This window comes from Pelobates fuscus, chromosome 10 (assembly GCF_036172605.1).
Source record: "Pelobates fuscus isolate aPelFus1 chromosome 10, aPelFus1.pri, whole genome shotgun sequence".
Taxonomy (NCBI): Eukaryota; Metazoa; Chordata; class Amphibia; order Anura; family Pelobatidae; genus Pelobates; species Pelobates fuscus.
The window spans coordinates 133,661,651-133,784,907 of record NC_086326.1 but is presented as its reverse complement, the minus strand read 5'-3'; the positions used below and the strand labels follow the sequence as shown (position 1 = coordinate 133,784,907).

General features: G+C 43.7%; 2 protein-coding genes across 2 annotated transcripts; one reads left to right on the top strand and one right to left on the bottom strand.

Moving 5' to 3' along the window:
* The first annotated feature begins 3,561 nt into the window (after positions 1-3,561).
* Positions 3,562-77,693, top strand: SGPL1 (sphingosine-1-phosphate lyase 1). The gene is made up of 14 exons (XM_063435371.1): positions 3,562-3,740; positions 19,803-19,968; positions 23,707-23,774; positions 29,208-29,355; positions 31,724-31,803; positions 32,592-32,720; positions 60,655-60,743; positions 61,943-62,051; positions 62,891-62,989; positions 68,785-68,931; positions 70,913-71,151; positions 72,735-72,881; positions 74,745-74,865; positions 75,700-77,693. Exons 1-14 carry the CDS (start codon positions 3,729-3,731, stop codon positions 75,838-75,840), a joined length of 1,695 nt encoding a protein of 564 aa, XP_063291441.1. The 5' UTR covers positions 3,562-3,728; the 3' UTR covers positions 75,841-77,693.
* A 5,141-nt stretch (positions 77,694-82,834) lies between these two features.
* PCBD1 (pterin-4 alpha-carbinolamine dehydratase 1) lies at positions 82,835-110,846 on the bottom strand. Its single transcript, XM_063434688.1, has 4 exons — positions 110,735-110,846; positions 89,577-89,708; positions 85,927-86,007; positions 82,835-84,559 (listed from the first exon to the last, which is right to left on the bottom strand). The coding sequence occupies exons 1-4, from the start codon at positions 110,735-110,737 to the stop codon at positions 84,461-84,463; spliced, it is 315 nt and encodes a 104-aa protein (XP_063290758.1). The 5' UTR covers positions 110,738-110,846; the 3' UTR covers positions 82,835-84,460.
* Positions 110,847-123,257: the final 12,411 nt, after the last annotated feature.

Sequence of the window (123,257 nt, the reverse complement as noted above, 5' to 3'; positions counted from 1 at the left end):
TAAGGTTAATGTCATATCAATGAATATACTCCCTCGCATCCTCTACCTCATGAACACGTTACCCATAAAACACCCCTTAAGAACACCCTGCCAGAGGCTCTCCTGTGGGCATACACAGGAGTGATAGCCTACCCGACTTCCCAACACCACACCATTGATGCCACCATAGCGGTATGGAAAAAAAAATCGCCCATCTCCCGAACATCTCACCAGAGATATCACCGAGATATCCTGTATCCAGCTTGAAAACTCCCCATATCTACCACTAGACAGTGTCTGGGGCCCAGATGAACACAGACCATTGACGGATATCGTACAGTCGACATCTTCCTCACTGGCACAGAGGTTCCAATTTTTTCAACTGACGCACTTCCTTAAAACTCTCCACATACCAGAGGGACCCCTTAGAGACCTTACAGACTTTGAACAGTTATGCTCAGGCACGACCTTGGTGGCCAAAGCGATATCTAAGTGCCTCAAACTCATCCACACTCACATACATGAAGGGCTCCCGCACTTCACACGCAAATGGGAGCAATATTTAGGATGCACACTGGGAGAAAAGGAATGGGAAGCAATCTTCCATAGGACCGTCTATGCCCACACAAGTGTCTCCCTACACGAAACTAACTATAAACTGGTCTCCACATGGTATCGCACACCTGTAGAAATCCATAAATTCCACCTGGACACACTCCCGATCTGCTGTCAATATGGGGTGGGGGATGGAGACATAGGCCACATATGGTGGTATTGTAGGAAAATTAGACCTTTCTGGGAAATGGTACACCTTAAATTAGGTGAGATTACGGGTATAGTCCTACAGTTTGAATTGGACGCTCTGCTGCTTCTCAACTTGGAGCTGCCGCTTAAAAAAGTTAAACATTCCCTGTTATTCTTTATGTTGGTGTTGGCAAAGGCGGTAATAGCAGTGAACTGGAAATTTACCTCCCCCATAGGCTACCGAGAGTGGGCAGCAAAATTAGAACAATATCGAGTACTGGAGGAACTCCGGTGGGCATCACTGGGTAAAACTCCTAGGTATTGCGACATATGTTCACCATGGATATCTCACATAGAGGGAAAGGCAAAACCTAGACATCCTCCCCCCCTCCCTAGGCTTGCACAACGTCGTGTCCCCACTAGCTTAATCCCCGAGTGACAAGGGTACAGTTGGTATAGGAAGGTTGGAGGTTAGGATATACGAATGTTTATTTTCTATTTTCTATTTTCTTTTACTTCCTTGTACCTGTTTAATCCGGCAATGTTAAATGCATATCCAACAATTATTACAGTTTGTTAGTCAATTGTAAATTGAAGAAGTAATATGTTCTCCCTAATGTTCTCCCAAATGTTTCCCTTGTTTACTCAGACAACAGAGTACCTACAGTACAGTGACAAGTGCTATACGAAGTGTTACCTCACACGGTCATATTGATAAGCTCTAATATGTCGGATATTTGTTATTTCATCTGTTATTTCATGCATGATACTCTTGTTATGCTGAAAATTTCAATAAAATAAAAAAAAGAATGTATTGCTAATTTATAAATAAGAAGAAAACCTTAATATTAAAGAGATGCTATATAATTGTCTTACCTGGTTACACCAAAAGGTATAGTATATATTGAATCTGCTATTCTCCAGGCATTATGCATTTATGGAAAGTATTTTCATGGACAGTGTGTAAAGTCTGCTCCCCTCTTTTGATCACTCCTGGACCCCAGTTTTACAGCAATGCTTTGTAGCGGTTGTCATCAGAGTGGTTATTGGTGACTGTATTGTAAACATGAGTGTGGGGTAATGAAACAATGTAGTGTGGGGTGATAGACTGCGCAAGAAGAGGGACACCAGTTATTTTGTACTAAGTGGAGTGGGGTTCCTGTGCTGCTATAGGGGTGCAGTATAAGTGGAAAGTAACGGGTGGCAGGAAGGCTATTGTGGTGAGAGAATTTGCTAGAAGAGGGGCAACAGATCTATGGAAGTGGCTACTTAGCATTGGGGGGGGGGGGGGGTCTCTGCTATAGAGCAGTAGGGTAGTGGTATAATATGAGGATAGATAAAGAAGGAGGCTGTAATATGGGGATCGATATAGAAGTAAATATGTGCTGTTATAATATAGAGGGCAGTGTATTATTACAGGGGGCAGTGTATTAATATAGGGGGGCAGTGTATTATTATAGGGGGGCAGTGTATTAATATAGGGGGCAGTGTATTAATATAGGGGGCAGTGTATTATTATAGGGGGCAGTGTATTACTTTAGGGGGGCAGTGTATTAATATAGGGGGCAGCGTATTATTATAGGGGCAGTGTATTAATATAGGGGGGCAGTGTAGTATTATAGGGGCAGTGTATTAATATGGGGGGCAGTGTATTAATATAGGGGACAGTGTATTATTATAGGGGGCAGTGTATTATTATAGGGGGAGCAGTTTATCTGTCAGGCTGTTAAGATATATGGGGAGCTGCTGTCAGTTAATATTGGGGGAGCTGCTGTCAGTGTATCCGTCAGGCTGGAGCTGCTGTCAGTGTATTGTTAGGGGGAGCAGTGTATCTGTCAGGCTGTTTATATATAGAGGGAGCTGCTGTCAGTTAATAGATATATGGGGAGCTGCTGTCAGTATATTAATATTGGGGGCTGTTTATATTGAGGGGGAGCTGCTGTCAGTTAATATGGGGGAGCTGTTTATATATATATGGGGGAGCTGCTGTCAGTGTATTGATAGGGAGGGAGCTGCTGTCAGTGTATTAATATGGGGGAGCTGTTTATATATATGGGGGAGCTGTTGTCAGTTAATATGGGGGAGCTGCTGTCAGTTTATATGGGGGAGCTGCTGTCAGTGTATTGAGATGGGGGGTTGTTTATATAGAGGGGCAGCTGCTGTCAGTTTATATGGGGGAGCTGCTGTCAGTTAATATGGGGGAGCTGCTGTCAGTGTATATATAGAGGGGGAGCTGCTGTCAGTTAATATGGGGGAGCTGCTGTCAGTGTATTGAGATAGGGGGCTGTTTATATAGAGGGGCAGCTGCTGTCAGTTTATATGGGGGAGCTGCTGTCAGTTAATATGGGGGAGCTGCTGTCAGTATATATGGGGGAGCTGCTGTCAGTATATATGGGGGAGCTGCTGTCAGTATATATGGGGGAGCTGCTGTCAGTATATATGGGGGAGCTGCTGTCAGTATATATGGGGGAGCTGCTGTCAGTATATATGGAGGAGCTGCTGTCAGTTTATATGGGGGAGCTGCTGTCAGTTAATATGGGGGAGCTGCTGTCAGTTTATATGGGGAAGCTGCTGTCAGTTAATAGATGTATGGGGAGCTGCTGTCAGTGTATCTGTCAGGCTGGAGCTGCTGTCAGTCTAGTCTGACCGGCCGGTTCCGCTCTCCGGCACAAGATGTCGCTGTCCGTTATCGGGAATGGCAGGAATGGCAGTTGGCGGCAGGGTTGCTAGGAGACACAGTGTGGGCGTGGTCTAGGAGCGACGCCATTAGAGTAATCTGTTTGTGGGCGTGGTATCGATCAAGTGACGTAATTTCCTCGGGGCGGGGCTAGAGGAGAGGGTGGTACAGCCAGGCAGTGAGCGGCAGAGCTTTCAATCAAAGCTCACAGTGCGCCGCGAGCAGCCAATCAGAGCGGCTCACACAGCACCAGCTCCCAGAACCCCCTGCGCCCCACTACCTGGGCACCCGGTCTGCCAGCCGTGTCTTCCGCCAGCACTGATTACACATGGCGCTCCAGGTAGAACACCGGGCATGGGGGCATGATGGGGAACTGCTGGGGGGAGGCAGGGTATCTGGTACCAGGATAGGGGGGGCAAGGTATCTGGTACCAGGATGGGGGGGGGGGGGGTATCTGGTACCAGGATGGGGGGGGGGGGGGGGGGGTATCTGGTACCAGGATGGGGGGGGGGGGGTATCTGATACCAGGATGGGGGGGAGGGGGACAGGATATCTGGTACCAGGATGGGGGGGGGGGGGTTATCTGGTACCAGGATGGGGGGGGGGGGGGGGGTATCTGGTACCAGGATGGGGGGGGGGGGTATCTGATACCAGGATGGGGGGGAGGGGGACAGGATATCTGGTACCAGGATAGGGGGGGCAAGGTATCTGGTACCAGGATAGGGGGGTATCTGATACCAGGAGGGGGGCGGGGTATCTGATACCAGGAGGGGGGAGGGGGCAGGGTATCTGATACCAGGAGGGGGGAGGGGGGCAGGGTATCTGGTACCAGGATAGGGGGGGGGGGCAAGGTATCTGGTACCAGGATAGGGGGGGCAAGGTATCTGGTACCAGGATAGGGGGGGCAAGGTATCTGGTACCAGGATAGGGGGTATCTGATACCAGGAGGGGGGAGGGGGGCAGGGTATCTGGTACCAGGATAGAGGGGGCAAGGTATCTGGTACCAGGATAGGGGGGGGGCAAGGTATCTGGTACCAGGATAGGGGGGGGCAAGGTATCTGGTACCAGGATGGGGGGGGCAGGGTATCTGGTACCAGGATGGGGGGGGGGGGGGCAGGGTATCTGGTACCAGGATGGGGGGGGGGGGGCAGGGTATCTGGTACCAGGATGGGGGGGGCAGGGTATCTGGTACCAGGATGGGGGGGGCAGGGTATCTGATACCAGGATGGGGGGGCAGGGTATCTGATACCAGGATGGGGGGGCAGGGTATCTGATACCAGGATGGGGGGGGGCAGGGTATCTGATACCAGGATGGGGGGGGGCAGGGTATCTGATACCAGGATGGGGGGGGGCAGGGTATCTGATACCAGGATGGGGGGGGGGCAGTGTATCTGATACCAGGATGGGGGCGGGGGGGGCAGGGTATCTGATACCAGGATTGGGGGGGGGGGGGGCAGGGTATCTGATACCAGGATGGGGGCGGGGGGTGCAGGGTATCTGATGGGGGGGGCAGGGTATCTGATACCAGGATAGGGGGGGGCAGGGTATCTGATACCAGGATAGGGGGGGGCAGGGTATCTGATACCAGGATAGGGGGGGGCAGGGTATCTGATACCAGGATAGGGGGGGGGCAGGGTATCTGATTCCAGGATGGGGGGGGGGGCAGGGTATCTGATACCAGGATGGGGGGGGGCAGGGTATCTGATACCAGGATAGGGGGGGGGCAGGGTATCTGAAACCAGGATAGGGGGGGCAGGGTATCTGATACCAGGATAGGGGGGGCAGGGTATCTGCTACCAGGATAGGGGGGGCAGGGTATCTGCTACCAGGATAGGGGGGGCAGGGTATCTGCTACCAGGATAGGGGGGGCAGGGTATCTGCTACCAGGATAGGGGGGGCAGGGTATCTGCTACCAGGATAGGGGGGGCAGGGTATCTGCTACCAGGATAGGGGGGGCAGGGTACCTGCTACCAGGATGGGGGGGGGGCAGGGTACCTGCTACCAGGATGGGGGGGGGGGGCAGGGTACCTGCTACCAGGATGGGGGGGGGGGGCAGGGTACCTGCTACCAGGATGGGGGGGGGGGGGCAGGGTACCTGCTACCAGGATGGGGGGCAGGGTACCTGCTACCAGGATGGGGGGGGGGCAGGGTATCTGCTACCAGGATAGGGGGGGGGGCAGGATGTCTGGTACCAGGATGGGGGGGGGGGGGGCAGGGTATCTGGTACCAGGATATGGGGAGGGGAGGGGGGGGCAGGGTATCTGGTAATTGGCTGTTCTAGGATGAGGTTTTTGGGTATTGTGCTTAGGGGTAGGATAATCTAATTATCAGTAGGATAGAGGTCTGCAGTTAAGTGGCAGCAGGGCAAGTGGTACCAAGATAAGGTCTTAGGACAACTGAAATATGTACAAAATCAGATATACTATATGGTACCCCCATGCCCCAAAGAAATCGAAATGGATAATTGATGCATATAACCTAATGTTAAAATTCCTCTAACAAACACACACTCGAGAAAGAACAATAAAGTAGTGTGCTGTGCAGACAATAGCTCTGTAAAATGTCCTGCTATGACAATGTTTTGTGGGCTCATTTGCACTCTTGAGCAGCTCCTTGCAGCTGGTTGGCATTCGAAACGGCAGCAGGTTTGCCCTAAGACTGGTTGAATTTGGGTCTCCCCGTCATGATTGTTGTAGATTATTATTGCAATATCAAGAATGTCAATGGAACAGGGACGCTCCGCTCTATGGATCTCTCTAAACTTGGACACACATTGTTACAGCTGCATCCTAACATTTGAGTCTTTGACACTACAATGGGGATCACTATATTTGGATTTGAATCTTCGCCCCCAATATTTATGTTGACGGTGCAAGACATTCAGGTTTTCTTTTCTCTTCATGTTGAGAGATCTGTCTGCCTTTTTGCATAGTCACCAAACAGGTTTCTCTTCATGCTTGTTTTTTTTTTCTATTGAAAATCTGGTTGTGAAGTCGCAATCCCTACATTTATTATGTCCTCAGATTACTTCTAAATTGCAAAGCAGGAAATTAATGTTCGAATGTAGATTAAGGATTCTACAACGTGGTAAAAGCAAGGTATATATAACCTGCTACATTCTAAACCGGAGTCTAGAATAGCAAAACTGGTCTTCCCCGAGCTTTCTAGACATGAAAGCAGAGTCTAGCAAAGCTAAGGATGATGGGAATTGTAGTTCAACCTCTTTTTATTTTTTCTAGACCTTGACTTGTGTGAGAAACCATTCATTTTACTTTGTGCTTGGTCCAGTGACCTGTGTATTTGAATGTTCTTATCACCCACCTTAAAAAAACCAATGGTTCAGCATTCAGGCTGTTGTATAATTTATGGCCCTGTTTTTGGAACAGACAGAATTGTTTTTTAAGTTACTGCCAGCTCCTATTGACCTTGGAGATCTTATGACATGTTAACATCTGTGACAAGTGTGAACAGCCTTAAATACCCTCTTCGAAAAAGGAAGAAAAAAAAAAGTGACACGGGATTCCTTATGGCTTGTGTTGTGAAAATCCACACCTTTTTAAGTTGTTTCAAAGGTGTTGCTACAGAATATTTGCTAACAAAGTAACAGGGGAATTCGCCAATTTCTGAGTTTAAGAAGAGTTTACAGTAAAATGTGATTTATTTATTTTAAAAGCGGGAATTATTCTATTTATTAAACTGAAGAGGGGGGGGGAGGGTACTCTCGAATTTGGGCACTACTACCAAATTGGGAGTGGTAATTTCCTAAGAAAATTCAAGGCAATCTCTGAAAATAAATAAATGGTTTAATGGCTGTTAAACTGCCAAATATTATAATGTGAATAAGAGGGGATTCAGGCATTTCTAATAAATCAAACTTAAAACACGCAAACGCGTGACAGTGTACCTGTGCCTGCAGGGGGACAAGGTAAAATACCAATTCCCTCCAGACACTTATCAACCTGGGATGTTCCAGCAAAAACACCCTCAAATTCTTGTTGTTGCGATCCTCTGATTCCCCACCTATTTCAAGACTGTCTGTTAGCAGAATAATATTTCAGAATACCCAGGTTTTGCCTCGCTTAAAGGGACACGTCAGACCCCTAAAGCATGGAACTTGCTGAAGTACTTTTTGCATAAAGAATGTGTCCTATTTTTTTTAAATTTTATTTTAGAAAAAGTGTAGGTTTCAGTAGAATTTGGCACTTTTTCAAATGTGCCTTGTTGCACCTTCTGGCTGTCAATCATTTAACCAGTTTTGTTACTATACGAGCCAGACAATTGCCCAGAGCACCTCCTCGGCAAAGACTTCTCATTGAGCTGCATTAGGAAGCCTGTAATTGGGCAGCCACAGAAAGTCTGGGCTGGGTAAGAAGGCAGCAGATTGGAGATCTACCATCTAAGAGATATACTAAAGTGATTAAAAGCAAAATTAATTGCATGCATCCTTATTAATTATAGAGGTATAAAATGTACTGCATAAACAAAGTGATTTAACTCCCAAATGGCAGAGAATTTAGCATGATCTATACACAAAACTGCTTCATTAAAGGACCACTCTAGTGCCAGGAAAGCATACTCGTTTTCCTGGCACTAGAGTGCCCTGAGGGTGCCCCCACCCTCAGGGACCCCCTCCCGCCCGGCTCTGGAAAGGGGTTAAATCTTACCTTTTTCCAGCGCTGGGCGGAGAGATCTCCTCCTGCTCTCCTCCTCCGATCCGCCTCTTCTCCTCCCCGTCGGCTGAATGCGCACGCGCGGCAAGAGCTGCGCGCGCATTCAGCCGGTCACATAGGAAAGCATTCATAATGCTTTCCTATGGACGCTTGCGTGCTCTCACTGTGATTTTCACAGTGAGAATCACGCAAGCGCCTCTAGCGGCTGTCAGTGAGACAGCCACTAGAGGAAAAAGGGGAAGGCTTAACTAATTGATAAACATAGCAGTTTCTCTGAAACTGCTATGTTTATAAAACAATTAGTTAACCCTAGCTGGACCTGGCACCCAGACCACTTCATTAAGCTGAAGTGGTCTGGGTGCCTAGAGTGGTCCTTTAAGCTAAAGTTGTTTAGGGGCTTAGTGTCCCTTTAAAGAATGAGATACTGAGTTTGTCAAACCATTCTTCTCTTGTAAAACTATTTAAAGGGTTACTCCAGTTAAGAACAGCATTGTAATAAAAGATGGAGTAAGCCTTGCTGATCTGGTCCACCATAAAATAATAAAATAATAAGCTTTCCTGTATTCCCACGCCAAGGCCAAATTCTTTCTGAAGCGTGATCCACCTTTGTTGATGTCACTCCCCCTCAGTGGTGGACAAGTGATGTCCTTGGGACTTGGTCAGCGTGGCGGGAGGTCGTGGAGACATTGGTTGTCTGTTGCCAGCATGGGTAAAGTGTCCTCCCTATCCACTTTTAGTTCTTGATAAACACATTTGTATTTGTATGTTTTTTTTTTTTTTTATGTGACTCTCCTTCTCTGTATTCTTCTGATTATCAATAGAGAAAAGAGAAAAAACTTGTTTCATTACATTATCACTTTTTTATCTACTAACGGAACACTATAGCGTTAGGAACACAGGTTTGTATTTCTAACGCAAAAGTGTCCCTGTCTCTAGTCCGAATTAGGTGCATCCAGTTTACAATTCAAATTTTAATTAATAATAATAATAATAATTAATAAAAAAAAATGGTATAGTTGCCTTTTTCCAGTGCCAATGTTCCCTCTGCACTGCTTACCTCCGCTTTCCACGGAATAATGGATTAGGCATGACCTCCTCCACCGATGTCCAGTCCAATGCTCCTGGGGACCTAATGCACATGCGCGGTGAGCTTCTCAAGCGCATTCAAACTTCCCTATAGGAAAGCATGGAACCAGTGCATTCCTATGGATCTTCTGCATCAAGTGGCTTGGTTTTACTAGGACACCTCTTATGACTGTCATACTCTAGACCCCGTAGAGGTGGATTTAACACTGCAATATAAACATTGCATTTTCTTTAGAAAAAAAAAAAAGCTACAGTTTTATATTGCAGGATTAAAAGGATCCAGGGACACTGCACCCAGACGTCTTCATTAAAAGGAAGTGGTCTAGTATAGATGGTAGTTCCTGTGTAAGTGTATTTAAAAACTAGTCTCATGGATTTGCTTGTGTAAGCAGCCAGATAAGGACAAGGTTGACTGCTTCCATCCACTAGTGTAAAGGTACTGATAAAGTGGTGATGTCGCCGATTCTTATTTATTTATTTTATTAGCTTTGAACCTTGACATATGCTTCTTGTACTCTGCACAATCGTGCCATAGTTTTAAAATGTTCGCTTTGCATTCCTGCAGTGAATGTTTCTTAAATTATTCTTGTTTTTTGTAACCAAGTCTTATCTTCAGATATAGTGGTACATTCCTAAACCATTAAATACAGGCATCTAGCATACTTTCCAGTGTGTCCATAGGGGAACATACGTTTTAGCCATGCCCCTATTTTCTTGGAGCTCAGAATGTGGGACATGGTGTACAGCTCCAGGAATTCATATTGAGACATGACGGAGATAGAAAGTTGTGGGAATGGTATTTTATTTGTCACAGTAACTCACCATTTGCCTCATTACAAGAAATGCTGTAATAGGAAGTGGTGGGGCATCATCCCTGAAACCTATCCATCCCCATTTTATTACAACAGGTAGCGGGGACAGTGTATTTGTCGCTGGGTAAATTCAGACATCTCCTGGTTTCCAAACGGCCCTTATGGTTTTTGGAATGCCGGGTAGACAAAGCAATGGCAATAAGCCCTGTCAAATATACATTTATTGCACTTGCACACTACTGTGCTACAGTTTTAGTTTCAGACTCGATGATGTTGAGATCTGGAGGCCCACCATTAATTACAGGACTCCTTGTTCTTCTATATGCTGAAGATAGTTCTTAATGACTTTGGTTGTATGTTTGGGGTTGTTGTTATGCTGCCATATAAATTTGGGGCCAATCAGATGCCTCCCTGAAGGTATTGCATGATGGAGAAGTATCTGCCTGTACTTCACAGCCTTGATGAGACCATTAATTCTGACCAAATCCCCAACTCTCTTTGCAAGTGATCTCCATCATGCTTTATTGTTGCCTGCAGATACCTATTCTTTTAAAGTGTTGCTGCCCTTCAGCAAACAAACTGCCTTCTGCTACCCATCAGTCCACACCTGCTGCCATTTTTCTAAACCATACTTCCAGTGCTTTCGTGCGTAGTTGATTCGCTTGGCCTTGTTTTCACGCTGGAGGTATAGCTTTTTTTCTGTAAAGACCACTTCTGACCAGACGTCTCCAGACAGTAGTTTAGGGTACTATGGTCCAAAGGTCTGAGCTGATTGTGAAAGGAAGTAAGCATCATGTGTCTTTCATCTGCCTCACTCGTGAGACTTTAATAAGTCTTTGTACATCACTAAGGCACATAGTACAACAACGTACCCTGTATTGTGTTGTATCATTTAGCAGGTACCGTCATATCTGTGTAACTTACACTAATAAACAAAACCTTAAACAAAAAATACCTTTTTAACAGTAACACTCCTGGCGCCCACAGTAATTTGTCAAACAGTTTTAGAACATTTTGACAATGTAACAGGGTCCCACTGGAACCCATGAGCATCCAGCTTCCTTATTGACCTGGAGCAGGTGTACACCGGATTGTGTAGTGGCAGAAAGAGCTCAGCTGCCATTCTCAGCCAGTGAGTGCAGCCTAACACGGCCCTGCTTAGCTCAGTGCGGCTAACTTGATACTCCGGTAAAGAAGTCTGTATGGAGGGCTGCGGGGGCTTCCTGAGACCCCAAACCATTTAAACCGTTCTAAAATGATTTTGACAAATTACTCTGGTAGAGCAGAGCTATGGTGCTCCAAGAAGGTCTAGTAAGCTAGTAAAAGAACAGGAGATACATTCTAAATTAAACTGAATTTGCACTAAAGGAAATGTAAACATTAGATCTCTCTGTACAGGAAGTGTTTAGGGAGACTATGTAGGTCACATGCAAGGAGGTGTGACTGTGGTATCATAAACAACGTGATTTAACTCCTAAATGGCAGAGAATTGAGCAGTGAGACTGCAGGGACATGATACACCAAAACTGCTCCAGTAAGTTGTTTAGGGCCCTTTAGCTTTTATATTTTAAATATTTAGCAAATTACATAAAAATCCAGGTACAGCCAGGACACACATTACAAATTTAGATGAGAAAAAGAAACATTGTTTAAAGAAACACTATAGTCACCAGAACAACTACAGCTTAATGTAGTTGTTCTGGTGAGTATAATAGCTCCCTTTGGGCATTTTCATGTAAACACTGCCTTTTCAGAGAAAAGGCAGTGTTTACATTGCCCCTAGGGACACCTCCAAGTTGCCATTCCTTAGATGGCCACTGGAGAGACTTCCTGGCTCAGCACTGCACAGTAGGCAGCAGTGCCGTTCAGCATCCCCCCACTCTGAATGCGGACGCTGAATTTTCCTCATAGAGATGCATTGATTCAATACATCTCTATGAGGACATGCTGGTTGGCCAAAATGGTCCAGCGCCAGCGGACCTGTAAAGAGCTGAAAATAAGGTGAGTTTTAACCCATTTTGTGGGGGAGATGGGGGCAAGCCACCTAATTGGTGGGTTTTCACTATAGGGTCAGGAATACATGTTTGTGTTCCTGGCCCTATAGTGATCCTTTAATTTTTTTTTTTTTTTTATCAGATACTAAAAACTGTGATAGAGAGGTTTGGATGAATGTTCACTTTGTGTTTTTCACACCTTATAAATATATCATTGTTAAATATAAGATCAATTTAGCAAACTTTTAATAACCCTAGGAAGTGACAATTCCCCTTTTGAGGAGTTAAAGTTGCTGCACGTATATTACATGTCTCTTGGGCATAGAACATGTTTAGCTGTATGCACCTGATCTCACTCTCATTGTCTTTTTTTTTTTTTTAATTCAATTTTTTAATAGTAGTTTTAAAACCATGTACGTCTGTACCCAAAAATATAGTCTGTTGGCATCAAATAGAGTGTACATATAATAATAATCGTGTTATTCTATCTGTTATTAAAGAGTTCTATTATTAGGGTAACAATGTTGGTGACACAGGAGTCCGATATTCCTTAGTCTCCTATATTTAATTATATGTTATATGTGCATGGGACGGGCATTTTCTGCCGCAGCATTTATATAACATGTGTAATCTTCATCTATTTACAGTCTACAGAGTTTGTAATCTCAGTATAAGTAAACACTGCTTTTCTTGTCCATGATCGAGATTAGATAGAATTACAGTTCCATGGTTTGTGTCCAAGAATATCGTATGACCACAGTTGACAGGTTTGTTTACATGCTAAACTGTGCCAAAGGTTGAGCCATTTTAACATCGTCTGCAGTGGTGTACATTTTTTTTTTTTTTTTTACAAGTGTTTGAATTTTGGAATAAGGAACTCAAAGATACAATTGGCTTCATATTTGCAGGTCTCAGCTCATTGGCTGAGGTGTGATCAGCTGATGCTCAGGATAGCTAATAAAAGTTCCTTTATTATTATTATTAGTAGTATTTATTTAGCACCAACATATTCCGTAACACTTTACAATATTTTATAAAGGGGGAGATTTAACAGTAAATGAGGCAATTACAAAATGTTACAGGAACAATAGGTTGATGAGGACTTAGGTGCTCTGACTCTTAGATAGGAAAGAGAGAGTTTAGAATAAATCAAACCGGGTCTCTCTTATTTAGGAACCATTGGTGAGTTTAGAATAAATCAAACCGGGCCTCTATTATTTAGGAACCATTGGTGCATATTGTTACCATTCATAAATAGTAAGGGCCTTTCAGGTTTGTTTTGAAAAGTACAGTATATAAAAAAAAAAAAAAAATTAGCACCCCCCCTCTACTAAACCGCGGCCCCTTTTTAAAAAAAAATACAAAACAATATTAGCCAACCAGCAGACTGCCGCTGCCAGTATGCGACTGTGGAGTCCAGCCTCTGGTATACCCTCAGTGGCGCCGTCCGCACCCTGTGCCAAAGCGGATCCTCCTGCTACTCCTTGAATACCTGTGAAGGTGGAGAACGTTGGCGTCACGTTGGAATGTGAGGTGGCATTGCGTGCCTCCACGCACCTCCAGGTCATCAGACACACACTCTCTGACACACACACTCTCTGACACACACACTCTCTGACACACACACTCTCTGACACACACACTCTCTGACACACACACTCTCTGACACACACACTCTCTGACACACACACTCTCTGACACACACACTCTCTGACACACACACTCTCTGACACACACACTCTCTGACACACACACTCTCTGACACACACACTCTCTGACACACACACTCTCTGACACACACACTCTCTGACACACACACTCTCTGACACACACACTCTCTGACACACACACTCTCTGACACACACACTCTCTGACACACACACTCTCTGACACACACACTCTCTGACACACACACTCTCTGACACACACACACACTCTCTGACACACACACACACTCTCTGACACACACACACACTCTCTGACACACACACACACTCTCTGACACACACACACACTCTCTGACACACACACACACTCTCTGACACACACACACACTCTCTGACACACACACACACTCTCTGACACACACACACACTCTCTGACACACACACACACTCTCTGACACACACACACACTCTCTGACACACACACACACTCTCTGACACACACACACACTCTCTGACACACACACACACTCTCTGACACACACACACACTCTCTGACACACACACACACTCTCTGACACACACACACACTCTCTGACACACACACACACTCTCTGACACACACACACACTCTCTGACACACACACACACTCTCTGACACACACACACACTCTCTGACACACACACACACTCTCTGACACACACACACACTCTCTGACACACACACACACTCTCTGACACACACACACACTCTCTGACACACACACACACTCTCTGACACACACACACACTCTCTGACACACACACACACTCTCTGACACACACACACACTCTCTGACACACACACACACTCTCTGACACACACACACACTCTCTGACACACACACACACACTCTCTGACACACACACACACTCTCTGACACACACACACACTCTCTGACACACACACACACACTCTCTGACACACACACACACACTCTCTGACACACACACACACACTCTCTGACACACACACACACACACTCTCTGACACACACACACACACTCTGTGACACACACACACTCTGTGACACACACACACTCTGTGACACACACACACTCTGTGACACACACACACTCTGTGACACACACACACTCTGTGACACACACACACTCTGTGACACACTCACACATTTCCACATTGTTGCACACACTAACATAATTTGATATATTGCTCCCTACCTTTGGGAGCTGGTGTAGGGCCTCTTCCTGCTCGTCACTGCTCCCTCGTGCGCAGTTTAGTGATGCCGGAATGACGTCATATTCCGGCACCCAGGATCACTACAGAGGGAGCAGGAAGACTGAGCTCCCTCGCTGCCACCAGGGACTTCTCCGCCCTGGCCAGTACCGGGTAAATTTAAGCAGGTTAGGCACCTGCAATGTAAGGAGAGCAGGTGCCTACTCTGCCTTAGTAATCATGACAATCTCGCTGGGCTGCATGCGGGCCGTGAGTTTGACATGCTTGTTGTAGCGTTTCTGATGCCTAGGCTTGCCTCTAAGCTGTGTCAGAGTTTTAGTTTAATTAGTGGTGCTAGTGCCTGCAGTCCACACCTGACTCACTGGTTTTCTTTCAGGGTCCACTGCATGCACAGCCTCGTCTTACCATTCCAATTGACATCCTACACTTGCTGAGCTGGGAGTGTGACATATACATGGCTGTGTTCCATGCCCCTGAAAACAGACTATCCTAGTTTGAGCAGGCAACAAGTACTCTGATTGTACAAGAACTTGTACATCAATGCTTCTCACAATGAAGACAATGAATAGGGTTGGAACCTGATCTCTGGCTTCTGATGCTGGAATCTAACTATGAAAATGCTTTCTAATATCATCTCTGTTACAAAAAGAGTACAATGGTTATAGTGACTTGAGTGTTCTTTTAAAGTTAAAAACTACGTAATTGAGCGAATATTGTAGGGCCCCAGCATGGCTTTTTTACCTAAGCATAGGATAAAGTAAGGCAGGACTTAAAGGACCACTATAGGCACCCAGACCACTTCAGCTTAATGAAGTGGTCTGGGTGCCAGGTCCAGCTAGGTTTAACGCTTTTTGCAGTAAACATAGCAGTTTCAGAGAAACTGCTATGTTTACATATGGGTTAATCCAGCCTCTAGCGGCTGTCTCATTGACAGCCGCTAGAGGTGCTTCCGTGCTTCTCACTGTGACTTTCACAGTGAGAAGACGCCAGCGTCCATAGGAAAGCATTGAGAATGCTTTCCTATGAACTAGCTGAATGCATGCACGGCTTTTGCCGCGCATGCGCATTCAGCCAGGGACGTCAGAAGAGGGAGGAGAGTCCCGGCGCTGGAAAAAAAGGGAAGGGATTAACCCCTTCCTCCCCCTTCAGCGCCATGGGAGTTTGTTTTCCTGGCACTATAGTGGTCCTTCTAGGAGCCAGCTAAAAATGTTAGGAACCAGGTTTTTCAACGGCAAAAATACCATTCTTAAAGGCACCCTATAGTCACTAGAACCACCATAGCTTAATGTAGTTGTTCTGAAGTCTATAGCCTGTCCCTACACGCTTTTTAATGTAAACACTGCCTTTTCAGCCAAATGACAGTGTTTACATTGCAGCCTAGTAAAACCACTAGTGGCAGTCACTGAGATGGTCTCTGGAGGTGCATTCTGGGTCAGTGCTGCCCAGTATGCAGCACCTCCATTTAGCGTCTCCATGCTCTGCATGAAAATGCTGAATGCTCACCATATGGGTGCATTGATTCAATCGTGTTTTTCTGTGCATGTGCAATAGTCTCCAAATGCTTTCCTATGGGATCGTCAAGTGATGATGAGCTCAGCCTTGTCAAGACCGGCACAGCGTTGGGAAAAAAGGTCAATAAAAGCACCATTCCCATTTGATAAAAGGCCTGGTCACCGAAACAGACGGATTCACAGACGGGTAGAAACAGACGGATTCACAGACGGGTAGAAACAGACGGATTCACAGACGGGTAGAAACAGACGCATTCACAGACGGGTAGAAACAGACGCGATCACAGACGGGTAGAAACAAACGCGATCACAGATGGGTAGAAACAGACGCGATCACAGATGGGTAGAAACAGACGCGATCACAGACGGGTAGAAACAGACGCGATCACAGACGGGTAGAAACAGACGGGTAGAAACAGACGCGATCACAGACGGGTAGAAACAGACGCGATCACAGACGGGTAGAAACAGACACACACACACACACACACACACCTTTTCTCATATACTCACAAGTTATAAGTTGTGACGAAACCAATCTCGCCACATTGCCTTGGAGGAGCCTGGTTGCCCGCCTGCTGCCTTTGAACTATGGACCAGACTGTAAAATACTTATTTGCCCTACAGAAAGGCTTGTTCGTGCCTTTTCTGCCGGGGTGTTCGGTAGATTTCATCTACCGAACAAACTACCGATTGCACGACCCCTTGGGAGCCGGAGTGTGCCGCCAATTAACCACCCTGAAGCAGCGGTTAACCGCAGCTTAATTGACGAAGGCAGGGTGGTCTTTGTTCGTCGACCGAACACGTGGCGGCGGCCATTTTACAAGTACCGTACGGCCAGCGGTGTTCGGCACCTAAAACTATGGAACTATAAACGGACACTATTTTGCACGAACACCGCTGAGCCGTCCCGTCTCCTGGTTCCTGTTCGTGGAGATGTAGCCGAACAACCGTCCATACGGTAGTTTGGTTCATGTGAACTGTAGTAACCCAGATAGCTATGCCATGGAGCCTATTCGTGTGATTAAAGACGTTGGCTCCATGGCAATTGAACTGTATTCGTGTGGTCTGGGTGCCATTCACCTAATAATGTGCACCCAGACCTGAGCTATCTGGGGATATGTAACATGTCTATGTTTGGTGTAATAAAAGTGACTGTATATATTTTAAAGCATATTCTGTATTTAGGTCCCCACATGTGTAATGGAGTTTTGTCTTTGTCTTAGGAGATAATTGGATTACTTCAATTATCTCCAGGGCAGAAGGGAGGAAGCCAGGATGCATTGATGTTTTTACTTTGGTTTGTCCTGAAAGGGTAAATGTCTGTCTGTGTTACAGTCTTCCATTTGGTCCCCTAGGGGAGTGTCCACCAGGTGGGAGACCTGCATAAATACAGGGGCAGGTAGCCCTCAATAAACAGACCACTGCTTGACCCTCAACACGGAGCCTTGTCTCGTTCTTGGGGGGATTCACTGTATGCTGCTGGAGATTGATTGCTAGGAGTGTAAGCTGATGTCTGCTTTTCCTGTTCATCTGCTAGCAGCTATTCGTGAGGTTCCAGTTTGGAGTGCTACCTTATTCCCTTGTATGCCGTTTGGGAGTTTGATGCATTCATTTATATCCAAATTCGTGAGTTTTGGTGCTTTTACAGTAGCTGTGCCTGTCTGTGAAAAGGGGATTATCGCCTAAACGGATTTTTACCCTTTTCTGCTGAAACGGTCCGTTACATTAGTTAAATTTAAATTTGCCTCCCAGCCTCCCTACCTTTCCCTGGGGTTTAGTGGGGAAGCTCATCTTCCTGCTCCCTTGCGTGCTGTTTAGTGAGCTGGGGCCAGAGTGATGTCATATTCCGTCTCCCGGCATCGCTGGACGGCGTGCTAGGGATCAGGAAGATCACAGTTTCCTCGCCGCCTGCCTGCCTCAACTAATCATGAGCTGCCTGTCTGGCCGCCTGCCTCAGCTCACTATGAGATGCCTGCCACCTCAGGGGCTGAATGGGCTCACTCATCCCAGGATGGATTTCCTAGTCACCATGGCGACTTGGCGCCTGGGATTTGTCGAGCCCTGAGGTAAGGGATGAAATGCATTTATTAATATATTTTCTAGAATAACGAACTGATTTTAAGTTTGGCTACTGTTTTGCTTTAGTGGGACTTTTTTTTTTTTTTTTTTTTTTTTTACAGGTGTAGGGAGGTAGCAAAAAAAACAAAACCGTTTTACCGTAGTTTGGCTAAAATTGTCTGAAAAGCAAGATTTCATGTGTAGATACTTTTTAGAACTCACAAGCATTCTTGAAATTTTAGAATATCATACATAGGTACTTTTGTCAGAGGAATTGCGGCAACTTTTACTTGCAATAATGATATCAAACATCAAATCTTCACTTTTATCTTTTATTATAATTTGCTTGTATAAATGTTACATACTGAGCTCTGTAAGCTAGGAGATTGCTTACATACAGTATTCAATTAGTGAACATGATTACACATGCTCCCTCCCTGTACTCTAGAACAATATTGTTTGGTCAAATTTGAATGGCGTGTATTTTATGTTTGAGACCTGGGAAAAAATGCATTCTTATTTGGAACTTTTCAAAACCTGACTTCTTTTATGCATTTAACATTATCTTAAAGTGAAACCATTATCCAAAACTGTCTTTACACAAACCAGTTTAAATCAATTGATTTTTAACTAACGAATTGCTGAATGTGCTTGGAATTGTCACTTAGAGGTCTGACCGTTCCAACGAGGGTCTGGCCATCCAACCTTACTGATAAAAGGGGAAAAAAACCATGCAGAAAATGTGTGATGACCGCAGCCAATCAGAGCCTGTGATTTGCGAAGGAGCTTTCAGCCTTTTATGCAGCCTTCAACCCTTTCCCCCCTAAAAACAAAAAACTAAACACCAGTGTACAAATAATCAACGCAAGTTTTAACACGCTGTATGATAGTATACATACGATTTCTGATGACAGAGCTAGTACAAGAATTGCTTAATAGTTTAAGGGGGTGCCCAAATGTAAATCCCTAGATGTTGTGGGACTACAACTCCCCTGATGCTTTGCATGCCTTTAGAATGACAAAGCATCATGGAAGCTGTAGTTTTAAAACATCTGGAGATCTACCTATTAGGCACGTCTGCTTTAGAGTAATGTCCATGAAGAATGAGCTAAGTTTTTCACTGCATAAAAAGGTAATAAAGGATTTTGGATAAGGAGCCCTATACAATATGGGGCTCTGCCTACTTTCAGAATCCTGTGGACTGTTATTCCCATCATCCTTGAATTGCTGAAACTATTAGATGAGTTTAGGGAATCCAGATTAGCTCACCATTTTGAGGCTGTTAATTAACAGAGAATAACTCTACTCCTTTGTGTACATGCGCACGATTTTCAATATGAATTTAACTTTAACTCTTGTTTCTACAGGAGACTTTGGACGTTTACAAAGATACTCTCTTAAAATATTTCTATGATCTCAAAAGCGTGGTTAACGGGAGGTTCCAAGAAGTGGAGCCATGTCATCTAATCGCCTTGACCTGTGCATCCACCTTGGCCTCTGTATGGATCTACCAATTCCTCTTCCAACGTGAGAGTGAGTATTCATTTTAGTTTGTCACGTCACTGTTATTATCCTACTGCCTTCTTACTTTGCTGCGATGTCCCTTTCAGTATTGCAGGGGTTAACTTCGATTTACAGGATATCTGCTGCATTTGCAATTCTTCATCTCTTTTGGGATACTTTGTTTTAAAGCCTTTTGTTTCAAAGAGAAGGAAACAAACACCCTTCCCTTAGCATCTCAGCTTGATATATTAAGCCGAATTAGAACTAGACCTTCAGCAGTTATTTTTCCTTACATTTAAATGTTTCTGAATTATTCAGATTCTAGCCATATTCCAGTCAGTGACTGGGGATTTGAGAACTCATCATGGCTTTTCTGTCATAAATTTTGTGCACAAACTGCACTGTTCCACCTTTGTAGACAATACGTTATCTAAGCCTAATGGTTCTCATATGGTTTGCCGATGGAACAATAGCCAAGTGGAAAGTTACTTGGAGTTCATTATAAATGTTGCATTCTAGGTTTTTTCTGCATGCCTAATTTTGCATACTTTTTGCAGATATATCTTTGTTACTGTATGTGCACACACAGGTCTTTTCTCCGTTGGACTGTGTTCAGTGACACAGTTATACAAGTCACCAGAGATCTCAGCAAATGTTTCTGCCAGTTGTAGTACAGGTTGAGAGCTGATAACTGAACGACAAGTCCCAAAAATCCCTGCTCTCCGTAGCACTGAAACTGTGCAGCATCATCCCCTCTTTTCTGTGATCCTCTCCAAAGGGGCACCTAGAGTGAAGGGGTGCTCAACCCAGAAGGAATCTGGTCTGGATTACAAATGTCGAAAAAAAAGAAAAAAAGTCCGCCAAAGAACATGATATATTTGAAATGCAGTTTGGGAGTAGACTTGTATTTCCCAGGAGTCATTTGTTGGCTTTGTCCCAGCCTTGAAATATCCAATAAAGAGTGTATATTAAAAAACAAACATTTAAAAAAAAAAAAAAGGAATGTTGAAAGAAAATTGCGTTATTCGGCGTGTTTCGTGCCTTAGTGGCACTTCATCAGAGACTATTGTAAAGAGCCTCCAAGGCTCGAAACGTGTTGGCGTCTTACCCGTATTGCCTACAATGTTATGTCCCAGTCTCATGATTGGAATGTAACCATCATTCAATTAAGGTGAGGTTTTATACACTCTTTACCGTTTGGCTATTTTGCTCTTTTGGATTCCAAATAAGCACAGACTGCTGTAAAGACCAAAATATATGCAAAATACAGATTAAACAACAGCACACACACAAACTACTGTTTTAAATCCAACAAGGTTACTTAAAGGGACACTATAGTCCCCTAAATAACTACAGCTTAATGTAGTGGTTCTGGTGAGTATAGTCAGTCATTGCAGGCATTTTCAGAGAAAAGGCAGTGTTTGCCACTAGAGGTGTCCCCAGGAAGTAATATAGTCGCTACGACTGCCACTAGAAGTGTTTCCTTGGTTGTGCAGCACTGACATGGAGGTGCTGAACTTTCCCCATATAGATGCATTGAGTCAGTGCAGCTCTATGAGGAGATGCTGATTGGCGCAGCTTTTTTTTCCCCTATGGGAAAGCATTGAATTGGCTGCTATTCTGATGATCTCCGCTATAACTTCAATACTTACTGCTTAGCCCTGCCCCTCCACCCTAGGTGACCACAGAAAAGTGCAAATTAAAGTAGATCTCTGGACTTACTGTCCCATAGTATCATCAGTTACTTGGGCCTTCCTGATTAGGCCAAATATAGATTTTGTTTTTGTTAGGAGTGGGATATTGGAAGACTCATTTGTTTGAGATCTCCCCTCACCATCCTCCCTCCTGTTCCATAGGCCTACATTTTGCAAGCTTGTTAACGTGACTCAGTCTCTATTTTTAGTACATAAAATACACAATTAACTTGGTTGCATTAATTAATGTTTTTATATACTGTGCGCAAGTGTACGTGGTACTTTGTAGTTGAAGGTTGGTAAAGTAATTTAAGTAGTTGTACGGATACTCTTAACGGAGTGAAGGATGGTTAGAATGTGTATGGATACATTGGGGAAGCAGTTGCCATGGGAATGGAGATAGTCCATGATATGAAATACCTGTTTATGGTATGGTCCATTTCAGATGTTTATTTGGCTTTGATGTTGGGAAAGGTAGACACTTGGCTAATGTGAATGGTTCATCTTTCCAAAGAAGTGAGATTAGATTGAAGAAGAATTAAGAGAATTGGGTAAGCCAGTTAGAAAAGAGTCACCTGAAATAGTTCAGGCAGGACTTTTTTAGTGTAGACGTGATGTTGAACATTTTTGAGACTAACATAACTAGAAATTCTAAGAACCATTTTTGGTTCCTCATTTCTGTTCTCTCTTTGAGCTTTATGTTACGTTGTCTGCTATCCACATTAAAGTTTTCGTTTATCTTTAGCCAGTCCGTGCCACCTCGGCTTCTTAGTGCCGGATGGCACCATGCCATAGTATCACCAGCCATTGATTAGTGCGTGCAGACGGGAATCTTACTTTTTGCTACAAGATAAATGTTTCCAGTCACGCAAGTTCAGCTTGTTTTCTCTCCTTGTGCCATGTGGCTAGATAAGGAGGCAAATTGGCAAATTACACTTTACCAAGAGTATTTGGCAGGCAGCCCTCAGAGTCTTTGGTCATAGACCCAAAATATAACCTCCAAATATTTGCAACACCAACGGAAATCCTTCCAAAAAGAGCCTCTTTATTCCACTATCAAGTTGATCTCGTCACATTTAAGGGTCTTTGTCTAGATCCACTTGATGGTGGAATAATGAATGTATATATCTAAAAGGATTGTTTTGTTTGTGTTGTCGTAGGCACAGATACTATTTATAGGTTAAAGTATGCTTTATAAATATTGTACTGCTCGTTACAGGCCTGGAGAGAGAGTACATTATTAAGTGTACTGTTTAATAAATGTATATGGCCACCCGAATTATTTCTTGATGAGCAGCAATTCACTGTGAAGTCTTGGAATTCCCTCCGCATTACGTGGAATTAAGTGACATCATATAATACCTCCATAATTAGACCTCAAGCACAACATATTTTGATCTGATCTTCTGTGTTGGTATAACGGGTGCCATGTATAGCATGGGCTGGTCCTGTATTTAGCCAGGAATGCTTGGCTTGCTAATGAAGTAAAGAGAGAAAAGATCCAAGACAGGTTTATTCGAGGTCCTTTCTCGAGAGAACATGTACACTATTCCACATGCCCGGATCTCTGGATCACTGCCAACGAGGCAGAGCGGAACTCCTGAGACCAGCGCTGTGAGTAAGTAAAATCATCGTTTGACCCTGGCAGCAGTTATTACATTACATTTATATCGAACAGTGGAGTATTCTTTTGTTGCTTTACATTTAGGGCTTCCCTATTTTTCTGAATATGTAAGTTATTTATAGCTGGTCGAGGAATGATACATTCTCCTCACTGCTTCTCTGTTCCGCCTTCTCAGAAAAGAATTGGGGAACATGGCACACTTTTTAAAATAGCATAATAATATGCATTATGGTCGCACGCACCTACCTCATCTCCACCCAATCTCTCTCTTTCCAGGTAGTAGGGCTGCGTTTCGGTGGAGTTCAGGATAACCGGTTTCATGTGTACAGGTGGAAAGATGTTTAGCATCCGGCGTTTATTTATTTTTTGAGCCGATTTGTCAATGCTTATTTTCAGGATTTTAGATTTCACCATAGATCTATTTACATTTTATTTCCATTCCATTTGCAGGTCTGAAATCCAGGTGTAAAAAGCAGTTTTTCCGTATTTTAAGAAGACTACCTTTCATCGGTACAAAGGTGAGCCTGTGTTTAATCTGAAGATTATTGATCTAATCAGCATTTGTAATTAATGACCACACCAGCACTTTGCCTGAAGATCCAAGAGGCAGTCAAGGTGACTGAGAAATAAACCTAATTTATCTCAGATAGCGTTCACTCCTGTACGCTCTCTTAAAAGGTACGGGTTAAAGTACCAGCAGTTTATACCATAGCTCCAACTAAGTCTGAAAATGACTTGGCATCACAAACCAAGCATTGTATTTTATTATTCCACTTTGATCAACTTACTCCCGTCATGGGGAGTTTGGGGACAATAATACCTTACAGTTTTTTCCCCCAGCATTAAGCCAAATGGGTGCTTTATTATAAATACACTTACACAGCTTTGTTATTTTAACATAAATTAACAAATAACCCTCCCTATCAACTGCTTTTCTTTCACGGCTAATCTTTGAATATCTTTATACATTAATAGCAGTAAAAGGGCAGTACACATTGTATTTATAGGAGAACTTCTCACAGGTGCCAATCATGGACTGGGGTGGCGTAACACCCATCATAATATATTAATTAACCCCTTAAGGACACATGACGTGTGACATGTCATGATTCCCTTTTATTCCAGAAGTTTGGTCCTTAAGGGGTTAAAAGAAAGACTCCGGGCACACTCCGATCTCTCCACACACAGACAGCAATGGTTCGGGCATAATATATTCTTTCTTCGAGCCCAGATTTCTTCTTTCTAGCAGACTTTGGTGACCCCCCCTCTCTTACATACCCATATTGCCAGACTGACTGCAATAATGAATTTAAAGAGGATTTATCATTCACAGGGGTTCGACTTGCCTATTTGCCAATAACAAGGTGTTAATGATGCTTGTGGCACCTATGAAATGAGCGTGAACATATTTTTTAGTAGGGTAGAAATGTGGGTAGTGTGGGACACTGGATAACTTTCAGGACTTCTTCCTTTTTCTACATGTAAACCACATTACTCTCTGTTCTGCGTGAAGATCAGTCATTCTAAAGCTCACATGATTTTATGACCTAGCACAGCAGACGTTTACATCAGTTTCTGCAAACTCAGGACTTGTGTGAAGTGCTTTGTCTAGGTTTACGTCAGGTCATTGAACAGAAGTGACTGCAAACTGTACATTTATTGTCTGGCAAGTCGATCAGGAGGGACGATAGAGAAAAAAAAATTAATGGAATGCTAAAGAAATATGAAACTCAATTTTGCTTACCTTGTAAAATATTGTAACTTGCTGCGGTTAAATGTTTCTTTGTGTATTCTGCAGCTTTGCAGGGCGAGAATATAATAAGCTGAATAAAAAAACAAACTGAAATAGACTTAGAACTGACTGTCCCAAAATCAGTAAATAGGCTAGCTGTTTATATACCTGTTTGTATTAGTTTTTTTTGTTTTTGTTTTAGACAATCTTTATTTTTGTTTTTACCATTAACAAATCAAATGAGCGTAGTCAATGCACATTGAGCCACTCACAGGTGGGAAACATGTTACTAACAGTCTAGTAAAAGTATAGCAACTGTGACAATGCTTGTTCAAACTAATTGTGTAACTTCCCATGTGGAGCTGTCCTGGCATGAGACGTTGAGTAGCGTAACACCATCATGGTCAGATCCTTAGTACAGATGAAGGTCCGGTCGCTATGGTGCCCCGCAACAAACCCTTTACGAAAACCTCTAGGGCCTAGAGAGGGGACCGTCTAGAATAAACAGCCCAGAGGGCCTCTGTGTCTGTCTGGTAAATCAGTCCTAGTATTTAGCGATATTATATGCTACCATCCTGCGGTCAAGTAGGGTTGTGCAGGATAGTTAGGTGGTGTAGTTGCCGAGCAGTGTACACTAGCCAAAACAGGCTGGTCTGGGAAAAATCAAGGGAGTTTATATCCTGTTTATATTATTGAAAGAACCACAACTATTTAAGGTGGAGGCACATTTTTAGCTAGTTTTGTTTTTATTAATATTGGCCCCAGTAACAATGAGATTACCTTAGGCGGTCGCCTATCCCATCACTCAATGTGCCCAGGGAATCAGAACACTCCCTGTTAGCAAGATGTCTCATGTTTTTGCGCCTTATTGGCGTAATTGAGTACATCCGGATATGTGCGTCCGTCAGCTGACGTCATTCCGAGGCGTCTAATGTCCAAGCCTCTCTTTGGTTTCCCTGTCGTCTTTCTTTGTCGTAATAGTTTTTCGGAAAGAGATGGGGCGTATACCCGAGATGTCCTTACGGCCCAATAGTGTATCTAAGTCCTATTATTAGTCCTTGTTCGTGCGTTTCGATCCATACATTAGTTTCATCTGGCACATGCGTTATATGGATGGCATTCATATAAGGACAAACAAGAGTGCCAAAGATGCACAACAAACACAAAATATGTGTATATTTGTATTTTATATACAGATATACACAGAATCATTGAATCTACGCTACAAGTATTATTTATTTGTATTGATTTATTCACGGTAATACAGTCCTTGTATTATATTAATTTATTTTGAGCTCCAGTGGGTGATCGGTAGCACTCGGGATTGTTGCATATACTTTGAAGCGCCAAATCATACCGCATCTTTACTAGTATCTGTATACTTAATGCCACAGGCACATATGAAACACATGAACTTGATGTATTATAAATCCTCTACATATTCACTAGCCAGAGTGTCCGTTCCTCTGTCAATAAATGAGGAAGCACACAATTGGTGGGATTGGTGTTTTTCTGTTTGTGCAATACTAAGCAAGCCATACACATAGACTAGTCAGCCATTTTAGAACGATCGACTTTCCACCCACTTTTTTTTTTTATTTTGTTTAAGAATTATGGCAATTCTAACATTCACGATATAAATCAGACTTTTAGCCTACAAGCATTTTTATTTATGTATTATTTTTCTGTGTGTTAAACTTTTGATCTGTGCATATCAATTTTCCTGTGTACTATTGGAATGATAAGATAACCCTATCAATGTATCCCTTAGCTGCAGCAATCACTCATTTGGGTTTGTAGCAGCAAAGGTTTCCATATCTGTGTGTGGATTAAGCCGATTTAACTCCTAAATAACACAAAGTTGAACAGCGAGACTGCAGGGACATGATTAATACACCGAAACTGCTTCAGGTTGTTATGGTGCTTAGAGTGTCCCTTTTAACCCCTTAAGGACCAAACTTCTGGAATAAAAGGGAATCATGACATGTCACACATGTCATGTGTCCTTAAGGGGTTAAAGCGTCTGTCACTTTTTTTTTTTTTATAATACATAGCAAGTGTGCATTGTGTCCTCCTTTTTTTTCAAAAATGTTAAGGAAAAATAGGGACTACTTTTCCTTGTGTAGAAACTGCAGGCTGGCAAATGTTGACAAAGGGTGGATATTTTTTTTTTTTTTTTTACATTTTTTATTTAACAATCTTAATTTAGCAGTTTAAAGGAATACGAAAAGTACAAAAAGGGTTGTAACAATAAGGGTTATCTAGTGTGTATAAATTGAAGGTACGTGTCATCTCATTATTACAGGAGAACCAAACGGCTAAGTGCCAGTAAGTGACCCCCAAACAATGCAAATCACGAATTGACCCTATTATAAGGCCGGTATACCAGTAAGTGAGGGTACACAGGGGAGACAAAGGGTGAAACTTTAGTCAAGCTCCACATCATTTGTCATTGGCGGGCAATATCTTATTTGCCTCCTTCCAGCGCTCACTCTCACAGGATCCTAATGGCAAGGCAGTACACCCCACCTGGCCAGTGTACCAGTCGGTGAGCCTCTGTTGGGTGGATTTGTAAGGTGGCGGAGCTGTGTATGTGGAACCGGTGGGACCAGCAGCATATCAAAAATTTAAGATTGGTACACGTCTCAAGGTCAAATGCATGCACAGAGAGCTTAGGAGACCCTAAGGCAAGGAAAAGTGTCAGCCTGCTGTTATTGTTCCGCAAGCAACTATTGTATAAACACCATTTTGAAAAGACTTTTTAGTTTTTTGTGTGATTGTTTTTTGGTGAGGGGGGAATCATGTAGTTTGTTTCATTTTTCCAATGTGACCCTAATTTTGCGGATTTTTTTTTTTTATTCAGAGCCTTATTGTTTCAGCGCCATGTTTGCCATCATGCTGTTAGTAATGTATTTTTTTCCTGCAGTTTTAGACATCATGTGTTGTAATGATCACGTAACATTTAAAGGTTTATACAAAATCCGACTACAAATATGCTGAAAATAAATGGGAACACTGTCTGTCTTTAATTTCTGTTCGTAACAACTCTGTTGGCAGACTGGGTTGGTGTTATGTTTATTTTGAAGAAAAAGGTTTGGTAAACCGCGCCAAAGAAGAAAGGTGTATAAGACAAATCCGTACATATGCATTCCCTATATGAGGTCCAATAATGTATGGGTATATGATGACCTCAAAACAAAAATGACATAGGAAAAGATAATAGTGCAATATGTCAAGCAAGTTCTTAAAACCTCTTTTAAAACCCAATAAAATACTAACTCACACTTTTTAGAGCTACGAAGAGCTCTGCTGCTTAGCGCGTGGACGGTACAATCCCCGTCTTTGGATATATAGGCATTCCTTGTATTGGATATACAATTCTCAGCAGTCAGATATACACAGTATATAAACAAAACGAAGGAAGAACCAATGGCACAGTATAATGTAAGTAATACAAGATATAAAAACATCCTACTTACAGCTTCCAGAGCAATGACTTGCTCTGGTAGTATACAATCTTTTACACCTTTCTTCTTTGGCGCGGTTTACCAAACCTTTTTCTTCCACCTTTTTGTTTCTTAGCAATGGTTGGGAATACTTGCTGGTTCACTGCCGCCTTCCACCCTGTTTTAGTGAGGACCTATTCCATCCTGAATTATTAAGAAAAAAATAATATAACAACGCTAAATACTAATATCGCCACTTAATGGATATCCTGTACTGTCATAAAGTAAATCAATGTATTACAGATAAATGATTTTAATACTGAGCTGTTGATATAATTATGCCACTTTTACAGGACATGTTGCAACTTGTTTTTTCTTTTATAAGAACTATTATGCTACAGTGGTTATGGTGCCTGGGCACCGTCATTTTAAGTAGTCAAATAATATTTGAATGGTTAGAATTCTTACCTAGGTCTGCAGGGCTCCTGTCCCTGCCTCTGCCTGAGTAACTTGACATAACTCGGCTCATTGTCGGAGAGTGGTGAGGTGACACCCTCGGTCAATTTTCTGGCCCAGCATTGCATCACTGAGCTCAGAAGCTCCTAGCAGGATCTTCCGTTTAGCAGTGCAGGATGAGGAGAGGCAGGGCCCTGTGGAACCACAAGTAAGAAATCTAACCATTAGCAAACCGTTTTTTGAATACCTGCATTGGGCGGTTGCCGGTGCCTGGAGTGTTTCTTTAATTATTGATTATATCTAACATGTCATTGCAGATCCAGAGCGAGCTGAATAAAGCTCTAGATGAAATGTCTGAACGAATGGTTGGAGAGAATGTAGGAATCCGCTATGTGAAAACCCTACCTCCAACTGGTCTCAAGCAGGAACAAGTCTTGGAGAAGTTAAAGGAATATTCTGCCCTTAGTAAGGATTTCATTCTGTAATTGGTTATCCTTTTACATATTCAAGTAATGAGGGAAGTTCTGTGTGTGTATAATCACTCTAAAGCCATAATTATTCTGTATATGCAAAAACAATACACATACCACATTGTAGGTTAACTAGATCAGAGCTTTGGCACTGTGCATGGAATCATAATGAATTGAAAACCATAAATTGCAAACGGTCAAACGGCCAAACGGCTGATCTGCAAAAAACAAAAACAAAAAAAAAACAATACTGAGCATTTATGTTCCCCATTTTGGCTTTTTTTGGACCAAAAATAATTAATAGGCTGTCTTAAGAAGAACATTGATACAAAATACAGATTAAGGAACAGTGCACATACATAAAAGAAAATCCAGCTTTAAATTATTCAAGGCTACTTAAAGTGACCTATTTTACCAAACAAATATATGGATTCAGTTCCACATATGGCCATATTGTGTTAAGCCCACCACTACGTTACAGTACCCAAATATTGGGGTGTCCTACACGAATTGTAACAGAAATGCATATTCTGGGTGTACCCCCAATTCCCCTCTTTCTGTGTAGATTTGGAATCCAGACCAGATTCCTATTGGACTGAGCACCCCAATTATTCACTGTAGGAGCCCCCTTAGAGGTGACCACAATAAAGCATAAATTTGAGGAGCAGAATAAGCTGTAAGTATTGCAGTCAGCATGTTTATTTTCCATGTTAAAAGTAGCGTAGGACCCACCGATATTGGAGTACTGTGACGTGGTGGTGGGCTTAACACGAAATGGCCATATGGTGGAACTGAATCGCCATATTTGTTAGCTGAGATAGGAGATTTTAAGTAGCCGTGTATAATTTAAAGCTGTATTTTTCTATTTAAATTTTTTATGTGTGTGTTACCTTAATCTGTATTTAGTAATCTCATTGTTGTGATGTGGTGAATCCATTTTTACAATGTTGATGCCATCTCAGGTGTTTTAAGGCTATTCACCCTTGTTACCCAAGTTATAGTTGTATTTAATATTTACGTCCCAGGCTTCCAGGAGTAGGCACTGTAGCCTTTTCATCTCACTGAAGTAGTTATTGTGCCCGGAGTCCCCACAACTCTGTGTTGAACCACTTTTAAACAGTTAAACATTGGGAGGGATGTCGAAGCCAGAGAAACATAGAATGTGACGGCAGATAAGAACCATTCGGCCCATCTAGTTTGCCCAATTTTCTAAATACTTTCATTAGTCCCTGGCCTTATCTTATAGTTAGGATAGCCTTATACCTATCTCAGGCATGCTTAAACTCCCTCACTGTGTTAACCTCTACCACTTTAGCTGGAAGGCTATTCCATGCATCCACTACCCTCTCAGTAAAGTAATACTTCCGGATATTATTTTTTAACCTTTGCCCCTTTAATTTAAGACTATGTCCTCTTGTTGTGGTGGTTTTTCTTCTTTTAAATATGGTCTCCTCCTTTACTGTGTTGATTCCCTTTATGTATTTAAATGTTTCTATCATATCCCCCCTGTCTCGTCTTTCCTCCAAGCTATACATGTTAAGATCCTTTAACCTTTCCTGGTAAGTTTTTTATCCGGCAATCCATGAACCAGTTTAGTAGCCCTTCTCTGAACTCTCTCTAAGGTATCAATATCCTTCTGGAGTTACGGTCTCCAGTACTGTGTACAATACTCCAAGTGAGGTCTCACCAGTGTTCTGTACAATGGCATGAGCACTTCCCTCTTTCTACTGCTAACACCTCTCACTATACAACCAAGCATTCTGCTAGCATTTCCTGCTGCTCCATTACATTTTCTACTTTTAAGTAATCAGAAATAATAACCCCTAAGGACTCTATCAAATATTCTGTACTCTGCCCTTGGGTTTTTACGTCCAAGATGCATTATCTTGCACTTATCCACATTAAATGTCAGTTGCCACAACTCTGACCATTTTTCTAGTTTACCTAAATCATTTGCCATTTGGCTTATCCCTCCTGGAACATCAACCCAATTACATATCTTAGTATCATCCGCAAAAAGACACACCTTACCATCAAGACCTTCTGCAATATCACTAATAAATATATCAAAGAGAATGGGTCCAAGTACAGATCCCTGAGGTACCCCACTGGTGACAAGCCCAAGCTTCAAATATACTTGAATATTGCCTGTCACTCTCAGCCTATCACTGCCAACCATGGCTGCCATGGCTGCCAAGGCTACTGCACCACCAACGCCAGTGTCTGTTTATGAGGAAGTTCTGCCTTTATGCCACTGATTAACTATGGTGTTTTTTTTTGTTTTTGTTTTTTTGGGACTACTAATATTTTCTATGAAGCATTCTAATAATCGAAGATAAAGGTTTTTTTTGTTTGTTTTTCAGGTCATGTGTCTTGGAAAACAGGGAAGGTTTCGGGGACAGTGTACAATGGAGACGATAAACTGACACAACTGCTTGTAAAGGTGAAAACACCACAGACTTTTCTCTTTCTTTCTTTACATTTTTTCAGTCAATAATAAAAATGGCCTTGTGTTTATGTGGCTCGATACTTCCATGATAATTTCCTATTTTTACTCCGTGTATTTTTTTTTTTTTTTTAATTCTTTATTTTTGTTTGACAATAAACCTATGACAATGCAGGATGTTCCGGTTTAAGCATAAACCATGTTCAAGTGTAGAAAGCATTAATACAGCGGGGGCATAAACTTTGCAGGTGTGGTAAACACAAGGCAAACAATACACGCTTGGTAAGCAATACCCTTCACTGGGGGTACGGACATCATACATGTGCTGTCAGTTTTTGTTTTTAATACATAATGACGTGGTCACAGGTGGCCGGATGGAAAATAGGTTTTGGTGGGCATCCGGTAGTGCCTACCCTGCAGCATTGTAAGGGTCTTACAGTAGGAATGGGTGTGCATTTTATTATGGCATTTATTGACTAAACAGCAATTTCTGCAGTTCACAAGGGAATTTTAATTTTAGGCCTCAATAAACAAGCTGGAAAAGTATGAGATTTGGAAAATTTGTTTGAGGGTTATTTTACCAAAGTAAGAATTCCAAGTGAACTTTAAATGTCAGGCCAGAGAATCCGAAGTGAAAGCCTAGCCGACTCAGAGAATGTTTCAGTTTCGACAATTTTTTCCTTCCATTTAAATTCACTTAGAATTCTCACTTTAGTGAAATACCCTGTTTATTGCTCTGTGGCTTGTCTTGGTATAAATATTCTATATACTTGCTGCTGTCGTAGGTGTACGGAGAGTTTGCTTGGAGCAATCCCTTACATCCTGACATTTTCCCTGGTGTACGTAAGATGGAAGCTGAAGTAGTGAGAATGACATGTTCCTTGTTCCATGGAGGTCCAGATGCCTGCGGGACGGTGAGTCCTTATACTTACACTTGATTCTTGTCAGTGTCATCATTGGCATTTGTTCAGACTAATGCTCTATGTTTATTTATTCAAATTGTATTGCATGAAAACGCAAATGGCAAAATTAATCCCAAAACTAAAATCCATGTTGTGACTTGTGGCTGAGTTGGAGAATTTCTCCAGATCGGTTACTTTGGCCTGAATTTTGCAGTTCATACTTTAATTTGCTACGTTGCCGGTTGTAGGAGATAACCCCGTCTGAAACTAATCTGCTGTTGCATGTTATTTACTTTTTTTATTTTTTTTTTATTTGTACTTAGTAGCCGTTAGTTTGAAAACAATTAAATTATTCAGTAGGACCCCTGTGACCTCAATGGATAGTTGTCTACCCCCCATCCCTCCCAGCGGATGCCTGAAACAGGGGATAGTGGCTAGCAAACATTATAGCCATCTATGAAGGAGCTGCAGAAAATGTATATGTATGAGGTTTTGTTTACAGAATATCTACTGCTTGTCCAGTCGCGATCTACAGTTCCTTTGCCAATGCTCCTAGACCTTTTGAGCCAAAAATTGCAATCTCTTTGCATTCATCAGAACAGCGTACAGTTTAAATTAGGAATAGTTACTGGACCACGGGAACTGAAACAGCGGGTACGAGGGTTTTACTGTACTAATAATTACATTTGAAGGAACGGCTCACCCTTTGATACAAGCTCTGTACAAACGACTGCAATCTCTCATCACACTATGTGTTTTAAATTCTTTGAGATGGGAAATCATGAACAAGCCTCACCATACATTATTGTATACATTCCTCTGCATCAGTTGTGTTGGCCTAATTATGTGCAGCTCTTATAATAACTTCCAGGACAACATCATAAAGAATTGTTGTGATTGAGCCTTTTTCCCCGTCATAGAAACTTGCCTTAGGATACTGCAGCTAGATTGTATGTGAACTCGATTTACCATGAAGCTTGGCCAGCCTTGAAGCTCTTAGATCGTAGATCGTATCTGATGTCCAGGGCATAGTCAATGTCTCTTGATATTGTTTAGAAAGACCTCAATTTGTGCATTTGATATGTTCAGTCTATTGGATTTCTGTAACTTAGCTACTGCACAGCCGGCTGACATGTAGTTAAAGCGGCACTGTCAAGCCGAACTTACCTTTCCTCAATCTCTTCCTCTTCTCCCCCTCTCTCGGGATCTGTTATTCTTTTCTTCCTGTCTTCTTTAGTTTTCTTTAAAATCATAAGACAAAGTAGGGACTTTGCCTTATGGAGGATTCCTCCGCTTGACCAGCTCTGACCAGCGGAGGAGCAAAGTGTGCTTCATTTCCGCTGGTCAGAGCAATTTTCCCATGATCCCTAGCTTTCCTCCCAGTTCCCACAATGCTTCCTGTCAGTATTGCCGAAAGTCCTGTCACTTAGACAGAACGCCGGCAAAACTGCCGAATTGCATCCTAACAGAATGAGCACTGTTTCTCCATTGGTGTTAGGAAGCAATTCGGTACTTTGTTCGTATCGGAATTTCATTCTAATGAATGAAACTCCGATCCTATTCATTGCTGTGGCTGCATCTTGCAGCCGCTTAGTAGATAACTCCCTAATTCCCACGGTATCAGGGAGCTATCTACTAAAAGGCTGAAAGACCTAAATTGGTCTTGAAGCCAAATGTACTAATACTAAGTAAAGATTACTTAGTATTAGTAAATAATATGCCCCTACTCGCTATACCGCGAGTAGGGGCATGTCTAGTAAGCAGTGAGCAGCCTGTGGCTGCTCACTGTAAAAAAAAACAAAAAAAACACCTAATAACCCCCCCCCTGCCTGCGCGGGGGTTAAAGATGGGGGGGGCCTACTGTCCTCCCCCCTGGCCCCCACCCCTGCGCTGTGGGTGGGGGCCCTAATAAAATAATAAGGGGGGGGACCTACTGTCCTCCCCCCCTGGCCCCCACCCCTGCGCTGTGGGTGGGGGCCCTAATAAAATAATAAGGGGGGGGGACCTACTGTCCTCCGCCCCTGGCCCCCACCCCTGCGCTGTGGGTGGGGGCCCTAATAAAATAATAAGGGGGGGGGGGACCTACTATCCTCCCCCCCTGGCCCCCACCCCTGCGCTGTGGGTGGGGGCCCTAATAAAATAATAAGGGGGGGGGGACCTACTGTCCTCCCCCCCGGCCCCCACCCCTGCGCGGTGGGTGGGGGCCCTAATAAAATAATAAGGGGGGGGACCTACTGTCCTCCCCCCCTGGCCCCCACCCCTGCGCGGTGGGTGGGGGCCCTAGTAAAATAATAAGGGGGGGGGCCTACTGTCCTCCCCCCCTGGCCCCCACCCCTGCGCTGTGGGTGGGGGCCCTAATAAAATAATAGGGGGGGACCTACTGTCCTCCCCCCTGGCCCAACCCCTGCGCGGTGGGTGGGGGCCCTAATAAAATAATAAGGGGGGGGACCTACTGTCCTCCCCCCCTGGCCCCCACCCCTGCGCTGTGGGTGGGGGCCCTAATAAAATAATAAGGGGGGGGACCTACTGTCCTCCCCCCCTGGCCCCCACCCCTGCGCTGTGGGTGGGGGCCCTAATAAAATAATAAGGGGGGGGGACCTACTGTCCTCCGCCCCTGGCCCCCACCCCTGCGCTGTGGGTGGGGGCCCTAATAAAATAATAAGGGGGGGGGACCTACTGTCCTCCCCCCCTGGCCCCCACCCCTGCGCTGTGGGTGGGGGCCCTAATAAAATAATAAGGGGGGGGGACCTACTGTCCTCCCCCCCGGCCCCCACCCCTGCGCGGTGGGTGGGGGCCCTAATAAAATAATAAGGGGGGGACCTACTGTCCTCCCCCCCTGGCCCCCACCCCTGCGCGGTGGGTGGGGGCCCTAGTAAAATAATAAGGGGGGGGGGGGCCTACTGTCCTCCCCCCCCTGGCCCCCACCCCTGCGCTGTGGGTGGGGGCCCTAATAAAATAATAGGGGGGGACCTACTGTCCTCCCCCCTGGCCCCCACCCCTGCGCGGTGGGTGGGGGCCCTAATAAAATAATAAGGGGGGGGACCTACTGTCCTCCCCCCCTGGCCCCCACCCCTGCGCTGTGGGTGGGGGCACTAATAAAATAATAAGGGGGGGGACCTACTGTCCTCCCCCCCTGGCCCCCACCCCTGCGCTGTGGGTGGGGGCCCTAATAAAATAATAAGGGGGGGGGACCTACTGTCCTCCCCCCCTGGCCCCCACCCCTGCGCTGTGGGTGGGGGCCCTAATAAAATAATAAGGGGGGGGGACCTACTGTCCTCCCCCCCGGCCCCCACCCCTGCGCGGTGGGTGGGGGCCCTAATAAAATAATAAGGGGGGGGACCTACTGTCCTCCCCCCCTGGCCCCCACCCCTGCGTGGTGGGTGGGGGCCCTAGTAAAATAATAAGGGGGGGGGGGGCCTACTGTCCTCCCCCCCGGCCCCCACCCCTGAGCGGTGGGTGGGGGCCCTAAATGAACCCCCCCCCCCATCAAGGTGACTAGGGGTCCCAAGCCCCTAGTCACCCCCCCCACCCAAAACATTCTATCCCCTACCTACCCCCCTCACCCTAAAAATAGTGAGGGGGGAATAAAATAACTAACCTGTAAAAAAAAAAAAAAATTAAACTTACCATTTGACGTCTTCTTTTTTCTAAATTCTTCTTTCTTCAGCACCCAAAAAAGCCAAATAAAAATCCATCATACCCGTCGCACTTTAAAAAAAAAAAAAAAAAAAACCCGAGCGCAAAAAAAAATTAATCCATGTTCACCCATGGAGGGCACGCCGCGTACTGAGCTCCGCAGGGCGGATCAAGGCTTATATAGCCTTGCCCCGCCCTGCAATTAGGCTTAGAACACACTGATTGGTTGGTTTAAGCCAATCAGAGTGCTCTGTGTCATTTTACACAGCGTGGGAAAATTCAAAAGAACTTTCCCACGCTGTGTAAAATGACAGATCACTGTGATTGGATGGTTTTCAAGCCATCCAATCACAGTGCTCTGTGTCATTTTACAAGCGTGGGAAAATTCCAAAGAACTTTCCCACGCTTGTAAAATGACACAGAGCACTGTGATAGGATGGATTTCAAGCCATCCAATCACAGTGCTCTGTGTCATTTTACAAGCGTGGGAAAATTCCAAAGAACTTTCCCAGGCTTGTAAAATTACACAGAGCACTGTGATTGGATGGCTTGAAAACCATCCTATCACAGTGCTCTGTGTCATTTTACAAGCGTGGGAAAGTTCTTTGGAATTTTCCCACGCTTGTAAAATGACACAGAGCACTCTGATTGGCTTAAACCAACCAATCAGTGTGTTCTAAGCCTAATTGCAGGGCGGGGCAAGGCTATATAAGCCTTGACCCGCCCTGCGGAACTCAGTACGGCGTGCCCTCCATGGGTGAACATGGATTAATTTTTTTTTTGCGCTCGGTTTTTTTTTGTTTTTTTTTTAAAGTGCGACGGGTATGATGGATTTTTATTTGGCCTTTTTGGGGGCTGAAGAAGAATTTAGAAAAAAGAAGACGTCAAATGGTAAGTTTAATTATTTTTTTTACAGGTTAGTTATTTTATTCCCCCCTCACTATTTTTAGGGTGAGGGGGGTAGGTAGGGGTTAGAATGTTTTGGGGTGGGGGGGGGTGACTAGGGGCTTGGGACCCCTAGTCACCTTGATGGGGGGGGGGGGGGTTCATTTAGGGCCCCCACCCACCTCTCAGGGGTGGGGGCCAGGGGGGAGGACAGTAGGTCCCCCCCCCCTTATTGTTTTATTAGGGCCCCCACCCACCGCTCAGGGGTGGGGGCCAGGGGGGAGGACAGTAGGTCCCCCCCCCCTTATTGTTTTATTAGGGCCCCCACCCACCGCGCAGGGGTGGGGGCCAGGGGCGGAGGACAGTAGGTCCCCCCCCTATCTTTATTTAGGGCCCCCACACACCGCTCAGGGGTGGGGGCCAGGGGGGAGGACAGTAGGTCCCCCCCCCTTATTGTTTTATTAGGGCCCCCACCCACCGCGCAGGGGTGGGGGCCAGGGGGGAGGACAGTAGGTCCCCCCCTATCTTTATTTAGGGCCCCCACCCACCGCTCAGGGGTGGGGGCCGGGGGGGAGGACAGTAGGTGTCCCCCCCCCCCCTATTATTTTATTAGGGCCCCCACCCACCGCGCAGGGGTGGGGGCCGGGGGGGAGGACAGTAGGTCCCCCCCCTTATTGTTTTATTAGGGCCCCCACCCACCGCGCAGGGGTGGGGGCCAGGGGGGAGGACAGTAGGTCCCCCCCTATTATTTTATTAGGGCCCCCACCCACAGCGCAGGGGTGGGGGCCAGGGGGGGAGGACAGTAGCCCCCCCCCTTATTATTTTACTAGGGCCCCCACCCACCGCGCAGGGGTGGGGGCCGGGGGGAGGACAGTAGGTCCCCCCCTTATTGTTTTATTAGGGCCCCCACCCACCGCGCAGGGGTGGGGGCCGGGGGGGAGGACAGTAGGTCCCCCCCCCTTATTGTTTTATTAGGGCCCCCACCCACCGCTCAGGGGTGGGGGCCAGGGGGGAGGACAGTAGGTCTCCCCCCCCTTATTGTTTTATTAGGGCCCCCACCCACAGCGCAGGGGTGGGGGCCAGGGGCGGAGGACAGTAGGTCCCCCCCCTATCTTTATTTAGGGCCCCCACACACCGCTCAGGGGTGGGGGCCAGGGGGGAGGACAGTAGGTCCCCCCCCTTATTGTTTTATTAGGGCCCCCACCCACCGCTCAGGGGTGGGGGCCAGGGGGGAGGACAGTAGGTCCCCCCCCTTATTGTTTTATTAGGGCCCCCACCCACCGCGCAGGGGTGGGGGCCAGGGGGGAGGACAGTAGGGCCCCCACCCACCGCTCAGGGGTGGGGGCCGGGGGGGAGGACAGTAGGTCCCCCCCCCCTTATTTTATTAGGGCCCCCACCCACCGTGCAGGGGTGGGGGCCGGGGGGGAGGACAGTAGGTCCCCCCCCTTATTGTTTTATTAGGGCCCCCACCCACCGCGCAGGGGTGGGGGCCGGGGGGGAGGACAGTAGGTCCCCCCCCCTTATTGTTTTATTAGGGCCCCCACCCACCGCGCAGGGGTGGGGGCCGGGGGGGGAGGACAGTAGGTCCCCCCCCCCTATTACCATTTATGTTTTTACAGTGAGCAGCCACAGGCTGCTCACTGTTTAGTGGTCATGCCTCTACTCGCGGTATAGCGAGTAGGGGCATTGGGGAGATTTTAATCTCCCTTGTGCTATTATGGGGGTCATATTGACCCCCATAGAGTGAGGGGGGACCTGGGGGGCTTATGAAGTGGTGGGGAGCACACCTCCCCACCGCTTCTGTCTTTACATATTACAAGGAGGGAGCTGCACGTCGGTAGCTCCCTCCTATTAATAAACTGATCGAACAAACGAACACTGATACACAGTGATACTCAGTGTTAGTTTGTTCGTCTGATTTTTTCTATTCATTCGTCTGTCTGATGAATGAATGAATAGATGAAATTTTATAACATGACAGGAGGCTTCGTATTTGCTTAAGTCTCTCTTTACTAGAACTCCACAGCAGCACAGAAAAAACAACCAATCAGAAAAAAGTTAGGTACTATAAAACTCCCCTCCCCATGCATCATTTCCTCTTTCTTTGCTGCTCTGCAGTCAGTACAGGTCAGAGTACCACTGCCTCCTGCTTATAGTGGGTGGCTTTGGGTTTTTATTGCTTATATTCAGTCTTTTAGCCTTATAAATGCAGTATTGTTGTAATCCTTAGGGGATTTTATTCTTATATGCAGTATGTTATATCCTTGTGGGATTCTATTCTTATTATGCAGTATGTTCTATCCATGTGGGATTGTATTCATGTAAATGCAATATTTTTATCCTTATGGCATTCTATGTTTATAATGCAGTATGTTTTATCCTTATGGCATTTTATTTTATAATGCAGTATGTTTTATCCTTCTGGCATTTTATTTTTATATACAGTAGGTTTTTATCCTTATGGCATTTTATTTTTATATACAGTAGGTTTTTATCCTTATGGCATTTTATTTTTATATACAGTGTTTTATCCTTGTGGCATTTTATTTTTATATACAGTAGGTTTTATCCTTATGGCATTTTATCTTTATAATGCAGTATGTTTTATCCTTATGGCATTTTATTTTTATATACAGTGCTTTATCCTTGTGGCATTTTATTTTTTATAATGCAGTGTGTTTTGTGCTTATGGGATTTTTTCCTGTAAATGCAGTAGGTTATAGGCCTTGTGGCATTTTATTTTTTATAATGCAGTGTGTTTTGTGCTTATGGGATTTTTTCCTGTAAATGCAGTAGGTTATAGGCTTTGTGGCATTTTATTTTTTATAATGCAGTGTGTTTTGTGCTTATGGGATTTTTTCCTGTAAATGCAGTAGGTTATAGGCCTTGTGGCATTTTATTTTTTATAATGCAGTGTGTTTTGTGCTTATGGGATTTTTTCCTGTAAATGCAGTAGGTTATAGGCCTTGTGGCATTTTATTTTTATAATGCAGTGTGTTTTGTGCTTATGGGATTTTTTCCTGTAAATGCAGTAGGTTATAGGCCTTGTGGCATTTTATTTTTTATAATGCAGTGTGTTTTGTGCTTATGGGATTTTTTTCCTGTAAATGCAGTAGGTTATAGGCCTTGTGGGATTTTTCTTCGGTGTCTGTACTTCGGATCATCGCTGCTTCTACCTCCAAAGCATTTGCCTCCTCTGTCCCCCGAGATCTGGGACCGCGGAGTTAATCTCCGCCAGCCCAGTGTGTTTTTTCCAGCTGCCGGTATGCTCGCAAGTGAGCACGACCACCCGGCGGCCGGATCTTCTTTCCCACGTGGCTGCTTCGCTGCAGCCGTCCCCCCCCCGTGGGTCCCGTGTGTTTTACCCGGTCGCAGGGGTACTCGCGAGTGAGCACGAGTACCCGGCGACCGGATCTTCTTTCCCACATGGCTGCTTCGCGACAGCCGTCTCCGCCGCGGACCACGTGGGTCCTGTGTGTTCTACGCGGTCGCAGGGGTACTCGCGAGTGAGCGCGAGTACCCGGTGGTCGGATCGTTTCCTCCACGTAGAGGCTTCACTGCGGCCGCCTCCGCCTGCGGACCGCGTGGGGGCGGGGGGTGTGCCCACGCGCAGCTCCTTCCCCGCCAGTACCGTTCTTGGCGGAGGTCTGTGGAGGGGCTTTCTCCTCCCCCATCTATAGGCAGGGTGTATTCAGACCCCAACCTAATTCGCTGGCAGTCTGGGAGGACCACCTCCCACCCTGCTCAGGGTGCATATCCATATAGAGACATATAGCAATTATGTGATCAAACATATATATTATATATTTTTACTTCTATATTTCTTCAAGGGCTGGAGATCAGCCTGTAGGCAATACACCCTGTACTTCTGAGTTTTCCTGCAACAGGATATCCTTATTTTTGGCCACAAGCATTAAGGTCTAACAGTTTCCTGTATATCTGTAGACACATTACCTCTGCCTAGGGGGGTTTGCATATTGGAGTTATTTCACCCTAGGTTCCCTGGTTTTCATTACACATATAGGGGGCTCTACACAGCTTGACCCCCTGCTATTGTCGGAATACAACACCGGGGTATGCCCTGCTATGTCTGTGCCCCATTGATTGGCCTGCTATGTCTGTGCCCATAAGATTGGCCTGCTGTGTCTGTGCCCATAAGATTGGCCTGCTGTGTCTGTGCCCATAAGATTGGCCTGCTGTGTCTGTGCCCATAAGATTGGCCTGCTGTGTCTGTGCCCATAAGATTGGCCTGCTGTGTCTGTGCCCATAAGATTGGCCTGCTGTGTCTGTGCCCATAAGATTGGCCTGCTGTGTCTGTGCCCATAAGATTGGCCTGCTGTGTCTGTGCCCATAAGATTGGCCTGCTGTGTCTGTGCCCATAAGATTGGCCTGCTGTGTCTGTGCCCATAAGATTGGCCTGCTGTGTCTGTGCCCATAAGATTGGCCTGCTGTGTCTGTGCCCATAAGATTGGCCTGCTGTGTCTGTGCCCATAAGATTGGCCTGCTGTGTCTGTGCCCATAAGATTGGCCTGCTATGTCTGTGCCCATAAGATTGGCCTGCTATGTCTGTGCCCATAAGATTGGCCTGCTATGTCTGTGCCCATAAGATTGGCCTGCTATGTCTGTGCCCATAAGATTGGCCTGCTATGTCTGTGCCCATAAGATTGGCCTGCTATGTCTGTGCCCATAAGATTGGCCTGCTAGGTCTGGCCCATAAGATTGGCCTGCAATACCTGTGCCCAATAAAATGGCCTGCTATGTCTGTGCCCCATTGGATAGCCTGCTATGTCGGTGCCTACTTGGATGGCCGGCTATGCCTGTGACTATTTGCTTGGCTAACCTTTCTGTGTCCATTCGTTTGACCTGCTGAGACTATGCCCTAAGGACGGGCCTACGCTATTGGTACCGAACCCCTTTTGGCCGCAGGCCTGGGGTAATATCACTGAGGAAAACCCAGTGCACACCAGTGACATGGAGATAGGCAGGTGTCCGGGCAAACACCATTGCCATAGTGTTCGAGAGGACACCAGTATACGGCCATCTGAATATGGCGGGAAGGGTGAAGGCCCTAAACCTCATGCCGGAAGGGCAAAGTTTCTTATGAAGACCCCGGACACATCCACGGTTTACTCCAAACCGGCGACTGCACGTCTCCAAGGAGAACTTCGCACCGGCAGGGACCGGTATTCAGACTCCTTCAGGAGAAAGCTGTGTTTTTCCCTTGTCTTTACCATCTACTCTGTATATGCCTCCCGGAGTCCCTATAGGTTCGGTAGTTTTTTCCTGCGTTAGGTTAGCTCCTGGCCCTGTCCAGTGGGATTTACTTTTCTTACCTTCCGGCCTGCTGTTTACATTCTATCCGAGATAGAATGGGTGTATTTTCTCTTATCTTCGTTTATTGTTGCTTTTTTGTTTTGTTTTGTTTTTTTCATGACTTCCTTTTCCTATTCGCTCGGGTCGTCGTGAGGCCTGACTTGGTCTCCTCCGACCTCCCGGGCACTCGTGGATTGCGGAGAACGTCTCCAGCTTTCCTCGGACTACCAACAGCCTACCAGGACCCCGCGCGCGCGCGCACGGGATCCGGATAGTCGGTTGATAGTTTTCCATTCCTTGTTTCCCAGATTGCCCTCAGCCTTATGCTGACATTTGTAATTGGTGCGCCCTACGGTTTTGGTCACCCTGAATCTCTAGGGACTCTAGTTTGCACCACAGGAGGGTGCGGCCCTCCATCACCTCGATCCGAGTATATTTATTTTCAGGAGCAGTGGGCGAATCCTCTCATACGGAACCGGATACTGATTTGTTATTAGAGGGCGCAGTCCCTCACTCGTCATCAACCAGATACTGGGCTGGAAACAAAGTACAAGTTGGGTGGACCCATTCTCATAGAGAGAACCGGTCTCGGATGTAGACTCTGCTGTTGGTTACTAATGGGTGCGGCCCGCTCAGGCTAGCACCCGGACGCTCTCACGGTATGCGATCACAGTAGTAGAGAGCGCGGCTCTTTCATGCACTCGACGCTCTACAGTACCGGCCATTTGTTCATCACACAGGCTTGTGCCTGTGCAAGACATTGATGACTACATAGAGGGGCGTCCCTCCGGAATTCAATTAGAGCTGCCATCCACGCTACTGGCTTCGTCCTAGAGGACTGCCTGGTCATGCAAGTATTACATGTTTGGACTAGATCCCTCTATTCTATCTCCCGTGATGGATCTACTGGATCCGGGCTGCTGTAAAACACGCGAGAAATACTCAGAGGTATAACGGGGGGAGTCTCCCATTTATTTACACACACTCCTGGAGATGGTACACTAACGGATGGTCCTCCGGTATTTTGAGAGTGCAGGTTTTTGGCATATTCGGCACCATATAATACAGAGTTTGCTTTCTGTTTTAGATATCCAGACCATTACTAGCAAACTGAGCAGAAAGTTTCCCCCATGTCAAGATGTCGGGAGATACGGAGACCTTCATGGAGCAAACAGGCACCGCCTTGCTCGGGTAACAACATTAAGGAAGGACTATTGCCCGGTCTGAGGGTAAAACCGTACGTATGGGTCATATGGTAAATCAGGAATCCTCGTTTGTCTTGACTTCTCCGGTCTTTACGATCTTGGGATAAAATCGGAGCGCATACCTGGTGAACATGGTTCGGAGATGGAGGACCCTTCGTTTATACTCTATTCATCCCTCACGGGAGCCGTCTGTTTTTGGATTCGCGCTACCCCCTTTTTTCAACTACCGTCGAGGGGATCTATGAGACTTTACGGAGGTACCTGGTGTACCCCGACTCCTACAGACATCTTTCACTCTTTGACGAGGGCATTGCTGGATGGAAATCTGCGTTCCGGTTGGCTTTTCCCTTCCTTTGAAGGTTTCCAGGATTCGCTATTCCCAGTATAGTCGACCACCGTCCTTCCACACAAGTTCAGTTCGGAACCCTGAATGGACGTCCTTTGGAGTCTTTCTCTACTGCGTCCAAGGTTTACTCAGTCCATTTGGAATCTTAGAATCACTTAGAATACGGCTAGTTTGGCCACGCTCTTGCCTGCATTATGAAATTATTCTCGGATGAGACATATCACCGGGTAGGACAGGAAGGAACTAAAGTTCCTCCTCGGTTTCTAATACGATTTTGGTAGTGGACTTGGGCGCATTCCTTGAAATTGGAGATCTACCTGCAAGACCGCATCGCCGAATATCCCTGGCACGATCAAAGGAACCGCCTTACGGATCATGAGTTGAGACGGTGACAGTTTCTTCTCGCGTCCCCAAGTCCGAACTTGACCTTTGATATTAAAACTACAGGAAGGTGGCTGATAGGTCAGCTTGCCAGCTCATGGACCGGCTGCTAGGAAACAAGTCGCAACCACATACAATGGATTTACCAGCGGATGGTACTTTTTTCCGTAATTGAGATGCTTCGTCGGCTGGCATTTTCTTTTATCCGTCTACTGTCAATTATCGAACTTGGAAGGTCCAATTAGGATTACTCTGATATTTCCTGCAATAGATACCAGCGACACAAACAGCGTTGGATTGGTGAATTGAGCGTTGAAACAGCAAATACGAAGCCTCCTGTCATGTTATAAAATTGTAGATTATGCTAGCTTTAGTGTACCTATAATCTTAATTTTATTAATGACAGGAGGCGAGTATTTCCCACCCATTCTTGTCCCTCCCTTGTTTAATGTTATAGTTTAGATTATCAGATACGTATGCAACTCTGTTTGTTGTCTCTGATACCTGTCGCTTGTTCATTATGTCTGTGTTTCTTTTCATAAGTAGGGTTGGGATATCTACATATTAAGGTTAATTTTGGTTGCTACATTGGGTACCTACATGTTTATTCTGAGTACATTTAATTGGATAATCAACCTGTTCGATTCTGTTTTTCTCTCGTTTCAGTTTACAGTCCATCAACACTATCTAGTTTGACGGTTACTCTCGGATGGTGGACATCGTTATATTCATCGTATCTAGGACTTCGTTTCTTCCCCATGATGTTCTCTGCCTTTTATTCTGTTTTGTCGCAGCTTGAAAGAGGAAATGATGCATGGGGAGGGGAGTTTTATAGTACCTAACTTTTTTCTGATTGGTTGTTTTTTCTGTGCTGCTGTGGAGTTCTAGTAAAGAGAGACTTAAGCAAATACTCGCCTCCTGTCATTAATAAAATTAAGATTATAGGTACACTAAAGCTAGCATAATCTACAATTCCCGTTCGCATGTCCAGGTGTTTCACTGGGCATGTGCGGTAATCTCACAGTCTGTGTAGTGTGGGTAGATGACGTGTCCCACAGGGACTTCACCTACCCACACAAAGATGGCGGCGCCCTGAATAAAGATCGGGGCAGAAGATACAGATTTAAAAATAGGTAATCTGGGGGGCTTAGGGGCATTTGGGGGTGACTAGGGGGTCGATTGGATGTAGTGGAGGCGGGAGGGGGGTTAAAAAAAAAAACGGGATTCGGCATGACCGTGCCGCTTTAAAGGATCAATAGCCAAGTTTAAGGATTGAGTCCCATTAAATTCTTTGTATGATGTCTGGCAGAAACACTGCTGTCACACGGCTCCGCAGGCCTCCCTGATAAACATTTGTAATGAATGAATGTGATTAGGAAAACAAAGCACTTTATACATGTTTCCCAATATGTTTCCAGAGGCTGGTTGATCACTGAATGCATGGGATGGAATCCTATCTGCCTTGGGAGATTTCATAGAAAAACAAAAGGAGCCCGGTTCTGCCTTACACTATTAAATTAAACCTCTGCTTCATGATTGTCAGTCTGGTTTTTTTTTTTTTTTAAACTGTTCCTTTAAGAAATATATATTTCTATATTCTTTTCAGTTAAAAAAACTTGATTTTTAACACCAAATATAATTGCGTTCAGGATGTAAACCGCTCACAGGTAGAGTTGGGTGTTTCAAAGTGTCCGTGCTTTCCGAACGCTCGTTGTCCAGCTGAGTTAGACACAGTAAGAGGAAGTACTGTTAAAACAGGCAGACAAGCGTTTTGGCTTTGGATCTGAAGCTTCTAACACGGCCTAGGTCAGTTCTTCCTGTAGATCTTGGTTTTGTTAAGATGTGAATGAATTTCCACCGCTGTAAGAGGGACATCTATAGTCCCAGTGTTTTACAGGGCTACATGTCAATGTGAGAGACTTCAATTTGGCTTGGTAATCACACACGCTGTGCACTCATTGAGTTGAACAGCTGCAGGTTCCTCTCCTTTAAATGCTTGACTTTTTATTTATATTCTTTTTGATTAGGAATATGGTAAAATGATGCAATGCAAAGGATCTAGAAGCATTATTGTAATTCACAAGACAAAAAGCAGAGTTGTTTACGGATGCCTCCAGAGCTGACATTTTCATTCCACATCAGGGTTTTTCACCCACAGTTAAAGGAACACTATAGTGCCAGGAAAACTGGCTTGTTTTCCTGGCACTATAGGGTTAATAGGTCCCCACCTCCCGCTGGGCTGAAGGGGTAAAAAAAAAAAAAACCTTCAGCCACTTACCTTAATTGGCTCCCTTGGCGCTGGTGACCTCTCCTCCCCCTGCCGACGTCCACTTCGAATGTGCATGTGCGGCCAGAGCTGCGGCCGCATTCAAACCGCTCATAGGAAAGCATTACTCCATGCTTTCCTATGGACGTCCAGTGTGAGTTCCATGAGATTTTCCCATTAAGTGTCGCGGAAACGGCCTCTAGCGGCTGTCAGGGAGTTTCTCTGAAATTGCTGTTTGCAGCTGCAGGGTTAAAACTAGGGGGACCTGGCACCCAGACCACTTAATTGAGCTGAAGTGGTCTGGGTGCCTATAGTGGTCCTTTAAGGCTAGTGTTCTTGAAATCTTAGGGCAGCACACATGTCCAGGGCTGCTCCCGTTTGGTGAGAGATACACTACTAGTTAGAGATGTAACATTTCTAGAATTTTGAAGACCTAGATAATGTTTTATTAATTCCCCCCCCCCCCCCTTCCGAAAATTTATTTTAAAAATTCAGAGAGGAATACTATAGTATGTCAAACCGTATTAGGCTTGAGATAAAGTACAGCTTATACAGTAAGTGATAAACTAAATTTGCTTTTTAAAAATATATTTGTTACAAATGGATATACAAGGTCTAATTGTGCGAAGAACACGTGAACTATTACCAACCTCTCTTCCCAGCATGTGAGCATAAGCATCCCCCCCCTTCTCCCTCCCCCAAAAATAAAAAAATAATGGAAACTAAAACCATTATTTTGTCTATTTTAATCCATCCTGCTGATTCATAGTACCAAATAGAGAGAAAGAGAGAGCTCTTATTTGCATTAACCCCTTAAGGACCAAACGTCTGGAATAAAAGGGAATCCTGACATGTCACACGTCATGTGTCCTTAAGGGGTTAAATAGGACAGCTGTTAATGCTTTCTAATGGCTTTCGTGTGACGTGACAAGAGTTTTTCGTGGCCAGTGACCATGAGGTGGACTTGACCCTGCCATGTAAACATTGCATTTTCATTTTTACATTGAAGTTAAAAGGACAGGGACGCTGCGACCACTTCATTAGGATTATTATTTTTTGCCATTTATATGGCACCAACTTATTCCGTAGCGCATCACAATGTGGTCTGGGTGACTGTAGTGTCCCTTTACATTGTATAGTTTTTAGAAGCAATATTTGTTGTTTAACCCCTTAAGGACACATGGCATGTGTGACATGTCATGATTCCCTTTTATTCCAGAAGTTTGGTCCTTAAGGGGTTAAATATGTGAACACGATGCCATACACATGGGACATAAACTGCTAATGGACACTATAGCGTTAGGAATACATTTCTGTATTACATCTAAACTATGTAGAAACGAGAAGGCAAGTAAAACAAGTCATAGTGTCAGATTTTATAATTCATGCCATGAAGCGTTACAAAGATTGGAGATTATATTTCTATTATTCTGCAACATTTTCCTAAATCTCCACATTGTTCCGTTCCAGATACGGATTGTTTCTCTTTTTATTTAGGATAGCTAGCTGCTGTGGCTGGTAACAGTTCAGAGAATGAGGCCTAGCTAAATTCAGTAGGTAATGTCCTTACTCTCTGCTTGCTTTCATTTGTGAGTTAGCTGTCGGTAATTTTAGGTGAGCAGCTGATTGGAGAGAGGTATGTCGTAATGCACCCCAGGCTCCCACACAGGACATGAGGCATGCAATTTAAGGAATGCTTTGGTCTGTTTAAAAACCACAGGAAATCACAAATACTCACGATGGGACTTTCCTGAGATACTTTCCGTGTATCTTTGTTTCAAACGAAAATTTTTTATTAATGACTGTTCAGTGAAAAAAAAAAAAAAATTCTTCTTCTTCTTAACCCCTTCCCGACCAATGGCGTAACGTACCAGGTACGTCCGCCAAAAAACTGTCGGTAACGACCGCGGACGTACCTGGTACATCATTTAGTAAATCGCCACTTACCTGATCGCTGGCGATCGCGATACTGGGGTCTGCCTGGGAGCTCCCAGGCAGACCTCCACTGCCCGATCCGGCCCTCCCGGGCCATGTGATACACTGAACAAAATTATAAACGCAACACTTTTGTTTTTGCTCCCATTTTTTATGAGCTGAACTCAAAAATCTAAGACTTTTTCTTTTTTTTTTTTAAATTCTTTATTTATTATAAGGTTACAATATAACATACATCAGTAACATTGTCAACATAAACCATTAGGAGCACGCTGAGGCAGACATAAAAACAAGTAGGTTGCAAACGAGTATAATATTAACAGAGCATAACCTATTGCGCTAGGTAAGTCAGATTGTGTTACCGCCCCGACGTGCCACCCAGGTTCAAGGTGCTCCACCTTAAATTTTTTAAGTGTAAAACGAGAAAAGAGGAAAGAAATAGACTCAGTTGGTCCGAACGCCTGATACGAGGTAACCAGGATGACGTGATGACGGCATCTGTTGAGTTTTGTGGTATTCAAGTACATTTCCCCACTCCCACCTTAAGTGAAAGGCAGCTTCAGTAAGGGTGCGGTTTAACCATTTTAATCTCCGGCAGTAGTAGCACCGTGAAGGTAGTGTGAGGATTGTGCCGTCAGATAGTGGGGGATATAGGGACCATATGGAGTCAATAGTGGAAAAGTAGCGATAGAAAGAAAGAAAGAAAGAGGAAGGGGGGGATGGTAAGGGGGATCAGGAAAGGGTTTTAGGGGGTGGAGGGGAAGGGAAAAGGGGGTGCCGGGACCCGTCAGCTCCTTTGAACATTTAAGTATCAGTGCACGGGGGCATTGGATGGACCATATTTTGACGGTGGAAAGGTGAGTGGCATCGGTGGGGTATCGTATAGCTTGCTAATTTCCCTGTTGGGACCCTATAATCCCGTACAGGATAGAAAATTCAGGAGTATCAACCGGTGCAGACACGTCGGGAGGGGTGGGACGATGGGGGACAAGCCCACTCCCCCCCTCTCAACCGCCCACCCCACTATCTATCCATGGAGCCCAAACCCTCTCAAACTTCGCATGCATGCCTCTGACCTTGGCCGTCAGCTTGTCCATTAGGAATGTATCTTTAATCTTGTGTAGGACCACGTTTAGTGGGGGGGTAGTATTTTGTAGCCACATTTGTGCTAGGGCTCGTCTAGCGGCCAAATTAATTTTATGAATTAGTAGCTGTTCCGTTCTGGACCAGCCTTCCATAGGCCTGGCCAGGAGGAAGACCCAAGGGTCCAGGGTGATCTCTCTATCGAATATAGTCTTCAGTAACTCTGCTATCTGTTTCCAGAATTGCTGAATCATCGGGCATTCCCACCACATATGCAGGTAGGTTCCCTTAGTGCCACAACCTTTCCAGCATAAGTCTGTGGGAGTTCTATGCATCCTATGAAGTTTAACCGGAGTGGTGTACCACCTAAACATAGTCTTGTAGGCTTGTTCCTGCATGGAGACACATACCGACGAAGTCGCAGCGGCCTCCCAGATATCCTGCCAGTCCACCCCTTCAAGCTCTTCGCCCAGATCGGCCTCCCACTGTGCTACATAGGTGAGTGCTCCCCACTCCGATGTGGAGGTACTTAAGTGAGCGTATAAGGCAGTGATAAGGCCTTTCGGGAATTGCTCCTTCAGGCAAATGTTCTCGAAGAACGTAGGCGGTGTTAACGCTATAGCCCGGATCGCTGGTGTTTGAGCGAAGTCTCTAAGCTGCAGATACCGGAAGAAGTCAGAGGGGCGCAAAGTTGCCCTATTCTTTAGTACCTCAAACTGAATTATCGAGCCACCTTCGTATAGATGACATAGACGTTTGAGTCCCGTGCTTTCTATGCCCCTAAAGTCCACAGCTGTCAGCCCCGGGCTAAAGGCCGTATTCCGTAGGTAAGGAGTTAACGGAGAGGACTGCGTGGAGAACCCGTATTTAAGCGATGTAGCATCCCAGAGTTTCATAGAGTTCGCAATGGCCGGGCAGTTGATGCGTGGGAGTGGTCTGTTGGCCTTGGGGACCCACATAAAGAATTGGGGGATGTCGGGTCCCATGAGGGATGATTCCAGATCCACCCACCTCCTTTCGTTCGGAGGAGAGTGCCATAACGCTATTTGCGTAAGTTGGGCTGCCAAGTAATAATAGTATAGGTTCGGTAAGCCTAGTCCGCCTCTAGATCTTGCCCTGTATAGAATATTTCGATATAATATTTCGAACAAACTTCCCTATGGCTTGCTGGAGCGTACCCAGGTCGGACTTAGTCAGTTTGAGCGGCAGAGCCTGAAATAGGAAAAGGATCCGCGGGAGCACGTTCATCTTCACCGTGTGGATCCTACCTATCCAAGAGATCGGTTTATCCTGCCATCTGTCCATATCCGCTATTAAGGTGCGGATTAAGGGTGTATAATTCTGTTGGTGTAGGTGGGTCGGGTCCGCTGTCAGCCGAACCCCTAGGTATTTGATATTGTCTCTGGCTATAGGAATCTTATATGTCTCCCTTATGTGGTCTATGTCAGAGTCGTGCATACGGATCGGGAGAGCGCTTGATTTGGTGAGGTTCACCTTATAGCCGGCGAGCCTGCTATAGGAGTCCAACACTTCCATCAAAGCCGCCATCGAAGCCCCTGGTTCAGTCAAGGTCAGCAAGACGTCGTCAGCAAAGCCGGAGACCACGTATCGCTGGCCTCTGATCTGAATTCCTCGAATTTCCTGAGTGTCACGTATTGTTTGAAATAGGGGCTCCAGCGACAGAGCGAACAGCAGTGGGGACAACGGGCAGCCCTGCCTCGTTCCGTTGCTTAAACTAAATGGTATAGTTTTTGATCCTGCTATACGAACCCGCGCCTGTACGTCGGTATACATTGCCCTAATTGCAGTCAGGTAGGTGGCCGGAAGGCCAAAGTGCCGAAGGACTTCAAATAAGTAAGGTCATTTGACTCTGTCAAAGGCCTTTTCCGCGTCTAGCGACAAGAGCAGCGTTGGGATCCCTTTATCTACCTGTCTCCAAATGAGGTTGATGTTACGTCTAGTATTTTCGAATGGTTGCCTACTAGGAATAAATCCCACCTGGTCCGGATGGATTAGTTTTGTGAGGAAAGGGTTCCATCGGGTAGCCAGGATCTTAGCCAGGATTTTTGAGTCGTGATTGATTAATGAGATTGGGCGAAAGTTCTCCGGAACTGAGTCATCTTTGCCAGGCTTGGGTAGTAACACCATATCAGCCAGAGACATATCCCTGTCCGGAGTGCCGCCCTCCATAAGGTCATTAAATAAGGTCTCTAAGTGGGGTGTGATTTCATCGCGAAAGATTTTATAGTAGCTACCTTCAAAGCCATCCGGGCCCGGAGCTTTGTTACCCTTCAGAGCGGTTATTGCCGCGTCAATTTCTTCGGCCGTGATCCGTGTGCCGAGGATATCGGATTCTTCCCTCCCTAATCGCGGAAGAGTCAGTCGAGACAAGAAATGCTTAGTTTCCTCGGTGTCGCGTTGTCGCGTCGTCTCGTCGCCGTTCGAATGGTTATAGAGATTGGAAAAGTAATTTGTAAAGACCTGAGCTATGTCGGTGGGATCTGTACAGTTCCCACCCGAACTGTTTTTAATACTCGTTATATGTGAGTGGCCCTGTCTCGGGCGAAGAGTTCTGGCTAGCAATGTGTCCATCTTGTTAGATTTTTCATAATAGGTCCTCTTGGACCATATTAGAGCTCTGGCCGTGTCGTCCAGGAGTGCCTCGCGGACCGAAGCCCGCAGGTCCTGTACGCCCGCTAGTGTAGTAGGCGACGGGGCAGCTTTGTGTTTTTCCTCGGCCTTTCCCAAAGCTTCTAAGAGAGACGATAGTAGTTGCGATTTGCGCTTTTTCTTCAGTGTGGCTTCGCGAATCAAGATACCGCGGATAACCGCCTTGTGTGCGGCCCACACCGTGGCCGGGCGGAGGCCCGACTCTGTTTCCCTAGCAAAATATTCAGACCTTTCCTTCCGAACTACGTCTACCACCGCCAGATCTTGTAGCAAAGAAGTATTTAACTTCCAGGACCATGGGGACGCTACGCATAAGTTGTCCAAGGTCAGTGTGACCTCGGCGTGGTCGGACCAGGTGATAGAGCCGATCGTAGCGCCCGTAACCTTTGACGCCGAGTGAGAGTTCACTAAAAACATATCGATCCTAGAATAGGTGTCGTGAGGTGTTGAATAGAAAGTGTAATCGCGGTCTGCAGGATGATGTGCCCTCCAGATGTCTAAGAGGCCCGTCCGGAGGATAAAGGAATGGAGAATCTTATCTTGTCTCCCTCTCCCATGTGATCGCGGGAGGCCGCAGCCCCGGCTCCGGTCTGCGGCCGGGCACGGGGCGGCGTTAAGGTCGCCACCCACAATCACCATTCCGTGCGGTAGATCCTGCACCATCTGGGCCATAGCATCCCAGAATTCAGTAGAGGGGTCATTAGGGGCATAGATATTCAGAAAGTGAGTCGTGTGGGAGTATAAAGTTCCTGACACCAGTACAAAGCGGCCTTTTGGGTCCGCCACTACTTTCCCAACATTAAAAGGGCATCTGTGGTGCACGAGTACCGCTACACCATTACGTTTGTTCAAAGCCCTGGCCTCATGGACTGTTCTGAACACATGATCTTTTAGGGCGAATTTCGCTGACGCTGGAATATGTGTCTCCTGCAGGAACGCAATGTCCGTGTTTAACCGTTTAAGATCTCTGAACATAAGGCGACGCTTGTTCGGAGCATTAAGGCCCTTGACATTCAAAGATATTAATTTCAACGGCATCGTGATGGGTAAAGGGTAACGCGTATTCTACGTGTCGGGCCCATCAGGGGTCCCTGCGTATATTGCGATGAGGTTATCAAAAACATAGAGTGGCAGTATGGGTCTCGTCCACTGTGTCCGTGTGGTATGTAGCATTTACGGGTTCCTGCGTCCCCCTTGAGGGCATAGGGGAGGGCGAGAGGGGAGTGGGGGGGGGGGGGGGGAGAGGTAAGAAAGTGTAGAAGCAGAGAAAGGAGAAGGTAGAAGAAAGAAGAACAAGTGAGAGAACTTTCGCCTGGGCTTACCCATTGCCAGGACAACTTGGGGTGTATACTGAGGCGACCCCAGAGCACAAAATATGCCCCAGAGTAGCCCAAGCATAGACCAACTGTAGTAGGCACCATAAGGTGCCCAAATTAACGTATTGTGGACAAACACTTTATTTAAACAATCCGGGGGGAGCGGAGCTCCTCTTCCCCAGAACAAATACCAGTATCAGAGGTTTTCACCCATAGGGGGGAGGGAGAGAGAGAGAGTATGGGTAGTGGGCATATCCCAGCTGAACCGACCCCACTCCCCAATTAGTAATCGAAGGTCCTATCTGGGGGCGCCCCGTGGGGCGAATACGTAAACTTCGAAACATAATCCCCCTTAAACAGGCAGGGGAACGGATACGCTCTAGTGCAGCTAAAAATAACCGAAAATAATAATGCACGTGGGAAATAGATATATTCAAGCGGTCCAGGCCCAGGAGAAAGCTCCAGACCCATTGGCAGTATTACCCATTGGTGACCCTCAGTATGTAGTCAGCGGGCCGGATTAAGAGGGCGAGTAAGAAGTGTTGTGTTATACCCACCCTGCCCACCCAGTCGAGGGGGGGGGGGAGGGGGACGGAGAGAAACAAAAATAAGGCAGCACATATCATAAAATCAGTAAAACACATAAATTGCGTCCCATGAGTACCGTTAAGCATAGATGCGACCTAGGCAATAAGTGGGCCGCTATAACACATCCCCCATCTTAAATGCTAGCATTCCCATTGGCAGCATCCGTAACGGGGAATAGACACATTTTAGTATAGGGCAGGGGGTAGCAAGGGCCCCCAGCAAGTAACCAGGCACGTCTCCCGCCACCCGCCGCCCCCTCGCCCGGGTTGGAACAATGAAATATGTAGGTACCGGGGGAAAAAAAAAATGAACAAGGGGAACAGTTTGCCGCTATAAGTCTTGCTGAGTCCGCAAGGGGAGTGAAAACGGGCCGGCTCGAGTCCAAAAAATTAATCATTTGCTGCCCCCTACTGCATGTCAAGAATAAGAAGAAGAAGCGTTTTCGTTTGTTAGTGGGGTGGGGAGATGATGGTAAGTCTCACAGCCCTAGCCCACCCCAGAAAAAGAACCCACCCGCAGAGGGGACTAAGGTCGGACCGTGGGGACCCCCAGAAAAAGGGGTGGGGGGGGTATTAAAACATTATAAAAACATTATCAAAAAAAGGGGGGGGGGACCAACGCCACCCTCCCAAACTGCAAGAACCCTCCCGGACCAGCTCACCACTCGGGGACTTGTATAGCAGGACTCCCGCCGCCGCCATGAATCCGACCTCCTCACTCGCCCGCCGAAAGCCAGTCGCGTGGAAGAGGTGCAAGGGCCTCCGTCGCCGCTACCGGAACCGCAAAGCCGAGAGGGACATCGATCCCCAAGCCTGTTAGGAAGGCAGTCGGGTCGCCATCAGGAGCAAGGACTCTAGTGCGGCCGTCTTTGAAAGCCAATAGGCGGAAGGGATGGCCCCAGGCGTACCGAATGGAGTGTTTCTGCAATATTTCGGTAAGTGGGCGCCATTCCCGCCGACGCTGTAGGGTAGCAGGGGTGAGATCTTGGAATAAGGCTACCTCCACCCCGTTGTGCGTTATCGGGCGGCTCCTTCCACACCTCATTACGGCCTCTTTAGTTTGGAATGAAAGAAACTTCACAATTACATCCCGAGGCCGTCTGTCATCGGCTCTCCTGGCCCGGAGAGCTCGGTGTGCCCTTTCGATATGCCATAGGTGGTCCGGTATATCAGGGAGAAGCGGGCGGAATATAGCCAAAACAGTGTCGGCGAGGGAGCCCTCTCCATCTTGTTCAGGTAGGCTGCGAAGGCGAACATTATTGCGCCGCGATCTGTTGCCTAAATCCTCAATCGCCGATGTAGCCGCATGAAGCTGAGTTTTCAGGCTATTAATTTGTGCAGCTGCTTCGTTGTGGGCGATCACAGTGGATTCCATCCTGTGTTCCAGCGTCGTCGTCCGAGCACCCAAGGCCTGAATTTCTGCTTTGACCTCAGCGGTGTTGCGGACCATTTCGGCAGCCAGGTAGCTTCGCACTTCAGCCAGTTTAGCAAGTATCTGGCTGGCCTCGGGTTCTGTTCCCCCCATTGCCACGTTGCCGCCTGGGCTCGAAGGTGATCGTGGTGTACCTTGGCCGTCCCGGCCGCCATCTTGTGAGCTCAGGCGCATAGCTCGGGAGGCCGCAAATAACTCGGAGACTGTAGTAGCCGAGTCGGTCCCCTTCTTGGTCTGCTTCCTCAGGGCCTTCCTGTCCATCCTAGTTCCCTTACCGGAATATATATTTTTTAAGGTCTGTCCGTGCAAATGTTAGCGATTGGCACCGTGGTTACAGCGGAGCTCTAGCCGAACACGTCCAGCTCGGCCGGCTGCAAACCACGCCCCCCTAAGACTTTTTCTATGTACACAAAAGGCCCATTTCTCTCATATATTCACAAATCTGTCTAAATCTGTGTTAGTGAGCACTTCTCCTTTGCCAAGATAATCCATCCACCTCACAGGTGTGGCATATCCAGATGCTGATTAGACAGCATGATTATTGCACAGGTGTGCCTTAGGCTGCCCACAATAAAAGGACATTCTAAAATGTGCAGTTTTACTGTATTGGGGGACCCAGGGGGGTTTGCAAACCAGTTAGTATCTGGTGTGACCAGTATTTGCCTCACGCAGTGCAACACATCTCCTATTTGAAAGAAATAGGCCTTTTGTGTACATAGAAAAAGTCTTAGATCTTTGAGTTCAGCTCATGAAAAATGGGGGCAAAAACAAGTGATGTGTTTATAATTTTGTTCAGTATATATATTATAAATTTACATTTTTTTTTATATATGAATGTGTATATGTGTATATGTGTGTGTGTGTGTATGTGTGTGTGTATATATATATATATATATATATATATATTTTATTTAATTGTTAACTACAAAATTATTAGATTTTATTAATTTGAGGGACCTGCCTGACAACCCTGGCAGACAGTCCAGAGAATTTAATTTGCTAGCCCTATATTTAACCCGGTAACTTTCCAAAATACATAAAACCTGTACACTGGGCGTATTGTTATACTCGGGAGACTTTACTGAACACAAATATGAGTGTTATAAAACAGTAAAACTTATCACGACGATGATATCACCAGTAAAAGTGCAGTTTTTGATAAAAAAAAAAAAAATGGCAAAAAAACTAATAAAATACACCTACTCGTTAAAACTATAGACTTATCATTTCTTTGTCAGTGGACAAACGTTAATAATCAGCAGGAGATCAAAAACACCCTTGAGAAAGGCAGCCAGGAGCCGAAACGTTGTGGGGTATTAGGGGCCTTGTGTTTCTGCCAGTATAGGCTTGAGTACGTTGTGGTTAGTACCACTGTTTAATTTATTTGCTTTGTTATTGTTACTTCAAATTTGATTATTTGCTTTGTGTTTGTTATGACCTATTTTGGTTCAATAAAGCATTTATGTGTGTCACTTAGGAGTAGTCTAGTATACAATCTCTTTTTGTATTCTGTTTGAATTTACTGGGCATTTGAGGGAGTGCTGTTGAGTATTGGCACCTAGTTACTGAGTATATGATCTCTCCATACAGCAATGTAATAATAGCAAATACTTTTTTCCCCTCACTGTATATATATATATATATATTAAAAAAAGGCGTGCACACACACACACACACACACACTCTCTCCCCCCTTCTCTCGCACTCTCTCCCCCCTTCTCTCGCACTCTCTCCCTCCTTCCATTCAGATGTGTGGATGGTCCCTTTAATCATAATGGTCTTTGAGGGCTTCTGCCATGTCTGCGTTCCCTGCTTTTCTTTGTACATATTAAAAAAACAAAAACCTATATAACAAGAAACATGAGAGCGTCCAGATTCACTGCTGTATTTAAAAAAAAAAAAAAAAAAAAATTCTAGTAAAATGCATAGCAGATGTATGGATGAAGCATTTTTTTTTTTTTTTTTTTTTTTTTAGAGTTTTAACATGTTACTCCTTTCCTTGAATGAATTGAAGACTTTATTGTATTTTCTGAATCTCTTTTACAGTTTTCTTATACATTTGGAGGGCAAAATGCCCCTGAATAGAACTGAGATAATATCGGACTGTCCACATTTCTCTGCAGGTTTTCATTCAGGCTGCCCCAGCTTCACACAGACTGTGAGGCTGATCTGCCCTTACCATTTGCACAGCTTAGCGTGTTTATGCCTTGAGAAGCTTTGCATATTCAATGAGATATTGAGGTTTCTCCATTGCCAGACGAGGTTCAATGCAGCAAATGGTTGAGCGAGCATAGCTTTGCGAATGCAGAGGGCCTGCTTGTGTGCATTCTTTGTCCTCCCTAGGGCTGTGGGCTCACTCAGTTAGCAGTCTGGGTATTTCTTTGTCCTTAATTTTTAAATATCCCATAGCCAGTGTCTACATATACATATAGGTTCAGGCACTGATTTACACGATTCATTGGTTTGATTTCATGTTAATGTAAAATAACCGTATTACATTAACAAAAGTAAAGTGTTTTTTTTTTTTTTTACCGGACGAACAGAAATGAGTAGTGACAAGATTTCTGCAGTTCCTCGCACCTATATCTTTAGACTCTGTTAAAGGGAGGAAATTCCAAAGGTCATAGTTACATATTTTTGTAAATCCAATAAAGAGAGGTTTTACAAGAAACTGTAATATTTCATTATTCTACTTCTACATTACCGGACTCATCCGATAACTCGGAATATGATTTTATGTTAGTTTATTGTATGACTGCAGAGGTGGGGTCACAGACAGCTGCACTTGTTGACAAAACACACGATAAGAGGAAGTTGGCTAACAGAGACGTAAACTGAGCCTCGCTCTTTGTGCTCAATACATTGTGTAATATTTGGCTGTGATCGCCGATTTGCTGCATTTAGCAGTTTTGCATTTCAGTGGTCAGATCTGCTGCCTTCCAGCTCGCATTGTTCTTCTGAAGATATGTGAACGTCTGATAACTGCTTTAAGTGACTTTTATTTATAGAATTTTCCGAATTAAAAATCACAATTTTAAAATAAAGGAATACAAACATGGAGGGAGCTTTCCTAAAGTTTTGTCTGGAGAAAACTGGGCCAGAATTTTAATCGCCGCGAAAAATCTAAATGCAATGAGAACATTCCAATAGTTTTGTGGCGATTGCTCTTCTCTTAGAAATGAGCACACCTTTCCCCCACATCTTGCTAAATTCACCAAGCTATGAAAATTGCCTTTATTTGAAACAGCCAGACGCCATAAAGTAACATTGAGTTTACACTGCACCTTATTAGAACAGTGGGAATATGTTTTTGCGTTGCCTATATTTGGCCTCATGTAGCCCTATATTTACTGCCTAGTCTCTAAACGGCATGTGAATGTCTTTAAATATGATAAGATACACTGAACGCACAACTTTACAATATCTTAGTGTAATATTTAGAACGTGATCAACATATTGGATGTATATGTGCACATCCCATGGCTGCCATCTTGGATTTGTTACTTCTTCTATTAGAGCAGGGGTGCCCAAAAGGTAGACCATAAGATGCTTTAGAACTACAACTCCCATGATGCTTTGTCCACCTTTAGAATGCTTTACAATGACAAATACAAATACTTTTTGGGCACCCCTGCTCTACACCAGATGAATCTTATTTGACAAAGGCCCAAAATATGTGCAAAGCATTCGTTTGGCAACACATTCCTTAAACTTCAAATGATATCACTAACCCATTATACAACTGTATTATAATGTTTATATTTGTATATTACAATGTGATTAGCATAGGTATGCAGTTTTTAGTCTTGACCTAGTTGTTGAGAGAAATTCTTTTATACAAGTCATGGTCATAAAACACACAACAGCAAGTTTAGAATGCCTTTAGAATGACAAAGCATTATGGAAACTGTACTTTTAAAGGAGCACTATAGGGTCAGTAACACAAACATGTATTCCTGACCCTATAGTGTTAAAACCACCATCTGGCACCCTCATGCCTCCCTAAATATAGTAAAACCTTACTTGTATTCAAGTCTGGAGCTGCAGGTTTGCCCCTGTTTCCTGTAGACCTGCCTGCTGACCTCAGCAGAAGTGGTTACCTGATCCAATCACAATGCTTCCCCATAGAATTGGCTGAGACTGACAAAGAGACAGACCAGGGGCAGAGCCAGCATTATTCAAACACAGCCCTGGCAAATCAGCATCTCCTCATAGAGATGAAATGAATCAATGAATCTCTATGAGGTAAGTTCAGTGTCTGCATGCAGAGGGAGGAGACACTGAATGTTTGGATGTATTTTAGGCAGCCATGGCCCAGGAAGGATCTCTAACAGCCATCTAAGGAGTGGCCAGTAAAGTTATCACTAGGCTGTAATGTAAACACTGCATTTTCTCTGAAAAGACAGTGTTTACAGCAAAAAGCCTGAAGGTAATGATTCTACTCACCAGAACAAATTCAATAAGCTGTAGTTGTTCTGGTGACTATAGTGTCCCTTTAAAACATGTGGGGATCTACCTTTTGGACACCCCAATATTGAAGAATATTCAGTATTTGGCCATTTTCTTAGTTCAGAGCTTGCACTCTATCATTATTTGACAGCTTTTTATATAGATATTACAGACCTGTAATACGCATTACGTGAGCAGCTTCCCATAATGCATCATTTTTTTGGTCAAACAAAAATGGGAGGAACTCTAATTGTTAATAGTACTCCGTTTAGCATGTGTCCATCTTTATTACAAATTCCTGGACATATTTACCACCTGTCCTTTTTGTAAGAGAGCATTAGATTCCTTATCTGATCAGGTCAGCTGTAGTTAGTCACCCCTTCCTGCTTGTAACGCTGGTTAGAAATCTATATCCTCTAAACATTTCTGTTTTGTCTCACAGGTGACATCTGGTGGCACAGAGAGCATTCTGATGGCCTGCAAAGCTTATCGAGACTATGCGTACGAGAGGGGAATCAAGCACCCAGAAATGTATGATCTATTCAATGAAATGTGTAATATGAAGGAAAAAAATACATTATTTTTCCAAAGCAACCAGACACCTGTAAATTGAAGGAGTGAATTCCAGAATTGCTGTAACACTGAGAGAATGAAGACCCCTGTACTCCTAATAAATTGAGATTTGATTGACAGGTGGTTCCTGTGACTATTCTTTGGCAAGCGGACTACACAGGCTTTGCCAGAAAATATCAGAATGGAGCAGAGCAAACCCATTCATATGCTGGCACACGGACAAGAAAGCCGTCAGGCCAGCAATAACATAGGGGTTTGTTTACTAATCCCCAAATTGTAGTGAATTAAAAACTAATTGCAAGATACAGGACAAAATAGCCAGGCTGTGACTATGGTCAAGTTGCAAGCACTTTTTGCCCAAATTTGTCTATTTTGATATCAGTTTGCTACAATTTGGTATTTAGTAAACACTACTTATACTCTAAAATCCCGGGAGGGACAAACTTATCACAATAAGATTGCACAGCGCTGCAGAATTTATTTTGTGCCATATAAATAATAATGCCAACATTGTCTCTACTTAAAAGCGTTTTAATTAATACCAGTAATAGACAACATAAAATTGATGATCGGAAAACTTTTTTTTTTTTCTTCCCCTTTTTCCTTCCTGTGTACAATTGTAGTATTTATTTATGAGAATGAGAATAAATATAGAAGAGTGGTTACTGCCACCCAGTGGTGAAATTAGAGATCTCAGATCTCCAGTCTTGTAAATGCTTTTGGCAAGTTGTAGATAGTTGTACATACAGTTCAATCATGTTTTATACTCCCATTGTAAGACTGTGTGTTTTAGTAGACTCATCCATGGTAACAGGCCATATTCTTTAGTATATGTCATTATAAATATATTCATATTTTTGCCTTGTATAAGTTTTATTGGCATTTATTTTCTCTGATTAAAGAACAAAATATTTTTGAGTTCACTAAGATAATACTGCCACCATTGACTCATTTCTAGGACCTGTGTACGAACAGTTTGAATATAAGGAGATGGAAAGTATTTTAAATAAGTAATTACTAGAAAGAAAATCAAAACCTTCACTTGTCACAACTCTCTGTTTATTGAATCCGCTTGTTTTAGTTCTGATATGTTAAATGATTGCTTGTGTTGTGCTGATGGTAATGCTTTCCCTTTCCACCACATTTCTCTGTTGTAGCGTTGCCCCTGTCAGTGTGCACGCAGCCTTCGATAAAGCAGCACATTATTTTGGAATGAAGATTGTACATGTTCCGCTTGACTCCAAAACAATGCAGGTGGATGTAAAGGTGAGGACAGAGCTATTAATTATTAAAATAAAAAGATACCAAGATGGTATTTTGTCTATATGGTTTAAAGCAGCACATCAAGCACTGAGTACTGTGTTCTGTGACACGGTCAGCTGACGTTCTCCGCTAAGCTCTCAGCAACAGCTTTCTGCTCCTACATCCGGTTGCAGAGAGCAGCACCCATCACATCTAAATTAAGAAGTCAGCGGTTTGACTACTTACATTGTGTGGGCTAAATACAATACAGGTCACTTCCTTTTTGTTCCTTTAACCCTTTAAAGGATCATAATTGGTTCAGAAATAACTGTATGCCAGTAGGGAATGACCTACTTTTTAGAATTTTTAAGCTTTATACAGCCTTCTAATTGTTAAAGGGACACTCTAGGCTCCACAACCACTACGGCTTAACAGAGATTGGCTCTGCAGTGTAAACACTGTATTTTACGAGAAGTTATCATTGCTGCCCAACGTAACCTCTAGTGGCTGTCACACTGAAGACCACTAGAGGGCCTTCCTTGTTGCGGGCGGGCCTGGATGTAAAAGGTAAACAATATAACACTTGCATTTAAGTGATTATTGCTGTTCAGGGTTGGTATCCTCCTATTTTGCTATATTCACTAAAGTGTGAATTGTAAAAAATTAATTGTGAATTTCAAATTACAGACGTAAATACCTAAACTGGAAAAGTCAGCTATATTTTAGTTCAGCAATTTTGACATCAAATTTGTTTCACTTTGAAATCCGACCATTTCACCCTTTAGTGAATGACACTGTAAGTGTAGATTTTGGTAGGATTTGGGCTTTCTTAATACTTTTGTACTTCTTTTTTTTTTTTTCAGGCAATGAAAAGAGCCATTTCTTCAAACACGGCTATGTTAGTCTGTTCAGCTCCTCAGTTTCCTCATGGTGCCATCGACCCCATTGAAGAAGTGGCGAAGGTAAGATTCTTTATGGTACTCTACCAAGGTTTGCCGTAAAGGAGCCAAGCTACAACTATTGTACAAAAGTGCTACATCACATTTTGCGGAGCACACAAAATACCGTAAGGGTTTCTATAGTGAGGTCGGTCTAAATAGAGCGGTTGCTGTCAGTGCCAGCATTCGCCATAATACCTCCAGTTCCCAAAAGCGTGTGCCACTCCTGGCTGAATACAAAGGACATGCCGTAGATCTGTAGAGCTCATTAATGAGCGACTACAGACCGCGCACAGCGATAATGGCAGATCTCTATCGCAAGGGCGGACACATTTATCCACCTTAGAGAAGAATAATGCTAACTCTTCATTTACTTGCTGGTAGAGTAAAGAGGTATGTACCCCATTAAAATTGCAGGTTGGATCACACAAATGGCTGACCTTGGCACACCTTCTATATGTGAGATATATTCCCCATCATGCTGAGCATGCTTTCAGTGCAAGGCTATTTATTACTGCTCTTAAAGTAGTGATGGTTTCAGACTGGGTGGGCACCATGGGTTTAGTAGTTCACAGACATCTGAAGTGCCAGGGTTAGCCATCTCTTCTTTCTAGGTAAGATATTGCAAATCACAGCAGTTGTCCCTGATTAAGTAATCACACTGGACTTGTATTCTGTTAAGATTAAAGAAACACATCCTAAGGCTATAATGCTATCATTACCGGCCCCCACCAGCAGGGATGGGGGAAAAAAGCATTTTTAACCCCTTAAGGACCAACCTCTGGAATAAAAGGGAATCATGACATGTCACACATGTCATGTGTCCTTAAGGGGTTAATGACCTTTTATTCCTCGCAGGACAAGTCTCTGTGTCTGACCCTGCCTCCTTGATCTCGATGATCTAAGCCAATCCAATCCTTTCCCATAGGTCTCTGTGAGACCATCTGTTTGAAATGGCTCAGTTTTACCCTGCCATTTTAGAGTGAGCGCCTCTAGTGGCAGTCTGACAACCATTAGAGGCAATTTAACCTCAAACTGAAACCGTTCTAGAAAGGCAGTGTGTTCACATGCAAGGTTCAAACAGGGGGAACGTTGCACCATCACCACTTCATTGAGAGGAAGTGGGGTCGGTGACTAAAGAGACCCTTTAAGGTACTGGATGAACCGTACTTTCATATTAATGGTGGTATAGTCCATATCGCAGTTAATTGTTTGCTTAGTCTTTTTTTCCTCTGCTAGAATATATTCTATATGTATAATGTTATATGCTGTCCCCTTCATGCAGTCCCGGTGAAGCTTAGTTCATTAACAGCAGGTCATGTGATATTAGTATGTTGCACAGCACTCTTGTATATGAAATTCTAGGTTTATTACGTGTGGATCTTTCTGGTTTATTCTGTATGTACACACACAGCATTGCAATCCATGTGAGCAGAATTTGGTTTTACTAATGTACACGGCTGGACATGTTTCGGAGTGTAAACTTAACTGGTCTCCCCTATTCTTTCGCTAGGAAAATGGACACTCAACAGGTTATAAATATTCTACAGTTTACGAAGATTTGTATTCTTCACGATAAGCCGTTTCCTGTTAGTCAGGAAATCACTGTTTGTATCTTACTTCCTATTTTTTTTCTGTACGTATAGATTCATAGACCTCTACTTAACTCGCTTATACACAAAACTAAATTTTTGTAGATCCGTGATGGTAATTAAGTACATATTTTCAATTAAAGGAACACTATAGTCACCTAAATGACATTAGCTAAATAAAGCAGTTTTAGTGTATAGATCATTCCCCTGCAATTTCACTGCTCAATTCACTGTCATTTAGGAGTTAAATCACTTTGTTTCTGTTTATGCAGCCCTAGCCACACCTCCCCTGGCTATGATTGACAGAGCCTGCATGAAAAAAAAAACCTAGTTTCACTTTCAAACAGATGTAATTTACCTTAAATAATTGTATCTCAATCTCTAAATTAAACTTTAATCACATACAGGAGGCTATGTCAGGGTCTAGCAAGCTATTAACATAGCAGGGGATAAGAAAATCTTAATTAAACAGAACTTGCAATAAAGAAAGCCTAAATAGGGCTCTCTTTACAGGAAGTGTTTATGGAAGGCTGTGCAAGTCACATGCAGGGAGGTGTGACTAGGGTTTGTAAACAAAGGGATTTAACTCCTAAATGGCAGAGGATTGAGCAGTGAGGCTGCAGGGGCATGTTCTATACACCAAAACTGCTTCATTAAGCTAAAGTTGTTCAGGTGACTAGTGTCCCTTTAAATGTATCTACTACCTAGATAGCCAGGTATGCAATGCCAATTACAATAATGAAATACAAATCACAACACATAGCTAACATTAAACCACGGGCACAAAGGAGTAACGTTATAGCTTTCAGGAAGAGTATTTTTTATATAGGTCACCATGGCAGCAATTAACTAATGCTCCTCCCGCCCACAATACAATAGAATGGAAAGGACAGGAATTATTATTACGTATAAAGCGCCAACAAATTCAGCAGCGCTGTACAATAGATAGACTAACAGCATGTATTTGCAATAAGCTTACATATTGGCATTAATAGGAGTGCCCACTACCTAACAAGTGGTCTTAGTAGCTAGCTCCCAAACACCGTAAGTAATAAAAAGGAAATTAATGCTAAATATGGAAACATTTTAGCATAAACTCAAGTCATGTCGGCACTATCTAATGTGTGCTACCCAAAGTAGATTAAAATAGGAGGGACAGGCAGAGGGTACCAGAATACATTAAACTGTGTAGGGATGTAGCAAAACTTTCCTAAATTGGCATCAAAATGCTGTTCTCGCAGAGTATGTGAACCCTGTACATCTCTAAGTTTATAGACCCCTTAGTCCTATTACAAAGCAGTGACCTATAGCTTCTGACCTGCTTTCAAGCAGGCAACAGGTCCTCTTACTTCCTGGTTTGGTTAGCTTAATGCAGTTGACCTCAAGAGGCAGCAATTGCCCAGAGCACCTGACTTCCAAAGACTTCTCATGGAGCTGAATTGGGAAGGCTGTGATTGGAGAGCCACAGAAAGTCTGGGAGGGGTTAGAAGGGGAGAGCTTGCAAAAGCAGCAGACAAGAGATCTGCAGGTTTTGAAGGCTTATTTTAGATATAACTCCAATGAGAAAGTACATAATTAAATACATGCAAGTTTTAATTTGGGGTACGTGTACTAAACAGATTTTTATTTATTTTGTATTTGGACAGTGGAGTGTCCCTTTAATGCGGTACAAAGACAACCCATATTTAAAAACACAAACAAAAAAAACACATTCAGTTACAGCACAAATTTCCTACGGGGTCTGAGAGCAGAATCAGCCTGCCATTGGTATTAAACGCATACAAGGGACAAGTGTAGGTGTTGAATCAAAGCAACAAGTTTGCTCATTCAGGAAAATCGATCATAGATTCAAATCTTGCAAACTGAAGTGGGAGCAAACACTAGGGCTATCCCTGGGATTGAGAACAAAAACCATGCCATGCAAGTCGTGAACTAAAGGGATGCACTGTATGGTACCCCACCTCCAGGATTGGAAAAGGATAAAATATATTCTCCCATCATACAAATAGCTAATGTTCCCAGAACCTTAAACAGTGAAAGAGATAATAATGTAACACGCTCTTATTGTCCTGTGTACTGGGCCAGAAACCTAAATATATGTTGGGAAGAGAACAGTCTGTATTGGTTTTTTGATTGTTTTACACACTCTGTGTTACATTGACATGTGACACAGGCGTAGAAATTATGACGTAAAGGGACACTATAGTCACAAGAACAACTCCAGCCTGATGTAGTTGTTCTGGTGAGTATAGTCAGTCCCTGCTGGCCTTTTAATGTAAATACTGCTTTTTCAGAGAAATGGCAGTGTTTACATGTCTGCCTAGTAACGTTCAGAATCTCCACTCACTGTATAGAGGTGCAGAACGTTCCTCTTAGAGATGCATTGAAATAATACGTCTCTATGAGTAGATGATGATTGGCGCAGTGCAGCGTTTTGCCGTGCATGCGCAGTAGCCACCCAACGCGTTCCTATGGGAAAGCATTGGAATGGCTGAGATAGTCAAGTGTAATGATCTCCGTAATGGAGACGGAACCATCGCTGCACAGGTCTGTGAGTTTAACAACTTTTTAAATGCAGGCCAGGGGGGCTTTGCACCTAATAGGTGCTTTTAAAAAAAAAAACTAGTGTCAGGAATACAGGTTTGTATTCCCGACACTATCGTGTCCCTTTAATACAGCATGTTTTCACAAATACATCTAACTCATAGCTAGCCTTTTAGAATGCAAGGCGAATTCAAGCTAAACCATATCAAAAAGTGATCATTAACTTTTTAAAATTATTGTGTGAACCCGTTCAACAGAACTCAAACATGACCTTATCGTCTTTACTTGTAGAATCTTATTCAATTGGCGTAGATTGAAAGCAGTTTGGTTTGTATCAGCTGAAATGCATTTGTGCCCAAAACTAGTAGTTAAAATGCCACGGTTTGATCTGGAATAATAATGACCTTTTTGTATTGTAAGCCTTTGTGGCAATGCATTGGGTAAAAGTCTTTATATTCTAATGGTTTTGTACATTATTCACTAAGATCACATATGTTAGAAGTTAAGTTTGTTTACAGCTGGAACCCAGAGACGTGTGATTAAAATGTATGAATCATCCCTTGTCTTGCTTTTATGTCCAAGGAAATCCCATAATAGATTAGGCATAGCCAGCAGGTTATCCCCATCAATAGTTGTATTGCCCATTCTGATTGGCTAGAAACAGAAGTGGCCAATCAGAACAGAGTTTCTCTTCCAAATCCGTTTCATATATAACTTTCCCTAAACTCTTCCAGTGACCAACAAACCCTAGAACGTTTACCTGTATAGCTGTACAAAGTCCCTATTGTGTTTATTCTACTCCAGTTTATTGGAAGAGACTATAAATGCACCTTTTATCTTCAACTGCCCGTCTGTAATAAAAATGATTTTGTTAACTACCTTATAATCCAACTACATATTAATTTAAAGGGACACTGTAGTCACCAGAATAACTACAGCTTATTGTATTTGTTCTGGTGAGTAGACTCATTACCTTCAGGCTTTTTGCTGTAAACACTGTTTTTTCAGAGAAAATGCAGTGTTTACATTAGAGCCTAGTGATAACTCAACTGCCCACTCCTTAGATGGCTGCTAGAGATGCTTCCTGGGGCAGTGTTGCACAGTGTGCAGTACTACTTTTCAGTGTCTCCGCCCTCTGCATGCAGACACTGAACTTTCCTCATAGAGATTCATTGATTCAATTCAAGGCTGTGTTTGGCTTGTGCTGGCTCCGTCCCTGATCTGCTTCCTTGACAGTATCAGCCAATCCAATGCTTTCCTGTGGGAAAACATTGTGATTGACTGAGAGAATCACTTTTCACAGGCGGTTCAGGGGCAGAGGCAGAAAAAACTAAAAAGGGTAATTAAAAATCAATGCTAAAGTGGGCAGCAACATACATGTGGTGAGCGACTTAATATGGAAGATACAAAAACTAGAATATGTGTGTGCGCTCCTTCAATGAAGATGTCAATGATCTAAAACAAATAGTACACTGAATTGAAGCAAAGATCAGCCAGACTAAAATTCCTACAAATAAAAAGATATAAATGATTTATTGGACATAAATGTATCTTTTAAACAGGATCAATTGTATCAAATAAACCGCAACAGTGTTGCTGACCCTATAGTGTTCCTTTAATGAATATATTCATTTGCAGCTATATGTAGAGTGTATAGTAACCTCCCTTTTTGTTTCTGTGCAGCTTGCCTTGAGATATAAGGTCCCATTCCACGTTGATGCCTGTCTGGGTGGTTTCCTCATTGTATTCATGGAGAAAGCTGGGTTCCCGTTAAAGCCATTTGACTTCAGAGTAAAAGGCGTGACCAGTATATCTGCAGATACACACAAGGTAAATTGGTTTGACGTAGATATATTAAAAGTTTACTAGATTCTCCGTGTTCAAATACTGAATATACAGCCAGCAAACGCCCACGGCACTTGGGGTTCACAGACAGTTACAGGTCTGATATTAAAAGTCCTCTGTCCCTCGTGACTGTATTGGCTCCTTATTCCCGTAATGTTTGGATAGAGTAGTATAAATCCGTAATAGAACAAAGAAGAACCGTGTACCTCAAAGGGAACGAGAAAACAAAAAGTATGCTATGTACAGTATGTTTAATGTTTAGAGGCTTTGGTTATGCTGTCTGTCTACCGTGTTAGACAGCAAACTGAAATGCAGCATTAATCACGCGCTTTTTAAAACACCTTTTCACTTAAGCTATTACGCTTTATTAGGGATTTTTTTCAGTGTACGGTTTTGTAGATGGGGTATAGAGACCGGTGCCCTCGAAGGCACAGGGGGGAGATTTAGCCTTTCATTAACTATTTTGTTTAGTTTGACTTATTGCCTTTTTTAGGCTATGCGTCTTATTCTACGCCCCTCTCCTATCCCCTATACATATATTGTTTGCAGCTTAGTCCTTACTGACATATTCAAGACCTTGGACTTAACCCCTAAATTGCTCCTGGGGAACTTAACTGTTGTATTCGATTACCAGCAATATTTCTCTGCTATTTGGGCAATAGATTTTACATCATGTTAGATATCGAATACCACTCTGATATTACGCGTAATTAAGTACTCACAGCCACTTTGCCCGATCTAGGATTACACAGGATACAGACGTGTAAGCTGCCTTTAGATTCTCCCGCACACACACTATCCCTCAGCAAGTATTGTCGGACAGTGCTCTTTTGGCATCAGTTATGGGTTAAATATACAGAGGACCTACTATAATTCATCTTCCTTTATTCTGTCCTCTTTACATACACTTGCAGGTCTAGCACTTCGAGCACTGCAGTATTGTCTTTTTCTAGTTTATAAAATGTATTTGTTTTTTTGGATTTCTATGTTGCCGAGTCTGGTGATGGTACTACTGGCATACTGGCATCCCATTAGAAACATTAAATATACTGTACATAGTATACTTTTTGTTTTCTAGTTCCCTTTGAGGTACACTGTTCTTCTTTGTTCTATTAGTTTCTCACCTCGGGCTACCCCCCACAATCAGTGTATCCTCTCAATTTGTTAGGCTCGTTTTACTTTCTTTCTCTAGTATAAACCAGTGCTTTATATGCAATAAAATTTACCCCCTCCATAAAAAAATTTGAGATTACATCCGCTGATGGAATTATTTTCTATTTATGAACTTATTAAATGATTTAATAAATCTGCTAGCCTTTGGTGTAAATATGTTAAAGGGACACTATAGTCACCTGAACAACTTTAGCTTAATGAAGCAGTTTTGGTGTATAGAACATGCCCCTGCAGCCTCACTGCTCAATCCTCTGCCATTTAGGAGTTAAATCCCTTTGTTTATAAACCCTAGTCACACCTCCCTGCATGTGACTTGCACAGCCTTCCATAAACACTTCCTGTAAAGAGAGCCCTATTTAGGCTTTCTTTATTGCAAGTTCTGTTTAATTAAGATTTTCTTATCCCCTGCTATGTTAATAGCTTGCTAGACCCTGCAAGAGCCTCCTGTATGTGATTAAAGTTCAATTTAGAGATTGAGATACAATTATTTAAGGTAAATTACATCTGTTTGAAAGTGAAACCAGTTTTTTTTTTTCATGCAGGCTCTGTCAATCATAGCCAGGGGAGGTGTGGCTAGGGCTGCATAAACAGAAACAAAGTGATTTAACTCCTAAATGACAGTGAATTGAGCAGTGAAATTGCAGGGGAATGATCTATACACTAAAACTGCTTTATTTAGCTAAAGTAATTTAGGGGACTATAGTGTTCCTTTAAATTCATGGACATCCTGTAATATATATCGAGTAACAATTTGTTTGAACTTGACCGTGACATGAATATTCTTTGCCTGCAGTATGGTTATGCACCCAAAGGATCTTCCGTGATCTTATATAGCAGCAAAGAGTACAGACACTTCCAGTTCTTTGTCGCCCCCGACTGGCCAGGCGGTATCTATGCATCTCCTGTTATAGCTGGTTCCCGTCCTGGTGGGATTATAGCAGCTTGTTGGGCTTGCATGATGCACATTGGAGAAGATGGCTATATAGAAGCCACCAAGAATATTATTGAGACCGCACGTTTCATCCAGCTAGAGTATGTGTTTGTTAATTTGTATTTCATTTTGCATTGTATGATGTTTTGCTTGTGTTATTGTCACCATATGTGTTTATTTATTTGTGTTGTTTTGTTGTTGTGTATTTTAAAGGGTTATTCCAAGCACCTTGATCACTTCATTGGTTTGAAGTGGTCATGGTGCCTTGAGTCTGCATGTGCAGCAGTGCGCTTTGTAACGCTGCATTAACAGAAATTAACTCCTTAGCTGCCAGTTGTGTAACTCCACTTCCAGCAACGTTATTAGCCAGACGCGAACAAAGTTCCGGGCTGGTTCATGTCAATTCTGTGCAAAATTAACGCCTGATGCCAGCATGCTGGTGCCAAACAGCCAATGGCCATGCGACCCCTGTCCTCCCCTTTGTCTGTTATCCCTGACATCTTTCCCCCACCGGTAAAGGGGGAGTAAAGTAAGCCAAGGAGGAGTGGGCTGAGGGGAGAACTTGGATTTGCCGATGAAACGGAGGTAAGTTTTAGCATTTATTATTATTTTTTTTTTTTTTAAAACATCTCTGAAAGGTTACTTTAGCCAAAACCAGTGTTTTTTGAAGTTACTGTTTTTTGGTTGGAGTAACCCTTTAACGCTGATTAACTTCCAGTTGTATAGATAGCACTGTGTTAATACAATAAAGGTAGCCAGTCAGGTGAATGTCATTGTAATAAGGCAGGAAGGTAGATCTAACGCATAACATGATTGTAGAGTGGAATCGGCCTGCATCAGTAAGAGGGTTGTACAAGAAAAAGATATGAGACAGACTGTTTGAGAGTGGGATGGAGGTAAAGAAGGGAGCAAGACCGAGAAGAAAATGAAGTATATTCAACTATGTTTTAGTGGTGTTTTATACATTTCACAACATTTTTTTAGGTTTTGGTGGGAAAATGTGTGAAGATATGAATTATTTAATTTTTTACAGCATGGTCATATACACCATTTGGTTATTTATTCATTTATTTATTTTTTTCCCATGCTAACTGCTATTATGGGAACCCAAATATATGTAAAGGGACCCTCCACTGCCCAAATTCAAAACAAAACCATTTAGTGGATATACTCCCAATGTAAACAACCATACATTTAATTATGCATTTTTTTCATTGGAGTACATATAAAATTAGTTTGCAAGAGCTGCAGTTCTCTTGTCTGCAGCCTTTGTAAGCCCTCACATTTTAACCCGCCCACACTTTCTGGGGATGTCCAATCAGACTCTCCAATGCAGCTCAATGAGACGTCTTTGCTAGACTGGTGCTCTGGGCAATTGCTGCTTCACTGAACTAACCAAACCAGGAAGTAACAGGACTTGCTATCTGATTGACGGCCAGGGGATGTAACCATGTTCACTTCTAATGAAATAGGTGCACTTGTAATATGAAAAAAGAAGACATACTCTTCATACATAAAGCACTTTAAGTTAGTGTTTCAGGTGTTTAAAAAAAATATAAATATTTGTAAATGTTTTTATTTATTCTTTTTCATTTGCTTAGTCTGACATTATTTTTTTTATTTGTTTTTGTATTTGGTTTTATTTGTTTTTTTCTAATTTGTTTCTCTTTTTGCTTTTCCTTAGGTTGCGTAAGATCAAAGATGTTTTCATATTTGGGAATCCTGAAGTCTCTGTAATTGCAGTGGGGTCAAAGTCGTTTGACATTTACCATCTGTCTAATGCTTTAACAGAGAAGGGCTGGAATCTTAACACGCTTCAGTTTCCACCTAGGTCAGTATTTATTAGAAAGAGAGGTTTTAAGGAGCATTTTCCAAACTGAAAGTATGTATCCTAAATAAGACCTAAATCCGTCTTTTTGTGCTAGCCATATTGCCTCTATATGGAAGTCTTGAAGAGAACCCTCTTCTTCTTGGCTTTTTATTGGCCAGTAGGACAGCCCCACCTTGTTCGCTGTTCCCAACTTGGCAAACAGGACTAGATTGCAAACTTATCTTTAAATACCCCTCTAGTGTCTGTCATCTCAAACTTTCCTTTCTCTTATTTACTCTTCTCTTCCTCTTTCCCAATCCATTCTTATGTTATTCATTACTGATCTATTTCTATTTAAAACATATTGAATAATGCAGACCTGCACAACCTGCGCCACCTCTCCCCCTGCTCCCCTCTCCCCCCAGGATATTTTTGAACTACAACGCCCATGATTTTTTCAATAAAACAGTCAGGGAATCATGGGAGTCGTAGTTCTAAACATCTGGGGGCCGCAGGTTGTGCAGGCCTGGTGTAATGTATGTTCAAGCTAACAAAGGGTGAAGGTTTCTTTAACCTCCATCCTTTAAGTTTTGTCAAGCGTAGGCAAAATACACACAAAGTAGTCCCCAGTCTGTCTTCGGTTTTAAAGAGAACTAGATCAGAAATAACAAAAAGACGAATGGATTCTGAAAGAGTAGGAGAAAGGTAAGTATGAGGTGACAGAGCCACTTTAATATGATGACAGCAGCCACGAACATCCTGAAACTATTGGATATCTGCACAGCTGCAGCCCAGCAGTGAGCCCCAGCTAGGTGTCTAAACGTGGTGAGATTTGCAATCCACTGCAGGTGGAATGGCAGAGAACAGACCCTTTGTGACATTCAATCTGCAGTGGGGAAAAAATCTATATAATCTAAAAGATGAATAAGCATTGCCGTCTTGAGATTCTAGAAGAAAACTGATATCTCCAGAAACTCTCAGACATTATTTTCACATAATACACTATTCACGATTTTGTATCTCATAGTATTTCCTCTTTGTAAAACAAATCCAGTTTCCTAGCTGAGAGCAACAGCGCCATCTGTACATGGAAAAAGAGCATTATTATATTCCACAGAGCATAACAATGTGCTAATGTGGAAATAAACGGTACAGTATTGACAGAAAATGAAAGTGAAGAGAGCCTTGCAAAAAGAGCTTACAATTTAAGAGCAATATATATAGTTACAGCTGCGTATAGACAGCTTAAATGTGGCATGGTAAATATTTGACAGCTTTCCTTTCGGAGAGAACATTTTTATGCACTGAATATTTAATTTGTCACAGTGATCAACAATATAGTTAATTACAATATTAGATGTCAATTCAAGACTTGCCGCTTCTCCAGTGCTGATGGTGCCTCTATCAGGCCAGGTCTCTGCATGTTACAGCCATTTTAGATTCAGTCACTACTGGCGCTATGGCTTATCTACCACCTGGCCCTGTTTTGGAACAATTTTCCAAAGGACACCTTCACATGATGCCAACACACCAGCTTCATTGTCAGTACATCGGCATCTAAACAGCATCATTTCTATCCCTTTGTTTCTCTGGCAAAGCGTGAACACCTTGACAGTCATAATCACAGCAACTACAGCACATGCGCAATGTATATATTAATTTTTTAAGCCGTGTACATGGACTGCAACACTATAGTCAGTAAGGCATAAAGTGATCTGTATGATTGATTTTAACCTGCCTGTAATAAAACGCTTCACAATATGGGTATGGTGTCCTCAGATTCGGGGAAGGTAAAACTGAGGACTTGGCAGGCAAGTGGTAGGTGATATCCAGTGTATAATGGCACGTGTTTTGCTGACTGATTTCTCTCCTTTTTCATGACAGTTTTCATATATGTCTTACCGTGTTGCATACAAAGCCAGGTGTTGCACAACAGTTTGTGAAAGATGTCCAAGAGTCTGTCGCGGTTATAATGCAGAATCCTGGGGCAAAAACCACTGGAGTGGTAAGACGTATTTACTGTTCTCTCTGCTTCAGCATATAGAATATAATTGCTTAAAATGTAAAGGAACACTATAGTGTCGGAAATACAAACATGCAGTCCTGACTATACCGACCGGACTATACCGACCGGACTATACCGACCGGACTATACCGACATGTTTTCTCTGAAAAGGCATGGTTGCTGAGTCTGCAGAGGCGTGTTATAGACACCAGTACCATTACATTAAGCCACAGTGGTTTTGGTGACTATAGTGTCCCCTTTAACCCTTTCTTTGAAAGCACAGGCAAGCAATTTGCTGCACAGACCCAAAGCATTTTCTAATGGTAATTAAAAGGGGTATAGCATGTGAGCATTCACTTTGACGGTACTTGTGAATCCCAAGCGTCCATCCGTACATTTCCGAATTGCCATTACCGACTGACAACCTTGTGATGACAAGTGTTCACTCGTTTCAGAGAGTCAGGACTGCTTAATCCATGGGATGATCCAACATGAAGGGAAATGCAATGTTCTATTGATTCATAGAATGATACATTTTATGTATTTCATTTATTTATTTGTTGGCCAGTTTTCTTGTCCATGTGGTCTCCCATCATTATTAGTTATGTAGGTGACCCAGCCCTCTTCCACCTTGTGCCTGAACATGGTAAACCCAATTTTGGAGATAATTCATCCCGTACGTCACACATCCCTCACCCTCACTGTATGTTAATATGTCTGTCAGCACAGATGTTTGCAGTTGAATTGCGACATAAATAAACCATGTGGCACTTCAATTCACATGGACGTGAAACAATTAAAACCAATCTTTTGTTTCTTTTTTCTTTCAAACAGGGTGCCATTTACGGGATGGCACAAGCCATTCCTGACCGGACCATGGTGACCGAAATTTCCCAAGCCTTCCTGGACTGTTTGTACACCACAGACAGCAGCTTGTCTAACAAACAAGTAAACGGTGCATCCGGACACCACTAGGCCTTGCTTTCATCTTCTGCTCGGTACGGTGGAAAATAGCAGCCACACACAAGAAAATTGCAGGGACTTGAAAACCACAGGCTGCTGATATAAACATTTAGGACTTTTGTTTTAGTTTTGTTCATACATGTTTTCATGCCTGTAAGCAGAAGTTCCTGTTATCACAATTCGTAAGGTACTTGTCATTAATTCTATTGTTCTGTGGACTTTCTTCTTAAGCAGGGTAAGAGGGTTTAACCTATTTTTAACATTCATACTGTGGTAACACTTTACAAATATTATACATTCCTCATTTAATCTGTCTGTTGGCGCCTCTCCTGAGCTTAAAACCCACGATGTGTGCCTCCTGGGCCAGTTCCATCAGACTTTGCCCAAGTGTGTTCCTCGTGGGTGATATCTAATGCTTGTGTTTGGCAAACAGAATATGGTTATTTATTTAGCTCCGTAACCCTCCTGAGCAACGTCTGCCAACAAAAAAAAATATTTTCAATTTTCCCCTTTTTTTAAAAATGTTCTTTTCTGTCATTTTTGTTTAAATATCTGAAACTTCACTCAGTTTGTCTTCTTTCTGTTTGTACTATGAAGACATTTTATTTTTTTTTGTTCTGTGCTTGATGGTTTTGTAAAATGACTTAATGGGCATTCGTATTTTGTGGCGGTCAGGGTTTTGTTTTGGTTTTGTTTTTTCTGCCAAACTTATTTTAGTTAACTGTTTTCTTTTTTTACTGTTGGAACAAAGTCATAGCACTATATACCTCTCAAATGTTGTGTAACCATTGTGACCTATCCAATCATGGTTTTACCGCAGGTCTGAAAGAAGGTTAAATAAGTTTTAGCACACTTTGCCAGATTAATTGCCAACAGCTGGTAGTTTGAATTGAGAACTCTGTGTCTTTATAAACATGGCCACCAAGTGGTCCTAGTTTTGTCAGCAAAGCCTGGACTGTGTGTGCTTTGAGAACCACTGCCCTCGGCACTCAGTTATGTGATCTATAAGGCATGGTTGAAGGAGGGAATCCGTGACCTGGGATTTGAAATGTCAAGATTTGCCAGCAGTGCCTGTGCTAGTGAATCCATTAAATGTTGTTCTAGGTGCCAGGACTTGAATGGGCTCTATTACAGATTAACGTCTTGTTGGACTTCACTTCAATAAGCTTAAGCACATTAGACTTTTTTTTCCCTCTCTGTCTGCCCATAATCTGCATCTCCTTGTAACCTTAGTACTTGGCCGTGTCTCCAAGGGATAATCGCGGAGTGAGAAAATGTATGCTTTGCGATATGTATTTGTCCATTATAGTCCTAACAATTAAAATACACCAAGGCAACCAATAAGTTTTGCTTGAATAATTGTAATACTATTTTTATTCATTAAACTATTTGCCTTCCTGAGCAAGATCACAAAAACATATGCTCATAACCCAGTATATTTCTAGTAAAAAAATGGCAATTGGATTTCTTTCTTCTTACTGTTGAGCTTGACATCTAATTTAGTGTCCTACCCAGACCATGCCCAACTTCTTAAGATGTATCATTGGGATCTGTAGAACGTACATCACTACTGGGGAGAAAAACCAAAAACCCTTGATTATTTTATACTCTGTGGTTAGTGTTGAATTTGATGTTTCAGTGGTGTAACTGGTTCAAATGATGGTTAGTTTATAAATTGTTTTAGAAACTTACTGGTATTAAAGCCACATTTAACACCATCCATTCTGTCTATAGATGGGTTTTAGTAAGGACTTGGCTCCCATTCTGTCTGACAAACAAGGCTAATCTTCTAATCCCACAGATGATATGGTTCAATCATTGCCATATAGCACTGCATGGTTTATATACGCAATGCCATTTGATTAAAAAAATGTTAATGTAAGTATTTTTTTATCAGTGTTAAATTAATTGCTAATTATTGCATAGCACCTTGTGTCTAATGATATGGCTGCACTAATCAATCTTAAAAAGGAACGTTTTAAAATGTAGCTATTAAACCGAGATACGCAGTACCTTTTGTTTGTGGCATGGAGACATACAAAATGTTACTTGCTATAGAGCTGTGCATACAACAAGAGCCGGCAGGATGTGGCATTCATATGCTACAGGAGTGGAACTTCTGAAACTGTGTTCAATGGAACAGCTATGATTAAGCAATGCCACTTCTCCAATATGCAGATATAGCCAGGATGCACAGTGTAAAGATGTTGTATGCTTGCCACAAAAAAATAAAAAATGTCGATCTGGCAAACCCAACGGTAAATAATAGTGTATTGTCAATTGATGCAAATCACGCATACTTATTTATTGACTTATAGAGGAGCCGAGGTCTCTGTTTACACTTACAATCTCCCTTGTAACTGGAGAATGTATATGGAAAATGTATGCTGCAAGGGTTTTCCTCTGTATAGTGCATTTTAATGTAAGTGTCCCAGATGTATGTGAAACCACTATTGGCTATAATTGAATCCTATAAACTCTCAGGCTTATTGTATAGAATTCAGAGTGAATTTCACTTTGACTAAGCTAGCCAACCAGAAAACATAGGTGACTTTTTCAAATTTGGAAATTATGGCCTAAAAATTGATTGCAATTTTTGTTGTTCATTAAACTTGAAATTTAAGAAAATTCAGGCAAAATTGAGGCTAATATCGTGAATTCTTTTTTTCTATAACTCTGCTTTAGCCACTGCCTGGCTTTTTACATTTCTGATTTAACTGCGTAAGATTCAGATTTTATTGAATAACCCTACCTGCACGGTTTCCTTGGCCACCCGTTATTACTTTGTGCTGAGGGTCGGAAAATGAGAATTGATATTCTGCAGTAGTCCAGATTTGGGGGATTTAGTTCCCCGGATGCTGGACACCAGGGAACTGTCCTCGTTAAACACAAAGCAAATGCATTTGCATATTCCCAGTGTTGAGAAGTATGCTGAAGTGTAAATTATTCATAAGATGCTGATGGATATCCATCAAGGAGATTGCTTTGGAATAGACTTGTCTGTTTGTATGACAAATGTCTGTCAGTCTATAGACAAACGAATCTATTTGTTAGGCACATATATAAACAAATCCATTAATTCGGCCATAGGTTGACAGGCATTTGATTTGTGACAAGTCTACCTTAGAATCCTTCTGTGATTGGTTAATATATTTCCCCTTACGTTGTATTGCCCAATAGTTTAAAGAAATGATTGAATCTGTCAGTTTTAGGTCCACTCTTTAGTAAGGTTTTATAGCCCTTTTAATCTACCATTACCTTATAGTGAAATGTATTTATTATTTTCTGATAATTAAATTGCATCATTTTCCTTAACTGTATGTCTTATTATTTTTGAGAATTATTCTGTTTCTAAGAAGACTAGCTTTCAAGTTATATTTGTCTCTCCTTAATCACTTCTCTCCGTGGTGGCAAAATAACTTAACTCATTGATCAAACAAATTTAAGGCAAACAATGCCCAACTTGAACATTTCCCCTAGTCCAGGGATAGGCAACCTTCGGCTCTCCAGATGTTGGACTACATCCCCCATAATGCTCTTACACACATAATGCTGGCAAAGCATCATGGGAGGTGTAGTCCAAAACATCTGGAGAGCCAAAGGTTCCCCTGCCCTAGTCACCTATGCTTTCAGTCCAATAACTTTGCCCTCAAAGCGGCACTGTCACCCCCATCTGAAAAAATAGTATTTCATAAAGATAGCTTGTTTTCACTTCACTGAAATTCCAATCCAGTCAAGAGTTATACAGAGTCAAAGAACGGACTACATTGTCTCTGTATTTCTCCTACGCCTGACTTTCTTAGACACTAGGCAGAGTCTAAGAGTCAATCCTGACAACCGTCACCAGTGACGACTGCAGGGAATTAATACAGGCTAAGGAACCGTGCACACATAAAAACACAGTTCAAAATTTTATAAAGCTATTTAACATCACCTCTGTCAACAAACAAATATGGACTTTGATTCAGCCATATTGTGTTAAGCCCACCACTACTTCACAATACTCCAGTATCAGTGGGTTCTACACCAATTCCAACATGTGAGACAAATTAAATAGTGTTAGTGCAAAATGAGCAAAGTGTATTTAAATACAATCACATGCAAAATTAATGTGAATGACACAATTTAAAAAAACATGCATGCAGTGTCAAAACTAAACAATTAGTGATGGTGTGCGTTGATGTATATACTCACAATGCGTATCATAAATCTGCTCTATACCAAATGGAAGTCCGCTTGCAGATGGGCAGCGCGAGAAAGATGGCGGCGCCTGCGAGGGTCCGGTTCAGGTAACTAAATCTCACCTTTACCTGCGGCCACTTGCTGATCAGCGGCGATGTCACTGTCAGGAGAGTTTGCGATCTTGGCAAAGTCCTCAGATGGTGACATTGTTGCTTTAAATTATTTGAAATTTACTTTGTATTCCCAACAATTAGTACATGTGACCATACTCTACCACTGTATTCTTTGAAGATATGCAGCAAGGGCAGTCACTTAACAGAGAGTAGGCTTAGGAAGTAAAGCCCATAAGGATAGATAATACTTGCATCCAGGTCTTCTTATTGTGGGATTCTGGTCACCTTTCCAATTATTTAACACAAATATTGTGATTGCTTCATACTGATCCATGTTATGGCCATGTGCGGTCTGTCTTCACTATCGATTTGGAAATTACTAGCAGTAAAGGGGGGAAGGAGACACGTCACGTCAGACTTTGATTTGTATACACCTTTTAAAATCTACTTTATTTGCAACGTGTGTATTGTCCTTCCTCGTTTCTTGTCCATAAATACTGTACACTGTTAACCTGTTCCATTCGATAAAAACTGTTTATAAATTAAAGCAATACAGGGAATTAACGTAAATTAACTACATGTTAAGTGCCTTGCATCACCTGATGGGTGGTTATTTTAATGTACTGTAATTATGAAATAAACATTTTAAATTACTTTTCAATCTTTTGTTTAGTGTCTTATTTTGCTCCACTTAAAGCAGAATGTATTTAAATGACAAATAGGATTTCCTTCTATACTTAATATACTTTATATTAACCCAAAAGCATCACCGACTGCAACTGATCCATTATTATGTTTAGTGCATTAAAATATACAGAAGCAACCAACCAGATTAAGATACATCAAAAACATTTTAAAAGGTGCACTGCTGGCACTATGACTGCTTCATCTCATTGAAGTTATTGTGTCTGGTATTCCCTGGCACATCCCTTCCTTTCAATATTAAAGGACCACTATAGTCAACAGAACAACTACAGCTTATTGAATTTGTTCTGGTGAAAATAGTCAGTCCATGCAGGCTTTTTGATGTAAACAGTCTTCAGAGAAGAGGCAGTGTTTACCAGAGGTGTCTCTAGGCTGTAGCCACTCCTCTGATACCAATAGAGGTGCTTCCTGGGTGCAGAACTGACATTGAGCATCTTCACGCTCTACATGGAGACACTGAACTTTCCTTATAGAGATGCATTGATTCAATGCATCTCTGAGGAGATGCTGATTGGCCAGGGAGGAATTTGGCTCCTCCCCCAGACCCTCCTTCATGATCTAAAAACCAAGCCAATGATTTTGTAAGGAAAAGCATTGTGACTGGCTGAGATTATCATTTCTGATGTCAGCCAAGGAGGCAGATCAGGGACAGAGCCAGCATCAGCAGACTGGAATAAAGGTAAGATTTTGCTATAATAAGGGGGATAGATCATGATTAACACTATAGGGTCAGGAATACATGTTTATTTTCCTGACAATATAGAGTTTGTTTAAATGTTTTTCTAATGTTTTAAAGGGTCACGGTCATGGACAATATTACTCAAAGTAATTTAATTCCTGATGTAAAACTATTTATGCATTGTGCGAGCAAATGTATAGCTTTTTAAAATAAATACAATTTAATACAATGACTGGTATAATGACTCGTTTTTGCTAAAGGAGAATACCCAGCAGCCCCTCTGCTACTTGGGCTGATGATACATTTGCATGAGCAGCAGTGACTGGCTGAGAGTGTCAGCTGACGTCTTTCATACATTGCAGGTATGAATTGTTATGGTTTGAAGGAAGTGTGTGGAAGATTTTAGTGTTGAAAATAGTTTATCACTGAGTGGAGGGACTGTGGAAGAGTACTCCAAACACTAAAACCAATTCAATGAGATGAAGTGGTATAGTGCTTACAACTTATTTTTTTCCCCTCAAATCCCCATCCATTACATCATTTCCTCCAGAAGACAGCTTGGTCTGTGTGGGTTAACAATGAACAGTTCTGAGTCCATAGATCCCAAACACTGTGTCCAGTCTCAAAGGTTTCTGGGACTCTGTTAAGGTGACCAGGCCAGCGCAGGCAGGCTTAAAAAATGTGATTTACATACCTTTTTTCCTTTGCTGCACTGGGTTCCTGAGTAGTTCTGCCTTCTGTGGGGTGATTCTCAGCCAATCCAATGCTTTTCCATAGAAAATCATGGGGAGGCTAGTGGGCATGCTCAGCAAAATGCTGCGCCAAAATCAGGTCATCTCACTAGACTATCAGAGTTTTACTCTGCTATTTTAAGGTAGCGCCTCTAGTGGCTGACATTATGGTCCGCCAAACCACTAAATATTAGAGTCCCTTTTAAAATATTGCTTAGTGGTAAACAGAACAGCAATCAATGAGACCCACTTCACAAGTTCCCAAAATGTTTTTAATCCAGACTTGTATAGTTTAACAAAGACCCAATTCTGGGTCGAAACGTTGCATTGTTCCCTTGGTTCCAATAAATGTCCCTAAAGCAATTGGGGTGCCTGAACCTCTTCTCTTTTATTGGTATCTACACATTTTGTTGGGCTGGTGCTGGCCCATTGTCTAGTTGAGCATCCTTTTGTTCATATGGATGGAGTGGAGTTCCTATTGTTGTACTGTATTACTTAAAAAAAAAAAAAAAATTTAACCACAATTGCTCGGTATGAAAGCATCAAAGTCTGTCCTTTTGGGCTCCCATTGAAAATAAACACACTGAATACAAGCATTTTGTGGTAAGAGATACATTTATAACCAGCATGTTTCTTGACAAAATACATAATGTTTACACAGTTTATAAAATACAATTAATAATACTGTTTAAGGATTTCATCACGCAAATATAAAAATATTTCACTAAAAGATCAATAGCAAACTAATAAAAGGTGTGTTCTATCAGTCTTAAGTAGGGGTTTTCGTCGACATCAAAATGTTAAAGGCCCAATCCACAGCTCATATAAAATGTAAAAAAAACCAAAAAAATCACTTTTGTAGATATACCACAGTGAAAACATGCATTTAATTAGGCATGTTCTCAATGGGGTATTTATAAAAACCAGCTGGCATTTCTCTTATCGCAAGCCCTCCCCTTCTAACCCCGCCCAGCATTTCTATGGCTGTCCAATCAGACTTTCCAATGCAGCTCAACGAGAAGTCTTTGCAAGGCAGGTATGGGCAATTGCTGCCAGGTGGCTGTAATATGGATCATTTATAATAGTGCAGATTTCAATAGAAATTGCCAGTTTTATAAATTTAACCTTTTTACAAAATGAAATAAACAAAAAAACACTCTTGGAGTGGTCCTTTATCTAGATCAGTTAGTATTACTGATTGAAGAATAGATTGCTTTTCCCCGATAACCTTGAACTGTCATTTTAGTCCATCATGAGATTGGACAGCCCTGAAATGTGAATTGTAAATTAATGGCAGAACATAGCCAGTCCTCTAACTTACTGAGACGGGTAAGTCAAATCTTAAAGGACCATTACAGGCACCAAGACCACTTCAGCTCAATGAAGTGGTCTGGGTGCCAGGGCCCCCAGGTTTTAACCCTGCAGCTGAAAACTGTTTACATTGCAGGGTTCATCCAGCCGCTAGTGGCCGTTCCGCGATGCTCAATGCAAAAATCACATTGAGCATGCAGAACGTCCACAGGAAAGCATTAAGTAATGCTTTCCTATGGGCGGTTTGAATGTGTGTGCGCATTCGGCTCCACTCGGGAGCTTACGTCGGAGGGGGAGGAGAGGTCACCAGCGCAGAGGTAGCCCGGCACTGGATTAAGGTAAGTGGCTGAAGGGGTTTTAACCCCTTCAGCCCAGTGGGAGGGGGCCCTAAGGACTATATAGTGCCAGGAAAATGGGTTTGTTTTCCTGGCACTATAGTGGTCCTTTAAGATGTGAAGACCCAGTCTTTTTTTTTTTTTTTTTTTTATAAAAATCACACCCAGGGTAAGATGGCATCTACAAAACCTAGGTAAGAAAAGGATAAAATACTCCGGCTTTCAGCCCCTTTTTGCACTAATATCAATCTATGCTATCTCCCCAAAAATAGTTCACTTCTTTCCTCCTAAACAAAATTTACCTTTGCTGGTAAGCAAAAGATATCTGGGCGATAAACCCTTCAGAGAAATTACATATAGGAATAGTTTCTATTGTTTCTTTGAAGAAGAAGAAAAAAAACCCATATACTCTAAAGAGAATGTTTCAAGATTGGCAATTCCATTAACTAATTGAGTTTCCTATCACGAAGAGTAAGACCGCATTAACTAATGGAAAATAGAAGGCACAGAGAAAGAAATTGTATACAAACTATCGCAGACAATTACAAAACAATATTTTTGGGGGTTTCCTGTTCATTAGGCCAGTGTGGCTGCCACTTGTTCAATAAAACTAGCCAAATTGATGTCCCTTTCTGACAGTCCTCCACACTCATGAGTACTTAAAGTGATGTGAACCTGCAAAGCAAAAACATTAAGTAAAATTCAATGATAAAACAAACAACCAGAGGGCTAGAGAGCACTGAGAACAGACAGCAAACAGACACTGAGAACAACTCATATAGCCTTCGGTGGATCCTTGTGCATATCTCCAGCTAGTTTTAACTCATCTTGTGTCATTACACAAAGAACCAGGGCCATTTGCATATCAGACTGATCCCACCCAAAATAGTGGTCCAGATTCAAAGGCATCCCAGCGCAAGGGATACAGCAACCCCAGACAATCATTTTGTCCTTTTTAGGCCTCATCAGTGTGGTATACCCAATACCCCTCTAGGAACCATAAGCACGTGGTCCACATCTGGATTACCCTTTAAACTTGAACAGCAAAAAAAAAAAAAAAGGTGCAGGGAGAGTACTGACAACGCACAACAGTTCAATAAGCCAGCCCTGCTCAGATCTCAGGCTGGTTTTAGCTCATCGAAGGGCAAGCTACCGTTTCTCTAAGCTTTTGGCCATTCTCGGTGTCCTCCTATTCTGTTTTTGGGGGGGCTTTCTCCAAGTTAAAAGGGTAATCTAGACATGGACCCCATGCTCACTGTGCCTAAAGGAGTATCAGTTTTTGAGACAAAAAAAAAAACTAAATCTGATGGACTTTCAGTGTTGACATCTCTTTTGTCAGATGTATTGTGCACCCACAACGGTCCATGCCGAGGGTGGCAGATTTCAGTGTCGGGGCCAAACATTTCTACTAACCTACCGTAAAAATTCAGCCCTGACAAGTGCACCACGAACCCTCCCCCAATTAGCTATATGGATCTCTAATCCTGTACATAGTGCTTGGCTGACGGCTTGTAAATGAACAGCTAAAAAATATTTTCATTTTATTTTTCTGATGTCAATAACATTGTGGTTCAAAACTAGAAATATGGTAGTACCAAAGCAACTGCACGTGCTGTTGCCCAGCAGTTACTTTGCAGGACGAGGTTTGTAGGGGTAACTTGCTAGACTTGTAGCATAGGATTTAACAATATTGAGCTTTGTGGATGTGATCCATGAGCTCAAGTAAAGCTTAGTTTTCCGAGCCTGTCTGGATTGACAAGTCATGCAGAGTTGTGATATTTGACATAATTAGATGCAGACTCTCCTCAAAACAAGCTACATGCAGTAAAATATAGATTACACTGATATAAATAACAAAAATACATTAAATGATACGGACATGCTACAGAAGTGTACACGTCATAAATTGATATAGTTAGTCCAGACCAAGTTTGCTGAATGACCGGAGTCAGAGCTGGAGTTACACATTGGCAAAGAAAGCTAAAAGCTTGGCTGGGCTTCATATTTAGAATGTTAGAGTATCCATTTAAGCTCAAGGGTACCTTGTTGTAGACATTAAACCATTCAGGATGATGGTCCAGTTTCTCCGCCTGTAGCGCCACCCTGGTCATGAATCCGAACGCCTAGGGTAAGATGTAGAATGTTAGAGAATTTTATCATTACTCAGAATTAATACATCTGTTGGGTGTCAAAAAGTGTATTTAATTTATTTTGAAACTAGGGCCTGAAAAGCTGTGATATCAGTAAATTGATCATTTATAGCCATCATAGAATCCAACTTTCCATCCAAGTACAGAATTTAAAAACAGACACATGAGACATCGTCACTACAGTGTGAAAAATCCATAGAATACATTTTTAAACACCTGTGTTGTATGTTGTCTACATATTAAGGAAATAATTATTCTCTGGAAATGTTTTAGATGTATCATAGTAACCATGGAAACCAACAGAATGTCCTTGCCGCTTGCTCCCTTGGTCTCAGAATTATTCCTTCTTCATAACTCTCAGTGTGGGCACTGGGCCAGATTTCCCACTAGGCTGAGTAGACACCTACCTACATATACTGTTCTCAGCACTCATAATGTGTCCTTCTGAAGTTCAAGTGGGTTGATGGAGAGAGATAAATACCAGGAGACTAAAATGCCTGTCGTCATCGCCAGCAAATACCAAGTGTTTCCATGTTAAACATCTTAAAGCGGCACTGTCATGCTGAACTTACCTTTCTTTAATCGATTCCTCTTCTCTTCCTCTCTCAGGATCTGTTCTTCATTTCTTCCTGTCTGCTCTAGTTTTCTTTAAAACATAAGACAAAGTAGGGACTACTTGTCTTATGGAGGTTTCCTACACCTGACCATCTCTGACCAGAGGAGGAGCAAAGTGTGCTTCATTTCCAGTGGTCAGAGCAATTTCCCCACAATTCATACCTTTCCTCTGTGTTCCTGCAAAGCCTCCTTTCACTTTCCTGAACGTCCTGTCATTTAGACAGAACACCAGCAAAACTACCGAATTGCATCCTAACAGAATGAGAACAGTTTCTCCATTCGTGTTAGGACGCAATTTTGAACTTTGTTCGTATCGGAATTTCATTCATATGAATGAAACTCCGATCCTATTTGTGGCACGGCTAGCTCCCTGATACCGTGGGAATTAGGGAGCAATCTACCAAAAGGCTGAAAGACCTAAAATTGGTCTTTCAGACAAATTACTAATACTAAGTAAAGATTATTTAGTATTAGTAAATTCTGCCCCTACTTGCTATACCGCGAGTAGGGGCCTGTAGCTGCTCACTGTTAAAAAAACAAAACAAAACATAGGATCCCCCCTCCCGAGCCCCCACCTGTGCTGTGCGAGTGGGGGCTATTAAACTGAAGGGGGGACCCTTAGCGGCTGGTGAGGGTCCTAAATAACATTGAGGGGGGTGGGGGCCTATTGTCCTCCCCTCCCCGGCCCCTACCGCTGAGAAGCGGTTTTAAAGAAAACTAGAGCAGATAGGAAGAAATTAAGAACAGATCCTCACAGAGGGAGAGAAGAGGAATCTATTAAAGAAAGGTAAGTTCGGCATGACAGTGCTGCTTTAATGGTTAACCACTGGTATTTGGTAGCTGCCGACAGCATTAACATCTACCCTAGAGAGGCTGAACACCACACCAAACTTGTCTCCGATTCCAGATATTAAAAACGTACAACCTGTGGCTAGACAGTGGAACCTCGGAACTGGAACGGTCCCGTTCTCTAACAATTCAAAAGTAAAACAAAAATTTTGAGTAAAAAATGTCTCGGTACGCGAACGATCTTCAGTACCCGAACATACAACAAAGAGCCAAATGTCTCGATACACAAACAATCTTCTGTAACAGAGCATACAACAAAGAGCCACGTCTCATTTTCAAGTCAGACAATTATTACAAATAATTGAAATAATGGCCAACAGTAAATTTATAGCAAGTTGAAAGGCCGGAACCACTCAAATAAATGTAAGGTGCTTATTATTAGAGTGATCTCTGCATTTTTAATGCATACATATAAATGTAAAATGCTGTAATTTTGGGGGTCTGGAACGGATTAATCAATTTTACTTGAATTCTTATTGGAAATGTTGATCCGGTTCTCTAACACTTCGGGACCTCGGATTACGTTCGAGTTCCGAGGTTCCACTGTATTACTAGAAAAAGTATTTTAAAGCCTGAACTCACAATACATCTAACATTTAAAAGGTCTTATTCTATATTTAAGTACATTTAACATTTAAGACAATCTGGAAGTATGGGGCAAGTCAGGTGTCAAGTTCCATTAAATATTGAAGTGAAACAATCGGTAGAAAGCAGCAGGGAAATTGAGACCACTCTCAATGTGCGTATACACCGGACTATTCACATCCCTCCACCACCGATGGTTTGGATCTGCCGGAACTCATTCATAGAATTTAAACAGTGTAAGTAAAGTATCCCTATGCCCCGTAGAGTGTTTATTCAAGATGGCCTTCCTTTTATTTATTTTAATTTGATTATACAAATGATGGAGTTAGTTCTGAAATAAAGACTCGAAAATCATGAAAACATGTGTTGGGAAAGCGGTTTAAACAGTAAAATTTCTTCCCTTGCTTACATCCAATTCGTTTCATGTGGCAGGATGGGCACCAACAAGAAGTCAAACCATTTAAATATACAGAGCAGAAAGATCACAGCTCCCTCGCCGCCTCGGATGGCAAGCTGCCCGCCCCACTGGACCCCAGGGACGGTCCACGCCAGCTCTCCAGGTAGGGAGGCTGGGTGGAAAAATATTAATTACATTAATAAGTTGTGAGTGTTGTGAGTGTATGTATGTGTCTGTGAGTATGTGTATGTCTGAGTGTATGTCAGTTTCTGTGAGTGTGTATGTCTGTGTGTATATGTGTGTCTGTGAGTGCATACGTGTGTCTGTTAATGCATGTGTGTGTGTCAAATCAGTGAGCGTGTGTGTATCTGCCAATGTGTGTGTCAATAAATGTGTGTCAAATCAGTGTGTCTGACTGTCAGTGACGTCTGTGTGTCTGTCATTGTGTGTGTGACTGTCAGTGTGTATCTGTCAGTGAATGTGTGTGTCAGAGTGTGTGCTTAAAAGGGACATTGAACAGCTCATTGAAGTGGTCTGGGTGCAGTGTCCCTAACTCTTTAACCCTGAAAGTGTTAATTATTGCAGTTTCTCAGAAACTGCAAAAATTACTTGAGGTTTTAAATCCACCTCTAATGACTGTCTACCAGACAGCCCCTAGAAGGACTTTATGGTGGTTAGGCGACTAAAAGTCACCTGATGCTGGACGTCCTCACGATGTGCATGAGGACATCAGGCGTCTGCTAAATCCCCATAGGAAAGAATTGGTACAATGCTTTCCTATGGGGAAGCCTAATGCAAGCGCAGAGGAGGAGCATGACCCAGGGCCGAGGGACATCAGCACTGGATTCAGGTAAGTGACCAAAATGGGTTTTAACCCCTTCAGTGCCGAGGGGGGCACTATAGGGAACTATAGTGCCAGGAAAACAGCTTTGTTTCCCTGGCACTATAGTTTCCCTTTAAAACGTAGTAGGAAAAGGTGTGGCCTTGACAGGAAGGGGTGGGGCAAATTTAGATTAAGTGGGTGCCCAGGTTTAGTCATGCCTAGGGCAGCGCAAAACTAAAATACACCACTGGGCGCATGCGATGTACCGCTTACCCGGTTGAAGTCCTTAAAATGAAATTCTTTGCAAATGGCATCTCTGCCGTCCAGTTCATTCCACCCTACAGCTCTCAGGTTAGGCAGAAGCTGCTCCCGCTCCTCACCACTGAGTCGGTGTGCCTTTCCAGCCTGTAAAAACAATGTAAAAATATCAACTTTTTTTTTTATGGGTCATCTCTTACACCTTGTATTCAGTATTACTGGGAAAAACGTCAAACATTTACTTGGTTTAACATACACCCTCTAGAATTGGCCAATATATGGATCTAGTAATGGTGCATGATCACTTCTGTACACAACATTTCTTCCCCTTCATAGAGGTTACAGAGTTAGTGTGTCATCAGAGACCTGCATTGCGGTTTTCGACTGCCCACAGACCAATGTGGGAACAATAAGACAGTGGGTAATGAAGAGTCGGGGGAAGTCTGGGTTGTGGAACAGGAGGCGATGAAGATGTTGCGGTGGCTTTGGCCTGGGTATTTTGCCAACAAATTGACATCTAGTAAGCAATGTCAGAGACATATGAAGAGCTGAGAGAGGAGATGTCAGGGGTAAAGGAGGGGAAGGATCTGCATGTCATCTGAAAATAAATGGACACTGTAGCCAGGCAAGGAGATGAGGACGAGGGGTGGGGTGGTAAAGGATCTTACATGTGTGAGTCACCTAAAGTAACCACTTCCATGCCCTTCCTAGTGCATTACTTTGCCACATTTGATAATTACAATAATTAATTCTAATACTATAACAAAAGAAAAAGAAGAGATTTAAGATGTAAGGTGAGTCACATCTAAATCTCAGCAAGGTTACAGGGAGTAGTAGGGGCTTAACCCCGGGTAGAAAAAATAGACAGAAGGAAAGAAAATGGGAAAAAGGAGAACCGCACACTAAAAATGGGTGGAGTCCATTCCCACTTCTAACTACTCCCTTAGGTAGAGGGTCACAAAAATATGGTAATAAACCTTTATTAATAGTAATTGGTAAGCAAGTTTACCTGACAAAAAAATAAAGTAAATATTAAATTTTAATAGTAAATGTACCCTAGCAAAAGTGTTCAAGTAATTGGTAAACAAATTCGCCCAAAAAAAAATAAATAAAATATAGAACACACCCTAACAAAAGTGTTTAAAGTGAAAGATGCAAAACCACCTATTAAAAACCTGGAAATGTTCCCATATAGGTACCCATATATGTTATAGGGAACAGGGATGGATAGGAGTGCAGAGACCTAAAAAAAGGATCAAAATGACCAGCATCCACCTCCCCTAAATAGGGTAAAGCTAATAGTCAATAGTCAAATCAGATTCTAGCAAGACAGAGCAGCAAAGATAATAAAGAGTGGATATTTGCTGCAACAGCAGCGGTAAAGGTATATGGAGCCGGTAATTATCGTGGTTACTTAGCATAAATGTACAGAGAAGTATAGGTAAAGCTTTCTCACGGTCTGTTCAGCTGTTAATTTATATCGGATCTGTTCAGCTACTCCTCCATGTAATAGATGACACCATGGGGGAGTGAACAGTCCTATCAGCATAGACTGTAGTGAAAAGTACCTCTGTATAAATGTCCTTAACTAAAATATCCAGCTCACATCCAAAAACAGCTGCTGCTACAAGGCAGCCTATTTCTATCCCTCAGAACTTAAGTAATGGGACCAGCGGATAGCGGCAGATAGAGAGTAGCAGAGAGGTAAATGCAGTCGTTACTAGTATGGACGTATAGGAGAGTTCAAATCCCAGCGGATACAAAGTAACATGCCTATAAACACGCCCTGAACTAACTGACTACCTTGTAGCAAACTCAACTGCTGCTTCGAGGCAGCCTAATGGTATCCCTCAAAGTTAAATGCTAGAACCGGCACAGACATAGTGGGAGCCCAGGTAAGTATAAACTTCAGAGTGAATGCATCGGCAAAGAGCAAGCCCGCAAGCTCGACGCGCGTTTCGGCGTTATTGGACGCCTTTCTCAAGAAAGCTCTAGAGCACACCGGGTGGGAGAGGCGGACAATCTCCCGGCCTGGAGTTGCCCAACAGCATTCAGTACTATACCGGTGCCCCGTAACCCCGGCTCAATTATTTCCTGCTAGAGTTTGTATTTGACTCTCCTATACACAGCTGACATCCCTTATGTTTAGGGTAAGTGTAATTGATTGTATTTTCATGTTGATTAACTGATTTTATTCACCTTGTTTGTTTTTGTACACCTATAAAGTGTACTTAATGTGTGTAGTTACGAGCTGGATAAAGACCAGTTTGGTCGAAACGTTGTCTTGGCTGTGAGTTTAAGATATTGCCTATTCCACTGATATCTGGAGTCCCTGGACCTCTCTATTTTTTTCCATTAATACATTGGTCTCTTGGTACTGGGGCCGGTCATGTTGCACCCAGACTCAGATGGGGATTGAGTGCAGTTCCATTTCGTCTTTTACAAATTTGCTTCAAGAAATATTATACAGTACACGATTAGGCCATTTGCACGCCTTTTTTTTTTTTTTTTTTTGAATCATTTGCATTGACAGAAGTTGTACAAGTCGAACCAAACAATTGTTTTTCCCCATACCAATTAATACCCAATGTACAGCACTATGGAAATTGCTGGTGATATATAAATTAATAAAATAATATTAATAATATGGCTGAATCTAATTTTTCCAGAGTGCTCAAGCCTATTCTGGTTTGTATTTCTACATAATATCCCACGGTATTATGGCTTTAAAAAGGAAACTACAGTAAGGAGAATGCCAAGCGATGCATCACAGTTCAGGACTGTTGAATACCAGGGAGATGCTATTGCAGGTTCCAGAACTCAAACGGATAGCCACAGGAGACTCTTAAAGGGACACTATAGTCGGGGGCGGAGCCAGCTCTCGGCATGAACGGTCGCACACTCACTGCTCTCCGACGACCGCAGCCCAAAACGACCCGAAATCAACCGCAAGTTTTACCCCACCAGACCGCAGACAGCCTGCCCACACTCCCCTTTCAATGGGGAGGAAAACCAAAAAAACGCGGCCGGATCGCCCGCGGTTCACGGGCGATATCGGCGACTTACTGAGGAGGCCTCATGGTGTGGCGGCACCCAATATGGCGGCCGACTATGGAGATTTTTCGGAAAGCTCGGATGACACATCCCTTCATTGCCCTGAGACACTGGGTTACAAGGGACCTCCCAAACCACAGCAACAGCCGATGGGCTCTCCAGTTACCACGGAGATACTTACCTCTCTCCTGACCGACCTATGCCAGTCGCTCTCCACGGAGATCTCCCAGGTAAGGGAGGATGTTAAGGGGTTCACGGATCGCCTCTCAGCAATGGAGCAATCCACTCAGGCCCAGACAGCACAAATCACAGAGCTGCAGAATCAGGTCAAAGACCTCTCCTCAGCCCACTTTACACTCACCCACCAACTGGCAGCTATGGAAGACAAAAGGAGGTGGAAGCATGTCAAGATCAGAGGCCTCTCAGACGCAATATCCCCGGCCGAGCTTCCCCATCTTCTAAGACGGCTGTTCACGGCCCTCCTGTCCCCCAAAATAGCTAAAGGGGTGCAGCTGGATGGCATGTTCCGCCTACCCAAGCCGCCACAACTCGCAAGTTCAGCGACAGGTGACCTCCTGGTCAAATTTCAAAACGGGCAAGACAAAGCTGCTCTAATGGGCGCCATCAAAGGAAAAAATCCATACCGCTTTGAAGACATGGACTTAACGTTTTATTCCGATCTCTCGCGCACAACCCTGCAATGGCGCAAATCTCTCCGACCACTTACAGCGGCATTGACGGCTAAGGGAGTGAAGTACCATTGGGGACCATCACACACACTCCTCTTCCAACACCAAGGCAAGGACTATAAAGCGACGGACGTCGCAGAGATGGACACTGTCCTGACAGATATGGGACTCATGCCTTCTTCCACCATTACTACTTGGGATCCGGCTAAGATTGTCCCATTTGTTCCAGCATCCAGGGGAACACCCGGAGTGAAGATTACCTGAACTGGGACTTTTGAGTTATTTACATTTTACTTTTTGTTCTAATGTTCTCCCTTTTATCTACACTACCGTACTTGTTGGTGTTAGCTTACAGGGCACAGGCCCCTAACGTTATGTAACCCAGAGTTCCCTGCACACATATAGCAGGATTGCTATACGGCGGCTATTTACCGCCGAATCGGGCAGAACCCGGACTAGTTGGCTCCATTTACTACCACACCCCCCCAGCTCCGCTTTAACTACTTCACAACGAGGCCACCACCTAGGAGCTGCACAACTACCTCATCAGGTTGCGCGTCAGCATCCTCTATTACTCCCCCACACATACGATACTCTAGGCTATGCACAGCCCTCACATTTCACGATACATTAAGACCACCCACATGGTCTACGCATTGAATTTCCGTATGCCCCACAACAACGGCGTATCGACATGCTCCCTTCCAGTACAGAGTCTCACTTCAACCCTGCGTCATGAGACACGTAAGAAACTGGAAAGAAGAGACTGGACTGTCCAGTGACCACTGAGTATTAATTAAAATATAACTTTTAATAACTGCAAAAAACATAAAAAAGAGCTAGAGATATATCTGGCTCTAAACACGAACAGACATACCGTGGAAAAAGTTCCACAATAGAGAAGTGATAGAAGTCACTATATACTGAATATAGTCTATCTCCAAAATGTGGTTAAGCTATAATGAAAAGAACCTTGAATCAATGTTACTCTGTAACTATGTAGTCAGAAGGAGAATGCCCTTGTAATAATGTTGCAAATATTAATAATACTATTACAGAGTAACAGAGGGTAGTTACATATAGCAGTAGGTAAGACAGGGATATAAATCCTAAGACAGAAATAGTGAAAGGAAAAAACCCAGGACGAGAAAAACAGGGTTAACCTGGGTATAGAAATGATAATAAAAAACGTGTGACTGGCTAAGCGAACAATCCCTGCTATAGCCAGAAAAGAGGATTCGCTAAGAGAGCAAGTAGCTAAGGCTAGTAACCCTAGAACTATATATGATTCACACAATGGCTGTGTAGTGGCGTCTAACTGCAGTTTAACGCTAAGTCTAAAGCTGGCAATTTCGTCCAAGATTCGGCTATTTTAAACTTTGCAGACCCACAGATTCCCACTAAACTCCGCTATTGTCAAAGATTTCTAACTAGCTAAAGTACAAGCTAAACTTGCAGACTATCAAAGTGAGAAATCTACACGTGCAAAAGCCCCGACGCGCGTTTCGCCAGTGAGCGGCTTTTCAAGGGGTGAAGGCTGTCCTCGTCGGTTCGATTTAAATATAGCGCCCAAACATCTGATTGGTCGGTGGGAGGGGCTAGCAGGAAGTGTCAGCTAACCCCTTGACTGCCATGCCGGCATAGTAGATGGTAAATGGCAGAGAGGAATACTATGGATGAAAACTATATCAAGGAGTAAAAATTGACGAAACAGGGCTATGCCAATTGATTTTGCACACAGTTATAACTGACAGAAAGTGCTAAAGAAGATTATAAAGTTTAGCAAAAACTGATAATAGTGTGAACATACAAAGCATGAAAATTGGCATCCTTGGTTAATAACTCCTAAAGATTGTAAAATCTAATTAAGTCATGAAAAGTATATACCATGAAAAATTAGATTATAATATATATATATCATCTCAGTAATTCTTCAAAATGGACCATAAATCTCAAGAGACAACATTGAAAATTATGTATTAGGTCCATATTCCACCAGTGTTGGGACTTGAAATAAATTTGATAAAAAATTTGATAAAAAATAAAAAATACAGGGTCAATAATATAAAAAAGGTAAATTGTAATATAATGTGATACAGTGCCACCCGAATCACAGATAACTTTATTTGTGGATAAAAGGGGTATAGTTATATTCCTCATTCAAACCACAAGGTGTCAGTGTCCTAAATTTATAAATCCATTTTGACTCTTTTTGTAAGAGGAGTCTATTCATGTTGCCTTTTCTAGGGTTCAAGAAACGTTTTTCAATTGCTTGAAATTTCAAGCAGTCCGTCAAACCTCCATGAAAATTCTGAATGTGCCTAGCTATTGGCGTAGGACTGATGGTATTTTTAATGGAGCCGATATGTTGCAGGATTCTGCGCCTAAATTGTTGGAACGTTTTCCCTATATATTGCAGTCCACACTCACAAGTTATCAAATAAATGATATTGGTGGTACTGCAATTGACCAGGGCATTAGTATGAACCTTCAACTTCGAGCAAGTAGATTGCGTAAATTTAGATGGACAGATGTGTTTGCAAGCTTTGCAATGCCCACATCTGTACGTGCCTTTAGTTTGAGAAAGCCAATTCTGTGTAACCTGGGGGGAAGACAGATGGCTGTGGACGAGCATGTCTTGTAAATTCCTAGCTCGCCTGGCTGTCAATTCTGGGTGATCAGGTAGTAGTTTTTGAAGTATAGGGTTATGGCACAGTATTGGCCAATTCTTAGACAGGATATTGGACATGGTCCCCCAGCCATTATCAAATGTGCCAATGCATCTGGGAATGGAGTTTGAGGACTTCGTACGAGTGAACCTGAGACTGGCAAGTCTATCAGTTTGACTGGCTCTTTGAAATGCCTTCTTTAAGACTCTGTTGGGATATCCTAAAGATTTAAAGCAAAACTTTAATTGTTGACATTCTTGGTAAAAGGAAAGGTCTTCAGAACAGTTCCTTCTTGCTCGAAGGTATTGGCTGTATGGGATGGACGCTCTTAGACTGTATGGGTGATGGCTATCCCAGTGAAGTAGGCTATTCGTTGCTGTTGACTTCCTGAATAGCTCAGTGCTTATAGTGCCATCCTCATGTAGTATAATTCGTAAGTCCAAGAAGATAAGTTCGCGTACATCAATAACTGACGTAAGTTTCAGATTGATGTCATTAATGTTTAGACAGTCAACAAAGTCACCAAAAGTCGAAACTGGACCCGTCCAAAAGAGCAGCATGTCATCAATGTATCTGTACCACTTCAAAATATATCCATGGTACGCTTGATACGGAGATGACTTGATGACATGCTGCTCCCACCAACCCAAAAACAAATTTGCATACGTGGGGGCACAAGCCGTGCCCATGGTAGTGCCGGTTCGTTGTAAGTAGTATCTGCCATTAAAAATCAAATAGTTGGGGGGCGGAGCCTGACCAGCATCCTGATCACACGCATTACTGCAGAGCTCCTGCAGTTACATTCGGAAAACGGCATAAAAATAAGCAAAATCAGCTCTCACCCGCACAAGACCACCCTGCCTGAGCTCAGTGTGCCCCACTGAACACGGGGATACCCGTATTGTGGAGATCGGAGCAAGAAGTCCACGGCTGCATGAACGCGGCCTACAAGCGCGGGAACAGGGGAGAGGCGGCCGCTCTCCCCATCCTCTCGATAGCAGCACCGGCGGTATGATGCTCCCCCCCCCCCCGGATCGGTGGGGGTTATCCCGACCCAAGCCTGGTTGCCCAGGACACAAGCGACGAACCCGCACAGTAAGCCTGCAACACCAGCACCCAAGGCAACATGGGACAGTTCAGGCCCAAACAAAATGGCGCCACGAACACGGCGAACCACAAGCCGCACATTAATCAAACCTCCTAGGCGAACACAGGAGTTTTATGAGCGGATCTGCTCCAAACTCTGGACATTGCTTCATACCCAAAGGCGATCTTATCTGATGGCAACCAAAGCGGTGGCGTCCTGGATCCGTCCGGCACTTAGGCGCCGTTTGAGCGGATATCCCCTTCGTACCTCCAGTGAGCCTCTCCGCCGGAGACCGGCACGGGGAGAAACAGCAACAGGTATCTTGGGCACCAGCTCTTGCGCCCCAACGCTACAGGGAAGGCCCCACCAACACATCCCACCTGCCCACACCTCGGCGGCCCCAATTACCCTCCTCAAACAGGGCGCCACTACATCCTCACCGGCTCACAATACCAACCGCGACTATAACCGGGAAGCAAGGAAGCTAGAAGCCAGCGCGCGTAGCGGGTGGAAAGCCCCTTCGCGGCCCACAGTGGAGAGCACTCTGAAAGACCCACAACAGGTCGTCCGCCGCCTCCTGAAGGAAGGCATAGGGTGAAAGGACTTTGCACCAATCATGCCACACAACTGGGACAACTCAGCTTAAAAGACGGCATGCCACCCAAGACCCCAGACCACGGGGAAAACCCTACAAACCTTAACATGTTTACCTATTGTTTAGCATAGCCTATACTGGTTAACTTGCCTACCACAGAGATATCGAATCAGTCCATACTTAATACTTATTTCTACTGCATTTGTGTACAATTGCCATAATCTTGTTAATTCTTCACTTTTCACCCTCCACTGATTCGATGCCTACTAACACCTCAACTGAGCAGTGTACCTTCAGGTGCATTACAAATCTGTATCTAATATGTCTCCCATACTTGCATGTTACCGAATACTATGTTTAATACGCCTCTACTGCCTACTTTGTTCGTTGATATATTTAGTTTATCATCTAGCTAATCAAACCACGGTTTAACTACTAAAGCGATGACATTCACTATGACTCTTAACCCTAAGCTACTGTTACATAGCGATAAGTAACTAATAATGACAAACGTACTTAGCCAGCTTGTACCTAGCATGTTTTATTACTATAAAAAAAAACTGCATTTCCTCTAAATGCTGCTTGAATGTTAACAAATCTGTGTGCTCAAACTGTCTGATTATGCTGTTGTGGCATTATTAGCACGCTCATGTTATTTTTTTTCTGCACAGCAAAAATAAAGAATTTAAAAAAAAAAAAAATGAAATGAAATAGTTATGGGTTAGGATGAACTTTAATAACTTAAATTATAAAGTTCTTTTTGGTGAAATCAAGAGAGGACTGGTTCAGAAAAAATTCACATGCGAGGATTCCCTTGTCATGTGGAATGTTGGAATAGAGAGAAACTACGTCAAGACTCGCCAGTAGGGTGTAGGGGGGGACCTGTAGCCCCTCAAGAGCTAGTAGTGTTGACTTAGTATCCTGTAGATAGGATGGTAATGTGATAACCATAGGTCTTAGGATTTTATCAATGAATTTGCTAGATCTCTCAGTTAGACAATTGTTGCCGGAGACTATAGGTCTACCTGGCGGGTCTATCGGATTTTTGTGTATTTTGGGTAGACAGTAGAGTGTGGCTATGGTCGGATTTTTGTGTGGCAATAAGTATTTGTATTCCTGAGATGTAATGATCTTAGATGATTCAGCTTTCATTAGAATGTTATCTAATTCCTTGACGTAGTGAGCTGTGGGGTCACTCGATAACGTTTGGTAGCACTCTTTGTCGTGCAGATGTGCCATGCACATAGTGATATACTTATCACGATCAAGGAGAACAATATTTCCGTCCTTATCCGCAGATTTAATGATAGTGTTGGTGGATTGTCTCAACTCTTTCAAGCCCTTGTATTCCATAGTCGTGAGATTCTTAGGTGGTATAGGAATGTCAGCCTTTTCTAGTTCACTAGTTGACATTTGGACAAAAAGGTCAACGTGTGGTAACTCCTTAAAATTAGGGGTGAACCAACTCTCTGGTTTACAGTCAGTCAATGGTTTATTAGGGTTTTGTTCCTCAAGGAGGTCTGTTAAGTTTTGTGCCAAACGATAATCCTCAAGGCTTAAGCCCATGTCATTAGCCGTTTGTGTATCCTTTTTGGTATGTATTATATTGAGAGCAATTTTCCTACCAAATAGATTAATATCTTTGGTCCAGTCAAAGGTGTTGCATTGTGGTGTTGGTACAAAAGAGAGACCTTTACTAAGGAGTGATATATGTCTAGGCAATAAATCGAAACTGGAAAGATTTATTATCCTGTTCTGATTTAATTCTTTGTTCGATTCTGTTTGTATCCCCACCTGTGCCTGTCCCGTAGTCTCCCCCTTTGGTGGCGGTGGGAGCCCTGTTCTAAAAAAGGGACTGTTTGGGATGTGGTGGATGGAATGTTGGTCTCTCCTGTGATAGGGATGTCCAAGAAGGATACTGTTTTATCAGGCTCCCTTAGAATGCTTCTTTGGAGGCGTGGCTTGGAGGTCCGCGAACATGGCTGCCTAAACCGTGAGCTCCCCGCCGGCCTAGCACTAAACCTCACCGACCGCACAGCCAAACGCTCGTAATGGGGAAGACTCACCGCACATCGAGTGCCCAAAGACCCGCGGACACCCTGAAAAGTGCTCCGAACCCCTCCATGAAGCAATACCTCGTGGCACAGGCGGACCCGGACCACCAGGCCTCAACTGACTCCACGGCCTCGGGCTCTCCCCGCCCACGGTCCCCACAGGGAGCACATGCACCAACAAACTCCCAATCCTTCACCCCTGAACTGATGTCCATACTCCAGCAATTACCCACGAAAGCAGACCTGAAACAGGCTAATGCTGAACTCCACACCTCCATCACTACAGAGCTCCATGCACTGCGAGAGGAGATACAGGGCCTCAGCCAGAGAGTGGCCCAGCTCGAGGCAGACAGTGACCACATGTCTGCATCTCAGGCAGCAAACACTGACATGCTGCAGTCTCATACGAAGGTACTAAAGCAAATGGCATTGCATATTGAGGACTTAGATAACAGGGGTAGGAGACAGAACATCCGCATCAGGGGGGTACCTGAGGGGTTGGACAAGAACACCCCTATTCCAGCCACCTTGTCGGATCTATTTAACAGACTGCTGGCCCGTCCGCTTCAAACGCCTATAGGCTTTGTACGTGCACACCGCGCACTTAGGCCCCAGGGACCCCCTGAAGGCCCATCCCGCGACATCATCTGCTGTCTGGAGAGCTTTCCCCTGAAAGAGGAGATCCTTCGCAAAGCCAGAACCGCAGAAAAAATTCTATTAGAAGGTTCGGAGATCCACCTGTTCCCCGATCTATCTCCAGCAACCCTGGCATACAGAAGAGCAATGAAGCCCCTAACCAGGCAGCTACAAACCGCCCAGCTGCGGTACCGCTGGTGTTTTCCCACAGGACTGCAAGTTGCGACTCCTAACGGCCCCTTCATGGTCCTAGGGGAAGAAGACACCCAGGCTCTCCAGAAGGAGCTGCACCTGCCACCGGAGACATTACCCTGGCCGAACCCGCTGAACTTTTACACCTTCACCCCCAGACCACAAAGTATGGGTCCCCGACCCCAGAGACTGAGGCCACCTCGCACACAGACGACTAGGCCAGTGGGGATGCCCAACTGAAAGCTGCCATGCCTGCTCGAAGTCTAGACCTTGGAACTGTTACCCTGATACCATAGGCATGTCACGAACTCTGGACTTTACACTGGGGTACCCCTGAGGCCCCACCACTAAATGGACACTGCCGTGACCTCTCGACACAGCAAGTATTGCTTGAGCTGCGGCTCCAGATAAGGGGGAGGGAGGGCATACTAGGGAACACCTAAGAATATGGGGGAGCTAACCCGGGGGGGGGGGAGGAGGGGATACTATTAACCTGCTTTATTATCGTGGGCGAGAGTCGCATGAGGGGCCTTACGCCCATGTGGAGAATAAATGTGCCCCAACCGCCCGATGGTTAGACCCCACAATACCAACTTGCAGACACACGCCACCGAGACCGAATCCCACCCACAGGGGTGAGGAAAAGCGAAGAGAGGGTGGGGAATTGCCATTAGGGTGATGAGAGATTGGGAAGGAATGGAGATGTGGGTGGGGGGAGGGTCCCGTGACAGGCCACTAGGTGACCTACACGGCGAAGGTACAAATGGGACCCATGTTAAATTGTTGAATTGTTTATTTCCTATGGCTGATATCCTTGTTGAAGTTACTACTGTTCTTTTAAGGTGAGGTTGATAACTATGTTTCATTCCTTAATAGATAGTGCCGTAAGCCGGGGAGACGGAAGGTCCTGACTGGGTGGAGCCCCGAGAGGCCATAGTGGTCAGCGACGACCGATTTGCGAGCGCACTTGGTCCCCTGGGCCCTGCCCACTTGGGAATTCCGGGACTCCTTCGACTGCCCTACTGGAGTGAGCGACAAAAATCAGGTGAGCGGTTCCCCTCCGCCCGTTAACGGCCGGAGGGGCCCCAGCCCCCCGACGCTCTTTTCCAACGCCGCTGTTTACAGCGACTGTATATATTCTACCCCTGACCCTTTCCACCCCTACTACCCTACACTTCCCTATACCCCCCTTACCCCGTCCAAGCACTTGACCGCCGGACGGACGAGACTGCACACCTATACCTGACTGACAGGGTTCGACCATGTCCACTGCCCCAGCCCCCATAACGGTTCTCTCCCTCAATGCTAGAGGTTTAAACAAACCCGAGAAAAGATCGGGAGCCTTGAGGGATTTCCTCTCCCATAAGGCATCCATAGTGTTTCTACAAGAGACACATTTCAGACTGGGATCACGACCGACACTGACCAACCAGCACTACCCCAACGGATACTACAGTGACTTCCAATGGGGGAAATCAAGGGGGACGGCGATACTGCTCCACAAACGCATTCCGTTCAAAGAAAAGGGGGTGTTGACCGACCCAGAGGGACGATACACTTTTATAAAGGGGGAGATAGCAGGCTCCATGTACACTTTTGCCAACATCTACGCCCCAAATTGTAGACAATATCGCTTCTTGGCCCGGACACTCCGCACCCTTAGGAGTTTCACAGAGGGAGTACAGGTGCTGGGGGGAGACCTTAACGTGGCTCTGGATCCCAAATGGGACTCCTCCCTGGGCCGCTCTCACGTCCCCACCCAACATCTCACAGCAATCAGAGCCCTTTTGGCGAGAGAAAGGCTCGTGGACTGCTGGAGAGCCCTACATCCCGATGAAAGGGATTACACTTTTTACTCACACCCCCATAACTCCTACACCCGAATCGACTACCTCTTCATGCCACAATACTACCTACCGCTGGCACTTCGGGCTGACCAGGGCACTGCTACATGGTCGGACCATGCACCGGTGCCGGTCACCCTGAAGTCCCCGCTATTCAGACCCACAATCTCCAAATGGAGGTTAAATGAGGCCCTACTGGCCAAGCCAGAACTAACGGCCGACATAGAAACTACACTGCAAGAATACTTCACACACAATGGAAATCAAACGTCCCCCACCATACGATGGGAGGCACACAAAAGCGTTGTTAGGGGGCATTTCATACAAAAGGGCACACTTCTCAAGAGACAGAGGGAGGCCCGCATGGCCTCAATACTAGCGGACATACACCACCTTGATACACTCAATAAACGTCTACAACTCCCCACGCACCAGGCAACACTGCTTACTCTACGGAGAGAACTGACAACACTCCTACACTCCCAATACCACAGGGATGCATTGCGCAACAGGGCTTTCTTCCACGTAAATGGCAACAAGAGTGGGAAACTGTTAGCACGCATGCTCAATAAAAAGAGACAAGACACTTACATAGACCGCATCCGGGACAAGGGGGGAACCCTACACAGGCACCCCGCTAAGATCCAGGAGATCATTAGGGCATATTACCAGGAACTTTACGCGATTCCGCGACCGCACACAGACTCACACTCCCACAGACTCCGGGACTCTATAGACGAATACCTCTCGGCCCATACAATCCCCTCCCTACCAACAGACATAACGGATCAGCTGGACGAACCCATTACCCCTGAGGAACTTGCGCTTGCGATCAAGAGCTCTAAGCCCAGGAGGAGCCCAGGCCCCGATGGATTGCCCCTAAAATACTATAAGAGGTTCGCAGACATACTGTACCCCCCGTTAGTGGACATGTTTAATGCAATCAGAGAGGGACACGATCTCCACGAGCAGGCACTCACCGCACACATCACCATCATCCCTAAGGAGGGAAAAGACCGGGAGCACTGCGGGAGCTACCGGCCTATCTCCCTTATCAACACAGATCTTAAACTTCTCGCAAAGGTCCTGGCGACCAGGCTCCAAACACATGTGCCCAATCTGGTACACGCGGACCAGGTGGGGTTCGTGCTGGGTCGGGAGGCCCGGGATAACACCATTAGGGCTCTCACGCTCATGCACAGGACATCTGGAACGGACTCGGGCCTTCTCCTGCTCTCTACAGACGCGGAGAAGGCCTTTGACAGGGTCAACTGGGAATATATGTTCCGGACGCTGACACATATGGGCCTGGGACCACACCTCCGGGGATGGATTGGAGCCCTTTACTCCAAGCCAACCGCGCACGTGTTGGTCAACGGGGTACTAACAGAGGCCTTTCCGATACACAATGGCACACGCCAGGGCTGCCCCCTCTCCCCGTTACTATTTGTGCTGGCCCTGGAGCTATTCTTAAACACCATCAGATGCCACCCTGACATCACCGGCCTCTATACAGGAGACACACATCACAAAATAGCCGCATACGCGGACGACCTGCTATTCTTTATCACCAACCCTGAGGTCTCCCTGCCCAACCTAGTGCAGGCGTTCCGGGCATTTGGGTTCCTCTCGGGCTTGAAAATTAACTTTTCAAAATCGTATGTACTAAATATCAATGTACCCGCGCATAGAGCTGACCACCTGCGTAGGAGTCACAACTTCCAATGGGCTTCAGACAAGATACGGTACCTAGGCACCTGGCTGACAGCGCACACGACAAATTTATACGCAGCCAACTTCGCCCCCCTGCTGACCCAGTTTCGGAAGGAGATGAGGGAGTGGGCCTATCCCCATATATCCTGGCTAGGCAGGGTGCAAGTAGTAAAGATGAACTTCTTACCGAGACTGCTTTACCTTATTCAGGCACTACCTATAGTGATCCCCACCTCCTTTTTCACGGCACTCCGAGGGGCACTGGGGACCTACGTTTGGGACGGGAGGAGACCCAGACTTAAATATACCTTACTGACACAACCCAAAGACAAGGGCGGTCTTGCCCTACCAGACTTTGCCCTATACTACAAAGCGTGTCACCTGCAACGTGTGGTAGAGTGGTCCAAACCGGGGGTTCACAAACTCTGGAAAATAGCAGAGGAATGCGACGCGGGCATACCAGCCGCCCTCCTTCCGTGGCTCCCCGCAAGGGGGTCAGGGAAGGAAACACGATACTCGGTTTACACTAAAGCGACACTGACGGTGTGGCGAGGCAGTGTCGGACGACATGCCCTCTCCACATACCCATCCCCACTACTACCCCTAGTTCATAACCCAGACTTCCAACCGGGCTTGGACCCGAGGGCCTTCAGGGCTCTAGTGAATGACCCCATGCCCCGCCTACGACACATTTGCACTAGACGAGGGATGAAAAGCCTGACAGAAATGTGTGGGGAGACTTCCCAATCCTTCCTAACGCGTTTTAAATATGAACAGTTGCGTAATTTCGTAAAGTTACTCCCACAAGGCCAGGCACTCGGCAGAGATCTCACGGTCTTTGAACGACTATGCTCTGACCCGGACCCCTTACCACACGGGGTATCGCACCTGTACTCCCTTCTCCAGTCACACACACCAACTACACCTCCGAACTTCATGGGCAAATGGGAGGAATCCCTGAAACGCACCTTTAGCGCCCCGGAATGGGAGAAGATGTGCAATATCATACACCACTGCTCCATATTCAGCAAGAGCCAAGAGACTGCCTATAAACTGCTCACACGCTGGTATCGCACACCGGCCACAGCGCACCACATAGACACGAATGCATCTCGCCTCTGCTGGAGGTGCGAAAAGGAAATAGGCACACTTAGACATCTCTGGTGGGACTGCGAACTGGTACAACCCTTCTGGCACACAATTCACGCTATCATTGCCCGCTTTTCGGACAATCCCCCACCATATGAACCAGCAGCCATGCTGCTCCACCACAGAAATGTCCCCACATCCAAATATAAAAAATCACTCACGATCCGGATCATAAATATAGCTAAGCAAACGATCCCAAGATACTGGAAGACGAAGGAGACCCCGTCCTTACCCCTCTGGTTTGCTCAAATGGAAGACCTCAGAGCCATAGAGGAACTCACTATGTACGCGGCTGGTCCGCAACAACAAACATACCTAGACATCTGGACGCAGTGGATCCTGACGACAGCGAAACCAGACTTCCAGACGATACTGACGACCCTAGCACCTACATGCCCAAGACCGACTGACACAGAGACGACATACTAACCCTATTCCTCCTTCCCTATCCAACCCAATCCCCCCCCCCCCGACTCCCGTCCCAGTTGAAACGCACCGACCAGGAAGGTGTGGAGCCCTAACCATGTACTTAAGGCCTAAGTAGGCCGGTTACCCGACAGGGACAGGGTGAGGCTACAAAAGAGTGTAACTATTCTCGTATGACATTCCTGGACCTTCCGGGGTCCATAAGACCCGTAAGGTACGTTACAGGTTAGGACCCGTCCTAATTTCTGGCACAGTTGTAATTGGAAGACTTCATCAGAGCCCGGTCCCTTAGACAGGACCACTTAATATGGTTAAGGACCTGCGAGTCCGAAGTTGTTACGGGCCTGCGCGCCCAACCTCGTAAGTTTGATGCAATACCTTATACTTTCTAATGCTCAGACACATGTTGTGTTCTACACGAATGTTTTATATGCAAATGGAGACCTGCGAGTCTCATTTTGACCCGTTTGACAATAAAAATTATATTTACAAAAAAAAAAAAAGAATGCTTCTTTGAGCTAAGGGTTTGGCTGCCGAAAGTTTGTTTCTATCTGTGCTTGTTTGTCTGGGTTTGGCCCTTTGTTGCTTATAAGAGGCACTGTCAGGAGGTTTCACCAGAGGAATAGTTGGAATTAGAGTTGTAAGTTCTACGATTTCTTATTTTTCGCTTAAAGATCTGTCCCTCTTTGAAATCGTGAAAATCTCGTTGGAACTTGGTGTGTTTTTTTACTTTCAGATTGTGTTTGTAATTGTCAATATTTTGTTGTAATTTTACCTCCATCTGTGAATACAGGTTTTCAGTTTTGAACTCTTTAATTTGGCTGATTTCAGAGGTTAGTTTTTGATTGATATCAGCAAAGTTAACGGTTTCCAGTTTGATTAGAAAACCCATTAATCTAAAAGAGCAGTCAAGTAAAATGGAGTTCCACTCATTAATCTGGTCCTCTGTTTGGACTTTATCAGGTAAAAGGATTTCGGGTCGTAGTCCCCTAGGGACCAATTTTTGTTCAATATATTGTTTTAGGCTTGTTAACTCCCAGAAACACTGAGTGTGTTGTTGGTAAGATTTCTGTATGTTAAAAAATGCCTGATTAATGTCATTAGTAGTACTGGAGGTTTGAGACAAGGGGTTAGTTGAAAAGACATTGATAATTTCCTCCTGACCCAAATTGGGGTCTAATAGTTTGTCTAAGAGGTCAGTCATTTAAAGGATGGCAGTGTTAGAAATGAAAAGAAAAGATATGTTTCAAAGTGTCTGCTTCAACATGAAATAGGTATTAAAACCTTAGAAATAATGAAATGAAAAAAAACAAAACAATGAAGCAAAAGAAACCTGGACAGTATAGCTGGGGTTAACCCATAGAAAACTGAAGAAACTGGAAAGAAGAGACTGGACTGTCCAGTGACCACTGAGTATTAATTAAAATATAACTTTTAATAACTGCAAAAAACATAAAAAAGAGCTAGAGATATATCTGGCTCTGAGACACGTAAGCGCACACCTTGCCTTTAACTTTAGGCTTACTCCAGGCCACACGCACATACGCCGACACTAATCTTATGGCCAGGATGGAATTTGCTCTATTATCTATTACCTTTTATTGTTAACCTTCGCAACTGCTTTTTATACCTTTAAAAAATTTGTGCCAATACTCAAAATGCCATACTATTGTTATACTCTGCTGTTAAATACGCTGGCTTTAGCTGTTGTGGCTATACGAGCATTATGTTCATGCGTGCACAACAAAAATAAAGAATTATAAAAAAAAAAAAAAGGGACACTATAGTCACCTGAACAACTTTAGCTTAATGAAGCTGTTTTGGTGTATAGAACATGCCCCTGCAGCCTCACTGCTCAATCCTCTGCCATTTAGGAGTTAAATCCCTTTGTTTATGAACTCTAGTCACACCTCCCTGCATGTGACTTGCACAGCCTTCCATAAACACTTCCTGTAAAGAGAGCCCTATTTAGGCTTTCTTTATTGCAAGTTCTGTTTAATTAAGATTTTCATATCCCCTGCTATGTTAATAGCTTGCTAGACCCTGCAAGAGCCTCCTGTGTGTGATTAAAGTTCAATTTAGAGATTGAGATACAATTATTTAAGGTAAATTATATCTGTTTGAAAGTGAAACCAGTTTTTATTTCATGCAGGCTCTGTCAATCATAGCCAGGGGAGGTGTGGCTAGGGCTGCATAAACCGAAACAAAGTGATTTAACTCCTAAAGGACAGTGAATTGAGCAGTGAAATTGCAGGGGAATGATCTATACACTAAAACTGCTTTATTTAGCTAAAGTAATTTAGGTTACTATAGTGTTCCTTTAACTGAAATACAGAGAATGACTAATACTTTATCAGATATAACTACAAAATGGTCCTCCCCTCGCCCCCATCACTCCTATGAAATGGACATTATATCCTGCTGAACAGAAATTTAAATAATAGGACTACGACTCGTGTATACACCCTCACTGTTACCTTTTAAATGTTTTCCAGAGCTTAGTAAATACTAAACTCATATTGTTTTAAGGACAATCTATAACATTGTAGTTCTATAAAGGTTTGCCCACTGTGAATTCCAATTGACTTGGCTTATGTGTGGTCAAGGCTAAAAGGTCGATGGTACATAATAAGCCATTGTCTTCTGCTAGGTCACCAAGGTAGACTTATAACCGTTCTTAAAAAGAGACACGACCCCCTGCTGGAACAAACAATGCTGGTTTACAATGAATACATTGCTAACCCTATGACAATTAAAGAGTAAAATCGCAATGTCACGTTGACTATACCATTGACAATACAGCTCATGTCTGTGGCTTCCTGAATAATGTCTCCTGTGATCTATTAACAGTCTCATCGGTGGCTCTGTAGACATGTGGTCTGAATTACAATGGAGGAATGGTTTCTTTAAATACGTACATCAATTAAATGAAACAATTAGATCCTTTGATCTGAGCAACTGAAGGAACATGGACATAAACACGACCAGCAGAGAACATGTGATTCTCATTGACTACGGTTTTACCACCAGCTCTGGAAGATTTTCCAGATGTTTGGCCATGTTTCCTTTTACATTCATATTGAGCAATCTCTACTGATGTCTGGTTACATAAGATTAGCAATAAAAAAAACAAAAAATAACAACAAAAAAAACAAGTATTTCCATGATGAATCTAAATTTCGGAAGGTCTTACTAGACGTATATTGGGAATTTTATTTTACCAATGTGCAAACTGCAGCCCGTGTTGGTCTTACGGAGAGAATGGAGCAGTGAGATTGCAGGGGCACGGTCCATATACCAAAACTGCTTCATTAAGCTAAACTTGTTTTGGTGGTCTATAGTGTCAATTTAATGAGAAGCCTCTGGTTGGCATATTACCCACAGAGTGTCAGGGGTAGGGATTGGCAAGGCTGCAGACTTTGCAAGCTATTTTTTCAATATACGCACAAAGAAAATATGCAGAAAATAATAATAATAATACATGCATGTTTTATATGGGAGTAAATCTACTAAACAGTTAAAAAATTATAAACTCAATAGAGCGTTACTTTAACCAATGTATAGCTTAAAGGAGAAGTCTAGACACCATAACCACTACATGCCTATATAGTAGCTATACTGCACGCATCATCTACAAGATCCTTAACAGTTTGAGCTAAATCTGTGGTCCCCAAGGCACCCACGATTCAGTCCCAGATCACAGACATTGCCAACGCAAAAGTTACTCTGCTCATTAGCAATATTAATTGCATCCATATTTTAGAGTTATTCATTGGCTGAATGGGTCCGGTGACATTTTTGACAGATTGATGTCAAGTATTTGGCTATCCCTTGTCTATACCCAGGGGAGGGTGGGCAAGGGGACAGGGGGCAAACTTGTATAGAAAGGATTATGGGCTGGTTCATCACAGAACAATATTAAACTGTATCAGATTATTATTATATTCTAGTTTTTGCACTCTTAATATAAAACTAAAAACATAAAAAGGGAGTGAAGTTTGCGCACAAACAAGATTTATTTGGGGTTGCCCCCAGCCCTCCCAGTCTGTACTGATTACGCAATAACTAAGCATTGAGCTAGAATAATTGCTGCCAAAAGTTAGGGTCAAAGTGAAAGTCCCATAATGGAGAACACCCAAGCACTCCTGTTTGAAAGGCAATGACGGTCACATTTAATGATTACGTTTTTGCCATTATCTACATCCCCCATCCTCCCCCATCTATTTAACATTATTAAATAACAGTTCACAGTAAATTGTTTAATATAGTCATTTTCTAGTGTTGTATTGGATTTTAAATGTTCAATAACCAACTGTTATTTACATTATCTATTGCAAAAAAATGAAAAATAATAATATATATACACACACACACACACAAACTATATTTCTATTTAAAGATGGACAGTATGTAACAAGAACTGTAGAATCAGAATTACATTATATATAATTACTAATCCCTAGGACATATATACCATGTGAAGTTAAAGTCATGTTAATATATCTATCTATCATTAGGCTGACAGCTCAACCAATAATAACATGTTTGAATGGCCATCAGTGGCTGCTCCACCTGTTTCTAAGGCACATTTTACCCTCATATAATCCACTTAGCAGATAATCAATAATAGGGCAGGGGTAGACACAATATCTCCAGCTAATGTTGAACTACAATTCCCATGATGCCTTGCCAGCCTATGTTTTGCCATCCCAGTACTAGGTATATGGACCCACCCTCTGGTACTCCAAGAGTTAACTCCATCTGCCTGGATGGAAAAAGATCATTATTAAATGAAATTTACAATGAAGTGAAATGCCATGTCTCTCAGTCACATGTAACAATAGACTGGTAACAGAATAGCCAGGAAAGTGCATTGAATTGCTCCTGTCTTATCATGCTACATTGCTCCCCTGGCGAATCATTAACTTAATGCACTTTGACTGCTGCCTCTTTCTATGCTTGGAACAAAGCAGGAAAGAAATAGCCTTTTGTTTGTTCTGTTTTTTTCCCCTTAGCTACAAAATAGAAGGACATAAATAATATGAATTAATAGCAGATCACCTACCATAGCTGCAGCAGAGGGTAAGAAGTATGGGATCAGAGCAGCAGCTCACAGACAGATCAGCTGTGGCTTCTCCCAGTTCTCTAGGAGGGGAGGGGAGGGAGGAGGGGCAGGACCAATCCTCCCCCTTTACAAACAATCTGGGCTCAGCTAGAAGAGTCAATGCTCTGAGGGAGAAAGGGTGAGCCTGCTTCACAGGCCTCCAGAGAGCTGCTGGTAGCCATCTTGGTTGGGGCACCTTTAATCATGCTGCCCCCAGAGATATTGTGCAAATGCTTTAAAGGGACACAATAGGCGCCCAGACCACCTCAGCTCATTGAAGTGGTATGGGTGCAGTGTCCCAGGTCCCTTAATTCTACAGTGGTAATTATCGCAAGTTTTTCATAAACTGTAATAATGATCTGCCAGGGTTAACTCCACCTCTAGTGGCTTCCTACCAGATAGCCACTAGAGGGACTTCCAGGTGGTTAGGTGACTTTTGGTCGCCAAACTGACGCTGGATGTTCTCACCCTATGCATGAGGACCTCCAGTGTCACCTAAAACCCTATAGGAAAGCATTATACAATGCTTTCCTATGGGGGAAGTCCAATGTGAGCGCGGCACTTGCCGCATATGCGCATTAGGTCCCCCCCTGCTGGCTGATGTTGGTGTAAGAGCTGAGGCGGGCCCTGAACCAGCACCAAAGGACATCAGCGATGGAAACTTTTTATCCTGGCAGGCACTATAGTTTATCTTTAATGACCAATAGCATGCCACGGAGCTCATGATATTTATAATAATATTTGCCTAATTCTTTGTAAGTAAGAGGTTAATCATAGTTTATAAGGAAAATGACTATTAGATTCATAAAGAGTTAAATAATTGATTATATACTTTCTATGCACAGATATATCAAGTTATACCAACAGTCCCATTTGCAGCAGGACAGTCCCTATTTGGGGGTCCTGACTTGCAGTCCCAATGTAATTAGATGGTGTTCAGTGTCCAGGGACACCAGGGAACTATCCTCGGGCAACACATTGCAAGCGCATCATTAGATGTTCTCAGGGCCGGACTGGGGATACAAAGCAGCCCTGGAAAAAAATGTTATGCCAGCCCCATAAGTCATTGCGCCATATATTGCCGTATGTAATATGTAAGGCTATGTCTTGCCATCCCAGATGACAGATGATTGAGTAATATATATATATATATCTTTTATTAACCCCTTAAGGACTTGACTTTTTTTGCGATGTTGTACATTTGCGACAGGCATATTTTTGACACTTTTGTGGTGTTTGTGTTTAGCTGTAATTTTCCGCTCTCTCATTTACTGTTCCCATACAAATTATATATTGTTTTTTTCAGGACAAAAAGGGCTTTCTTTACATACCATTATTTATATAATCTCATGTAATTTAATTTAAAAAAAATGAAAAAATATGATAAAAAATTGAAAAAAAAACGTGTTTTTTGACTTTTACTTGGAAAATCTTTTACTCATCTACAAAAGCGAATGAAAAAAACTGCTAAATAGATTCAAAATGTTGTCCTGAGTTTAAAAATACCCAGTGTTTACATGATTTTTTGCTTTTTTTTTGCAAGTTATAGGGCTATAAGTACAAGTAGGATATGGCGGTTTCAAAACATACATTTTAAAAATGTATCACTCGTGACATTGTAACACTATTATCTGTCATAAATCTCTGGAAAACACTCCACATGTATATATATTTTTTAAAGTAGACAACCCAGGGTATTTATCTAAGTATATTTTGACACTTTCTATGCATCCATTTTACCACCAGTCTATGCCAAACTTCACATAGGTTTTTTTTTTTTTTGTTTTTTTTCACATACATTGCAATTCAGGTATAAACTTACAGATCCTGTTATGTCTTGCTGCCAAAAAACACACTAATATATGTTCAGCAACATCTCCCGAGTACAGTGATACCACCCATGCATAGGCTTGTTGAGTTGTTTGGGGGCTAAAAGGCCCAATTTGGTAGGTGCGCATATCCATTTATCAACTTGGAATTTTGACATGTAGTGAACCTGCGCACATGTCCTATTTGGGACATTTGTAAAGCCGGCCAATGTATTTTACCCCCACCAAACCATATATTTTTGGAAAGTAGACAGCCTAGGGTATTTCAAATGGTGGTTTTTTAACACTTTCCATGCACTAATTCTAACACCAGACTTTGTCAAACATTTAGGTAGTCCTTTTTTGTGTGTTTTTCTTCACACACATTGTACTTTAGGCATGAATTAACAGATCGTGTTATGTGTCACTGCCAAACAACACCCCAATATGTGTTCAGCAACATCTCCTGAGTACAGTGATACCACCCATGCATAGGCTTGTCAGATTGTTTGGGGGCTAAAAGGCCCAATCTGGCAGGTGCGCATATCCATTTATCAACTTAGAATTTTGACAAGTAGTCAACCTGCGCACATGTCCTATTTGGGACATTTGTAAAGCCGGCCAATGTATTTTACCCCCACCAAACCATATATTTTTGGAAAGTAGACAGCCTAGGGTATTTCAAATGGTGGTTTTTTAACACTTTCCATGCACTAATTCGACCACCAGACCTTTTCAAACATTTAGGTAGTCCTTTTTTGTGTGTTTTTTTTCACACACATTGTACTTTAGGCATGAATTAACAGATCGTGTTATGTGTCACTGCCAAACAACACGCCAATATGTGTTCAGCAACATCTCCCGAGTACAGTGATACCACCCATGCATAGGCTTGTCAGATTGTTTGGGGGCTAAAAGGCCCAATCTGGCAGGTGCGCATATCCATTTATCAACTTGGAATTTTGACATGTAGTCAACCTGCGCACATGTCCTATTTGGGACATTTGTAAAGCCGGCCAATGTATTTTACCCCCACCAAACCATATATTTTTGGAAAGTAGACACCCTAGGGTATTTCAAATGGTGTTTTTTTAACACTTTCCATGCACTAATTCGACCACCAGACCTTTTCAAACATTTAGGTAGTCCTTTTTTTGTGTGGTTTTTTTCACACACATTGTACTTTAGGCATGAATTAACAGATCGTGTTATGTGTCACTGCCAAACAACACGCCAATATGTGTTCAGCAACATCTCCTGAGTACAGTGATACCACCCATGCATAGGCTTGTCAGATTGTTTGGGGGCTAAAAGGCCCAATCTGGCAGGTGCGCATATCCATTTTCCAACTCAGAATTTTGACATGTAGTAAACTGGCGCCCCTGTCCTATTTGGGCCAATTTATTTTACCCCCATCAAACCATATATTTTTGAAAAGTAGACAACTCAGGGTATTTTGAATGGTGGTAGTTTAATACTTTTCATGCAATAATTCTACCACCAGCCTTTGGCAAACTTTTGGGTAGTAATTTTCTTCGTGTTCTTTGACACATACATTGTACTTTAGGCATGAATTAACAGGTCCTGTTATGTATCACTGCCAAACAACACCCCAATATGTGTTCAGCAACATCTCCTGAGTACAGTGATATCACCCATGCATAGGTTTGCTGGGTTGTTTGGGGGCTAAAAGGCCACAATCGAGACTTGTACACATCAGTTTTTCAACTTCATATATAGGTATGCTTGGCCTATCTTCAGTTTGGCATATTTTTGCATCCCCCAGTTAATGTTAACATCATGAAAATTTATATTTTTATAAAGTAGACATTCCAGGGTATTGTATATGAGGTGTTTTCACATCCTTCCCCCAACCATTGTGCTAAACAAATTTCAGAGAACGTGCATGGTGGTAATTTTTGAATTCTGCTTTTTATGCACACGTCATCTGGTTTTGGCCAGCCAGTTATATGTTACTACCATAAAACTTTTTTAACCAAATGTGCAGGTATCAAATGCACCTTTAGCAGCATTCTCTAAACTAACTCCTGCAAAAAGAATCTAAGTGGAGATTTGGGGGAAGGAAACTGACTAACTATAATGTGCTGCTTTCAAAAGAAAAAAAAAAAACAGTGCAAAGGGGTGTCTGTCGTTTTCCCTTTTTTATAACAGACCCAGCAACATTTCAGGGGATTTGTGTTTTTTTGCAGTTGGCGGTATCTTAAAAATAAAATGTCTGGACTCCTCTGGCACCGTTGTTCAAACTTCTCCAACCATCTCCATAAATTATTGTGGAAATCAGCTTGAACTGAAATTGGAGAAAGGTGTTTCTTTCTGGATTTATTTTTTTAAAGAGTAAAAATGAATTATGTGTCGCTACTTGCATCAGGTAGATAGCCACTTATACCAGGTTTTTGTCTTTCTTAAGATAAGATATGGCTGCGTCAGCTAATCAGCCAAATAAACACCCCCATGTGCATTTTATAAGCCCTGATGCAAACAGGTTTGGTCTGTACTCTGCCTCGGACAGTGACGTCTGACATGCTTTCGTCATGGATGGTGGTTAGTATATTAACATCCTTCCTGTCCTTAAATTTTATTGCAAGCACTTTAGCTTTGTGCAGACCTTTACATTCACTTTTTTTTTTTATTTGGCCTCTATAAAAGGTCTGGGAAAATCCTTGGCATATCTTCTCACAATGCCACAGGCCAGTATCTAGAAACCCTAAAGAGTTTGAAACAAACGGACAATGCTATAAAAGTTGTCCACATAAAGGACCTGGGTCAAAATCGGACGCAGTGTCAGTGGCGTCAGAGTCTGACTAACACAGAGTTACTAACACACAATTTTTTTTTTATACTAAAAACAGACTAAAACTGATAAAACCAAACTAAATGAGACTAAAACTTCCGTTAGCAGCAATCTGTAAGCTAACTCCTGCAAAAAGAATCTAACTGGAGATTTGGGGGAAGGATACTGACTAACAGAAATTTGCCACTTTCAAAATAAAAAAAATTAAAAAATCAGGAACAAGTATTATAAAAATGTATTTTCTGTGTGGTAGACCTTAAAACATGCTCCGATACACAGTCCAGGTTTGGTAGGGCAATCGGGACAGTGAAAAGGGGTGTCTGTCCTTTTCCCTTTTTTATAACAGACCCGGCAACGTTTCTGGGGATTTCTTTTTTTTGGTGTTGGCGGTATCTTAAAAATAAAATGTCTGGGCTCCTCTTGCACCGTTGTTGGTACTTGACCATCTCCATAAATTATTGTGGAAATCAGCTTGAGCTGAAATTGGAGAAAGGTGGTTCTTCCTGGATTCATTTTTTTAAAGAGTAAAAATGAATTATGTGTTGCTACTTGCAACAGGTAAATAGCCACCTTTTTATACCAGGCTTTTGTCTTTCTTAAGATAAGATAAGGCTGCATTAGCTGATCAGCCAAATCAACACCCCCCATGTGCCGGTTATAAGCCCGGATGCAAACCGGTTTTGTCTGCACCCTGCCTCGGACAGTGACGTCTGACATGCCTTCGTTATGTATGGTTGTCAGCATGTGCACATCCTTCCTGTCCTTAAATTTTAGCGCAAGCAGTTCAGCTTTGCGCAGGAATTTGCATTCACCTTTTTTTAATTTGGCCTCTATGAGCGGTCTGGGGAAATCCCTGGCATTTCTTCTTACAGTGCCGCAGGCCAGTGTCTGCAAACTATAAAGAATTTTAAACAAGTGGACACTGCTGTAAAAGTTGTCCACATAAAGGTGGTAACCCTTATTGAACAAGGGGAACAGTAGGTCCCAAACCAGTTTCCCACTTGTCCCCAGAGAGTCAGGACAGCCAGGAGGGTTCAGTTGAGCATCTTTCCCCTCATATATACGAAAGGCAAATGTGTAGCCACTTTCGCTCTCGCACAGTTTGTATACTTTAATGCCATACCTAGACCGCTTTGAGGGGATATACTGTTTGAACCCTAATCTCCCTTTATATTTCATTAGGGACTCATCAATAGATAAATTTTGTTGGGGGGTATAAACTTCAGAAAATCTGTTCTGAAGATGGTCTACCAGAGGGCGAATTTTATGAAGCCTATCATATTGGGGGTGATCTCTGGGGTGACAGAGCGTGTTGTCGTTGAAATGTAAGTATCTCAGCAGCAGCTCATATCTTGGTCTAGGCATTGTTTGGGAGAATATAGGAGTCGAACAAATTGGGTTGTTGCTCCAGTAGGAACGGATTGATGGCTTCTTTATTAACCCCATGAGCATGGTAAGCGCCCAGAATTTTTTAAGTTCAGGGACATCTGTGGGGTGCCAAGCATGCTCCCTGACTGTATAGCTACCTGGATTCGTCTCAATAAATTGACTAGCGTATAAATTAGTCTGGGAAACAATCTCCTCCCAGATGGTATCCCCTAAAAATAGCTCCATATATTGTGTAGGGGAGAAGTCAACCACATTCACATTAATGCCTGCGTTGGCACTAAAAGGGGGGATGTTGGGCTCAGCTGACTGTGGAGGTACCCAGTCCTCCTCCACATTTGGCGTAGCAGGGGGAGAACAGCTTCTTTTAGCAGCTGGCTCACACACAGATGACGACATGTCACTAGATGTGCTGCTAAACTGACCTGGGTCAAAATCGGACGCAGTGTCAGTGGCGTCAGAGTCTGACGCCAAGAAGGCATATGCCTCCTCCAAGCTGTACATGCGCTGCATGTTTCACACTAACAGACTAAACTAACAAAATACTAAACACAATTTTTTTTTTTATATTTTTTTTTTATATATATATATATATTTTTTTTTTTTTTTAACACTAAAACAGACTAAAACAGACTAAAACAGTAATCCCTAAACTAACTCCTGTTACAAAAATCTAATGGAGATTTGGGGGAAGGAAACTGACTGACTACGACAGACTACGACAGACTACGACAGACTACGACAGACTACGACAGTCTAAGACAGTCTAAGACAGTCTAAGACAATCTAAGACACAGATCTTTAAAATAAAGTTAACCCTTAAGGGCAAAAAAAAAATACAGACAGTACCAATGCACTGTCTGTAACAGATCTGGCAGGGAAGGGGTTAAAAAGGGATTTTTTTTTTAACTACAGATACTTTTGACAACTCTGGAACAACTGCTGCAACAATATATCACGATCTCTGTCTCTCTCGCCTCACAAAACGCTACAGAGGGGAGAGAGGCAGAGATCAGTGTCAAAGTGAGTGTTTGTAACACCCACTTTGACAGCAGCCAATTGTGAGCGATCGCGGATCGCTCACATGCCGCAATTGGCTGTTACTATCTGCCTGGGATGCCAGGCAGATAGTAACAACGTGATTTCGGCGGAAGTTTTCGCCGATCGCTCCTGCCGCCCGTTTTCCGTTAGGACGGTTCAGGACCGTCCTCGGTCGGCAACGCAAAAATGCCGAGGACGGTCCTGAACCGTCCTGCGTCCTGAAGGGGTTAATATAAAATATTGGTCCTTTCAGAGTAAAACGTTTAATTATACAGTAAGCATACTCACATGCAGACACAGACAATCTCACTGACACACACAAGCTCATTGATACACACCCTCATAGACAAACAATCTCACTGATATACATCAGCTCATTGACATAATAACACAAGCTCACTCACTTGCAGGCACACACGTGCAAGCAAGCTCACTCACTAGCAGACGCGCACACACACACACACACAGCTTAATCTAGTGGTACTGGTGTCTATAGCATGTCTCTACAGGTTTTCAACGTATACACTGACTTTTCAGAGAAAAGGCAGTGTTTACAGTGCTTCAAAGTGACACCGCTAGTGACAGTCACTCAGACGGTCACTAGAGGTGCTTCCTGTGTCATTGCACCTACATTCAGGGCCTCCACACTCTGGAGGCGCTGAACGTTCCCCATAGAGATACATTGATTCAATGCATCTCTATGAGGAGATGCTGATTGGTGTAGCGTTTTGCAGCCAATCCTATGGCAAATCATTGGATTGGCTGAGATCATCAAGCTTGATGATCTTAGCCATAGAGGCAGGGCCAGTTGAGGGGAGACCAGCACGCTACGTGGGGGAAAAAAGGTGAGCAAAAACACTATTTTTAAAACACACATATACACCATGACAGACACAGAAACACACATATACCATGACACACACACACCATGACACAAACAGAACCACACACACACCATGACACACACCCCATGACGGGTAGACACACATCCCATGACAGACAGACAGACACACACACCATGACACAGGCAGACACACACACACACCATGACACAGACAGACACACACACCATACACACACCATGACAGACAGACACACACACCATGACACAGACAGATACACACACCATGACGGACAGACAGACACACACACCATGACGGACAGACAGACACACACACACCATGACGGACAGACAGATAGACACACACACACCATGACGGACAGACAGACACACACACACCATGACGGACAGACAGACAGACACACCATGATGGACAGACACACACTGTCACGATTCGGGGAACCCAACACGCCAACACACACACAGACACACACACAGAAAGTGTGCCGTACCGGTCCTTAGAGTGGCCGGGCTAAGCACACACAGAATAGTCAGGAGACAAGCCAAGTAGGGGAACCAGAAAACAGAATAACGAGAAACAAGCCGAGGTCAAAGGGTAGGAGAAAGTCACAAAGTCAGTATAACAAGCCAGAGAGTACGTAACCAGAAAGCACACGTTCAGTATCAATACTATAAAGCAAAGACCACAACAGGGCAGGGAGGAACAGGAAAGGTAAGTATATAAACCAGAAGATTAATTCTGATTGGCTAATTTCCAATCAGAATTAACAATCACACGTGGGAGATATCTAAACCTCCCACTGTGATTGAGGCACTGTGCCTTTAACGCCGGGTCAGGTGACTGACCCCGGCGTGTAACAAATTGGCCGGTCTCCCAGCGTGCAGCGTCATGCATGCTGCCACTGGGGGACCCGGAAGAAGACGCGGGCGGCACCCGTGGCTGGGAGAATGCCGCCCGCCGAACACCTGGCAGGAAGGGGACCGTGGACGGCTGGAGGGTGAGTGCCGCGAGCGGATTGCAGCCTCCCCTCGCAGCCGCCCGCGGGATCCTGACATTACCCCCCCCTCGAAGACCGCCCGGAGGGCGGGAAGCAGAAGGCTTCAAAGGAAACCGGGCATGAAAGGAGCGGACCAAAGAGGGAGCGTGCAAATCAGAGCTCAAAACCCAAGACCGCTCCTCAGGGCCGTACCCCTTCCAATCCACCAGATACTGTAACCGACCCCTAGAAACACGAGAGTCGAGAAGGGCAGCCACCTCGTACACGCCACTGGAGACCGCGCGAGGGGAAACGGACCGCCCGAGGGGACGAGAGAACCGGTTACACAGCAAGGGCTTCAAAAGCGAGACGTGAAACGTGTTCGGAATACGCATGGAAGGAGGCAGGTCAAGGGAGTAGGAAACGGGGTTAACCCTACGCAACACCTTGTAGGGACCCAGAAATCTGGGAGCAAATTTCATCGAGGGAACCTTGAGACGGAGGTTCCTGGAGGACAACCATACCCTATCACCCGGAATATAAGAAGGGGCCGCAACCCTATGGCGATCAGCAAACCTCTTCTGAGCAGCAGCTGAACGAGATAGCGCAACATGGACCTGATCCCACATCTTCCGCAAAGAGGCGAGGTGCTGGTCCAAGGCGGGCATTCCCTTGTCGGAGAACGCACCGGGAAGGACAGAAGGCCGAAACCCATAAGCAACCTCAAAAGGACTTAAGCCAGTAGACGAGTGAGACACCGTATTCCTGGCAAACTCAGCCCACGGAAGGAGGTGAGACCAGTCGTCCTGGTGCGCATTAGTGAAGCAGCGCAAATACAATTCCACAGACTGGTTAGCACGTTCGGCTGCACCATTAGATTGCGGGTGATAGGAGGAAGTGAACGACAAGGAGACCCCCATCTCAGCACAAAAGCCCCTCCAAAACCGAGAGACAAATTGAGGACCCCTGTCAGACACGATATCCTGAGGAACCCCATGCAAGCGGAACACTTCTTTGGCAAACACCTGAGCCAACTGACTAGCAGAAGGAAGCTTTTTAAGCGGAATGAAGTGCGCCATTTTAGAGAACCTATCCGTCACAGTCAAAATCACCGTCTGACCATCAGAAAGAGGAAGGTCTACAATGAAATCCATGGATAAGTGGGTCCATGGTTTCTTTGGTATAGACAGAGGCAAGAGTAGACCCTGGGGTCTCACATTAGGGGACTTACACTGAGTACAGACCCGACAAGCCTGTACAAAATCTACTACGTCCTGCTTAAGCGAAGGCCACCAGAACTGTTGAAGGAGGCCCTTATAGGTTTTGGTTACTCCCGGATGACCAGCAGTTTTGGCGGTGTGAAATAAAGCTAACAACTTCTTTCTGTCCTTTGTTTTAACATATAGTTTACCAGCCGGCGTCTCAGGGGGTGCTTGGGTTTGGTATGTCTTAATACTATCAAGAAAAGGAGATGAAACAACCAAACGGGTAGCAGCTATTATCTGAGACGCAGGAACAATAGGTACAGGAGTCAGGTTAACAAATTCTAAAGGTTCATGCTGTCGGGAGATAGCGTCAGCTTTGGCATTACGGCAACCAGGTCTATAGGTAATAACGTATTGAAAACGTGAAAGAAATAGGGACCATCTAGCCTGCCGGGCAGATAACCTTCTAGCGTCAGCTATATAGGAGAGGTTTTTATGATCAGTAATAACCATGATTTTGTGTCTAGAACCCTCTAATAAGTACCTCCATTCCTTAAAAGCTAACACAATAGCTAATAGTTCCCTGTTCCCAACATCGTAATTCTTTTCTGAATCGGACAACCTTTTTGAAAAGAAACAACAGGGATGGAGGGGTTCATCATGCGATAACCTCTGTGACAGTACTGCTCCCACACCTGACTCAGAAGACATAACAAAGGGAAGAGAAGGATTAGGGTGGTGCAGTACTGGAGCAGAGGCAAATGCCTTCTTGAGAGTTTCGAAGGCCTTAAGGGCTTCGGGAGTCCAAACCCTAGGGTGTAGACCTTTTTTAGTCAGCTTCGTTATAGGAGAGATAAGGGGTGAAAAGTTATTTATAAATTTCCTATAATAGTTGGCAAATCCTATAAAACGCTGGATAGCCTTAAGTCCTTGGGGAAGTGGCCAGGACAGTATGGCTTCCAATTTAGCAGGGTCCATACTGAAACCCTGTTCAGTAATTATATAACCAAGGAATTGCACCGAGGTTTGATCGAACAAACATTTTTCTAACTTACAGTAGAGTCCGTTCTGTAATAATTTCTTGAGCACCATCCTAACATGATTATGGTGTGACTTCAAATCAGGGGAATACACAAGTATGTCGTCCAGGTACACCACGGCACAGACATGCAAAAGATCCCTAAGGACATCGTTTATGAGGTCCTGAAACACAGCAGGAGCATTACACAGTCCAAAAGGCATGACCAGATATTCGTAATGCCCGCTGCGCGTATTAAACGCTGTTTTCCACTCGTCATTCTCCTTTATACGGACGAGGTTATAAGCCCCCCTGAGGTCTAATTTGGTGAAGTACTTAGAACCTTTCACACGATCAAACAACTCAGTTAACCCCGTAGCGCCTAATTGCATGGGTTCAGGGGATGGTGGCCTAGGAGCGGGTAGTGCTAGTAATGCAGTGCTGGGTAGGGCAGGCAACACCCGTGTATCCAGGCGTCTTTGACTACGCCTCTCTCTAATGCGGTTATCAATAAGGATCACATAGTCTATAACATCATCCAAAAGAACAGGCAATTCCCTGGATGCTATTTCATCCAGTATGTAAGCGGCCAAACCCTCCTGAAAGGCTGTTACGAGGGCGTCATTGTTCCAAACCACTTCAGCTGCTAGAGTGCGGAATTCGATAGTGTAATCCGCTACAGATCTATTACCCTGTCGTACCCTAAGCAGAGCTTTGCCAGCAGAAGCAACCCTACCGGGTTGATCAAATGTGCGTTTGAAAGCGGTCAAAAAGTCTGCAAAGGACATTGGGGAAGCATTCTCCCACATGGGATTAGCCCATGCTAAAGCTCTCCCTGACAAGTGGTTTATCAAAAAGGCTGTTTTAGATCTGTCAGTGGGATAGGAACGTGGATTCATCACCAAATGGATGTCAATTTGGTTGAGGAAACCACGACACAATGCCGGGTCACCGCTGTAGCGCTGTGGCGGCGTCATATGCACTACATGGGCAGGAACGGGTGCCGGAGTGGGAATGGGCTCGGGCACAGCAGCAGCAACCTCCTGAACGGCAGGCTGCAAGTGTGCAGTGCGAGCCAGTATGGTTTGCAAAGCTTGAGCAAACTGATCCATACGGTGGTCCAAGCCATCCATTCTAGCCTCCTGATTAACTAGGAGCTGTGGTATGTCAGCAGGTTCCATTATGGCCCTGTTGTAATGTCACGATTCGGGGAACCCAACACGCCAACACACACACAGACACACACACAGAAAGTGTGCCGTACCGGTCCTTAGAGTGGCCGGGCTAAGCACACACAGAATAGTCAGGAGACAAGCCAAGTAGGGGAACCAGAAAACAGAATAACGAGAAACAAGCCGAGGTCAAAGGGTAGGAG

What these genes read in the sequence shown, in the direction of transcription:
- SGPL1 (XM_063435371.1), top strand. An exon ending in TGACACAACTGCTTGTAAAG is followed by an intron (nt 31,804 to 32,591) that starts GTGAAAACACCA and finishes CTGCTGTCGTAG; the next exon opens with GTGTACGGAGAGTTTGCTTG. An exon ending in TATCTGCAGATACACACAAG is followed by an intron (nt 68,932 to 70,912) that starts GTAAATTGGTTT and finishes CTTTGCCTGCAG; the next exon opens with TATGGTTATGCACCCAAAGG.
- PCBD1 (XM_063434688.1), bottom strand. An exon ending in ATTTTAAGGACTTCAACCGG is followed by an intron (nt 86,008 to 89,576) that starts GTAAGCGGTACA and finishes ATCTTACCCTAG; the next exon opens with GCGTTCGGATTCATGACCAG. An exon ending in GGTTTAATGTCTACAACAAG is followed by an intron (nt 84,560 to 85,926) that starts GTACCCTTGAGC and finishes TTTGCTTTGCAG; the next exon opens with GTTCACATCACTTTAAGTAC.